Source organism: Myxocyprinus asiaticus, chromosome 3, assembly GCF_019703515.2.
Source record: "Myxocyprinus asiaticus isolate MX2 ecotype Aquarium Trade chromosome 3, UBuf_Myxa_2, whole genome shotgun sequence".
Taxonomy (NCBI): domain Eukaryota; kingdom Metazoa; phylum Chordata; class Actinopteri; order Cypriniformes; family Catostomidae; genus Myxocyprinus; species Myxocyprinus asiaticus.
This window is the reverse complement of record NC_059346.1, coordinates 22,604,792-22,748,970: the sequence shown is the minus strand read 5'-3', so window position 1 is coordinate 22,748,970 and position 144,179 is coordinate 22,604,792. Positions and strand designations below refer to the sequence as shown.

The following is a 144,179-nucleotide window of genomic DNA, read 5'->3' as shown; positions in this document are numbered from 1 at the left end:
AAGTCATTGGAGTGATTAGGTAATTTGTTGCACTCATGTAGCAGCCGAATGGGCCGGCTCACTGAACATTCGTTTGACTGTCCGAGGATATTTTTTTGGCTAATATTTACGCACCTAACGTTGATGATCAGGGCTTTTTTATAGATCTTGAAGGGATGTTACAAGCTGCTGGCACCCCTCATGATATAATATTGTGAGGAGACTATAATCTTTTGATGGACTCAGTCCTTGATCATAGTGAAGCAAAAGGGTGTAAGCCCCCTATAGCAACAATGACGCTTCACAGGATGTGTAAAAATCTTGGTCTTACAGATATTTGGAGACTTGAACCCATCTGGTAGGGACTATACTTTTTTTCATCAGTCCATAAGATTTATTCTAGAATAGATTTTTTTTTATATCTAAGTCCCTCATTTCATCTGTTGTTGACTATTCAGTTGGAAACATTTCAGTCTCAGATCACGCCCTGGTGAGTTTAGAGGTGTTGCCACATATGGAGAAAAGGGAATCATATAGTTGGTGCTTTAATGTATCCCTTTTGCAAAATCCTGAATTCCAACAAATGTTAAAGGCTGAAATCTTTGTTTATATGGAGACCAACTGATCCTCAGTATCCTCTGTGGGCATGGCTTGGGAGGCACTTAAGGCGGTTCTTAGGGGCCGGATCATACAGTATGCCTCATTCATAAAAAAATACAAAGCTCGAGAACTCGTGGAGTTGGAATGGAATATTAAAAGTACCAAGGCAGAAGTGAAGCGCTGAATGTTGTCTGATGGCCTCAAAGAATTGACCCGATTGAAATACAGATATAATACAGATATAATACTATTTCGTTACGGAAGGTGGAGTTTTGGCTATTCAGGGCAAGACAGTCATACTTTGAGTCGGTGGACAAGGCAGGAAAACTTCTGGCTAGATATATAAAACAGAGAGTCTTTTTCTACCATTCCCTGAGTGAAATCTGCTGGTAGTGAAATATTTTTCAGCCATTCATATTAATAATGCTTTTAAATAATTTGTATCTTGATCTCTATAGTTCCACGCCTTCGTCTACTGATGAGGATATTAGAAACTTTGTGGAACCGTTAGAACTTCCTAAACTGACGGCTGAGCAAATAATTCTCATGATTCTGAGATAAACTTGGAGGAGCTTGGTGAGGTAATTAAGGCCTTGCCTCAGGCAAGGCTCCGGGGCCAGATGGTTTTGCCGCTGAGCTTTTTAGATCTTATGCTACAGAACTGGCTCCACTTTTGCTAGAAGTTTATATGGAATCATTAAAGAATGGAAAGCTTCCACCAACCATGTCGCAAGCTCAGATCAGTCTGATTCTTAAAAAGGACAAAGATCCAAGCGAGTGTAAGAGTTACTGTCCAATTTCCCTGATCCAGCTAGATGTTAAAATATTGTCAAACATTTTGGCTAACCAAAGTTATGACACCTCATATACATATAGATCAGGTGGGATTTATTCGGGGCTGTAGCTCTTCTGATAACGTTAGGTGTTTCATCAGTATCATGTGGTCAGTGACAAATGATCAGACTCCGGTCACTGCCATTTCACTTTACGCCGAAAAGGCATTTGATATGGTAGAATGGGATTATCTTTTTAAGATTTTGGAAATGTATGGGTTCGGGAATACTTTTATTGGTTGGATTAATTTTCTTTATAGACACCCGGTAGTGGTGGTACAAATGAATGGATTAATTTCAGATTCTTTTACTCTGGTGCCCTCTTTCCCCATTATTGTTCTGTCCTGCCCTAGAACCATTAGTAGCTGCGATAAGAAAGGAGGATGATTTGCTTTAAGCAGATGATAATTTATTCTTCATCTCTGACCCCAGTAGATCTATGCCTTGCCTCCACAGAATTATTAATTCCTTTTCGAAATTCTCGGGATACAGAGTTGATTGCTCTAAATCCGAAGCTTTGTCTCTGACAGTGTACTGCCCGGTAACGGCTTTTCAGCCGGGTGCCTTCCAGTGGCCCAAACAGGGCATTAAGTATTTGGGTATTTTATTCCCAGCAAATTTGTGTGATATAGTTAGAGTTAATTTTGACCCTTTAATAAAAAGGTTTGAGCAATGTGGGCAGGTGGGCTTCATTACATTTATCTATGATTGGGAAGGTTAATGTTATTAAAATGAATTGTTTTTCAAAATTCAACTACCTGCTACAGTATCTCCCTATAGATGTCCCCATCTCTTATTTCAAGCAATTTGATAGCATAGCGAAGTCCTTCATTTGGAATGGTAAACATCCCTGATTACATTTCAGTAAGTTGCATAGGCCGATTGACAAAGGTGGGCTAGGCCTAGCCAAGATTTTGCTTTATTATTATGCATTCAGTCTCAGACATTTGGCTCATTGGTCGCTTCCACCTGAGAGAGCCCCTCCCTGGTTTTGTATTGAACAGGAAGTTCTTGCCCCTATTTCACCATTGCAAAGCCTTTCTATCAAACTAATCAGAGAAGTTAAGTTACACCGTTATCTCGCATTTACACTCAATATGGTCAAAAGTGTCCAGAGTGTTTAATTCGGACATTTATTTAAATGTTGCCTCGAGCATATGGCTGAACCTAAAATTATCTATTAATAAGTCCCCTCTCTGCTGGTCAGAGTGGATTGTGAAAGAGGTTAATACACTCGGTGACCTATATAAGAGTGGAGTGTTGAGATCCTTTGATAATATAGTTCAGCAATTTGTGGTTCCTAGGTCTAAATTTTTTAGATATTTGCAGTTGCACCATCTCCTTTGTGCTACCTTTGGGAGTAGTATATAGCCCCCTAAAGAGGCGGACACCCTCCGTGTGGTGATTACTGCCTTTGGAAATGGTCGCAAAGCATCAATGTACTACTGTTGATTTAGAGTCTTGGGGAAGGGACCTTAGCATCTCTTAAAAGGTAATGGGAAAAAGATCTGAATTTGGTGCTGGAGGATGGGGAGTGGGGAAGAATGTTTAGAACATCAAGCCATCCTTCTTATCCAATTTAAGATTTTACATCACTTTTACTGGACTCCCTCTAGATTGTTTAGGCTTGGTCTGAAGGATACACCTACCTGCTGGTGATGCCAGTTGGTGGAGGGAGACATGGCCCATGCCTTCTGGTTCTGTGCCAAGATTCAAGAATTTTGTCTGAGAGTCCACCTGTGAGGTCCTAGACACTCAAATCTCACTCTGTCCAAGACTGTGTATTTTGGGTGATGTTGCGGTCCTGAATATAGGTGACAAATATATAAAAAGCTGGGTCCTGACCAGCGTGATGACTGGCAGACAGGTAATCCTCAGGGGATGGAAGTCAACTGATGCACCCTCATTTCGTGAGTGGTGCACTGAGTTAGGTAGAGTGGCGGCATTTGAGGAGATAACTTCTAAACGGCTGGGTAATCTGGTAATATATGGCAGGAAATGGGGCAGTTATTTGTCTCATTTGGAAGGCTCCTAGCAAGGCGCAGTGGAGGGAGACAATTTTTTATTTGGTATGTTTATTGTAATTTATTTGTGGAATTTGCTCTTTTTTTTCTGTTTGTTGAATTTTGTCCCTTTTTTATGTGCTTATGTATTTCTATTTGTGTGTCTGTTTATATGTGTTTGGTGTTATTTTGTATTTGAGCACTGGGATGACTGTTGAGAGACTGGGGGGTCTATTCTTGTGTTCTGTTGGAATCAGTAAAAAATTTTAACGAAAAAAGATTATGTGTAAAGAAGTAAGTTGATGATCAGAAATAATACTTGGGGTTATATGGGTCCTTTTTACCCTGCTTCTGATTTTGTTTTTTTTTTATTTTTTTTTTTACATAAAATCTATTCAAACATGCTGCAATTACCCTATTTTCTGTCATTATAACCCAAGTATATTGTTTTATTCCCTTATTTTTCTCCCTCCAAATATCAACAAGCTCAGACAAAAGATGAGGCTCTTCACCATTTCTATCACAGATCAAATCTAAAATACAATTCCAGTCCCCTCCAATGATTAGAAATTCCTCATGCGCATAAGAATGACATCTTTAAGTTTATGAAAATATATATATATATATATATATCTTTACCTATCATAGGAGCATAAACATTTTTTTAAACAAAAATCATATTTCTTTTCTCAACCCTGACAACAAGTAAACGTCCCTTCTCAAACTCACTTTTAGACAAAACATTTATTTTGAGTCTAGGTGACAAAAGTATTTCCACACCTGCGCTAAGGTTGGTACCATACAAAATCCCCCTCCCACCACCTACCCCAGTCTACTTCATTATTTTCAATCCCTTAGCACCATCTTCCTTATGATCCAAAACACCAGTAGCACCACAAACATTAAACAAAACATCTTTGCCTCTTCCTTCAGAATTTTCAGAACCGCTTACACCTACCTCGACACTATCACCCTCTTTATTTTCCACCTCCTTTCCTCTTTCTGTCTCCAGAACTCCTGCATTAATCGGCGGCCTCTCCTCTGCACTCGTTCCACTAACAGAAGCCGCACTAACCACAGCAATCAGCACTGACGGGCCTGCTTCCTCATCATCATGTTGCTTAGAAGGGCAAGTAAATCTCTTATGGCCAATGTCTCCACACTCAAAACAGCGCAAATTGTCAGTGAGTTCTCTCCATGAGAGGCATGGAATGATATATCCAGTGTTTTAGTGGGAGAGGTCAAAAACATGAACATTTGTCATCTGAAAAACAACACATGTTTGAGCACCACAGATTTACACCCCAATGGAATCACCTTAACATCACTTGCCATTTTACCAAATCGAAATAGTTGTTTAACTATCGTGTCATCTGACAAATGGAGGCACATTGGAAATTGTCACTCTTGTGGCCAGAGCAGACAGTGGTGGGATTGGTACAAAAGTTTCATTAAACATTGCAAATAACAGGGGTTTGAGCCACTTATACCAATTCCTAACTAACGAATCATATTTTAAGGTTTTATTAAATCGTTCCACCAAACCATCTGTTTGTGGGTGGTAAACACAGGTGCGAATCGATTTAATACCTAAGAATTCGAACAGTTCGCATAGTGTTCATGACATAAAGGTAGTGCCTTGATCAGTGAGGATTTCTTTTGGAATCCCCACTCGGGAGATTATTCTGAAGAGTGCCTCCGCAATACTGCATGCTGAGATGTTGCCCAGGGGCACTGCTTCTGGATATTGCATTTCATAGTCCACCAGAACTAACACAAAGCTATGCCAATGTGCGGTCCATTCTAATGGCCTGATGAGGTCCATGCCAATTCTTTTGAAGGGGACCTCGACCAGCAGTAGAGAGCGCAAAGGTGCTTTTGGGATGGCTTGTAGATTCACCAGCTGACATTCACGGCACACCGCACACCACTTGCGAATGTCCCCGTGAATGCCCGGCCAAAACAAACGGCCCATTATTCATTGAAGCGTTTCCTCGTGACCTAAATGGCCAGCCATTGGGTTATAGTGAGCCACCTGGAAGAAGGTTTCCTGACGGCTCTTCGGTACTAATAACTGGGTTGTATTTTCTTTTGAGTGTCCTGTGTCACTCTATATAACCGATCTTTAATAACTGAAAAATATGGGTATGTGAGTGTGATGCCAGGCTGGAGTTATTGACCATCGATGAATCTCACTTGGTCCCCACCTCCATCACTGGACACCGATCCTGGCAGTGTCCGGCTTCCCCGCAGCTCACACAGACCGGCCCAGGCTTCCCTCAGCCTGGTCTCGACAACCTGGGGGGGACAGCGGAGGGAGACAGGGGAAGGGTGAGACACAGGCAAGGGGAAGGGTTTGGGCGGCGCTCCTCCCCACTTCCAGGGAGCCGGAACAGGATGTAAATGGTTGGGGGGGGTTGAGAGGTATGTAGGATTTAAGTGCAACAGGCAGCAAACATTCCAAAGGACACACAAAGAAATAAGCGAACCTACTGGTAGACTAACCTCAGGGCCTTTCCAGGCCATAAAGCTATGAATCCGTACTTTTGGTGCCTGAAATCTCCCAGCTGAAAAACAACTGTGAGGAAGATCCCCTGTTGAGAGACTAAAGCTCCTTTTAGGTTGTTGCTTTAAGATGATTAACGACTGCCAAATGGCTGGTCACGAGGACTTACCATCCTGCTAAAACAGCAAAACCGCATGATTTAGAACAAACGGCCTAGTAATCAGGGAGGCCCCTTTTAACCCACAGGACAGTGACACAGGGCAGACTCAGTTCTCAGTTTATGACCTTCTGAACTTTTCCACACAGGCACCAAACTTTTGAACTCTATGCATGTGGGACAAAACTTGGCCTGACTATATCATCTACAATAACAGAGCATGGTGATACTTGATTATCTAAATTAATGGAATAACCATTATAATTTTTTATCTGGATTCACTAACACATGGAACTAACATTGTTCTTGTTCTTCTCATATGTATATCTACCTTAGATATTGTCAGACTACCTCATGTAATGTTATCCTTGCTTGAACCATATGATTTATTCTTATTATATCATGTAATGTTATCCTAACTTTAACTATATGATTTATTCTTATTATCTCATGAAACGTTATCCTAGCTTTAACTATATGATTTATTCTTATTACTCTTTTAATCACTTATCATGAATGTGTTACCACTGCAATTATTATCATTACCCTCATGTTTGGTATCTATGTAGTCCATAGTTAATGTCCAGAATGGTGATGTTGGGTAAAATCCTATTACTTGAATTGTATTGTTACTATCAAAGTTTAGGCCTGAAATACCTTTAGTCAGAGCAGGAATATAGGGGAAAGCATGTAACAAGAGAATGATATGCTAGTTAACTTGAGGCGGGAAAACCTGTTTACGCCCCGTGATGAAGTTAATTTCAGAATTCTTCTGGGTTGTGCCCAGTAAGGAAGGTTAAAACCTCTTGACATTGAACGAAGGAGTTGAGATGAAACGAGTTGGGTTGAGTCGAGGCTGAAAACAGAGTCCACACCTACTAAGAATCTACGCTGAACACTGACTCTACGCTGAACACCAAGTCTATGCAGAGTCTACGTTTCTTTTGAGCTGTTAGCATTATCATCCAATCTTTTTTTCTGCAAAGTCTTTTGCGATAGTAGTTTACTTCGCCGCAACTGCTTTCGGCCCTTGAACGTACCACAGCAACCCTCATGTGAATGAAACCTGGCTCATTCATCCTTTGACTCGTCATTCCCGATTGGCTTCTCTGACCCCTCATGTCATCTATGGCTCAGCTCCCAAAACGCCGACACAACGAAAGAAACAACTCGTCAACTGACCAAGTAACCAAGTACAGTATTTCCATGTCTCGCTAAACTGGTGTATTAGATCAAATCAATAATGCTATTGTGGGCTAATATGAAGGTGAAGCAGGTTAGATTGATGGTTTGTTCTGTCATGGTTTGCTAAATTTCATACATTGCCATAACTCAATATTCTGTATTTCCAGTATTCCAAATTATGTTTTATTTACTGTTCACTTTGTGTGTGTGTGTGTGTGTGTGTGTGTGTGTGTGTGTGCTAGATTAGTTCATGTATTAGATTTAGAATAGTTTAATAAAGTCTTGTTTGTATTCAAAGAGACAGAAGAGTCTTGTACTTCATGCTCATGAAGTTAATGTCTTAAACTCTCTGATCCTGTTACTTGCTTATAAACAGTGTTTATGCTAAATTTAGGATATTATTTCCTTGGCCACGAGGTGAAATTCCTTCCAGAATTGATAAAGATGCTAGTTTCAACATATCAGTGGATGAATACGTTAATTGAGGGTTTAATATGAATTCTAATAGATTCCCTAGAAATTAGACCATCTAGATCGAGAGAAAGAGAGAGAAGAGAGAGAGAGAGAAGACAGAGCCTCGGGTTCGCTGCCTACCGGAAACGCCATCATGTAGTCTTCTGCCAGCTGGACGGCCTCTTCCAGCAATGCTGGGCCGTGGCACTAGACCCACTCGGCCATCCCCCAAGGAAGTTGAGAGATGAACAGCTGCAGTGTCACCAGGTCGACGATATCCACGGGGCCGCTGGTTCCCTCAGCCAGCAGCCATCTTCGACGTTCATCTCGGAGCTGTTGCGTGAAAGCAAATGGGCGGTCATGCTTCCCAAACTCCAGGTTCCTGAAGTGCTGGCAGTTCTGCTCCGGACTATGGCCAACCCATTGCACGATTGCCTTCTTTAGGTCTCTGTAGTTGAGGAATCTGGTGGCAGGAAGTTGCTGGGCCGCTAGCTGCGCTTCCCCGGAGAGCAAAGGTAACAGGCGGGCTGCCCGCTGTTCGGGTGGCCATCTCCACACCTCAGCTGTCTTCTCAAATAAGCCGAGGAAGGCCTCGGGATCATCACCCAGCCTCATCTTGATGAGGGTAACCGGGGTTGTGGGCTCCGGGGTCGCAGCTGCAGCCCCCTCTCTGGCGATCAGGCTCTGGAACACCTGCCAATCCTCCGCTTGGGCCTGGAGCAGCAGTTGGAAATTCTATTCCTGCTCCAGGCGTAAATCCATGAGGGCTTGATGTTGGTCCTGATGGATGCTGGCGAGGGACTTGATTACTTCGTCCAGTGGTGAAGGGTCCTTGACGAAGTTATCCTCCAAATCCCGGGTTTCGGCACCAGTGTAACAGAGTTCATAATTTCAGGGCAAATGGAGGAGTCAGGAGGCAGCGGAACAGTCAACGTGAGTATTTTTATTACTCTTTTAGCGTCAGACAAAACTTAAACAAAAAAGGCTCTTTGTGGCCAACTAAACACACAGATAAGTCAAATGAGAGTTCACATCAATATTTGTAGTCACACACACAGCCGGCTCTCTCTCTGCTTCCTCTTTCCTCTTTCAAGGACTGATGCCCTTGTCGGCCTTTTCAGGTCTCCCTCTGCCATCACTATAACGAGAGACAGGTGTTAATGATCATGACAGCCCAGGTGACGAGCCTTACCGCTCTCCCTCTCCCGCAGACAGACACACGACCAAGCCCCCATCCCCACATACCAATTTTCTTTAAAAGCTGTCAAATCTCCAACCAATTCATAATAAGCTAATTCAATTCTCAATCTATTTGCAATTATATCCCTCAACAAAGTCTCTAGATCTACTCCACCTGTCCCCAGTTCCTTATTTCTCTTGGTTTTCCAGATGGCTAGTTAAGCTGTACCCAAAACATAATACAGCATGCAAAGTATTGTCTTTTTTGAAACTCTATATTTTTCCCCTCCTATAAAAATACTTCAGAAAGTATTTTCACTGATACCCTCAAACCATCTCTTCTAATCATGCACATTCTAAAAACAAATGTGACACTGTCTCCTCCTGTCCACTCCATCCTTACTGCTGGATTAAGGCAAGCCACATGTCTGTTTGTAGCTATTACCCTGTGAATTAGACTCCAGTGTAGATCTGCAGTTCGCTTCTCAACTGGAGGCTTATACAGGGATCTCCACTGATCTCTCAGGGGGAAGTCTGGTCCAAACCGTATTGTCCACTTGAATGATTTCCATTTTCTTATTGCCTTTTGATGAATCACTTTCACACAAAAACAGTACAGAGCCTTTTTTGGTACTTCATCAAATATCCATGGCCTGAAAGCCCCAATGTTTTCTACTAAAGAATATTCCTCCATGTTGTCTTTTTCCAAGTCGAATTTAGGTGTGATCCACAAGTTTGGATGAGCATCGTTTATCTGCTCATTCAAGATTCTCCCCTCTATCACTTTCCGAAAATGACCAGGTAAGTCTAAACGGACTTCTACAAATCTTCATGCTAGTCTTAAGGACCGCAGTCCAGCTATGTCCATTATATGGAGTACTGTTGATCAGTTAAACATTTTGAAGTTTTATCCAAAAAAAAGCTGTGAATCATAATTTAATCTCCCTACTCTTCACAATATCACACTTGCTGTTTTAGTCCATGTTAAATCATTTCTGAAAAAAAGTCTCTGGACTGCTTGAAGCAGAAAATCTTGAATTCTTCCCCTTATATCCACTAGTCTCTGCCCTCCCTCATGAGTAGGCAAAAAACGCTTTGCAGGATGAATACAGTGTTGCCCATTCCAAAAGAAGCCAATCAGTCTTTTTTGTATATTTGTGACCAAGTCGCCCGGAGGCTTGATCACAATCAGTCTGTGCCACAAAGTGGAGGCCACCAAGTTATTTATCCCCCTGTAAGATAATTGTGATAACAGCCATTTCCACTTAGACAGTCAGCCAGTAAGCTTCTACAGCACACCCTCCCAATTCTTTTCCTGAAATTAGGACTACCTAAAAACACCATTAAAAAATTGAACCCATCTCTGCCCCACCTTAATTCTCCTGATAACTGTGGAAGCCTTTCCACTGACCACTCTCCAACTGCATATCCTACACTTTTCCCCCAATTTACTTTTGCTGAAGATGCCCTTTCATAAACTTCAAGAGTCTTTGAGAGGTTGTTTACATCATGTTGTCATGTTACACATTATATCATCAGCATTAATGTTTTCTTTCATCACAAAGCCCTGAATTTCTCTCCTTAGTCTACATAAAAGAGGTTCAATGACATATAATTGAAAGTGGACACCCCTGCCTAATTGCTCTTTTAACAAGAATTGAGATACATAACCTACCTCCTGCCTTTGCCATTACAAAAGCATCATGATATAAAAGTTTCACCCAATCAACCAATTATTTCCAAAGGCATGTAAGCTGTTAAAAAGGTACTCATGATCTACCTTGTCAAAGGATTTTTCTTGATCTATTGATAAAAACCCCCAGAGTTTCATTATCTTTTAAACTCAAATCAACAATATCTCTTAACAGAAAAAGGTTGTCCATGATAGATCATTCAGGTACACAATATGCCTGATCCTTATGTATAATAGTATCTAAATAGCATTTTAATCTGTTTGCTAAACACTGCCAAAATGTTATATTCAGTGCACAATAAAGAGATCAGTCTCCAATTACTCAGAAGTCCCAAATCTCCTTTTTTTGGTAGCAAGGATAACACTGCCCTTCTGCAACTGCTAGGGAGAGTTCCAGTTTCAAAATATTCTTTCGTCACCTTATAAAAGTCTGGTCCTATAAAGTTCCAGAAATTACGATAAAACAAAACCGTTAATTCATCAATCCAAGGTGATTTCCCCACTGAGAGCTGTTTAATTGCTTCTGTAAGTTAATTCAAACTAATATCTTGATCCAGAGTCTTTTTTTTGTTCAGATTGTAACTGTGGAAGCTCTTGAAAAAGATCTGCAGCACTCTCAATTTCACAGTGTTCAGCTCAAAAAGTTGAATAAAAGTCGACTGTCAGCTTTCTCATTTCCTGTGGATTTATTGTAATTGATCCTTTAGGGCACCTCAAATGAACCATGCATTTCTTCTGAACCACACTTATTTCCAATGAAATCCATTTCCTTGATTGAACATATTTTGGTCCTTATTAAAGCTCCTTTAATTTGTTCATGCAAGAACTGCTTAAGTTCTAGCCTTTTTTTATTTAGCTCAGCACTTTTTTAATCCCTTCTTCATTGACTATCAACACTTTTTTCAGTTCACCTATTTCATCTTGTAACCTTTGAACTGTAGCTTTAACTTTAGATGACATTTGTGAAAAATTATTTTGACAAAACATATTAATTAGCATTTTTCCAACTTCCCATCATTTACTTTTTGTTTCATAATTATTCTTTTGTAACCTCCATTCTTCCCACAACCATGCAAACCTCTCACAAAAATATTTGTCATTCACCAATTTTGTGTTAAAATGCCAATAGTAATGTGGCTTTACAGAAGTTGTTTTATGTCAATAGTTACCATATGGTGACCAGAAAAAAACATTTGGAAGAATGGCAGCATTCATAACTCTATTATCAATACTACTGCTCAGATATATCCTATCTAATCTGGCACCACTAACTATAGTGTCATTCACTTTTAACCAAGTATATTGTCTTATCCCATAATTTCTACTTCTCCAAACTTCATTCAAGTCACTCTTTATACTGGAAAGCATCACAACCAACTGAAAATGAGGTTCCTCTCCATATCTATCAATTTTGAAATCTTCTGTACTATGACTGGAGACAGGAATAGTACAGAAAATAGAGTTCCTAATGTTTTAAAACAGTGCAACACGCTCTGATCCAATATTTGGTGCATACACATTTATAAACAAAAATGTTATGTCTTTCATTTCAGCTGCCTTCAACCTCTTCCACTTTAAAAGTAACAACAGTTAATCTTTCTGGGCATAAAATTGAAACCCCAGCACTCACATTTGAACCATGACTGAGAGCATACTTCCCCTTCCATCACATACCGCATTCTACCTTATTAGATCTGTCAGAATGTGTTTCTTGTAACATCACTATATCAATATTCCTAACTTTCATAAACTCAGATAACACTGCTCTCTTATTCTGATCTCTTGCTCCATTTATATTTAAAGAACCTATTCTTATAAGCTCCATATAAAAGAGAAAGATATAAAAAAAAGAACAGAAGTTGTAAGAAAAGAGAAGACACCCAGTGAAACACAGTGACACCCAGTGAGACCCATTTTACTTATTTTAAGATAACTCCTTACACTTCCTTAAAGGTGCAATATGTAACAATGTAACAATAGCTTGTAACTCAAAAAATTAGCCCTTCCCGGACTTCCTAGGTTGCCTATTAATGCCTGTAAACTGATTTTCATGCGAAGGGAGCGGGTCGCTTTTTCCGGGAAAATCCAAAGGATGTAACGTTTAAGCTTGCTCCCGAGAGCCTTGCCTCGGACAGTAATAGCTTCTCTTCCACTATTCAACAGCGACAACAAACTGCAACCCTAGGTAACGTTACCTTAGAGATGGAATCCACCAAACATCCGGCTCCCAGCACAACACCGACTACTACACAAACCCAAGTAAGCCAAAAAACAAAAATAAACAAACAAACAAAAAATTTTTCTACTGAATCCCATCTGGCTAAGTAGGAATGTGATCGTGGTCAAGCAAAAACTAGAGTGAACATCGGCAGGGCATTTTATTCCTGGAGGGACCTTCGTTCAGTTTTGGGGATCAAAACCGACCCTGAATTGGTGTTCTTCTTATTGGATAGGTCAGCTAACATAACTGCAAAACATGTGAAATATAGTGCCATAAGGACTGATTTGTGTAATTTTAGCTAAACTACAATAACACATGAAATGAATGCTAGACAATGTTCAATATAATGCAAAAAGACCCATTCATTAGTGTAACGTAACTTGGTTATACAGAAAATATATACAATCTATTATTATAAAACAATAGCGCATCGATATATATATATAAAAATGACAGATGTGATGGAATCACATCAATACTGAATTGTGTCAACATATTTATAATGTACAGTCTATTTTATAAACGGCTACTGTATCATCCACCAAATTTAGCTAACAGCTATTGATAAAGCTGGCTAGCTAGCTAACGCCGACATAGGCTATCGTATAAATGCAGTCAATGTATCATGCAAAGAAAAGTTATTACTTCAAACTACAGTCTTGCATAGTCAGACCTATATCCACACTTTGTTTTAGCCCTGTTCCAGCACTGGAGAGTCAAATATAATATACAGTCTCAAAGTTTGTAGTAAAACAATCATAACTGTGTAATTTTAATTATGCCACCTAATCTGTCAGCATGATGCCAATGAATCACGTTGTCTCTTTGTATGTTACGTCATTGTTTTGACTGATGCTCGCTCGCGTCCCAATGGAGTGTGTGCACGAGTGCGAGCATGAGCAACAGGTAGCTGGCTGCAGTTCACTTAACGGCCACAGGTGTCATTAACAACAAGGGTTTCTGAATCTTACATACTGCACCTTTAATTTAGTCAGTATCTTTTTTAAACTGAACCTCTTTTTCTTATTCAGATCATCAAGTCCTACTTTACGTTGCGATCTTGTTACAGATACTACAAATGTATCCACATCAGGAAAAAAATCTTTAACATCTACAGTTTTGCCAAATGTTTTATCTAAAAAATCATTGATCACTTGGAGAGAATAAAATTCTTCTTCTTCAGCCTGAGAACCAATTTCAGAGACACCGGATATCTGTAAAAGTGTATCTTTGTCCCTAATTTCTGCCTGACTGTCATCATCCAGTACCTCAGCTGCTAGTATTTTTGATTCCCTATCTGTCACTCACTCGATGTTGGTGTCGATGTAGTGACACTAGGGGTCACTCTTGGGAGCCCGAGACACCTCTGGTCTTTGATAAAAGGCCAATGAAAATTGGCGAGTGGTATTTGCATGCCACTCCCCCGAACATACGGGTATAAAAGGAGCTGGTATGCAACCACTCATTCAGATTTTCTCTTCGGAGCCGAACGGTCATGCTCGCTGAGCTGAATACTACTGTTCATTCACCTGCTGGATCTGACGGCGCATTTCAGCGGCTTCTCCCTCCTCTGCACTGGTGCACTGCAGAGAATGCCCCTGGGCGCTTCGGCAGAAAAACTAGAGAGTATATTTTCTGAAAGAGCATTTTTCCCCTCTAAAAGAGTATATATTTCTCTAAAAGAGCGCACACACGGAACGTCTTTTTAAAGACGCGTCTTTTTAAAGATGCTTTTCTGATTGTGTGTTATTCCTGGTTGTGCTCGTTATCTCTCGCCTTCTAACGGTCACGATCACTGTCTTTCGTGTCTGGGCACTGCTCACGCGGAGACAGCGTTCGTGGATGGTCACGTTCTCATTGCGAGAATATGTCCATGGCAACGTTGCGGTCGCGGCTCGCCTTTGTAAGAAAGTGAGCTACCCCAGAGGCTCCCGCCTCGGTCCTTTTACCCACGGGTTTGAGGCCAGCGCGGCTAGCACTGGGGGAGATTTGGGGAACCCAATGGGACCACCTCCGCCGGGTATCCCCTCGCGGACCTCCCATTCCCCAGCACGTTCGTCTGCCCCGATCGGGCTTCCGGGTGAGTCCGCCGGCTCGTCTCACGGCGAGTTCGACCTCTTATTCGGAGCCCGCGAAAGTGATGAGCTCTCGAGAGCAGCATCGGAGAGTGGGCTCGTCCAGTCGGAAGCCTCAGCTGGGCTCCTCCCTTCCGGGTCGATCGCCCAGTCACAGGCTGACGCGGAGATGACGACATGCTTTCCCGGACAGCCGTGAAAAAGCCACGCCCCGCCACGTTCCTTTCTTCCCGGAAGTGCATGAACAGCTGACAAGGTCGCGGGAAGCACTTTTTACTGCCCGGTCCCGATCTTTTCAGCTTCCCCGCTCTCACTACCCTCGATGGTGGGGTGGCCAAGGGTTATTCGGCAATCCCCCGGTGGATAAAGGCGCTCGCGGTGCACCTATGTCCAAGGCCTGTAAGTTTACGTCGTCTCTGACGGTCAAAGCCTACAGTGCCGCTGGACAAGCCGCCTCCACCCTGCACGCCATGGCTCTCCTGCAAGTCCGCCAAGGCGCTAAAGGAACTGCACGATGGTAGTTCCGCCCCGGGATTGATGCAGGAACTGCACTCGGCGACCGACCTCGCTCTCCGAGCGACGGAGGTCATGGCATGGTCTCTTGGGCGGACGATGGCCACACTAGTGGTCCAGGAGCGCCACCTTTGGCTCAACCTGGTCGAGATGGGTGAGGCCGACAGGACACGATTCCTTGCTGCCCCCATTGGGGCATATGGCATCCTCGGTGGTGGCCACCCCGCTCGGGTTGATGCATATGAGGCCGCTTCAGCACTGGCTCCAGACTCGAGTCCCGAGACGGGCATGGCGCCACGGGACACACCGCGTGGCCATTACGTCGGTCTGTCACCGTCTTTTCAGCCCTTGGACCGACCTCTCGTTTCTATGAGCAGGTGTTCCCCTAGAACTGGTCTCCAGGCGCGTCGTGGTCACGACAGACGCCTCCAAAACGGGCTGGGGCGCTGTTGGCAACGGGCACGCAGCCGCCGGCCTCTAGACAGGTCCGCGGCTGCGTTGGCACATCAACTGCCTCGAGTTACTGGCAATTCTGCTCACCCTGCGGAGGTTCCGGCCGTTGATCCAGGGCAAGCACGTGCTAGTTCGGACAGACAACACGGCAGTGGTAGCATATGTCAACCGCCAAGGTGGTCTGCGCTCCTGCTGTATGTCACAACTCGCCCGCCGTCTCCTCCAACGGAGTTAGCAGCACCAAGTCGCTGCAAGCCACTCACATCCCGGGCAACCTCAACACTTCGGTGGACGCGCCATAACAACAGGTTACCCTCAAGGGAGAGTGGAGACTCCACCTTCAGGTGGTCCAGCTGATTTGGAGTCGATTCGGTCAGGCACAGGTGCACCTGTTCGCCTCCCAAGAATCCTCCCACTGCCCGCTCTGGTACGCCCTCACCGAGGCCTTCCTCGGCATAGACGCGCTGGCACACAGCTGGTCCCCTGGCATTCGCAAATATGCGTTTTCCCCCAGTGAGCCTGCTCGCACAGACCCTGTGCAAGGTCAGGGAGGACGAGGAGAAGGTCATCCTGGTAAGCACCCTACTGGCCCACCCAGACGTGGTGCTCGGACCTCACGCTCCTCGTGACAGCCCCCCCTGGGCAAATTCCCCTGAGGAAGGATCTTCTTTCTCAGGGAAGGGGCATCATCCGGCACCCGCGCCCAGACCTCTGGAATCTCCATGTCTGGCCCCTGGACGGGATGCGGAAGACCTAAGTTGTTCACTCAGGCTAGGGCTCCCTCTACGAGGCGCCTGTATGCCTTTAAGTGGCATCTGTTCGCTAAGTGGTGTTCTTCCCGTCAGGAAGACCCCCAGAGGTGTGCAGTCAGATCAGTGCTTTCCTTCCTGCAAGAGAGGTTGGAAGGGAGGCTGTCCCCTTCCACCTTGAAGATGTACATTGCTGCCATAGCAGCACACCACGACACAGTCGACGGTAAGTCCTTAGGGAAGCATGATCTGATCATCAGGTTCCTAAGAGGTGCCAGGAGGCTGAATCCCTCCAGGCCGCACCTTGTTCCCTCATCGGACCTCTGTAGTTTTTCAGGGTCTACAGAGAGCCCCCTTTGAGCTTGCAGTCAGCCGGGCTTAAGGCACTCTCCTTGAAGACTGCCCTCCTGACTGCGCTCACTTCCATCAAGAGGGTAGGTGACCTGCAAGCGTTCTCTGTCAGCGAAACGTGCCTGGAGTTCGGTCCGGGCTATTCTCACATGATCCTGAGACCCCCGACCGGGCTATGTGCCCAAGGTTCCCACCACTCCTTTTAGGGACCAGGTGGTAAACCTGCAAGCGCTGCCCCAGGAGGAGGCAGACCCAGCCCTGTCGTTGCTGTGTCCGGTGCGCGCTTTAGGCATCTATTTGGATCGCACGCAGAGCTTTAGAATCTCTGAGCAGCTCTTTGTCTGCTTTGGTGCACAGTGGAAAGGAAGCGCTGTCTCCAAGCAGAGGATCGCCCACTGGCTCATTGACGCCATAAATATGGCATGTGTCGCCTAGGACATGCCGCCCCCGGTAGGGCTACAAGCCCATTCTACCAGGGGTGTAGCGGCTCCCTGGGCCCTGGCCAGGGGTGCCTCTCCAACAGACATTTGCAGAGCAGCGGGCTGGGCAACACCCAACACCTGTGCAAGGTTCTACAACCTCCAGGTGGAACCGGTTTCGTCCCAGGTAGTGGCACGCAACACAAGCGGATAAGCCCAGGATAGCCGGCCGGGTGTATTGCTTGCACATAGCGCCTTCCACCTCCTTTTGAGCTGAAGACGTGCGCTGTTAATTCCCAGTAGTGTTCACAAAAGTTGTTCCCTGGTTGACTTCCTCAGAGCCCTGTGGCAGTCGAGTTTTCGGAGAGACTCGCTGCCGGCCCAGTACACGCGCTAACTAAGAGCCCGGTTCTGGGGTAGGTGCTCCGCATGTGGCGGTTCCCTGTAAGGCTAACCCCATGCGATCTATATCTTCCGCTAGTTCGTTTCCCTACTGGCAAACTGCATCTTCCTTGGGCAGAGCCCCTCAGTCTCCATGTTGTAGTAACTCCTCCCCCATTGGGCAGGATCTACCTGGAGTGGAAAAAGAGAAGGGGAAAGAGGCCACGACTGCGTTAATCCTGTCTCTATCTCTGGGTAGTCGACTTGTCCCCAAAAAGGGTCGTTCGACACTCATAACTGTGTTGGGGGAGGTTACGTGTCGACCTGGTGCGCTGGCTATGAGGCACACAGCAAGTCTGCCCACCACACACCGCCAGTTCACGTAACACAGTTCAGCCTTGTGGCGTTTTGTATAGGGACCCCTAGTGTCACTACATCGACACCAACGTCGAGTGAGTGACAGATAGGGAACGTCATGGTTACTGGTGTAACCTCCGTTCCCTGATGGAGGGAACGAGACGTTGGTCCCTCCTGCCACAACGCTGAACTACCCGCTGAAATGGCCGGACCTTATATCGGCTCCTCAGCGTAAAACCTGAATGAGTGGTTGCATACCAGCTCCTTTTATACCCGTATGTTCGGGGGAGTGGCATGCAAATACCACTCGCCAATTTTCATTGGCCTTTTATCAAAGACCAGAGGTGTCTCGGGCTCCCAAGAGTGACCCCTAGTGTCACTACATCGACACCAACGTCTCGTTCCCTCCATCAGGGAACGGAGGTTACACCAGTAACCATGACGTTTTTCAGTTAACGTTATTCATTGTGTTACTGTCAGTATGCTTTATTTCAACACTCAACCCATTTCCTTCAACAGTACACTGTACATCAGTAGTCTCGCCTACACTTTCTGTCTCATCATCCTGTTCATCTTAATTTGCATTCTTATGTACTCCCATCATGGCCTGTCTTACCTTACTCACACTTTCGACTATTTCAACCTGTTTATCCACTGTTCCCTCTTCAGACTTCTCATCTTCACATCGATCTAAACTCTCTGCGTTACTCTCGGCACTAGTGCTCGCATGAGCCTTGTGTGGACAAGCAAACTGTTTGTGCCCAATGTCACCACACTCAAAACATTTCTGTTGAGCACAAATCATAAATGACTTACCTTCTTTCCAGACACGGAAAGAAATGTCCAATGTAGGCTCCTTCAAAAACACAACACTTGTCATATAAACAACATAACCTGTTTCAATGCCAAATTCCTGCATCCCGACGATATGGCTTTGATCCTACCAAAACGAGTAAGTTGTCATTCGATGACATCATCATGAATGAATGGTGGCACATTAGAAATCATAACTTTCAATGTTAAAGCGGCTAGGGGAAAAACTTGATAAAAAGTTTAACCTCTAATCCACTCTCAATCACTCAAGCAACTAACGATTCATCCTTAAGAAACAGTACCACTGCTTTGTTCATTCTCAATGCTGATGATATGTTTTCACATCCAATTTGTTCCCCCACTGCCACCAATATGTCCTCCACTGTTACACCATGCTCCGGCACTTACTTGATCCCATGATGGAGCGAAAGAGATGACACATGCTCACTTGGGAGCGACGCCATTCCCACGCTCAACCGGGAATCAACGGCCAAAAGTAGCTAAACACAAATTAAAATTAACCACTACTTTATTATTACTCTACTAAACACTAATTTTCCAGAGCTAACAGGTCTTAGAGAAAAATAGTAAGAAAAATAGAAATAGTCAGAAAATAAATGTCTTTTCTCACCACTACCTCCACCACTTTCCAGCTTCTCCGAGAGAGAGAGAGAGAGAGAGAGAGAGAGAGAGAGAGAGAGAGAGAGAGAGAGAGAGAGAGAGAGAGACCTAGGGCATGTTGTCTGGGCAAATACTGGACATATATTCATAGAGACAAGCACAGGCTTTCACCCTTTTAACAGGGCATGTCTAGGTCAAGATGTTCAGGCCTTTCTTATCCTGACATTCAGAGAAACAAATTCCACTAGTAATCAGAACTTTGACCAAGTCTGCTACACTTTAAGACACAATAGCCACATACACATACATGTCTTTGGGAGTGACAAACGCACTTATCCACTAATTATCGTTCTGTGTATGTGAAACACAGGAGTCACTTTTACTTCCACAAACGTGTGATGGTTGAAAGTGATACCATATCAGTGTTTTAGCATCTTGGAGCTGTAAACACGAGACATGGATGCCAAAAGTTTTGTGTTAGCTATTTTTAACTAAATAAATATTTGTGACAATATCCCCATTCCGTCATTTTCATCTTCTGTGAAACCAAAAAGGAAAATTTAGGAAGAAAATCTGAGCAGCTCTGCAAGTGGATAGTGATTTTAAATACCAAGCTTCAAAAAAGTATGATAAAACTATCATAAAAGTAGTCCATATGACTGGTACACTATATATTCCAAGTCCTCTGAATCCATACAATAGCTTTGTGTGAGGAACAGTCCAAATAGCAATACAATAGCTTTGTGATTAGTCACAGATAATCTTCTCTCCCATTGCTCTCATTATTATTCATGGTCACATTTTTAAAAGTGTCGCATTTGGTCGTGACACACGAGCACCAATGGCGTATGGTCTCAATGACATCACATCTGGAGCAGTGCGAATGATATAAGCTACTCTTATACTGTAGGCTACTCTTATGTTGCCTTTTGGCATTTAAAATCCTTATTTTATATATCACTTTATAAAATAATACTGGTTTGGAATTCCGTGGAGGTGAGTATTCATGGGAAAGTTTATTTATTTATATAAAGACTTATTATTAAGTCTTTATCAAATGCAATGTCCTTCGCTCTCTTTATATGGTGGAACTTAACTCATATAAGCTTAAAAAGTGTATAATGTTACCTAATGAGAAAACTAGAGCTCAGCAACATCTTTAATATTTAACTTTCTTTCCTTAAATGAGGAACTTAAAACGGAATATCCTACATTTTTACGTAGGAAATATTTAGATAATTTATATATATTTTTTATTATATTCAACACGTGATGTAATTTTTTTTATAAAAGATAACGTTGGCCCGTCCTTTAATGGGCTTGTCAGCTGCCTTTCATTTGAGTTTTTACAGTTTAATTTTATTTCAGTTTTTTTCTTGCTTAGTTTTATTTTACTACAATAGCCTTTCTTCAGACCCACAGGTGGAGCGGGCCGAACACCATTCTTGTGTGTTCTCTTAAATTGCATTTTCTTGCTTGATGATCTGACGTTTACAGGCATGTGATGTGTGTCACAGGGTGATTTTATGGTGACAAATCATTTTTTGATTCATGTGATGCATTAAATACGTATATATTTGACAGTTAATTCATTAAAGACGTCTGTTTCATACGCCATAATTTGCCTCATTGTTGATTATTCGTTGTGTAGCTAATATTAGACTTGTAGAGAGAAAAATACCTTGATTCTGTAAACCCTGTACAATGTGTACTAATGCTTTTTTAGAGCAGGCATTTGACACAGAGTGAGAAAGTTTTAAATATTCATGATCATCATAACTTCCACTTTCTATTGCTGTGAATGTGCAGCTAAGGGATAGAACAGAAAAAAATGGTGGGAGGGGTGGGGGGCCCTTGGAGATAATTGGCCCTGGGGCCTTTGCAACACATAATCCATCCCTGCGTCTAGTGCATTACTTGAAATCCCATTTTTGGTGCATGAGTGTTGATTAATAATGCTGATTTTGTATTAATGCTGAATACACAATGGTTTGACAAAGTGCACTTTAGCCTACGTGGTAAAATGTCCTGGAGAACCAAGAGTTTTGAAGGCCTACAGCCCTGTTTATACCTAGTTTTTACACCTGTTTCAGGTGATCCTATCACAAGTGGTCAGGTGAGACTGATAACTGTTTACACCTGGTTGTAACGTGTCTCCACTTTTGATGGGATTTTGAGGGGAGTATCTCATATTTTTTTACTACATGACTCACTACATCAGTGTAAAAATTGTCAGTGCATAAAAGTTCACATTAAAACAAAATCTTAGCACACTATTGCTTCCAATTACACTTTAACATTTTTATCTCACTGTAAATGTACATTTATGAAATGTTTCAAGTAAAATGCTCTTTTTTGTGTGTTTTTTTTGTTGTTTTTTTTTTTTTTTAAGCAGCTGTATTAACTGAACTTCAAATGTGCTTCACATAATATGTGTCACTGCATATAGTCAGGTTTACCAGAGAAGCTTAAAGTGAAGTTATGCATCTGCTTTTTTTCCAACGGATGATCATTTATGAGCTCTTTTAAAGCTGCATGCAACCGGTTTAAAACCTTGTTTTTGAGCAGTGGTTTATTGACAAGGAAGTAGGCGGCACATCGCTGTTGGCTGGGAGGCATCAGGACACATTGGCCTTTACATTACAAATGCGATGCTGTCACATTTGTTTTCGACTAATAAATGTGATTTGAGTGATCCAATCACATAACATTTTGGACCCATTTAACTCTATTCTCATTAATATGTGCTCAAACGAAACACTCGGAGATGTTTGCTGAACTGCTGCTTTTCTTAAAGAGACAGCACCATTTTAGCACTTTTTCTAACAGGGGATAACAGGGTTTGTTGGCACACTTTTCATACTTTATTGAATATCTCTGGTGAAACAAACATCAAGATAGGCTACCCCATATTGGGGTTGGTTGGCACAGGATGTGGGGTTGGTTGGCACAGTGTCAAAACATTATACTGTAGTTTTAAGAGAGAAGCAACATACAGAAAAACAAACAACACTTTATTTTAAACCAGAACACCACATGTTTGTCTTCTATCATTAATATAATTAGTATGATTTTATAATGATTGATTGAATGATTAATACACACAAATTGACAGTTTGAAATTTTATATGAACAATTTTTACTTGTATAAACTTATATAAATATTTAAATCTTTACTTAAACTTGTTTTATATAAATGTAAAACCTTTTTAATCACATAAATGAAAGGAACTAATTGTGTCATTGGCTTGGCTTAAAGTTAAACTGTGTGTATGTGTAATAGGCCTAATAATAATGTTTCATTATTATTATTCTACATTATTTGATGTTATGTGTGTTTTTAGAGGTATTAAGTTGGTAAAAAGTGTGTATGAAGGTTATTAATTATTATCTATTCTTTTTTATACCCAGTGTATTAACCCACCCAAAAACCAATGTGCTAACCAACCCCACTCATACTCTTTGATGAATGTTAGCCAGCTAGCATAGATTATCACAGGCTTACAAATCTTATATCAAAATATTGCTGATACCAATCACTATTAAGTAAAATTAAATAACATTTATATCTTTTTTTGTATAATTTCTATAACATTTAGTAGATGAGTTTAATTTTGTTTTGACAAATAAAATGAAAAGTTGTCTGCACAGTTACAGATTTTAACATTCAGAAGCTATGACAGCGTCAGTCAGCATAGGGCAAGAAAGTACACTTTTGTGAAAATAATTTAACAATTACCACAAATTAACTCTGTGCCAACCAACTAGGTTTAAGTATCACGATACCAAAAAATAAAAACATCTTGTTGCTAATTTCCATTAGCAAAATGACATGAGATGTGACAAATTTGAGATGAAATGACAATTTGAAAATAAAATAAAAAACCTCTGGATATGGCCAAGTGTGATTATTATACAGCAGAAGGATGTAATTTAATTAAATAATATACAGTCACATGTGCTGCACGCTACAGAATGTACAAGAGGTGCCACTCTGCTGTCATATGATTCCCCCCCAAGAGATAGGTGAAATTGAAGACAGAAAAATATAACTATAAGTATAAAAATGTTATATTCAAAAAGTAACAATAACTCATAATAAAAATTATGCAATATTAAATGGTTGTATTATTATTATTTTTTTTTCACCCAATTTGGAATACCCAATTCCCAGTGCGCTTTTAAGTCCTCATGGTCGCGTAGTGATTCGCCTCAATCCGGGTGGGGGAGGATGAATCCCAGTTTCCTCCGTGTCTGTGACCATCAACCTGTGCATCTTATCACGTGACTTGTTTAGTGCGTTGCCACAGAGACATAGCGTGTGTGGAGGCTTCACGCCACCCACCGCAGCATCCGCACTCAACTCACCACACACCCCACAGAGAACGAACCACATTATAGCGACCACGAGGAGGTTACCCCATGTGACTCTACCCTCCCTAGCAACCAGGCCAATTTGGTTGCTTAGGAGACCTGGCTGGAGTCACTCAACATGCCCTGGGATTCGAACTAGCGAACTCCAGGGGTGGGAGCCAGCGTCTTTTACTACTGAGCTACCCAGGTAATATCACAAATGCAAACGTGTTTGTACAGATGAACGTGGTACCTTCAGGCATTTGGAAATTGCTCCCAAGGATGAACCAGACCTGTGGAGGTCCACAAGGTCTCTTGGCTGATTTCTTTTGATTTTCCCATGATGTCAAGCAAAGAGGCACTGAGTTTGAAGGTAGGCCTTAAAATACATCCACAGGTACACCTCCAATTCAGTACACCTCCTATCAGAAGCTAATTGGCTAATTGTCTAAAAGCTTGACATAATTTTCTGGAATTTCCAAGCTGCTTAAACGCACAGTTAACTTAGTGTATGTAAACTTCTGACCCACTGGAATTGTGATAGAGTCAATTAAAAGTGAAACAATCTGTCTGTAAACAATTGTTGGAAATATTACTCATGTCATGCACAAAGTAGATGTCCTAAACGAATTGCCAGAACTATAGTTAGCTAATATTAAATCTGTGGAGTGATTTAAAAAATTAGTTTTAATGACTTCAACCTACGTGTATGTAAACTTCTGACTTCAACTATATATATATAATTGTGTGTGAAATTCTTGGGTGCAGTTCCGATCAAGATAGCAGTCGTGACAGTGATGAGACATATACCAATTTACAATAACATCAGATTAACACAACACAATTTAAACATCTGTTATACACATAATTACACTCAACAGTATACAAATAATAACATACACTGTACAGTATACAACACGCACTATATAGATACACATTATTCAATAAAAATAAAAAATAAAAATATATAAAAAAGTATATATATATAGAATGTACAGTATTGTACTGTATTGACATTCAGGCTGTCGGTTGATAGTCAGTTGTTAAGAGAGAACATAATATAATAATAATAATATAATTTATGACAGTCCGGTATGAGATATAAGAGTAAGGGTAATAAAGTGCAGTGCTGATGTATTTTGATCGTCAAGAGTTCAAAAGTCTTATTGCTTGGGGGAAGAAGCTATCATGGAGTCGGCTGGTGCGAGTCCTGATGCTGCGATACCGCCTACCTGATGGTAGCAGTGAGAACAGCCCATGGCTCAGGTGGCTGGAATCTCTGATGATCCTCCGAGCATTTTTCACACACCACCTTGTATATATTTCCTGGAGGGAGGGAAGCTCGCCTCCGATGATGTGTCTGGCAGTTCGCACCACCCTTTGCAGTGCTTTGCGGTTGTGGGCGGTGCTATTGCCGTACCAGGTGGAGATGCAGCCAGTCAGGATGCTCTCTACAGTGCAGGTGTAGAACCGTGTGAGAATGTGGCGGTTCATTCCAAACTTCCTCAGCCGTCTCAGGAAGAAGAGGCGCTGATGAGCCTTCTTCACAACGACTTCAGTGTGGATGGACCATGTGAGTTCCTCAGTGATGTGGACACCCAGGAACTTGAAGCTGCTATATATATATACACACTACCGGTCAAAAGTTTTGAAACACTTGACTGAAATGTTTCTCATGATCTTAAAATCTTTTGATCTGAAGGCGTATGCTTAAATGTTTGAAATTAGTTTTGTAGACAAAAATATAATTGTGCCACCATCTTAATTTATTTCATTATAAAACTAAAATTTAATAAAAATAAATAAAAAAAGTTTTTGAAATTGATGACTTGGACCAAATAATAAAGAAAAGCAGCCAATAAGTGCCTAACATAGATGGGAACTACTCCTATACTGTTTAAAAATCATCCCAGGGTGATACCTCAAGAAGTTGGTTGAGAAAATGTCAAGAGTACATGTCTGCAAATTCTAGGCAAAGGGTGACTACTTTGAAGATGCTAAAATATAACACAGTTTTGATTTATTTTGGATTTTGTTTAGTTACAACATATTTCCCTTAGTTCCATTTATGTTATTCCATAGTTTTGATGACTTTAAAATGTGAAGAAAAAAAAAATATATAATAAAGAATGAGTAAGTGATTCAAAACTTTTGACCGGTAATATATATATATATATATATATATATATATAGTTGATTACATTTCAAGACATAATATTGATAGAATACATGTAATTTGTACATTTTAAATAGCTAAAATGTGACCAAAATGATGAAAAATAATGACAAAATACAATTTGTAAAATCAATATTTTAATAATGTACCAAATTAGAAGGTCCCCTGTATAATTAACAGTATTAGCTGAGGGAGAATTTATTTAATACATAAGCAAAATTGACTGAAATATACCCATATGAATCAGAATAGAAGCAAACAGAATCTATATCAAATCAAATCGAGAGCTTGTGAATTGGAATCATATCGAATTGGGAAATCTGTATCAACACCCAGTCACTTGCATTAAAGCTATACATCAGTTTATGTGTTCTCTGGGAATTATTGAACCCATGCCCTTTGGCACTGCTTGTGCTATGCTATTCTAGTTGAATAGTACAGTAGCAGAAAAGCAAGGAACACATGCAGTAAAAGCAACATTATGAATTCAGAGAACATCTGAGTGGAACATCTAAAGTGCCAAGCACTCTTTGATGTTGAGGCTGCATTCACAGATAAATGAGAAGACAGCCTCTCTAAACTGAGAGCCATTACTGCACTCTAATTTAGTAAATTAGGCCAATCAGTAGCGCGATAGCATCAGCTGGCGCCCAAGAAGAAGTGCATCATAGATACGATCGCAAATCTTGGATCTGTAAGCAATCTGACTTGATAATTTTCTCTGATTAACATCAACAACCAGGTTAATAATTTAACCATTTTCTGTACAAAACATATTAGGAAAAAATAAAAATACAATACACAATTGTATAGGCAGGCCAATATGCCCTTAGATATCTCAAATGATATGAGTGATGTTTGGGAATACCATTACTTACACCATTACTACATGATATATATATCACTGATGTAGATGTAATGAGAAATAAAACTTTTCTAAACTGTCTTTGTCACAGCCCTAGGCTCTGTAAACAGCAAAAAACTAACAAGCAAACAAAAACATGTCCTGTGTGTGTAAGTAATATTTTGGTTTATCCACAAATAATAACAGCTTTTTCACCATTGGGCCAAACAGTTCTGAGCACAATGAGTAACAGTTCCAGTGGCATCTACACTTGAACATGGTTCGGTACGGTTAGATTACAAATCATTCCCAAGATGTGAAGACTCAAGATGGCGCTGAGTATGGCTGGCCGAGTGTTTTGTTTGTTTTGTTTACAGTTCTTATGTTTTTTGTCTTGGATGTTGTCTGCCTTATTGTCTATGACAGACAAACACTTTTGGACATTGGTTCAGCAATCACACACCGTAAACCGGACTTCAAATTCCTCAATGCCGACCCGCTGTTTACAAACATGCAAGCGGAGCCCTTTGTCTGTGCTGCACGGCTGCGGAAACGCAGGAGAAAAGGGGAAACAGAGCCGGCGTTCTCATCAGAGTAAGACGCCGTGCAAATCGACCCCCGCTACCCACTATTCTACTGGCAAATGTTCAGTCTCTGGATAACAAGCTCTGCGAGCTGAAAGCACGGATCTCTTTACAACGAGAGACGAGGGACTGCTGCATTATCTGCCTTACGGAAACTTGGATGTCTGCAGAGATTCCAGACTCAGCCATTGAACCCACGGGGTTCTCCGTGCACTGAGCGGACAGAGCGAAAGACCTCTCAGGTAAAAGCAGAGGTGGTGGTGTATGTTTTATGATCAACAAATCCTGGTGTGATCAGAGGAATGTACATTCACAGCGATCATTATCACTGCTGTGTACATACCGCCACAAGCCGACACAGATCGGGCACTCAAGGAACTGTATGGAATTATAAGCAAGCAGGAAACCGCGCACCCTGAGGCTGCGTTCATTGTGACCGGGGACTTTAATAAAGCCAGTTTCAAATCAGTCGCACCAAAATACCACCAGCACATTAGTTTCAACACACGAGGGGACCGGGTTTTGGACCATTGCTACTCTCCCTTCCAGGATGGCTACAAATCCCTCCCCGTCCACCATTTGGCAAATCGGACCACTCTTCTATTCTGTTTCTGCCCGCTTACAGACAAAAACTGAAACAGGAAGTACCCACTCTCAGAACGATCCAGTGCTGGTCGGACCAATCAGACTCTACGCTACAGGACTGTTTTGATCACATGGACTGGGATCTGGATTCCGGTCCGCCTCTGATGACGACATCGAGCTTTACGCTGATAGCGTAATGTGTTTCATCAGAAAGTGCATAGAGGACGTCATTCCGACCAGAACAACACGGATCTATCCGAACCAGAAGCCATGGATTAATAGCGATGTTTGCGTGGCACTTAATGTGCGGACCTCCACTTTTAATTCCAGGAACGCGGAGGAGCATAAACAAGCCAGTTATGCCCTCCGAAAAACTATCAGAACAGCAAAACGCCAGTATAGGAACAAGACTGAAGGACAGTTTAACACCACCAACTCTAGAAGCATGTGGCAGGGAATTAACATCATCACGGCCATAAAAACTCTGCCATGAACACCGCTGCCTCTCTCCTGGATGAGCTAAATACTTTTTATGCTCGTTTTGAGGGAAATAACACCGCCCTCGCGGAGAGAGCTCTCGCGGCCGAAGCTACAGAGGTTAGTTCACTCTCTGTCTCTGTAGCGGATGTAACCCGATCCTTCCAACGGGTGAATATCCGCAAAGCCGAGGGCCCAGACGGCATTCCGGGCCGTGTCATCAGAGCGTGCGCGAACCAGCTGGCTGGTGTTTTTACGGACATTTTCAACCTTTCCCTCTCTTTGTCTGTAGTCCCCACATGCTTTAAAACATCCACCATTGTGCCTGTTCCAAAGCAATCAAAAATCACTTGCTTAAATGACTGGCGTCCTGTTGCTCTGACCCCCATCATCAGCAAATGCTTTGAGAGACTAATCATTACATCTGCTCTGTGCTGCCTCTCTCTCTAGACCCATTGCAGTTTGCTTACCGCAACAACCGCTCCACTGATGATGCCATTGCATCTACAATACACACTGCTCTCTCCCACCTGGAAAAAAAGAACACTTATGTGAGAATGTTGTTTGTAGACTACAGCTTAGCATTCAACACCATAGTGCCCTCCAAGCTAGATGAGAAACTCCGGGCTCTGGGCTTAAACAGCTCGCTGTGCAGCTGGATCATGGACTTCCTGTCAAGCAGATGCCAGGTGGTTAGAATATGCAGCAACATCTCCTCATCACTGACCCTCAACACTGGAGCCCCACAGGGCTGTGTTCTCAGCCTACTCCTGTACTCCCTGTACACACATGACTGTGTGGCAACACATAGCTCCAATGCTATCATTAAGTTTGCTGATGACATGACGGTGGTAGGTCTGATCACTGACAATGATGAAACAGCCTACAGAGAGGAGTGGTGTCAGGAGCACAACCTCTCCCTCAACGTCAGTAAGACAAAGGAGCTTGTGGTGGACTTCAGAAGAAAAGACAGAGAACACAGTCCCATCACCATCAATGGAGCACCAGTGGAGAGAGTCAGCAGCTTCAAGTTCCTGGGTGTCCACATCACTGAGGAACTCACTTGGTCCATCCACACTGAAGCTGTTGTGAAGAAGGCTCATCAGCGCCTCTTCTTCCTGAGACGGCTGAGGAAGTTTGGAATGAACCAACACATCCTCACACGGTTCTACATCTGCACTATAGAGAACATCCTGACTGGCTGCATCTCCGCCTGGTATGGCAATAGCACAGCCCACAACCGCAAAGCACTGCAAAGGGTGGTGCGAACTGCCAGATTCTGGAGATTCAGATTCATTGGAGGTGAGCTTCCCTCCCTCCAGGACATATATACCAGGCGGTGTGTGAAAAAAGCTCGGAGGATCATCAGAGACTCAAGCCACCAGAGCCATGGGCTGTTCTCACTGCTACCATCAGGCAGGCGGTATCGCAGCATCAGGACCCGCACCAGCCGAATCCATGATAGCATCTTCCCCCAAGCAATCAGACGTTTGAACTCTTGATCTCCCACGATCAAAATACATCAGCACTGCACTTTATTACTCTTACTCTTATATCACACACCAGACTTTCATAAATTATATTATTATTATATTATATTCTCTCTTAACAACTTACTATCAACCGACAGCCTGAATGTCAATACAGTACAATACAACCTACTGTACATTCTATATATACTATATATACTTTTTTTTATTGAATAATGTGTATCTATATTGTGTGTATTGTACTGTACAGTGATTGTTATTATTTGTATATTGTGTTGTGTGTAATTATGTGTATATTAGACTTTAAATTGTGTTGTGTTAATTTGATGTTATTGTAAATTGGTATATGTCTCATCACTGTCATGACTGCTATGTTGATCTGAACTGCACCTAAGAATTTCACACACCATTGCACTTGTGTATATGGCTGAGACAATAAAAGTGATTTGATTTGATTTGACCTAGAATTCTCAGCACCGTTAGCTAACCGTGCTCAGGACAGAGAACTGTGCTGGTGATGTGGCTGTAAAAGTAAAAGATACTGTATCCATGCCAACGAGCTCTGATTGGTACGGAACCACACTTTTCCACAAGGAGAACAGTCCAGCCCATTGGTGGAAAAGCAGTTACTGACTGCCCCATATAGACTGCCATTGTAAGTAAATTTTTGTCAGTGCATTTTTGAATGGTTCTTATAAACTGAGGTACAAGTTTTTATAACCACAAATTAACACAGTAATTTCAAAGTAATACGTTTAAATAGAGGTTAAATTGTATTTAACCCAAAATATTCCTTTTCAAAACAAAATCATCATCACTAGGTCTTGTTATTTGTAGCAATTGTCAATTTTATCTCTAGAGGTAGAACAAGTCATTACAACAACCATTAATCATGCTCCTTATTGTAAACTACAGATATTCATACTGTCATCAGTATTGTCCATTATTAATGTGCACGGACGTGCACTTTTACACTAACTGCTTACACTAACTGCTATTTAATATTTTATGACACATGATACACATGGACACAGTGGTTATATAATGTGAAAATGCTTTATTTAACAGCAATATGTGGAAAGTCTCAGTGGAGCTTTTCTATCTATACACCAATCTCCACAATCATGGTGTGGCTTCATGGCATTATTATCACTCAGTAAAGCAGAGCGGGGAGGAGCATTCTCCTGTTCCACATAATCATGATGGATGCACTTGGACAATGCACCCAATAAATCCCTTCTCCCATCAGCACACATTCCCCTAATCACTTCAGACACCAAGATGCTCCAGCCATTCACACCTAATAACCAAACTAGAAATAGATGATGAAATGTTGCCTTAATCAGTGTTAGTCAGACGGCCAGGCAGTGATTGATGTATGCAGTATCAACCTTAGTTTGGAGTCAGTCACTTTCTTATTGCAGCCATTGGCGCAATAGTTTACAGTCCATAGGCAGGTTTGGAGGATCACTGTTCTACATAATGTCAATGTCATAACCCAGCAGAACTCATAGTTGCCCTCCTTGTCTACACTCCTGCATTTGCAGCACTCTCTCATATTGGATGATTGATCAGATCTTTATAGTCTATATCCAAGTTCAATCCAAATAACCTTTAAAAACTGCAAACAGAGATGTAGGCTGGCTAATGGCGATGAACTTTCCATTAACCCTCATGTTGGTGTGCTAGTGTGCAGACACCTGGGGTGTGAAGAAATTCAGACAGGAAAATAAAAGATTCATCTAAGCAGATCACATCATTCTGAGTACAGGAGAGCACCTGCCAAAGTTTGCCAAGAACAGTGCTGGCAGAGAGTTAGAGCTTGGAATGGACATTTAGCCTGGGTAAGCATGCAACAACAAAAAAAAATACAGCAGTTGGAGGCCGTTCAGGCCAAATGCATTCTTGCGCTGAAAAAATGCAGAATAAAATAAAATGCATGTGTCTCGAGATGTGTTTATAAAACTTTATGTTGTTTTTAACTTTACACAGCGTCAAAAAAGTGAACTCCTGCGTGAGACTCTAAAAATTAGCAAGATGAGGCACAATGGTCAAAGTAATCCACCTAGTGCAGTGGTTTTCTACCTTTTTGACTCCGAGACCCCTCGCCCCCCCACCTATTGTCCAAGACAATATTCAAAGCCCCAGAAAATAGCAGATAGAATAGATTAAAATACTAATCAATATTAATTTTGTGATTCAAGACGTTTCTGCAACTGTCAGATTATATGTTCAAGGCCTACATCATGATTTGACTTGAAGTCCCCTGGGAAGTTTGGTTGAGATCCACTGATCTAGCGCAGAAAACAGTTTAAAAACAGCACATATGGACACACAAATGCGTTCAGCGTGAAAGGGCCCTTTGTAGAAAAGAGTGTTTCATTAATCTGATGGTCGCTCTATTTGCTGACCCAGTTTCTCTAAGTGTTATCTATGCCCAAGACCTAGACCAGTGCGCACGGCACAGTATTTTAAAATGTTTATCCAGACCATTACAGAGATATTTTTATTTAACTATTATTGATTTTACCTGGATTGTATTTGCTTAATAGGACATGACAGACCATTCAAGGCTCTCAAAGAGAAAATAATCAGTGCCTAATGCATTGCCAAGCAGCATCAGATATTTAAAAATTCTAAACACTTTTCAAACTGATGGTCAATAGGTGCATGAATGTGGCCGGTGAGTGGTGCAATATGTTTTAGCAGACACAATGCACTACAGATACCAGATCCGGGAAGGTAACTGGGTTTTACAGTGCATTGCATTTTTGTGTAATGATAAGACAATGACTAAGTGGTGTTCTGACCTTGGTGTACGTGGGGCAAATGCCAATGAGTCCCAGAGCACACTTTCTGTTTCTCTCTGGCAGCCTGTATTTGTGTTCGTAGAAGATTGATCACTGCCCTCTCTTCCTCCTCCATGTGTCCTCACACTGAAACAAACTGCTTGGCTATTAAGCAGTGGCAAACAGCCTATCTCTCCCTTTCTCTCTGTGAAACCAATGCTTATTTGTAAGTGCAGATGATTATATGTTTTTTAATTATATTTCTTTGTTTATAATTCCTGATTGGACAATAGAATGTTCTGTTGTGGTGCTGATGACATTGTCTGACTCATTATTTTTAATGAACCAAACGTCTCCTGGGACCATCAATTGCACAGCCCCAATGCTGCAGCACAAATTAAACAGTGCAAACTATGATTATGTAAAGAGATTTGGCAGAGTGGCCTTTGCTGCACTTTAGGTCACTATTGGAAACAGGAAACTGACAAAGAAAAGGAGTGAAAGGTAGAGAGGGTGACTGTCCTAGATTAGTTCTTGCTGCTCAGTGGTTCGTCCTGTGTCTAATGTAAGCACACTGCAGCCTTTCCCTGTGGCTTTGTGTCAGGCTCTTTACCACAGGGAATCTCACCACTGTGTTTTTTCTATTTCTCACACTCACACTAGATCCTTTGCTCATGAGAGAAGGACTACAATCTCATTGGACTTTTCACTGTCATTCCTGGCCACTTTTACATCCCCCTGAAATGTGTGACTTTATAGGGTCAGAAATTAACCAGGACTCAGGGCAAAAATGGCCACTTCAGATGACAAAAATCCCCCAAATATGGAGGCACCAGTGCCATTGGAGTGAAGTTTTTATCTCTTATCTAATATTTGATATTCAGTATTTCATAATTTTTTATTCTAGGTTTATCTAAGTATGGGTTTACTGTCACTGCACACACTGTATAGTGACCTGTAGCTGTCAGATACAGGAATTCACTGTTTTAGAGGTAAGAGTTACATTAAGAGTACCTAATATAAAGTGTATTTTATTTTATTTTATTTTATTTATTTATTTATTTTGTTAAACTGAATTTTAGAACAACACTCCCAATAACTCTAAAACATAAAACAGCAATCAGATCAAAATTTACTGTGACGTATACAGTAGAGAGTATTATTAAACATAGCTAGAGACTGGACAATTATCTAAAATGTATTCTAGCAGAACATTGTTTTGTCTTGTGCATTATTTACAGATACTTCTGATTGGATTTTATAGGTAACAGAAGTAATTATTAATATTGAGTATTTAATTAATCAAATGATTCAATTGAAGTATTTATTTTTTATTTTTTATTTTCTCCCCTTTTTGGAATGCCCAATTCCCAATGCGCTCTTAAGTCCTCGTGGTGGCGTAGTGACTCGCCTCAATCCGGGTGGTGGAGGATGAATCTCAGTTGCCTTCGCGTCTGAGTCTGTCAACCCGCGCATCTTATCACGTGGTTTGTTGAGCTCGTTACCGCGGAGACATAGCGCATGAGAAGGCTTCACGCCATCCACCATGGCATCCACGCACAACTCACCACGTGCCCCTCCGAGAGCGAACCACATTATAGTGACCACAAGGAGGTTACCTCATATGACTCTACCCTCCCTAGCAACCGGGCCAATTTGGTTGCTTAGGAGACCTGGCTGGAGTCACTCAGCATGCCCTGGATTCGAACTCGTGGTAGTCAGCCTCTTTACTCGCTGAGCTACCCAGGCCCCCTCAGTTGAAGTATTTAACATAAACGGAGTGTGTTTTTATATAACTAGAAAAATGCCCTTGTAAAGGTAAAAAAATGCATGTCCAGGAGGCAAGATTATATATATATATACATATTTTTTTTTTTTTTTCATGCCAGTATGGATGTGTTGTTCAAACAGCATTTGGATATCATGATGGATAGATGTCGAAGACAATGCTGTATCTTAGTAAATGCCACCCATATTTATTTATTTATTCCTGGATATGGCTGGCCAAATGCCTTCACACCCTTCACTTTTCCTGTGGTTTACCACTTTCTTATTTCAGATTATTTTCATTTAAGGAGAAAAATCATGTTCAAGGTGAGAAAAGAAGACCCAAGACTTGATTCACTTAAAACTAGGCACATTTTACTGTAAAACAGTTTACAAAACATTTCCAGTGTGCACTGTTTTAAAGAGGTTGTACATGGAAAAACAAACCTTTTCACGAAGTACATTTTTACTGCAAACTACCTTCCTGAATACAACTTCTCTTAGCAAATACTGAGCTAATAAAGAGATGGACACTATGAGTTTTAACTCAGTCCTTTAAAGTAGCAAAATGACAAGATAAGCAATCTATTGTAATTTGCTGAAGAAATATTGGCCATTTATTTGAACTAGACTATTATGTCAAATATTTGGCAGTTCAGCCAAGCTAATAAATCCATACATGTTTACAGTCATTACTCATCAATACTTTCTAGCTATTGTAATATAGGCTATTTGAAATACTATCATTCCTACTAAAATGTTTAGAAGTGATTAGTTCCATGCACTAGTCTTTGCAGAGAATAAGAGAGACATTGCAAGTTGCTTTTAAAAACATATTTCTGCTAAAAACATCATTATGCGATGAGAAGACATATACTGTGTTCCAAACGGCATAAATGATACCTTCACAGGGCACTTTGAAGGGAAAACAATAATAACGGCCATGCTGTAGGATCGTTAGAAAGAAAATTAAAAAAGTGCCTTAAAAAGTTAGTTCAAAATGACCATTTTATTACACCTTTTAGCCAAAGTCCCTTTCAAGGTAAGTCAGTCCACTCGGCGGCCATCTTAGGAACGCATTTGAGCTCTTCAATACAGGACATGAGCCCCTTCAAGCATCTTGCCGTCCAACTCTTTAAGCATGCTTCAATACGGGACACAAAGCCTTAAATATGGGAAGTCCCAGCTGAAACGGGATAGTTGACAACCCTAGCAACAAAGATTGCATATGCCACCTCTCCCACTTTTTAAGCCGTTTTCTGTGACAAATATGTTCGTATTTGGATACTGCCCTCTTGAAAAACAAAGTCAATGGCAAAAAATACACTGCTAAATTCTCACGCATGCATGGTGAACATATGTAAGTTTGCACTGTTACTATGACAACTAACGTGGACATACTAGCAAAAGTAACTGCAGTCTGAAAAGAAAACAATCAGATCCGGCCACATATAACTTGCAGTTTGAACAGTCAGTCTAAAATAATATCAGAAGAAATCAGATTTTTCCTGCTGTGTGAACAAAGCCAAAGGGTCTAACTGTGCAATCACGATGATGTTAATCATTCAGCATTTAATCTAATCAACAACTCTGTATCAAACAGCAGGACGTCACCTTAGAGCTCCTGCCCATATTCACAAAGATTTTTATCTTACCAATAGGAGTTCTCCAAAGAGTTCCTAGCTAGGAGTTTTTGCTTAAAACCTATTCACAAAACTGCTAAGAGCAAGTTTTACTAAGGAAATCTTAAGATATGAGTAAGACGGAGTTGACCTCGTTGCTATGGATGACACCACATTTTATTAGCGTGCTCTTTTATATTAGCCCTCAGTGATTAGTAGACGGGAAACAGCTATTTGTTAGCTAAGACAGACAATGATTGATATACACCGATCAGCCAAATCATTTAAACCACCTGCCTAATATTGTGTAGGTCCCCCTCATGTCGCCAAAACAGCGCCAACCCGCATCTCAGAATAGCATTCTGAGATGATATTCTTCTCACCACAATTTTACAGAGCAGTTATCTGAGTTACCGTAGACTTTGTCAGTTCAAACCAGTCTGGCCTTTCTCTGTTGACCTCTCTCATCATCAAGGCATTTCCAACAGCAGAACTGCCACTCACTGGATGTTTTTTGTTTTTGGCACCATTCTGAGTAAATTCAAGAGACTGTTGTGCATGAAAATCCCAGGAGATCAGCAGTTACAGAAATACTCGAACCAGCCCATCCGGCACCAACAATCATGCCATGGTCAAAATTACTGACTGAGATCATATTTTTTCCCCATTCTGATGGTTGACGTGAACATAAACTGAAGCTCCTGACCCATATCTGCATGATTTTATGCACTGCACTGCTGCCACACGATTGGCTGATTCGATAATCGCATGGATGATTGTTGGTGCAAGACAGGCTGGATGGCCAGACAGGTTCGAACTGACAAAGTCTATGGTAACTCAGATAACCGCACTGTACAACTGTGGTGAGAAGAATAGCATCTCAGAATGATGTTTTGGCAGCACGAGGGGGACCTACACAATATTAGGCAGGTGGTTTTAATGTTGTGGCTGATCGGTGTGTGTGTGTGTGTATATATATATATGCATATATACAGTAGATAGATAGATAGATAGATAGATATAGACTTCTAGGCTGTCGTGGGTTTAGGAGCTACTTTTAGCATTAAAATGCTTCATGAATTACTCTTAGATTAAAATGTTAGAGTCCTAAAATTGACATACCCCTGATTTTTAAGAGTTGCTCCTAAATTTCCACTTTAGGAGCTACTTTTAGCCTTAAGATTTTTTGTGAATACGGGCCCAGGACAAGAATAAGTATCAACAAAAAAGCTCTGCTTTAAAATGTTGAAACATTTTTTTCAAGTAGTGTAAGATATAATAATTTTTCATATTTTGTTATTTTGGTCAAAATCCGGATCCTGGAGGTATTTTCTTTCCCTCAGGCAGGTAGCACATCAAAAAGAACCATTTGACCATTCTGCAGATGTTTCTCTCTCCATTTCTCAAATTCTCCACTAAGTAACTCCACTAAGGGGACTAATAGTAATATTGTGTTTTCATAACACATGCCATTTACGTTAATGTCATATCCATATTAGGGTTGGGGAGTAGTTAACTAAAAGTAGTGACACTACTAACTTATCTACATTTTTCAGTAGCGTGACAGTAGTTACATAGTGTCAATTTTTTCCAGTAACGAGGTATATTTTCCAAAGAGTAGTGCTGTAGCATCACAAAAACCTATATTTGTCGCATTGTATTGTGAGTGCAGAAATGGAGCCGAGGGTGAAATCAAAGTGAATTGGTTCTTTCAGTTCATGCAAATGAACTAGTTCACATAATGATTCAATTGAGCCCTGTGCAGAATTAAAGGAATAGTTCACCCAAAAATGACAACTCTCTTATCATTTACTCAACCTTATGCCGTTTCAAACTCGTATGACTTTCTTTCTTCTGCGGAACACAAATTAAGATATTTTGATGGAGATATAAAGTGTTTTTGTCCATACAATGCAAGTAAATGGGATGAAATTTTCAAGCTCCAAAAAGGACATTAAAGCAGCATAAAGGTAATCCATAAGGCTCAAGTGGTTCAATCCCTTTTTTCTGAAGCAATCTGATTGGTTTGGGATGAGAACAGACTAAAATGTAACACCTTTTCACTATAAATCTTGACATTGCAGTCTCTAGGCACGATCATGTTTTCAAGCTCGATCACACTTCCTAGCGCTTAATGCATGCGCAGAGCACTAGGATGTGTAATCAAGCTAGAAATCATGATTGCCAAGGAGACTGCTGATGTCAAGATTCATAGTGAAAAAGAATATCTTTGTTTGTGTTCTGCAGAAGAAAGTCAAACGAGTTTGAGATGACATAATGGTGAGTAAATGATGAGAAAATTATAATTTTTGGGTGAACTATTCTTCTTTTTGAAGAGAAATGTTTAGTGTATTGCCATTGTTTATCACTATATTTCGATTCAGTTATATTAAATAGAGTATATCAAGTATAAATGTATGTTCAATTTAATGTTGTCACTCTATTTCTTTAACACTTTTTAACAATAGTTTTACTATGGTAATATTGTAACCATAACTGTAGTAAACATGGTTTGTAGTGAAGCTAACTAACTAAATAGCTTGACTGTAGTTTAACTACCTTGGTATTGAGTAGCTTGCAGTTTAGGAAGCTATTGTTTAAAAGTGGCTTCCCCCATACTGGTCATATAGATAAATATTTAAGTGTACGAGTTGTTCAAATTAGCATAATATAGAAGCATCACAAGTAACAAAGTAGTTTGATTGTTGTATATTGGGATCATTAATTATTTGTACAGCCAATATTAAAGTGAGAGCCTTCAGAAATTATTGCCCAAAGCTTATTGGCATCCTGCATGTCTCTCTCCATTTCACTGCAAAGCCAGTAGTCATGGTTAAAATAAAACAGATGCTGTTGAAATCATAGACAGCATCCTAAGATATTCAGACAACAGTCTGTTCAAGAATCAGTACTGTCTTCCCTATAAACAATACAGTTAATGTTACAATGTTTATTGCTACAGAAAATAGTTTTGAATTTCACCATGTATAAGGAATTGGTGTATTATAAATGGAACAACACATGCATTGTTAAAATGGACTAAACCCACTGTCGAGTTAAAGTGGTGAGCAGCAGCTTTCTTTCCACCAAATATTACTTTCATTTCCTTAGGCCAACAAAAAAGTGACATAATGAATATGTGAAGTGACTCTCGAAGATCTTACTGATGCAGACATGAAACAACCAACATGAGGCCATACGGCATACACTAAAGTTAATAAATGTCTTATTGCAAAAGTGTGATTGGGGTCTTCACACGTCATGTTTCACGCCTGACCTGCCATAGACCTTTCTGCAAATTCAGATGGCTCCATGATCTTTAGATCTCTTGCTGAGACCTTATGGTTCTCATGTGCCACTGGCTCTATGCCTCCACTTTCTCAAGCTATATATATATATATATATATATATATATATATATATATATATATATATATATATATATATATATATATATTAAATGCTATGTTATGCTACCCCACATATCACCTCTCTATACATGAAGTCTATTTTACAGTCTACTTTGTTATTATAGGATACAATGACTTAGCAGAAACAGTCAAGAGATGATAACATGAGCTTAAATGAGCCTGGAAGGCAAAATATAAAGCATTACATATGAAGAAATGCAATCATCAGAAACAAATCTCTGATTTCCTCAGTATGGGAGCTCTTGGACTGTTTTGATTATGATTTTGGCCCTAGATAAATACATATGCTGTACTGCTTTATTTAATTTTCTGGGTGTCTGCATGAGTGGTCAAAGATAAAAAGAGTGTGATGGATCAACATGGAGGCAAACATAGATGCATCCTTCACATCTCAGTGCCCCGTTGCACATCTCTACTATTGAAACACACAATCACACACACAGACACAAATATGTGTAATTCTTCACATCCTCTTCAAGACATGAGGGCACTTTTAGACACCAGTTTATGTTGTTTTAAAATGTGATATTGGAGATATTTTTGATTGCTGCCACCAGATATTGCAATGTCTTCTCCTCCCCCAGTTGTAAACCCAGAAAAGAGTAACCACATTACATATTTTGTACCTGGCAGCATTCTATGTAATGCCTTGAACTGTCTGTTGCAATGCTGCTGTTTTGCACTTGAAAATCTACTCATGATCATTAAACTATCTTCCAGTATATCTATTTATCTATTTGGTGCATCCAAAACACACTTACGCACCAACTAAAGAGCTTTGAGAACATTTTCATCCTCAGAGTACCTCTTTAGAGGCCACTACATTATCCTGTATACTATTTAAAAAAAAGTAAAAAGCAAGTGTGAAAAGCTAATTTCGATATTCAAAACATGATCACAGTAACATTCAGTACTACTTACTATTCTAAGAGAAATATTGCAGATACAATTGCACTTTGACTCATGAGATATGTATGAATCAAAAAGATCAAAAAGAGTTATCTTCCACATAATAATGTTTGCTGCGATATCAAAGACCAAAAAACTTCTGAATAGCTCATCATGACATCACATTAAATACACACAGATGCATATGACAAAACACAGCCAGGGAAATACAATACAAATATGATACAATCTGAGAGAAAGTCATTGTGTATTTCTGTCTATATTTAATCAAAATCTGATGTTTGCTTAAGATACTGTTCTAGAAAATTTTGAAAAGGTGTCAACCAAAGCTAAAAGTTGGAAGATACCACAAGACAAAATCTGCCGATCTATAGCAAGCTCTGTCTACACATGCCTTAATAATACACATAAATTATTTGATGGAAATTTAGACAATGGATCTGTAAACTTAATCTATAATAAAACACTCAAACACACACAAATCCCCTGATACATATATAGTGAGTGTTATTTTAACTGCTCTCAGGTAACTCAATCATTCTGGCTTCCTGCTGAGTTGAAAAAAAAAAATCTATTTCTTTTTCCACTGTTTTCTTCTTTGTCTACAGAAAGTATTGTACAGGAGGTGGTCAGTAAAACGAATGAAACCTGAGTTTTTTCCCCCCTCTAAACAATTCTAAACAGAAAACACCATATTTAAAAATGTAAAACTGTGCAATATTATTATGTTGAAAGATAAATTACAATAGTTATTCTATAGAGTTAGATTGGATATGTAAATTCAACAGACATGTAGTTCCAGTTTTTCCTGCACTCATTGATAGTGAATTAAATATTAACCTCTAGGCCTGTTTAGAAAATAGCCTTTGCATCACTATCCCTGCTAGTTTACCACAAACACGGCTATTCAAAAATAGTAAAAGTAACTGTTCCTATTTTTCCATCAAAAATCTTATCACAAACTTTCAGTTCTCATAGATATTGAACATTACTTTTTATACCTTCACATAGGCTAAAAGACTGTTATGCTTATCTACCAAATGTTCCTCTTTCTCTCAGAGGCTGAAAGCTCAAATGGATGGCAGTGAACACACTGCACCTAACAGCAGTGGCTACTTCGCCTCTCAGTACATTTGAGGGCTGAGGATTCAAACATCTTTGTAAAGTCAACCATCTTCATCCTCAACCTCATCTTTCACTGTCCCTTCTCCACCTCTGGACATTTCCGCCCAGGCTTTTTGGGAGGGAACGTTGGCACGTGGGCCCTAAATTAAGCTACCTGCCTCTTGGGCTGCTTAAACCAACGACACAACATCACAGAAGGTCATCATAGTCGTCAAGTTTGGAGTGCTGACGGCTCTTCCACAAACGGTAGAGACGGAAGTCAAAGTACATCTCAATCATCTCCTTACCTGAGAATGGAAAGAGCAAGACATTTTTATCTCTCCTAAAAATATCTGACAAAAAAATCTCAGGCAGTATATCTATGCCTAATCCGCTGTGTAAAATAGATCTAGATTAGGAGGCATTTTTAGGCCTTTGTGGGTGTTTTAAATACAGTTCTCTATTTAAAACAGTGGTAATTATCCTCAACAGTGTGAATCAAGCCATGGTGAGTCCATAGGGGACAAAAGAAGATGGAAGAGGAAGGAGGGAACGGAAAGGGAGGGGATGGAGTGGGCCTCCTGAGTCAAATGAGAAGACAGAAAAAGTGGGAGAAGATAATGAGGTCTTAATTGTAGAGTAATTACTGTTAAATCAATTGCTGTGTTTGGGTAAGAAGTCACCTGGTACACAGGTTGCTGTACAAATGCCTTGCGTTTGTTTATCTATTACAGCCTGATAAATTACCACCAGATGTACAGATATACTAGTACACACAGTGGCCCCCAAAAATATTGATACCTACTAGACATTTGAGCCACACTTAAAATGCATAAATGTCATTGCATTAAATAACAAAATGTCAAACCAAGTGGCATCTGCTCACAAATAATCATAGACTTTTCTCATAGCTAACCTTGATTTCCATAGCCATTTTTGCAATGAATTTTAATCAACTGGGCACAAGGTCCTTTTTTGGTGGATGTATGAAGTTTCCCTCACATTTACACAGGTGTTCTAGCAGAGTAACTACATGTGTAGTTTATCATATTCCACTAAGCTTTCAAATCAGAAAGTGTCTAAATACTTTAATGATATTAATTTTGAACAATATGCTGTCTCTACTGTTCTATTTAATTTTTTTTTAAATGTAACAAACTTTTTTATGTTTTTGCTTAAAAGATTTGCTTGTGCTAACTTTCTTTAAAATAAATGCCACTTGCTTTGATAGTTTGTTATATAAATCCAAGATATTCATACATTTTTCATAGTAGCTAAAGTATCCAAATACTTTCTGAGGCCACAGTAGTTGTGTGCTCTTTTGTTCAGTCTGGATCTGTGCTTAGTAGTTTTAAAATCTATGAGTGGCCAAGACTGTTTTTGTGTGTGTGTGTGTGTGTGTGTGTGTGTGTGTGTGTGTGTGTGTGTGTGTGTGTGTGTGCGCATGCACGCAGTGCACCTACCCTGTGCAGACAGTTCCAGAGGAGACTTAAACTCAATGGCACAAGGTTTCATCAGTCGCTTGAGGTTTTGAAAAAGCTGAGGAAAAGAGAAAGATCTGCAGTTTCACTACTTCTCAATTTCCATGGTTATTAAAAACAAACACAGTGGCACAAAGAAGCTGGAACAAGTTGAAAATGGCAAAAAAATTCAATATTACTCTTAAAATTACTTATACATTTAAAAACATTTACAATACAATTAGTAGGATTTTAATATTCAAATAGCTAGAAATAATAACGCTAAAGTGTAACTTTAAGAAAGGTATATTCATAAAAACACTTTTGTAGGAAAACAATGGAATTTGATGCAAAACATTACTGACTGGCTTATCTTTTTCAACTCATTCTTACTGACAAGTCATACGCAATTTTGACAAAACCTTATCTATATATGCCTGCTACATAACATTACTTTTGTGACAAATTTGAATCAGCAGAATTTGTAAAAAAAAATTTAATAAATCACAGAAAAAACCAAATGTTTATGTCTTCAAGACATAAAAAAAATATGCACAAGATCAACAAATGTAAGGTGTAATGACAAAGCAGTACTGGCCCAATCGGGAAAGTGACAATTCTGTTAACTGGCACAAAACTCTCTCATACTGGCCCCAGGCCAGCAGGCCATCCTTATTGTTGAGCCCTGTATATTAATATTTAGCCTACTCAAAATGTTAGAACTTGAAAAAAGAAACTGTAAGTATCCAGTGACTAGAAAGGCTGACGGTAGATTTTTGATACTTTGCGGAATTACCATTTCTGTTAATCAGCCAAGCAGTCACGGTTATGGGCAGATCTCCAAATGGCCAAAAATTGTTCAGTTAATCAGCTTGACTGATATATCTGTCTATCGTTAACTAACCAAAAATCTCTCTGCTTAAGCTTCACTCTGGCTGACTGTGATGGTGCAGTAGTGTGATTGCATATGGTGCTAACAGGAGCCATACGGCAATACATGTGTGTCACAGACCAGATGGAGCTGATCAGGAGCGAATGAGGGAGTGTTAAATTGTGTTCTACTATGCAGTGGTCGAGCTCTGCTGGAGGGGGTCTGGTAGTGTCAATTTGAATCCTCTATATCAGGACAAAGCTTGTCATAACGCATTAACTGCCTCCTGCTATTCATCTCTTAATCCCTCGACTTTTCAGAAACAGAATCAGAATCAGAATCAGCTTTATTGCCAAGTATGCTTACACATACAAGGAATTTGTCTTGGTGACAGGAGCTTCCAGTGTACAACAATACAAAAACAATACAAAAACAGCAGCAAGACATAGATAATAATAAAAAATAAAAAATAGCTATACACATACGTACATACACACACAGACACATACATACATACATACATACACACATACACATACGTAGTGCAATCTAATACAAATTTGTTATCTGTTATCTACAGTTCAAATACAAATCTGTTATGCACAGTGCAAATGTTTTTTTTGTTTTTTTTTTTCAGAGGAATGAAATGGCAGAAGAGGTTGGATGTGTTGGATAAATATAAAAAAGACTAAATTGTGTATTGCACATAGTTATTGCTCAATGGGGCAATTTAACTGTTCATGAGATGGATAGCCTGAGGAAAAAACTGTTCCTGTGCCTGACGGTTCTGGTACTCAGAGCTCTGAAGCGTCGGCCAGAAGGCAACAGTTCAAAATGGTATTGGGCAGGGAGTGGGGTCCAGAGTGATTTTTCCAGCCTTTTTCCTCACTCTGGAAGTTTATAGTTTTTGAAGTGGGGGCAGGGGGCAACCAATAATCCTCTCAGCAGTCCGAACTGTCCTTTGTAGTCTTCTGATGTCTGATTTCATAGCTGAACCAAACCAGACAGTTACTGAAGTGCAGAGGACAGACACAATGACTGCTGAGTAGAACTGTATCAGCAGCACCTGTGGCAGGTTGAACTTCCTCAGCTGGCGAAGGAAGTACAACCTCTGCTGGGCTTTTTTCACAATGGAGTCAATGTGGGTCTCCCACTTCAGGTCCTGTGAGATGGTAGTCACAGACTATGAGACACTTTATGCCCAAACGGAGTACATCACAGCCGGTTCACCCTCACTCTGCTTCTAGCCAGCGCCTGACTAAAAATCCCATACCTGCTGCCTCACTGACACCTGCATATCAGCACGCGCAGCAAAAGCATTCCTGACGGGCACAACCCTTTGAAGCAGAAAGCAGAGCCCGTGGTTCACTCCAAAAAAGGCTCGATTGGAGATACAAAACACTGTTCCCCATCTCCCCACTACTGGTTGTCGGGAAAGGAATATTGTTGTTCACAATATTGTTCAAAATGTTGTTTCTGTGTCTTGCACTCAAACAAATGCAAAAAAGAATACAGCATTCATTGCAAATGCACAAGATGCTCACACATTCTCAATAAAGAGCCCTTTTCCTCTTCAAAGCACAAAATTATGCACAACCGCTTCCCTATAGAGAGCGACGCATTATATCATACGGTAAACAAACCAAATTGCCCTATGTCCCATTACGCGGACACGTGGCGAGCACTAATGGGTATTTCAGAATGGGTGCAAAGAAACAATCGAACATGGTTATACGATCCAATTTGCACGCCGGCCATCCCGTTTCAACGGCATTCTGTCTTCCATAGTTTCATCCGAAGACACGCCAGTGTTATGAGCCAAAATACACAATCTCCTCGTGAAAAGCGCAATAGAGATTGTGCCAAATTGTAAAGCCCAAAAAGGGTTTTACAGCTGTTACTTTCTTATCCCAAAGAAAGATGGCGAACTTCGGCCGATCCTGGATCTGAGACATTTAAATCGTGCACTCACAAAGCACCCGTTCAAAATGTTTACTCAGAAATGGATCTCATCGCATGTACGCCCACACGATTGGTTTGCGTCAATAGATCTGAAGGATGCGTGCTTTCATATCCAAATAGTACGACATCACAGGATGTTTTTGAGATTCGCGTTCGAGGGAACAGCGTATCAGTTCAAAGTCCTGCCCTTCGGACTGACTCTGACTCCTCGCACATTCACAAAGTGCATCGATGTGGTTCTCATCCCTCTAAGACTGAGCAGCGTGCACTTCTTGAACTACCTCTGCGATTGGCTGTTACTGACACAATCAGAGGCTCTGTTATGCCAGCACAGAGACTTACTGCTTCAGCATCTAAACAGCTTGGGCCTCAATGTGAACTGGGCGAAAAGCACGCTCACACCAGCCAACAAATCTCCTTTTTTGGGATTCCGCATCGAAATGATGATGTTTCATAAAGCATTGGGATTTATGGCAGCGGAATCCACCGTCATTCCATTAGGTCTCTTAGGAAATAGCAAACTGTCATGTCCTGGTTCGCTCAGACATCGTGACAGTTGTGGCATATATAAACCACTAAGGTGGAATTCATTCACCACCTCTGTTGAGATTGACAAGTCACCTCCTCCTATGGAGCGAGCGTCATCTCATCTCCCTGAGAGCGACATATGTCCCAGGCCACCTGAATTACGGCATGGACCTACTGTCACGCCAAGGGGTGATACAGGGCGAATGGAGAATTCATCCTCAAACTGTATTGAGGATTTGGGAAATATTCAGCAAAGCAGAAATCGATCTATTTGCCAAAGTGGGGAATACCCACTGTCCCCTCTGGTACTCAAAGTCACAAGCCCCACTGAGAGAGGACGCAATGGCACACAAATGACCGGTGAAACGCAAATGTGCGTTTCCCCCGGTATGCCTGATTCACTCTGTCATATGCAAAGTCCGAGAGGACAAGGAAACGATTCTATTGGTTGTGCCAAAATGGCCCAACCAGCCATGGTTTCCGTAAATGGTAGAGATGCTGTACAGCTCGCCGAGGGAAATACGGCTTAGGAGGGATCTCCTCTCTCAGGCACAAGGCACAATCTGGCATCCCCAGCCCCAGCCCCAGCTGTGGAACCTGCATGTGTGGCCCCTGAACAGAGTGTGCTAAATGCACCAGAACTAACCCATTCCCACATGAACACCATTTTACAGTCCAAAGCGCCGTCCACGAGACACCTCTACATGCTAAAATGGAAGGTGTTCACTGATTAGTGTCTTTCACATGGCAAAGACCCAGTAAACTGCCCAATACATGAAATTCTCATGTTTCTTCAAGAGCGATTAGACACAGGACTCACTCCGTCAACGCTCAAAGTGTATGTGGCAATTATATCTTCGTATCACGCACATGAAGCCGGCACCTCTATAGGCAAGCATGATTTAATCAAAAAGTTCTTTAAAGGAGCAAGACGATTAAACCCACCCTAACAGAAAAAAATCAAAGAGACAGTGTGTTACTGTTATCTGATGCCAACACTACAGCAAAAGAACAAAGGCAGGAGCTTTAAATCAAGGAGAACTTGGCATAGAGCTGTTTGGTTGCTTGCTGCACCTGGTCAGGTGCTATATATAGTAATATCACTCCAGCATTTTTTTTTTTTTTTTTTTGCCCTTCTGAAGTAGCAGGGCTATGCTCAGAGGACCATGGGGGAAATGGCTAAATGTAGTGAAAAATCCTACATGTTTTTTTTTTTATCTGTAGACCTGCCTGCAGAAACCAGTTAGATTAACTGCTCAGTTGGCAGAAATTCTAGTGAGGTACAAGACTCTAGTAAGCACTCTAGTTTTGTGTTTTTACAGGTGCACTTCAATCAGGAGAGCATGTGCACTTCAATCAATAAACTGCATCAAGATTTGTTTACCAGCATCTGTCATACAGGCGCACTGCAGTAAACCTGCAGCTTAATGGTGTTGCAAAACCTTATATATATATATATATATATATATATATATATATATATATATATATATATATATATATATATATATATATACATACATATATACACACATACATACATACACACATACACATACGTAGTGCAAATCTAAATACAAATCGGTTATATACAGTGCAAGGGAAAGTAATGGCAGAAGAGGCTGGATGTGTTGGATAATATAAAAAGACTAAGCTGCGTATTGCACATTAATTATTGCTCAATGGGGCAGTTTTAACTGTTCATGAGATGGATAGCCTGAGGGAAAAAAACTGTTCCTGTGCCTGATGGTTCTGGTGCTCAGAGCTCTGAAGCGTCGGCCAGAAGGCAACAGTTCAAAAAGGTAGTGGGCAGGGTGAGTGGGGTCCAGAGTGATTTTTCCAGCCTTTTTCCTCACTCTGGAAGTGTATAGTTCTTGAAGGGAGGGCAGGGGGCAACCAATAATCTGATCAGCAGTCTGAACTGTCCTTTGTATTCTTCTGATATCCAATTTTGTAGCTGAACCAAACCAGATAGATACTGAAGTGCAGAGGACAGACTCAATGACTGTTGAGTAGAACTGTATCGCAGTGCCTGTGGCAGGTTGAACTTCCTCAACTGGTGAAGGAAGTACAACCTCTGCTGGGCCTTTGTCACAATGGAGTCAATGTGGGTCTCCCACTTCAGGTCCTGTGAGATGGTAGTGCCCAGGAACATGAATGACTCCACTGCTGCCACAGTACTGTTTAGAATGGTGAGGGGGGACAGTGTTGGGGTGTTCCTGTTAAAGTCCACAATCATCTCCACCGTTTTAAGCGTGTTCAGCTCAAGGTTGTTTTGACTGCACTAGACAGCCAGCTGTTTAACCACCCTTCTGTATGCAGACTCATCGTCATCTCGGATGAGGCCGATGACAGTGGTGTCGTCTGCAAACTTCAAGAGCTTGACAGTGGGGCCCTTGGCGATGCAGTCGTTGGTGTAGAGGAAGAAGAGTAGTGGGGAGAGCACACATCCCTGGGGGGCACCAGTGCTGATTGTACAGGTGCTGGGAGTGAATTTCCCCTGTCTCACAAGCTGCTGCCTGTCTGTTAGAAAGTTGGTAATCCACTGACAGATAGACGTGGGAACAGAGAGTTGGTGTAATTTAGTCCGGAGAATAGCTGGGATGATGATGTTGAAAGCCGAACTGAAGTCCACTAAAAGGATCCTTGCATATGTCCCTGGTCTGTCCAGATGTTGCAGGATATGATGCAATCCCAAGTTGACTGCATAATCCACAGACCTGTTTGCTCAATAAGCAAATTGAAGGGGATCTAGTAAGGGTCCAGTGATGTCCTTCAGGTGGGCCAACACCAGTCTCTCAAATGACTTCATGACCACAGACGTCAGGGCAACAGGCCTGTAGTCATTAAGTCCTGTGATTTTTGGTTTCTTTGGGATGGGGATGATAGTGGAGCATTTGAAGCAGCATGGGACTTCACACTGCTCCAGTGATCTATTGAAGATCTGTGTGAAGATGGGGGCCAGCTGGTTAGCACAGGATTTAAGACATGCAGGTGAAACGCCGTCTTGGCCTTGTGCTTTCCTTATCCTTCGAAAGACATGGCACACATCATCTTCACAGATCTTAAGTGCAGGTTGAGTAGCAGGAGGGGGAGGAGGGGGGTTGCAGGAGGTGTTGGTGTTTGTGTGAAGTGAAGTGAAGGTCAGAGCGGGTGTGAGATTGGGACTTTCAAATCTACAGTAGAACACATTCAGGTCATCAGCCAGTTGTTGGTCCACCACAGGGTTGGGGGCAGGAGTCCTGTAGTTATTAAGTTGTTTCATGCCACTCCACACTGATGCAGGGTCGTTAGCTGAAAACTTTTTTTCAGCTTCTCAGAGTATCTTCTTTTAGCCACTCTGATTTCCTTATTCAGTGTGTTCCTGGCCTGATTGTACAAGACTTTATCCCCACCCCTGTAAGCATCCTCTTTGGCCTGATGAAGCTGCCTGAGTTCCGCTGTAAACCATGGTTTGTCGTTGTTAAATGTTAAATAAGTCCTAGTAGGGATGCACATATCCTCACAGAAACTGATATATGATGTAACAGTATCTGTGAGCTCGTCCAGATTTGTGTCTGCAGCCTCAAAAACACTCCAATCAGTGCAGTCAAAGCAGGCTTGTAGTTCCAGCTCTGCTTCATTGGTCCATCTCTTTACAGTCCTTACTACAGGCTTAGCAGATTTTAGTTTCCGTCTGTAGTTTGGAAGAAGATGAACCAGACAGTGATCAGAGAGTCCCAAAGCTGCTCTAGGGACAGATCGATATGCATCCTTTATTATTGTGTAGCAGTGATCCAGTATGTTCCTGTCTCTGGTTGGGCATGTAATGTGCTGTTTGTATATGGGCAGTTCATGTGTGAGGTTTTCTTTGTTAAAATCCCCAAGAATAATAATAACTGAGTCCGGGTATTGTTGTTCCGTGTCTGTGATTTGATCAGCCAGCTGTTGCAGCACGGCATTCAAACACGCATTTGGCACGATGTAAAAACTCAACAGAATAAACGAAGAAAACTCCCGCTGTGAGTAGAAAGGCTTACAGTTAATAAAGAGCGCTTCCAAATTAGGACAGCACATCTTTAACGTTGTACACCAACTTTCATTGATGTAAAAGCATGTTCCACTGCCTCTTGTTTTCCCTGTTAACTCCACAATGCAATCCGCTCTGAACAGCTGAAAGCCCGGCAGATGTAATGCGCTGTCTGGAATGGCTTCACTCAGCCAGGTTTCTGTGAAGCATAAGGCAGCAGAGGTTGAAAAGTCCTTGTTTGTGCAGGTGAGGATATGTAGTTCGTCTGTTTTGTTAGGAAGAGAGTGGAGATTTGCTAGAAGAATGCTCGGCAGCACTGTTTGAAAGCCGCACCGATGGAGCTTGACCAGCGCGCCTGCTCGTCTCCCTCGCCTGCGTCTCCCCAACAGCACAGCTGCGCCTCCAACCTAAAAGTCCAGCAAAACGACTGAATATTCAAAAACCGGGAAAAGATTGACTGGTATATGCTGTCGAATGTTCAGCAGTTCGTCTCTGGTAAAACTGACTGGAAAAAGATCACTAAACACAGGACAAACAAACAAAAACAACAAAACAATAGGAGTGCTCCACACCGAGGCTGCCATCCGCGGCACCATCATGATGTATATATGCACTAACAAATAACACCACAATATTAAAACGGTCTCACGTGTTCATGTACATGGCCAAACATTAAGTTTTTTTTTAGCTGGTCTGTCTGGGCCAGCAGTTCAGATTTTTACTTGCCAAAACTTTCACTAGCCCCACCACAAAAAATATGTATTTTTGTGTTTATTTACCAAAAACTTTCTTTGCTGGAAAACTATGGCATACAATGAAAAACATAATTTTACTGATAACAACTATGAAAGATTTTGCATGTTAATGTGTGTATGACATTTTAATAAGATCTTGGTCTTGGTGTACTAGATTTGCTATGCTGCTGCTTGGGATAGGCGATACCACTTACATTCTTTTCAATCCGATTCCACTATCAAGGCCAATATCGCTGATACCAAGACAAACACCAGTACTTACAGTATATTAAATAGATTTTGTATGTGTGTGTGTGTGTGTGTGTGTGTGTGTGTGTGTGCATATTCTTGGGATAAAATGGGTTATTTTAAATAGTATTTTTAAAATCCGTATTTTTTACATTTATAGGCGTAAAAAGGAAAATATTTAGACTTCTGTTTAGTTTAACCTTATGAAAATTGGCCATGGTTTTAGTACAAAAACCACTGGTATTTATACTGTATCTATACTATAAATCAGTGACAGTAACCATAGTTTAAGCATGGTATTTGTAGTAAAACCATACTAACCACAAAATTAATCATGGTTACTAGAGTCATGGTAATTACAATACTACTTTAGTAAAGCATGGTTTCCCCCAGAAAAAAACATGGTTACAGTCATGGATAGTAATGTCATGGTAACTACAATATTAATAAAGTAAAACCAACCCTTTCAAATCAGTCACTTCGATGCTGCGTCAGTAGATGGCGCTATGGGAAACTCTTCCCAGGAATGACGATCTCTGAAGCCCTACAGAATCATGGCAATCGTGCACATAAGCACAGTTTACATAAACCGAAGCACAGTGCCATTTTATCAGAATGCTTCTCTTCAGGGTCATGATTTAATCTCTCGTGCTCTGAATGCCTGAATATTTGCTTCCTCATAGAAACTACACACCTTAATAGTGAGTAGATTATTTCTACCTCCCTGTTTGTGCTCCGATGAACAGCGTATCTTTTTAACACTTCCATGTTTGATATTGTGTATTGTGTTGTATTGTGTGTGCTGCTTTCAGTGAAAAGAAACAAAAAGAGCCTTTTGCTTTATGACATCATTATCAAGATTATGTTTTGCAAATGTTTCAACAAGCACATGAAAAAAAGAGCTATATATCTCTCTGTCTGATGGGCATGAGTGCTGTTTTCTATAAGCAGTGTTCACTGAGACTGGTTGCATTTACTGTGAGCACAAACATAAGACGCTTTGCTTTTGGCTCGCATTTGTTATGAAAGCCGAAGCTGTTCCCCTCTACACTCGCTATAATCTATAATAAATAAATGGCTTCTGAGGAACCATACAAGGGAGATGCAAGGAAATTTGAAGAGGATTTGTCGCCGGGCCAGTCTTACTTGCCTCCTCTCCTCAAGAGGCTTTGCCCGTTCATTATGATCACTGTTACTGCATGGGCTGAGCCCACACTGACAAAGTGGTCATTAAGATACATAGCATTTATTGTAAGACTTGACACTCAAAATACTTTCATTCTGCCATACTCCTTCTGGACCAAGAGATGCGCTCTCTTCCCTTCATTTGAAAAATCAGGGGCGGAGTGTCAAGCGCCATCTGCCAATATATTGCTGTGATTCTAAAGTGCTTCAGAGATTGTCACTCCTGGGAGAAGTTTCCCATAGCGTGAGCTACTGACGCAGTGACTCATTCCCTTCATTTCAGGGAACAAGGGTTACAGTTGTAACCAGAACATTTCCACCATAAAACCATGGTTAATACAGTCATGGTTAATACAATATAACTATAGTAAAATGTCCTGGTTACTTGCGTAACCTCCATTCCCTGATAGAGGGAACGAGACGTTGTGTCGATGTAGTGACACTAGGGGTCACCCTTGGGAGCCCGAGACACCTCTGGTCTTTGATAAAAGGCCAATGAAAATTGGCGAGTGGTATTTGCATACCACTCCCCCGGACATACGGGTATAAAAGGAGCTGGTGTGCAACCACTCATTCAGGTTTTATACTGAGGAGCCGAGACAAGGTCCCGGCCATTTCAGCGGGTAGTTCAGCATTGTAGCAGGAGGGACACAACGTCTCGTTCCCATCGACGTTGTGTCAATGTAGTGACACTAGGGGTCCCTATACAAAACGCCGCAACTATCTGAACTGTTTTACGTGAACTGGCGGTGTGTGATGGGTAAACTACTGTGTGCCTCATAGCCAGCGCACCAGGCCATCACATAACCTCCCCAAACGCTCTTATGGGCGTTGAGCGGTCCATCAGGAACAAGTCGACTGCCCAAAAGATAGAGACGGGCTAGCCCAGTCGTGGCCTCTTATCCCCTTTTTTTCACTCCCTAAAAAAAGGGGGATTATCTGACTGGGCTGACCAGGTCTAGTCGGGGGGGGGGGGGTGTCCCTCCCAAGGGGAGCACACCACGGAGACCACATCTCACCCAGAGTGAGGGGGGGTATTTAAGTGGAAATACGTCACATGGTCTTGCCAAGCTATATCAGAAGTATGCCATGTGGAGAAGTCCCATGGTAGGTCCTACCCTATGGGGGAGGAGTTACTACAAGCATGGAGACTGGGCAGAGGGGCCTCTGCCCAAGGAAGAAACAGTTTGCCAACAGGGAAATGAATTAGCGGAAGAAATGCGTCGCATGGGGTTACCTACGGGGAACCACCACATGTGGAGCACCTACCCCAGTACAGGGCTTTAGTTAGCACGTGTACTGGGCCGGCAGCAAGTCTCTCCAAAAACTCGACTGCCACAGGGCTCGGAGGAAGTCAACCAGGGAACACAGTTTGTGAACACTACTGGGAGTTAACGGCGCATGTCTTCAGCTCAGGGGAGGTGAAAGGCGCTATGTGCAAGCGATACACCCGGCCGGCTGTCCTGGACTTACCTGCTTGTGCGTGCAACTACACGGGACGAATCCGGTTCCACCCGGAAGTTGTAGAACCTCGCAAAGGTGTTGGGTGTTGCCCAGCCCGCTGCTCTGCATATGTCTGTTAGAGAGGCGCCACTGGCCAAGGCCCAGGAGGCCGCTACACCCCTGGTAGAATGGGCTCATAGCCCTACCGGGAGCGGCACGTCCTGGGCGTGATATGCCATAATTATGGCGTCAATGAGCCAGTGAGCGATCCTCTTATTGGAGACAGCGCTTCCTTTCCGCTGTTCACCAAAGCAGACAAAGAGCTGCTCAGAGACTCTAAAGCTCTGCGTGCGATCCAAATAGATGCGTAAAGTGCGCACCGGACACAGCAACGTCAGGGCTGGGTCTGCCTCCTCCTGAGGCAGCGCTTGCAGGTTCACCACCTGGTCCCTAAAAGGGGTCGTGGGAACCTTGGGCACATAGCCTGGAACGAACTCCAGGCACGTTTCGCTGACAGAGAACGCTTGCAGGTCTCCTACCCTCTTGATGGAAGCGCAGTCAGGAGGGCAGTCTTCAAGGAGAGTGCCTTGAGCTCAGCTGACTGCAAAGGCTCAAAGGGGGCTCTCTGTAGACCCTGAAGAACTACAGAGAGGTCCCATGAGGGAACGAGGTGCGGTCTGGAGAGATTCAGCCTCCTGGCGCCTCTCAGGAACCTAATGATCAGGTCGTGCTTCCCTAAGGACTTACCGTCCACTGTGTCATGGTGTGCCGCTATAGCGGTTACATACACCTTCAAGGTGGAAGGGGATAGCCGCCCTTCCCACCTCTCCTGCAGGAATGAAAGCACCGATCCGACTGCACATCTCTGGGGGTCTTCCCGTCGGGAAGAACACCACTTAGCAAACAGATGCCACTTAAAGGCATACAGGCGCCTTGTAAAGGGGGCCTTAGCCTGAGTGATCGTGTCTACCACCGCGGGTGGTAGACCGCTTAGGTCTTCCGCATCCCGTCCAGTGGCCAGACATGGAGATTCCAGAGGTCTGGTCGTGGGTGCCAGATGGTGCCCTGTCCCTGAGGAAGAAGGTCCTTCCTCAGGGGAATTCGCCGGGGGGGGATGTCGCGAGGAGTGTGAGATCCGAGAACCACGTCTGGGTGGGCCAGTAGGGTGCTACCAGGATGACCTGCTCCTCGTCCTCCCTGACCTTGCACAGGGTCTGTGCAAGTAGGCTCACTGGGGGAAACGCATATTTGCGCAGTCCAGGGGGCCAGTTGTGTGCCAGCGCATCTATACCGAGAGGTGCCTCGGTCAGGGCATACTAGAGCAGGCAGTGGGAGGATTCAGATCAGCTGGACCACCTGAGGGTGGAGTCTCCACTCTCCCCTGTGGGTAACCTGCCATGACAGCGTGTCCGCTGCAGTGTTGAGGTCGCCCGGGATGTGAGTGGCTCGCAGTGACTTGAGGTGCTGCTGACTCCAGAGGAGGAGACTGCGGGCGAGTTGTGACATACAACGGGAGCGCAGACCGTCTTGAAGGTTGACATATGCTACCGTTGCTGTGTTGTCTGTCCGAACTAACACGTGCTTGCCCTGGATCAACGGCCAGAACCTCCACAGGGCGAGCAGAATTTCCGGCAACTCGAGGCAGCTGATGTGCCAATGCAGCCGTGGGCCTGTCCATAAGCCGGCGGCTGCGTGCCCGTTGCAAACAGCGCCCCAGCCCGTTTTGGAGGCGTCTGTCATGACCACAACGGCGGAGGCGGTCCCATTGGGTCCCCAAATCGCCCCCAGTGCTAGCCGCGCTGGCCTCATACCCGTGGGTAGAAGGACCGAGGCGGGGAGCCTCTGGGGTGGCTTGCTTTCTTCCGAAGGTAAGCCGCGATCACATCGTTGCCATGGACATGTTCTCGCAATGAGTACATGACCCATCCACGAACGCTGTCTCCGCGTGAGCAGTGCCCAGACACGAAAGACAGTGATTGTGACCGTCAGAAAGTGAGAGATAACGAGCGCAACCAGGAATAACACACAAAGGCATATTTAAAAAGACGTTCCGTGTGTGCCGCTCTTTTAGAGAAATATACTCTTTTTATTTCTGGCGAAGCGCCCAGGGGCATTCTCTGCAAAGCACCAGTGCAGAGGAGGGAGAAGCCACTGAAATGCGCCATCAGATCCAGCAGAGGTGAATGATCAGTTGTGGGAATTCAGCTCAGTGAACATGAACGTTCAGCTCCGAAGAGAAAATCTGAATGAGTGGTTGCATACCAGTTCCTTTTATACCCGTATGTCTGGGGGAGAGGCATGCAAATACCACTCGCCAATTTTCATTGGCCTTTTATCAAAGACCAGAGGTGTCTCGGGCTCCCAAGAGTGACCCCTAATGTCACTACATCGATACAACGTCGAGTGAGTGACAGATAGGGAACTGATACTGCATTAGTTCAACAGTCAACTATTAATCGCAGAAATTAAAACATTAAATAAATACATAAATCCCAGCCCTAATAAATACAAACCATGGAGCAGATCTAGAGATAAATTAGCTAAACTAAGCATATTTTATTGTTAGGCAAAAAGTACACATGTTGATTGGCTAACAAAAAACAACAAGTTCAAAGAACCTATCAGCTTGCGCCATGTAGAGTTTCATGCCTGAACTTAGTCATTGATTGGTTTATAATTTTCATCCCATTCTTAATAATGCTTTTAAGACTATCACAAATCATTCTCACAATTTCTAGAAAACCTCCTATGTTATCCAGGTAGATAATGTCCCCTTAGTGAATCCATATGTTTACATTACTTTTACAAGATCGATGAATGTAACATTTAACTATGCGGCACTGGGCAAGTGACAGCTTCTTGAACTGGCCTGAAACTCCCTTTCACTGGCCAGCGGGCCGTCCATGAGCCCTGAATATGTTGTTTGCCCTTTCTGGAGCTTAACTGCCTGGAATCACTATTCACTTAGATTATATGGCAAAAAGACATAAAGATTTAAAAAAATATTTCCTTTTGTATTGCATGGAGGAAAGCTATACAGTTTTCAAAAGGGTTTCACAAACAAGCTCCTTTCAAACTCATTTCAAACTCCATGTTTTAGATATGTACCATGGTAATACCATGTTATTCTTTGATGTACCTTGAAGTACCATCTAAATGTCATAATATATGAGTATATAATCATTCACTAGCATGGTATTTATCAAAATAACATGTTATCACTATCTGATACCATCACTGTACCATAGTACCACCACAGTACTTTCTGGGGTACTGAGGTGTGTAGTTACAACACCCTCTCGAGTCTAACATGAATGAATACATGTGCAGAGTTGTGGTGGCCAGAGGCAACTGTCATTATGTGTCGCCGAGAGACTGTGTGTTTGTACATGTCTAAGTGTGTGCGTTTCTGTGAGGTAGAGAAGTGCGGGGGCTGAAGGGTGACAGACTGTCTATCTGTCAGTCACAGAGCAGTTGGTTATCAATTGGGCACACTCATATCCTCCCATCATATCCCAGCCTGACCCTGAACACACTCCCACCTGTCTTTCTCTCTTTCTTACACACACTCACATGTGAGGCTGTACATTAGTGATAGCTTTCCAAGAGTGCTAAAGCCCAAAGGAAAGTATATAGAGAATAATGAGAATGAAGTCATTCTGTAAAGACTAATGACAGTGTTTAGCATGGTGCTCATGTGAGAGGCCTGGGTTCGATTACCCCAATCTCTCACCCTCAATTTCCTATCTTGTCTCTACGGCAAGAAGCCAAAGAATAAATTTCAGAATGCTAATGACATGAAACATTAATTCTGAAATGGGTTGAGGAGGTGCATATGATCTACCTTTTCTCCGTTAGCATTGCCAAGCACATAGCAGCCCATAATGTGGATGAGGTTGGGCTCGGGATTTAATAAGCTCATGAATTTGCCAAGTCTCTTCCAGAACCTGCAAACAAAAGCTCAGGGCGATTACAAAAAAATGCAATGTAGGTATTGTTGACTGTAATTTATTTGGGCTTTGTGAGGACGAACACTCACTGTATCATATCTTCCTCCTTTTCCACTTTAGCAAATGTGGCCACCTTGTTCTTCAATAGGTACAAATGGCCTGGACCTCCCTGGAGAAGACATAGAGACAATTTATGCAGTGCAGAATTACGTGCACATAAATACACCACATGCACACTTGTGAAAAAGCAAGAGATACACAAATAAAATGCACACATACACACGCACACACACACACACATATTTGTCAAACCTGACAGAAGATAAGCATGTTCCAGATTTTGCAGCCTTTTCTGTAGGCGGTTAGTTTCTTTTCAATCTCCTCTGAAGACAAGAGAGATGAAAGAAGACAGATAGCATAGAAGTGGAGAGAGGGAAGCAGCAAGAGAATCATGTGAAATTACAGTACAGAATTTTCATAGTAAACAAACAACAGGAGCCATCATCAGGCATGCACACAAAAAGCTGTGCCCAATTAACACGTACCTAGTATATCATCAAAGGTGGCATGTTCGTGATCCTGAGGGCAGAACACAGAGCATGCGTGAACGACTCGTAAAACAAGCAGCGCTAATCTGAGAAAGGAATTATCTGTTGGTAAATAGTAGGTGATGTTTTTATTTGAAAATAATTCAAGTGTTAAATCAGCATTTAATCATAGCCTCTGCATTACAAAGAAGTTACCAGGGTAATCTCAAACGACAGGCTAAATAGATAATTTACACTACTAAAACTTCCATGTGAGAACTGACTGGCAGAGATCATTAGCACTGCTTAACACAAGGGGCTTTGTACTAGATAATCAAAACTTTGATTCTCTTTGATCCTGTGCGTGACTGTGTCATTGAACAATACTCACGTAGAGAATAGGGATTATGGAGGGGTCGTCCCGGCGGATGATGTTGGGAACGTACTCAGCCTTTGGGACTTTCGATGAAATTAGCTGTTCAAAAACAAGGATGAATAGAACACATGCCTATTAATGAAGCAGTCGATGATCAAAAAGCTGAGCTACATGTAATGAGGGTCTGCTGATGAGCTCATAAAAAAGGTTGTCATATGTCGTGGGCGGTTGGGTCAAAGTGGATGTGGGCGACCAAAGGTTCTGGGTTATTTAAGTTTGGAATTTTAATTTAGTTTTTATTTCTATTTTATTTTCAAATTGTTTTGTTTTCATTAGTTTTCACTCTATGACTGTTAGTTTTCATTATTACATGCCTTCAAGTTTCAGTTTAGTTTAAGCTTTTATTTTAGTTTTAGTATATTAGGACTGCCAAAGTTAAAGATCCACTTAGTAAAATTTGTGTTTATGTTGCGCTGACACCTAGCAAAGTACATGTAGCATCATACAAAAACAGAAGTCCTCAATTATGATGTCACTGTAAAAATGCGCTATTCGAAGTGTCACGATTAATTTATTCTATGAGTGAAATTGTCCAATTACAAACGAGACAAATGAGATAAGGTGAAAAATATTATAATCACAATATGTTGGTGCTCATGAATGTGCATCCGGCACCATATAGTATGTAGAATAAAGTAGCTTTTTCTCTAAGACATCCTTTTAAACATAATTAAAAATAATAATAATTCTAAATAAATTCCAATATTACTATTTCTTTCTGTTTAAATGTATAGCATTTGCAAAAAAAAAAATAAAAAAAAATAATAATAATAACAACTAGTTTCTTATAACAATAAGAGTCCTTTAGAGGACAGGGCGGAATTCTTTTTCTGAAATAGTTTTGCGTGCCCTCACAATGAGTTTTGCATTCCCTCGTAATAGTTTGCGTTCCCTCACAATAAGTTTTGCATGTCCTTACAATAAGTTTTGCATTCCCTTGCAATAGTTTTGCATTCTCTCACAATAAATTTACCATGGTTTTACAACAGTACCCATACTTTAATCATGATATTCGTAGTAAAACCATAGTGAAAATACAGGAAAACGAAAACTTTGGTAATAAAAATAATAATTTTGTGGTTATTACGGTTTTACAAATATAATTTTTGGCAGAAATCATGGTTTTACTATTGCAATGTCACTCACTCGACGTTGTGTCGATGTACACTCTTGGGAGCACCAAACACCTCTGCTTTTTTGAAAAAAGGCCAATTTTCATTCCACTCCCCCGGACATACGGGTATAAAAGGAGCTGGTATGCAACCACTCATTTAGATTTTCTCTTTGGAGCCGAATGGTTCTATTCATTGAAGCTGAATTCATCCGTGAAGTTCATTCACCTCATCTGCTGGATTCTACGCCGCATTTCAGCGGCTTCTCCCCCCCTGCACCTGTGGAGTGCAGAGAACGCCCCTGGGCGCTTCGGCAGAAACAACTAAAAGAGTATATTCTAAAAAAGAGTATATTTTCTTTCTAAAAGAGCGGCACACACGGAACGACTTTTTAAAGATGTCTTTCCGTTTATGTGTTATTCCTGGTGGCGGTCGATATCTCTACACTTCTGATGGCCACGATCGCTGTCTTACGTGTCTGGGCACTGCCCATGCAGAGACATCGTTCGTGGATGAGTCATTTCCTCATTGCGAGAACATGACCATGGCAACATTGCGGTCGCGGCTTGCTTTCGTAAGAAGCAGCTCCCCACACCGGTCCTTCTTCCTACGGGTTTGAGGCTGCGTCGGTTAACACTGGGGGCGATTTGGGGACATCAATGGGACCACCTCTGCCGGGTATCCCTCCACGGACCTCCCATTCCCCAGCACGCTTGCTTGCCCCGATCAGGCTCTCGCATGAGACCGGCGGCTAGTCACAGCACGAGTTCGACTTCTCGTTCGGAGTTCCGGAAGACAATGAGTTATTGAGCGCAGCATCAGAGAGCGGGCTCATCCAGTCTGACGCAGAGGCTTCGGCTCGGCTTCCTCCTTCGGGAACGGTCGCCCAGTCTCACGCCAACGCGGAAATGACAGACATGCTTTCCCGGGTGGCCACGAACGTCAGGCTAGAGTGGAACCCTCCACTCTCCCCTGAAACCTCACGGCTCGACGATCGGTTCCTGGGAACAGGGCTCCGCCCACGGCCTCGCCCTGCCCCCGTTCCTTTCTTCCTGGAAGTGCATGAGGAGCTGACAAGATCGTAGGAGGCACCTTTTACTGCCTGGTCCCGGTCTTTCAGCTCCCCCGCTTCACTACCCTCGATGGTGGAGCAGCCAGGGGGTATTCGATGATCCCCCAGAAGGATAAGGCGCTCGCGGTGCACTTGTGTCCGCAGCTCCCGTCCAGGGCCTGTAGGTTTACATCGTCCCTGATGACTGTGGCCTGCGGTGCTGCTGGATAAGCCGCCTCCACCCTGCATGCCATGGCTCTCCTGCAAGAACACCATGCCAAGGCGTTAAAAGAACTGCACGAGGGTAGTTCTGACCTGGGATTGATGCAGGAACTGCGCTTGGCAACCAACCTCGCTCTTACAGCGTGGTCTCTCGGACAGGTGATGTCCACTCTGGCGGTCCAGGAGCGCCACCTTTGGCTCAACTTGGTCGAGATGGGAGAGGCGGACAAGGCACGGTTCCTTGACGCCCCCATTTCCCAGGTTGGCCTGTTTGGCGACGCCGTCGAGGACTTTACCAAGCAGTTCCCGGTGGTGAAGAAGCAGATGGAGGCCTTACAACATATCCTGCCCCGGCGCGGCTTAAGACTCCGCACCCTGTCTGCTCGTCGCCAAGGGTGTCCTTCTGGTCCCTCGAGCTCCGCCCCGCCTGCCAGTACGTCCGACGTTTGACCATTCCCTTGGTCCCCCTCACCCGGAGTTTGGGCGCACGGCTCGTGCTTTCCAACCCGTCGCAATGGCTGACCCGGACCGTCCGACTCGGCTATGCGATTCAGTTCGCCAGGCGCCCGCCCAGGTTCAGCGATGTCCGCTTCACCTCAGTGAAGGGCGAGAATGTCGCTACCTTGCGTGCGGACATCGCTACCCTTCTACGCAAGGGCGCGATTAAACCTGTCCCTCCAGCCGAGATGAAGAATGGGTTCTGCAGCCCTTACTTCATCATTCCGAAAAAAGGCGGTGGGTTGCGACCAATCCTGGACCTGCGAGTACTGAACCGGGCTTTGCACAGACTCCCGTTCAAGATGCTGACGCAAAAACGCATTCTAGCGAGCGTCCAGCATCAAGATTGGTTCGCAGCGGTACACCTGAAGGACGCGTACTTTCACGTCTCGGTCTTATCTCGACACAGACCCTTCCTGCGGTTTGCCTTCGAAGGCCAGGTGTACCAATACAAAGTCCTCCCCTTCGGCCTGTCCCTGTCCCCTCATGTCTTCAAGAAGGTTACAGAGGCAGCCCTTGCCCTGCTAAGGGAAGTGGGCATCCGCATCCTCAACTATCTCGATGACTGGCTAATCCTAGCTCACTCTCGAGAGTTGCTGTGTGCACACAGGGACCTCATGCTCCAGCACCTCAGCCGACTGGGGCTTCAACTGGGAAAAGAGCAAGCTCTCCCTGGTTCAGAGCATCTCTTTTCTCAGTTTGGAGTTGGACTCAGTCTCGATGACAGCGCGCCTCACAAATGAGCGCGCACAGTCGGTGCTGAACTGTCTGAATGCGTTCAGACGGAGAACAGCAGTTCCACTTAAACTTTTTCAGAGGCTCCTGGGGCATATGGCATCCTCAGCAGCGGCCACACCGCTCGGGTTGATGCATATGAGACCGCTTCAGCACTGGCTTCAGACTCGAGTCCAGAGATGGGCATGGTGCTGCGGGACACATCGTGTGGCCATCACGCCAATCTGTCGCCGCCTCTTCAGCCCTTGGACCGACCTTGCATTTCTACGGGCAGGGGTTCCCCTAGAGCAGGTCTCCAGGCACGTTGTGGTTACAACAGACGCCTCCAAGATGGGCTAGGGCGCCGTATGCAATGGGCACACAGCCACCGGCTCCTGGACTGGCCCACGGCTGCATTGGCACATCAACAGCCTAGAGTTGTTGGCAGTACTGCTCGCCCTGCGGAGGTTTCAGCCGTTGATCCAGGGCAAGCACGTGTTGGTCCGGACGGACAACACAGCATCGGTAGCGTACATCAACCACCAAGACGGTCTACGCTCCCATTGCATGTCACAACTCGCCTGCCGTCTCCTCCTCTGGAGTCAGCAGCGCCTCAAGTCGCTACGAGCCACTCACATCCCGGGCGACCTCAACACCGCAGCGGATGCGCTGTCACATCAGGATACCCTCAGGGGAGAGTGGAGACTCCACCCTCAGATGGTCCAGCTGATTTGGAGTTGATTCGGTCGAGCACAGGTAGACCTGTTTGCTTCCCGGGAATCCTCCCACTGCCCGCTTTGGTACGCCCTGACCGAGGCACTTCTCGGTATAGATGCGCTGGCACACAGCTGGCCCCCAGGACTACGCAAATACGCTTTTCCCCCAGTGAGCCTACCTGCACAGACCTTGTGCAAGGTCAGGGAGGATGAGGAGCAGATCATCCTAGTAGCACCCTATTGGCCCACCCAGACGTGGTTCTCGGATCTCACGCTCCTCGAGACAGCGCCCCCCCGGCAAATTCCCCTGAGGAAGGACCTTCTTTCTCAGGGATCTGGCACCCGCGACCAGACCTCTGGAATCTCCACATCTGGCCCCTGGATGGGACGTGGTAGACTTAAGTGGCCTTCCACCCGCGGTGGTAGACACGATCACTCAGGCTAGGGCTCCCTCTACGAGGCGCCTGTATGCCTTGAAGTGGCGTCTGTTTGCTAAGAGGTGTTCTTCCCGACGCGAAGAACCCCAGAGATGTGCAGTCGGATCAGTGCTTTCCTTCCTGCTGGAGAGGATGGAGGGGCGTCTGTCCCCCTCCACCCTGAAGGTATATGTAGCCGCTATTTCGGCTCATCACGATGCAGTTGATTGTTAGTATTTGGGGAAGCACGACTTGATCATCAGGTTCCTGAGAGGCGCTAGAAGGTTGAGTCCCTCCAGACCGCACCTCGTCCCCTCATGGGACATCTCTGTAGTCCTTTGGGGTCTACAGGGAGCTCCCTTTGAGCCCTTGGAGTCAGCTGAGCTTAAGGAACTCTCTTTGAAGACTGCCCTCCTGACTGCGATCACTTCCATCAAAAGGGTAGGGGACATGCAGGCATTCTCTGTCAGTGAATCGTGCCTGGAGTTCGGTCTGGGTTACTCTCACATGATCCTGAGACCCTGACCGGGTTATGTGCCCAAGGTTCCCACGACTCCTTTTAGGGATCAGGTGGTGAACCTGCAAGCGCTGCCCCAGGAGGAGGCAGACCCAGCCTTGGCATTGCTGTGTCCGGTGTGAGCTTTACACATCTATTTGGATCGCACGCAGAGCCTTAGACGCTCCAAGCAGCTCTTTGTTTGCTTTGGTGGACAGCGGAAAGGAAGCGCTGTCACCAAACAGAGGATCGCCCACTGGGTCATCGACGCCATCACGATGGCATATCAGGCTCAGGATGTGCCACCCCCTGTGGGGTTACGAGCCCACTCCACCAGGAGTGTGGTGGCCTCCTGGGCCCTGGCCAGTGGCGCCTCTTTGGCAGACATCTGCAGAGCAGCGGGCTGGGCAACACCCAACACTTTTGCGAGGTTCTACAATCTCCGGGTTGAGCCGGTCTCGTCCCGTGTATTGGCATGCACGAGCAGGTAAGTTCCGGGACAACTGGCCAGATGTACCGCTTGGACATAGCGCCTTTCCCCTCCCTTGAGGTGAAGATATGCGCTCTTGATTTCCAGTCGTGTTCACAGACTGTGATCCCTGGATGACTTTCCTCCTTAGCCCTCTGGCAGCTGAGTTTGCGGAGAAACTCGCTGACCGGCACAGTACGTGCGCTAATGAGCCCCTGTACTGAGGTAGGTGCTCCACATGTGTTGGTTCCCCGAAGGCGACCCCATGTGATTTCTTCCACAAAAATTGTTTCCCTGATGGCAAACTGCGTCTTCCTTGGGCAGAGGCCTCTCTGCCCCCGGTCGCCATGCTCTGTAGAAACTCCTGTAATTGGGCAGTCGACTTGTTCCTGATGGACCGCTCGACGCCCATAAGAGCGTTGGGGGAGGTTAAGTGATGGCCTGGTGCGCTGGCTACGAGGCACACAGTAGTCTGCCCGTCACACACTGCCAGTTCACGTAAAACAGTTCAGATAGTTGTGGCGTTTTGTATAAGGACCCCCAGTGTCACTACATCGACACAACGTCGAGTGAGTGACAGATAGGGAATGTCCTGGTTACTTTCGTAACTTCCGTTACTTCCGTAACTTCCGTTGTGTCCCTCTTGCCACAACGCTGAACTATCCGCTGAAATGGCCGGGACCTGGTCTTGGCTCCTCAGCACAAAACCTGAATGAGTGGTTGCATACCAGCTCCTTTTATACCTGTATGTCCGAGGGAGTGGCATGCAAATTCCACTTGCCAATTCTCATTGGCCTTTTTTCAGAAAAGCAGAGGTGTTTGGGACTCCCAAAAGTGACCCCTAGTGTCACTACATAGACACTACATCTCATTCCCTCCATCAGGGAACGGAGGTTACAAAAGTAACCAGGATGTATAGATTTTAGTATGGATTAACCATGGTTAATCTTGTGGTTATTATGGTTTTACTACAAATATTTGAATTAAAACCATAATAACCACAAAATTATGATTTTTATTAACAAAGTTTTCATTTTCCTGTATTATTACTATGGTTTCACTATGAATATCAAGGTTAAAATATGGTTACTGCAGTAATGCAATGGTAAATTTATTGTGAGTGAACGCAAAACTATTGCGAGGGAACGCAAAACGAACTGCAAGGGCAAGCAAAACTATTTGAGAAAAAAAAATATCCCACCCTGTCCTCTAAGGGGCTCTGTATATTTGAAGTGTGTAATTTCTCCGTCACTAGTGTAACTAAACCGAATTCCAAAAATAAACTTGTTTTTAAGCAAGTTTCCGATTACGCCCACCATCTGCTCTTGATCGGAAAAAAAAAATAACCCCGCCCCCAACTTATGCCATCGGTTTTGTCAATGTTATTGTGTCTGACTGGACAGGCTGCTCAAAACTTACTTTTTATAGCACCAAAGAAATGTTTATAGTGCCAAAGAGACAGTGTTTGAAAATTAACCTACGAATGGCTTACTTACAGTTAACTCTGCATATTAAGCTGGGACAGGAGAAAGTATTTTAACACCAAAAAAGATGCACTCTTCAGCTGTAGCTGATATAATTTAAACAAGTTTAATGCAATTAAATATCTCAGGGCCGTCAAGTGTTATCACTATCTAGTAGCATTTTCATGTTTAATGAGAGGTTAATTATAATGATATTAATAAAGGTTTCAAATTGTATAATATACTGTGTATCAAAAACTAAACTTAATTGGTGGTAATTTGTATATTATTTTACCTAGTTTTGGAGTCATGAAAATGTATTTTAATTTAGTTTCAGTTTGTGCAGTTACAGTAGTTTTTATTTTTATTGCAGTTAACGAAAATATTTTCTTATGAAGGATGCATGTACCATGATTTTGGGTGGGATGAAGTCATCGCCCATGCAAGATGCTTTTTCCATCTCCCTCTCTTCCTCCCAGACTACATCATCAAACTCTGCTTCATCTAGATTGCCAGATGATGCCTGGAGGTCTCCACCTGGGGAAGAGGTCACGTGCACACACACATGCACACACAAACATGCACAAAACAACCAATGAGATGAAAGGTCCTCAAAGCAAGGATTCTATCATCCATGTCTGTGAGGTCAGGGGTCCTAGCATGATTTCTCATGCTTGCTGCTCTTTTGTTTAGAAAGGAGAGGTCTAGACAGGTCAGAAAGACAGAAACCCACACAGAGCAACACAAGATAGGACGTCTTATTGCTATGTTTTTAACAAAGGACACAAATTTCTATGTTTTAAACAAAGGACACAAAAAGTGAGAAGTACAGTACATATAGGCAGTAGGGTTCACACATTCATACACACAGATGCTGATATAGGAAGAAGATGCACATTGTGATACACAGTCATACTGTGGGCAAATAGGGATTTTGTTTTTCTTTGCACTTTTGGTATGTGTGTCTGGGTGTGTTTGTGTGTGTGTGCAAGCCAGTCAAAAACATTTAGCTCAAATTTCACAATGTACATGAAACATAAATGTATTATAAAATTACAAATTATTATACGTTTTGATTTATTTCATTGTAAATGTATAATGCACAAAAGTGAAAATGTATTATTTAAACTGTAAATTATTTTTACATCATATAGCCTTTCATTTATGCTGAATTTAATAATGAAAAAAACATCTCAGGACAGACTCATTTTTATTACTGAATTACATTAATGTGCTTTATTGTCATGAAAATTTTAATGCATCTTAATGGTCCTAAAGTAGGCTTCACTGTGTGTGTGTGTATGTGTGTGTTTGGACTCACTGTCTCTGGAGTCATGGAGAGAGTCAGGCTTGATAGGGGTGGGGTCACTCCAGGAGCGGCTGAAACTCTTCGCTTTGCAATCAGTGAATGCTAATAACGAAGTGGAGGAGGAAAGCATCACACACACTGCTCTTCAACACACTCTCTGATCTTGTCTGACACTGGTGTGACATGTTTGAGGCTTGCCAGATTTACACTGGCATGCACTAACAATGAGCATCAATTTCAGTACACCATACACTGTAGCCCATTGATGAACGGGAAGTGAGTTATTCAGAAATGGTCAGGAATAGTTTCTGACAGAAAAGAACCCATATCACTAGTTGTGAATCAGACAAGAGCAACGAATGGTTTTTGCTTTTATCACTTTTATCAGATGCCTTGAGCATCTGTAACCCCTGAAAATAATTCATCTGACACCATGAATTATTATTAAGCAATGGTATGTTCACATATGTAGCCTACATAACATTTGCAAAACATCACACACAAATATACAGATGAAATTACCAACAATATACTCTCATTAAAACATAAGCACTGACACACATACAGTACTCACTCATGCCAAGACACACCCAAAAACACACTGTACAGATATACACAGATATCTGCAAACAACTCACTCTGGGCCTTGACCCTTTTGCTGCCCACCATCCTCAGGTGCTTCCGGAAGTTTCTGGGATAGAAAGGATTTGCAGAAACACAGTGGATTGGAAAGAGGTATAAAATAAGGGAAAAACACAAAACATGGGAGGTGTAGGAAATTTGGAATGGAAATTTTAAATATGCTTCTGAACAGTCCATGTATACATGATACAGTAGCATTAGCCATGCCTCATTATGTACAGAGATGAGTGTTTGAAGTTATACAACAACCTTGGTGCACTCCAAACAGATCTTCAGTCCTCTCAATTCCTCAGTAATAAATAAGCATAAGTAAACAGTTTGTTTATTTATGTCCCAGTTTGACATTGCTTCCAGCTTTAACAACATTCGGTTTAACCCTAAAACAGGCAAGAGTGGAAAAAGTGTGTGTGTGTGTGTGTGTGTGTGTGTGTGTATGTGTGTAAAGTCTTTTTTCATTTCTGAAACCCACAAGTTAGAAATTGTACATTTCCCTTAACCCTTATGCCTTGTTCATTATTGAATCACATTACAGTTGTTCCCGGTCAAAAGTGACCGGAAACATTAAGAGTGTAATTTTTTAATTGCTATGAAAGAAATGTAACAACTCTAACTTCAAGAGTTGTGCTTTTTTAGTGGATTTTTTCAAATACTGAACAAATCTTCATAAATCATACCATTTGAAAGCTTAAAGTCTCAAGAATCCATTTTTTAAAATATATGAAACCAGATGAAATTCTAGACTTTGTCAAGTTCTGCATTTAGATATATATTTAAACATTATCAAAGACTACTCTTGTCAAAGTTTAGCATTTTGTTTGAGGTTATTTTTGTCAGTTTTTGCAATAATGCCACATTATTATTACAGTCAACCCTGAACATGGTGTTACAGAGTGTAAACTTTCCCTTTGATCTGTATGTCTTTGTCATCATTTTGTGTGTGTGTGTGTGTGTGTGTTTGTGGGCGGGTTTGGGTGGTTTACAAGGAAATTTTTTTAGGTTACAAACTGGTAATTACAAGGGTATTATGCTATAAATGTGGTTTATGAGGACATTTGTAACGTCCCCATAATTCAAATTGCTTAAAAAACATACTACACAATGTATTTTTTTTGAAAATGTAAAATTGCAGAAAGTTATTTGTGAGGGTTGGTTTTAGGGGTAGGGTTAGGTTTAGGGGATAGAATCTATAGTTCGTCTGTGTTTGTGCCTCGTGCCGCCAAATCTTTGTGCATATCGCCACATACTGGGCAGGGAGGATAATTAATAGTAAAACAGGACTTTAAATCCTATAAAGTTATATATATTTATCTGTTTCTCACTCACACCTACCATATAGTCTTATGAATTACTTTTATGCTGCCTCTATGTGCTTTTTGGAGCATCAAATTCTGGTCACCATTCGCATTGTATTGACCAACAGAGCTGAGATATTCTTCTAAAAATCTTAATTTGTGTTCTGTAGAAGAAAGAAATTCATACACATCTGGTAAGGCATGATGGTGAGAAAATGAGAGCATTTAAATTTTTTGTTGAACTTTCTCTTTAATATGACGCATGGAAGAAAGAAGTCATGTGGATTTGGAACAACAAGCTGGTGAATGATGACAATTTCCATTATTAACAATAATATTAATAATAGTTTTATTATTATTATTATTAATTATAATAATAATCATTCTGGAATGCGATGTTAAATGTGCATCATGTACTGGAATATAGGAGAGCAAACATCCATTAAGTTAAATGTGAAAGAAACTAGTTACACACTACTTTACTAGTTTTTTTTTTTTATTGGATACTTTCTTACTCTTACTCAAGTAATTTTTAATATTATTACTTTTACTACTTGAGTAATTTTTTTTAAGTAATTGTATTTTACTTGAGTAAAGTTTTTGGCTACTCTTCCCACCTCTGGGGATACGCTCACTTAAAAATGTGCTAAATAAAAGCATGAACAACATTTGCACTATCCGTGTGTATGTGTGTGACTGTACGTATGTGTGTGTCTGTACGTATGTGTATAATTAGTTTTTATTTTTTATTTTTTGCTGCTGTTTTTGTATTGTTTTTGTATGGTTGTACACTGGAAGCTCCTGTCACCAAGACAAATTCCTTGTATGTGTAAGCATACTTGGCAATAAAGCTCATTCTGATTCTGATTCTGACTTAATTTTCTTCTTCCGCATTTTAAGAAAATGTTCACAATTTATATTAGCAGTTTATAGTTGTTGTTTTTTGTGTTGTTGTTTTTTTTTACTTAAGTAAGATTAATATATAATTAATTATCACAAAGTCAGCCTGTCCTGCACCATGGGCGGCCATGCTTGTTTAGGTCAGGCTGACTTAACGATCACAGAAAATTTGAACCAAGTCATGTGACCCACATACTCAAAACAGATCGAACTATGATAAATGATAACAAGATTGGGTGAGAAACTCTTTCTCATATCCCCTATCTGACACTAAATAGTATGTATCTTGTGGTGCATGTTGCCTGTTTTAGGGTTAAAAGCATTTATTATTTATCTGTAATTTCAGACAATTTCGTTCCTATATTCTCAAAACATACTTTTAGAATACTAATAGCCTGAGCTATTAGCTTAAATTAGCACAATAAAATATAAACATGTTCAAACTTAAAGGTGCTGGTGGCATAGGTATTTTTCCCCACTGACAATGTTTAACACCTAAATAAATTAACAGTACTTTTGAGTATGTTTAAAATAACGAAGACATTAGTCATATCAATGGCCTAAAAGAAGCAGTTTTATGCTTAAGGTGGGTCTACATAAGGTGGGTCACCCCTTCATTGGGGCTGCCATATTGAGATCACATGACCAGCCAAATACTACTCACTTCTATCTTGATAAGCCTCTTTAAGCCAAGTGCATGTGTAACAGAGTAAAACTTGAAATGTTGGGTAATTTGAAGTTCGTCAAAATAACAAAAGAGGAAAAGTTTATTTTCTGATGGGAAATGTTACTTTTTCAATATAATTGTCTAAAGTATCTTTAATGTTAAATTTGTATTTGTTCTGTAAAAAAAAAAGAGTATATTCTGTCCTGTTAATGGACAAAATGCGTCCACTAGTGGGAGAAGGGGGAACATCCGGTAGAGTTTTCTCACAACTACCATCACGTTTCTCTCCGTCTGAGATTGGCTATGAGAAAGACGGTGCATTGAAATGTTCTCTGCTCCACCAGTACTAAAGAATTAATTCTTTATTTTAATAATTTTATATGTGCATGTCTAACCTGTTAAACAAGTGCTTAATGAACAACTGAAAATGTATTATGTGAAAAATGTAGCATAGTATTTCAAGATTTCAGTGTTTTCTTTATCAGATAATTTGAGAAAGATATAGGCTAGCTTTGCTAGCGCTGTGCAATATGTGGTTGGATTGTGCGTGATAAAATAAATGCTTGATTTTTGCACTTTAGGATGAGTTTTGGAGCGGAGATGGTGTTTTTGACAGTGTTTATTCCCCCATTGTTGAACACACAGGTATTAATATTTCCTATGTATAAAACCTTTTGAGCTCCCCATTTGTTGTAAGAGGAAAAAAAAGAGATCTGTTCTCATAATAACACATGTGATGCTGAATGCTCATGCTGAGTTAAAACTATTTTATATACTGCGCAGTATGAATTTGGCTGTGAGAAAGACGGATGAGTTTTGGAGCGGAGAAGGTGTATTTGACAGTGTTTATTCCCCCATTGTTGATCTCACTGATCTTACAAATCGTGAGCAGATGAAGACAGATATACCAGCTCAATAAAGAGGATGAACTCAATCTGTGCTTGATTAGCGTCATCATTGACAAAGGACCGGAAAACAAGGGGTTACACGTGCTGTACAATTGCTGTACATTTACGGTCCTTTACAACTGTTGCTTGTCAGACTGCACGATACGATCCCAGTGAGATGTTGGGTAAAAGCTATGGCACACTGTGCTACATTATGTAAGCATCTCCATTACACATTGTAGCTAAGACTTTGGTCCCAATCGTCACGATTGACAGTGCTCACTGGGTGTTATGTTATCTAGGTATCGTAGAAGCAGTCACACTGCACAGCTGCAACGCAAAATTCCTGACACTGCCAGAACTTTGTCGGAGGCTATGATTCATTGCAAAGGCAATCATTTAGTCAGCAATGAACAGGTCACACTTAGTAATCAATTACTGAAGATTTTGCCTTACAACATGACAAATAATTTGCAATCTCTAAAATTTATCTCTGATGACAAAATCGTGGCCAAAATTGTACAGTGTGAACCCATTTTTATTATTGGACACTTTTGGTAGTGGAATAAATAAATTGTCAGTGACATATGCCTGTAGATAGTATTCTGCAAAGGCATTGGTTACCGAAAAGCTTTTCCGCATTCACACAATATGTGTCAGTATAAGTCAAGAACAACTACTGGATCAGCCAGCACCTTGTACACCTTGAATTTGTCTTTGGGTAAATGCTTCACCGATACAGTTTGAGAGTTAGCCCAGTAAACTGCAGTAACTAGCTTATAGAAAGTGTGAAAAAATAAAGCCATCTTTCTGAAAGACTTTGATTTTCACACTATTCAAAGCTTTTCACAGAGCTTCATGTCTTCATTAATGCAGTTCTGGTGACTTTCTCACAGTTACATAAGTTGTCAGCGGAGTAAGCATACACTAACATAAAATTTACCACTACATACTCTCTCATCATAGAATCAAAGCAAGTTCAACTGACCCTCTCTCTCGTACACTCTCTCCTCTCCACCTCCTCTCATTAGCACTTCACACTGCATCACGTAGCCATGGTTACACCGTAGTGTTTTCTAGTAAAGTAGGAATGTGTAGAGTGGAGAGGTAGATGGTCTTTCCTCATTTACCAACAAATAATACAGCAGCTTAAACAGCCAATGCAAAGTCCTTTTAATAAATTACAACTTGTTCAGGAGGCATGGAATTACTAGGCAATTTGGATCTTGCAAAAGAAAAAGAGTTAAAAAATGAATCAAAACTGATGGACAGGGTGCCCTATTTTCTGCAAGTGGCAGGGGCATATCTTGTGCAGTTTTTCTGCAGGTATAATGCTGCAGCAGAACCCACAATATTAGAAAGCACCACTGAGGTATAAACCACTAAAATATACTTTAGGAGAACTTATATTCTTCCAGTATGTAAGTGAGGCATTGCAGAGGCAAAAAATATTTTTATGTAGCTGAGCTGCTACAGTATGTGTGCCTCTAATCAAATCCACCGATGTGAACATTTAACAAAACAGATATAGACTTTTTTAATATCTTCCTTATATTTGAGACTGTTATAATGAGCACTGTCTATGCATCTGTTTTCAGAACTGCTTTGTATGTCTATCTCGCTTACGTCCTTCTAAATAGCTGCCAAAGTCTATATGAAGGGTGACAAGAAAGCATAGGCCTTTATCAGGTTTCAGAAATAGAAGTGCATAACGGAAGTGTGTCTTTTCAGCAGGCCATTTTTAATTAAATGCTTTAATGATCTTACAGCAGTTCTCATTTTTGAATGTACTTAAAATAGAGAGATAAGTCAGACCGTCTGAGAGTGTGACATGTTGATCCTCACAGATATATATCATTAGTCTCCTGTCTGTATATGCTTGTGTAATGCTCTCTCTTGTCCCTTTGCTTTTTATGCAAAGTTAATGATAGCTTTCAGGAATAATCTAATTATTACAGATTCCACTGTGCCGAATAGAAAGAGATTATTAGGCTGCTTTCACAATTGGATCGATTGCTTGGTCCATTGCAAGTCTCTTTTAACATTGTACTTTTTGGTCCAAACCACAGTACATGTATGTCATCACCACCATGGATAGAACTGTGAGACCTAGCATCAGCTGTTTACTACTGTAACTCGGGAAGAAAAGACGCCAGCCACTGTTTTAATAAAGTATTTGTACCTTTGAATTAACCAACAAAACCTGCATGCATTTGCATTGTTCTGCCACAGATACATTACAAGAGATGGGAATGTAAGCTACTCTCCAAAGGCAATTTATCTGGAGATAAGCAACTATAATTATACTATAGTAAATGTGATCGGGAGTATTCAAAGATGCTGATTATACATAATAATAGAGCGCAACAGTGTCACCCACTTTTTCAGCCATCTTTGTTCCGTAACCAACCAGCTCCAAGGTGAATCACACCATTACTAACATTGATTTGGTCTGACAAAACAGTATTTCAAATAAAATAAAAAAAATGTAGGGAGACTGACTCGATTTCATCATTCACAGTGCATCATGGAAGTGGGCGGTCAATACTGAGCTTGTTTGGCGCACTTTGTTGGCCACGATTGAGTCTGCACACAGTAGGGAGGTTGAACAGCTGGCTGTCTGGTGCAGTTAAAACAACCTGGAGCTGAACACGCTCAAAACAGTGGAGATGTGTGAAGAACACCCCAACATTTTATTTTATTTTATTTATTTATTTGGGGGGGGGGGGGGGGGGGTTCTGATTAACAATTTTTATTGATTCACATAAATGTACCTCATAGAACAAAACATATATACATAGAATCAAACTAAACCCCAACTATTACTCCTCCCCCTCCCAATCCCACCCTAACCCCAGCAACATAAGAGTGGTCTTAAATGACATAGACACACATGCACACACATAAAAAAAAACAATACATAAAAAATTAATAAATAAACAAATAAAAAAAAACACAACAACAATAATCACACATCCACAAATGACAAATACCCGCCCCATTTCTCCACAAACACTTTATACCTTTATACCGTAACTTCCTCAAAGGCCGCCACCCTTCCCATCTCCGAGCACCACTCCTGAAAAGAGGGTGCTCCAGCCAACCTCCAGCCCCTCAAAATGATCTGCCTGGCGATCATGACACTGGTTAAGACCCAATTCTTTATGTGTCTACTTACAATGTCAATGACCGCCCCATCACCCAAGATACAGAGTCTGGGGCAGAATAATACCTGAATACCTAACACCTCGCATACCAGAATCTGCACCTTTAACCAAAACTTTTGAATTTCAACACACCCCCAAAAGACATGGGTTAAATCGCCATACTCTGATTGGCATCTCCAGCAGGTGGGTCTGTTTTTAAGACCAAGCCTATACAATTTAGAAGGGGTCCAATAGAATCGATGTAAAATCTTGAATTGTATAAGGCACACCCTTGCATCTCTAGATGCAGTTTTTATGTTTTTTAAAATCCTAGCCCATTCTCCCTCCTCCAATTCCAGGTCAAAATCCCTCTCCCATAATCTTTTGAGAGTGGTTGAGACTCCGTCCCCCAGACTCTGAATTAATAAGGAGTCACTGACGCCTCGTGGCCTTTTCCAAAAGCAGAAATCACCTCTCCCAGAGTATCTGCCGCTCTAGGGGGGTGTATGCTATTCCCAAAAATAGTACAGAGCAAGTGTCGTAGCTGAAGATACCTAAAAAAACTGAGATCTGGGGATCCCAAAATATTGAACCAAATTTTCAAAGGATCTCATCACACCACTCTCATAAAGATCATTGCCATCGGAATGCACAATTTTGCCTCACAAATTTGTGAGGCAAAATTACATAACAGAAAATACTTTGTAAAATAAACCCCAGCCAATAGGCAGAATGAACACAAAGAATGTGTAGATTCATTCACAGAATTGTCTCAAAGGTGTGATCCTCCACCAAACAAATTCCAGCTGATATAAAACCGTTCAGATTCCTCAGACAGACAAACGAATGATCAGTGAGCCAGCTGTTATGAGTTCAGCAGATGATGTAATCATTCCAGTGTCCCGTAAAAATACTCAACAAAACAAACTCCAGCCAGAAGGAGGCATAAGCACGAAGAACAAAATATTAATCCCCTGCTGTTCCAAAGGAGTGTTATTCAACAGAACATACTCCAGCCGTTAGGCGGAACCAACGCAAAAAGAAACAAATCCGGCATACCGGTTCCCCGGATGATCAAGTTAATTAACTCGGAGGCCACATAAAAGTATATACCATGACTTAATCCGTCAAATTTATAAAAGACATCCTTTGTGTGAGCAGCAGGTAGATATTTTGCGGTCATCCGTAGTGTCCACTCTCAAACTGGCCAGGAACTTCAATGTTAAAGTGATCTTCCGTCAATGCAAAAGTTTCTTTAAGGAAAAGTGTTATTTACAAAACAAACTCCAGCCGCTAGGCGGAGCCAACGCAGAAAGAAACCAAAATGACGCCCAGCTTCCTCAAAAGCCAGAGTAAGTACAGCGAGTCAACCCACTCACATGAGAAACATCTGATGGTTTACTCATCCATTGATTCTATAAAAGACATTGCCTGATTGGGACATGTAAATACTTTGCGACCGTTCTTCGCTTCTATTCTCAGCTTGGCCGGAAACATCAATGTAAATGTGATCTTACATTGATGCAAGAGTTTCTTGCATTCCCTGAACCGATCGGGTTTCTCTCTTGTCGAACTCGCAAATCCCGGGAACAAGAAAATATTATGATTCCTCCAAGAAAGCTTTCCTTTGCTCCTCGCCTGGTGCAACACAAGATCTTTATCGGATGATCTCAGAAATCTGGCCAGGATTGATCTGGGCCTGTCTCCCTCAGCAGATCTGCGAGCAGGAACTCTGTGAGCTCGCTCGATTTCTAGCTTGTGGCCTGTTTTGTTGAGCAGACTCGGGAAGAGCTCGTCCAGGAATTTCACCATATCTCTGCCCTCCTTATGCTCAGGAATTCCAACTATTCGAACGTTATTCCTGCAGCTTCTATTCTCAAGATCTTCAAGCTTTTCAAGAACCCATTCCAAATCAAGTTTGGTCGTTGGCAGATTAGCGGATGATTCCCTCTCTGAAGACTCCAAATAATCGATTAGTTTCTCAGCATCTGCCACTCTTGTAACTAACTCAGAGAATTTTATTTCCAGCGCCGTAATCGATCAACGTATAACAGTGAGATCCTCCAAGTCAGCAAGAACCTTCGTCAACATCACCGACATGTTTGACAACTGACGCTGGATCTCCTCTCCTGCCGCGCCATCTAAATCGAGTCCCCGGTCTGTAGGCCTGTCGGGGCTTTCATCCTGAACACTTAAGTGTCTTTTAATGTCTCCAGAGCCCGAGGATTTTGACTTCTTTGCCATGTTTTACCTCAAAGAGCAAATGTGTAACTGGGTGAATCGAATTTCACCAGATTATAATATGAGAATATTTAAAAATTAGCAAAGTGCGCAGAGCTCGTCACTCACACGTCTGCTTCTTGCATGGCGTCACGTGACCTCCAGAACACCCCAACACTGACCAACATTGACGCTCACCATTCTGAACAGCACTGTGGCAGCAGTGGAGTTATTCAGGTTCCTGGGCTCTACCATCTCACAGGGGTTGTACTTCCTTCGCCAGTTGAGGAAGTTCAACCTGCCTCAGGTGCTGCTGATACAGTTCTACTCAGCAGTCATTGAGTCTGTCCTCTGCACTTCTATATCTGTCTGGTTTGGTTCAGCTATGTAATCGGACATCAGAAGACTACAAAGGACAGTTCGGACTGCTGATCAGATTATTGGTTGCCCCTTGCCCTCCCTTCAAGAAATGTACACTTCCAGACTGAAGAAAAGGGCTGGAAAAATCACTCTGGACTCCCCTCACCAAGCCCACTACCTTTTGATATATATATATATATATATATATATATATATATATATATATATATATATATATATATATATATATCTAAAATGGTTTTTTTTTGTCTTATTGTGTATTTCTATATATAATTATATCTTCAATTCACTTTTTATTTTTACTCAATTTTTGTTATTAATAGTTTTTATTGATTCCATACATAAATCATACAAACATAACATAAAATACGGAATCAATTATATACATTAAACGAAAAAAGTGCCCATTTTCCTCGGACAGTCAAGTGTATTTTCAGTGAGTCAGGCCAACTAGGCTACAACATGAAAATCACCAAATGGCTTACTCACTCGATTGTCTTTATGAAGGACATCGCTTGCTGTGGGCATGTAAATATTTTGTGGCCATCCTTAGTATCTATTCTCAATTTGGCCAGAAACATCTGTGCAAAAGCGACCTTCTGTTGATGTAAGAGTTTCTTGGATTCCTTGAATCGATCACATTTCTCTCGTCGAATTCGCAAAGTCTGGGAACAAGAAAATGGTTCTTACAAGAAAGCCTTCCTTTACACCTCGCCTCACGTAACACAAGATCTTTATCAGATGATCAAAGAAATTTGGCCAGAATTGATCGGAGCCTGTCTCCTCAGTGGACCTCTGAGCCGGAACTCTGTGAGCTCGCTCGATTTCCATCTTATGGCCTGTTATGTCGAGCAGACTCAGAAAGAGCTCGTCTAGGAATTTCACCATATCTTGGCCTTCCTCATGCACAGGAATTCCAACAATTCAGAAGTTGTTTCATCAATTACAATTCTCCAAATCCTCCAGTTTTTCCCAGACGTGTTCCAAATCCACCTTGGTCGCTAGCGGATTAGCAGCTAATTCCCTCTCAGATGACTCCAGATAATCAATCCGTTTCTCAAACTCCGCAACTCTTGTAACCAACTCAGTGAATTTCGTCTCCATGGAAGTGATCGATCGATGTACTACAGCAAGATCCTCCAAGTCTGCAACGACCTTCGTAAGCATTGCCGACACAATCATCAATTCATGCTGGATTTCTTTTAGTTCACTGTCTGAATTGAGTCCGGGGCTTCCGGCCTGCCGATGAGGGGAATCAGCCCGAGCACGTAAGTGTCTTTTAATATCTCCAGAGCCTGAGGATTTTGAATTCTTTTACATATTGCCTTCCCAAAACAATTAAGGATCAGGGTGTATTGAATCTCACCGATTTGTGACAAAAATATTATTAAAAATAGCAAAGTGCACAGAGCTCGCCGTTCACATGTAAGACCCTCGCATGGTGCCAGTGAGACCACCATTTTTATTCTATTTTTTAATTTTCTCTGTCTTGTTGTTGTATTGTTTGTGCACTGGAAGCTTCTGTCACCGAGACAAATTCCTTGTATGTGTAAGCATACTTGGCAATAAAGCTCATTCTGATTTCCCTGCTGAATCATGGATCGTGTAGTTCTTCACCAGGAATTCTGCTATTAAACCTGATTTGCAAATAATTAAGTTGAAATAACACAGACTGGTGGCTTCAACAGAGGCATATAACATTGATTAACAACTTCAGACCTCATGGAGGGTCTGTCTTTAAAGGTTTATAAGTTATCGTTAAAAATCAATTCACTTATGGAGAAATAAAATTTGATTTTTACTTCCGGAACCCAACTGTTGCGCTCTATAGGGATTCAAGTCAATCTTCACTTCAAACCTCAATTGTTGACAGAAGGCAAACTGGGATTTAATTTATGTTTCACTTTGTTCTTCAGATAAAGAGACTGACCACTCTCAAAAACATTTTTAACTTCATGTTCACAAACCTACACTACAACTGTTTTGAAATCGTATCGGACGCACCCAATCATCTGCACCTGTCAGGGGACAAATACAGATATGTATCTACAGTAATGTTGTTCAGTAGTGTCATGGGACTCTTCAAAATACCAAAATCTGCTCTTTCCATCTTTGTGTTCACCGGAACACCCTGAACTAGCACATGGAAGCTGAACTATTTTATGCTTTTGCTGGGAGGTCGGAGATTATTTCTGTCCTTTCGATAAACTGTACCTTCAGAGCACTGTGCATTGGTTCCCTCTAGTCAATCTGAATTATGGTTTTTGAGGATATATCTGTACAAGTAAATTAGAATGTACAACAAGTGTATTTAAATATGTTAGTCAGTGCAGCCAGGCAGTATTAAATTTGCTGTTGAGTTATTCATTTTACATATAGCATTAGTGTGTTGTGTGACACTCAACTGATAAGTGAAACTCTGAAGGTGTGCAGTTGTTAAATGTATCGATTAACACACTGCAGGAACTGAGCCTTGAGTTATTCGATTGGCCTATTGATCCAAACAGTCAAACAGACAGACATACACACATAAGCCCATGTGCTTAATGTGGGTGTTTGACTGTTCAGATCAATAAATTGCTGCTAGCTTTCAGTTTGGTAAGCCTAGCATCGCGACTCATAGAAAAAAAACTGTTCTGCAGTGTAGTGTGCTGAATTACAGTTTAGACTTTAAAGACCCCATGAAATTTCTTGACAAGCACCATTTTCGTTCCTGTGTTGAAGTATTTCCTATTGAAACAGGAAGTTTGGGCAGGACACATCAAAGAGATTGTTTTAGTTACAGCCATGAACCATGATTCCCTATCTGTCATTCACTCGACGTTGTGTCGATGTAGTGACACTAGGGGTCGGACTTGGGAGCCCCAAACACCTCTGATATTTGAGAACAGGCCAATGAGAATTGGCGAGTGGAATTTGCATGCCACCCCCCCCCCCCCCCCGGACATACGGGTATAAAAGGAGATGACTTGCAACCACTCATTCAGATTTGTTCTTCAGAGCAAGGTAAGTGCACTAACATTTCTCTCAGCACAGCCACGAGTTCAGGATGCGAGGCCTCTCGACATGGCAGTTCCTGCTCCGCCCTGCCACGAGGCCCCATCCGCAGGTATGTCAAAGGCGATTTTCCCCTTGGTGCCCCTTGCTCAGAGTTTGGAGGCGTGGTTAGCAATCTCCAACCCGTCGTGCTGGCTGGCCAGGACGATCTGACTCGGCTACGCGATTCAGTTCACCAGGCACCCGCCCAGGTTCAATGGCATCTGGTTTACCTCAGTAGTAGATAAGGATGCTGCCGTTCTGCATGCGGAAATCGCAGGCCTTCTAGAGAAGGACGCGATAGAGCCTGTCCCTCCAGCCGAGATGAAGAAGGGGTTCTACAGCCCCTACTTCATCGTACCGAAGAAAGGCGGTGGGTTGCGGCCAATCTGCATAAGCTCCCGTTCAAAATGCTAACGCAGATGCGCATTCTGTCATGCGTCCGGCATCAAGATTTGTTCGCGGCAGTAGACCTGAAGGATACGTACTTTCATGTCTCGATTTTTCCTCGACACACACCGTTCCATCGGTTTGCCTTCGAGGGTCAGGCATATCAGTACAAGGTCCTCCCCTTCGGTCTGTCCCTGGCACCTCGCATCTTTACAAAAGTCGTGGAGGCAGCCCTTGCCCCGCTAAGGGAAGTGGGTGTCCGCATCCTCAATTATCTCGATGACTGGCTGATTCTAGCTCACTCTCGAGATCTAATGTGTACACAGGGACCTGGTGCTCACACACCTCAACCAATTGGGGCTTCAGGTCAACGGAGAAAAGAGCAAGCTCTCCCCGATGCAGAGCATCTCTTTTCTCGGGATGGAGTTGGACTCAGTCACTATGACAGCATGCCTCATGAGCAGGCACGCTCAGTTGGAGCTGAATTGCCTGAAGTCATTCAGAGGAAGAACAGCGGTCCCACTGAAACCGTTTCAGAGGCTCCTGGGGCATATGGCATCCTCGGCGGCGGTTATGCTGCTCAAGTTGATGCATATGAGACTGCTTCAGCACTAGCTTCAGACTTGAGTCTTGAGATGGGCACAAGATGTGCTCCTTTCTCAGGGATGGGGCACGATTTGGCACCCATGCCCAGACCTCTGGAATCTCCATGTATGGTCCTTGGACGGGATGTGGTAGACGGTAAGTCCTTGGGGAAGAACGACCTGATCATCAGTTTCCTTAGAGGCACCAGGAGGTTGAATCCTCCTATGCCATGCCTCATTCCCTCGTGCGACCTCTCTGTAGTCTTGCTGGGCCTACAGAGAGCCCCGTTTGAGCCCCTGGAGTCAGTCGAGCTAAAGGCCCTCTCATTGAAAACGGCCCTCCTGACTGCACTCACTTCCATCAAGAGGGTTGGGGACTTGCAGGCATTCTCTGTCAGCGATATGTGCCTAGAGTTCGGCCCGTCATACTCTCACGTGATCTTGAGACTCCGGCCGGGCTATGTGCCCAAGGTTCCCACTACCCCTTTCAGGGATCAAGTGGTGAACTTGCAAGTGCTGCCCCGGGAGGAGGCAGACCCAGCCTTGTCATTGCCGTGTCCAGTTCGTGCTTTGCGTGTTTACTTGGACTGCACAGAGAGCTTAAGATGCTCTGAGCAGCCCTTTGTCTGTTTTGGGGGACAGCAGAGGGGGAAGGCTCTCTCCAAACAGAGGATTGCCCACTGGATTGTGGATGCCATAGCTTTGGCATACCAGGCCCAGGGCGTGCCATCCCCCCTGGGAGTACGAGCACCCTCCACTGGGAGTGTGGCATCCTCCTGGGCTCTGGCGAATGGCACCTCTCTAACAGACATCTATAGAGCAGCGGGCTGGGCGACACCCAATACCTTTGCGAGATTTTACAATCTCCGGGTTGAGCCAGTTTCATCCCGTGTGTTAGCGGGTACGGACAGGTAAGTATGCGGGCAGCTGGCCGGTTGTACCGCTTCCACTTAGCGCATTTCCTCTCCCCAAGGGGATAACATGAACTTTTTCGTCCACGTGAGTCCCCTGGGTTGGTGAACCTTGGATTTCCTTCCTCCCCCAGCACCCTGCGGCAGATGAATTCGGCAGAGGAATTCAATGCCAGGCCCAGTACTCGTGAAGTATGCCCTGTTAGGTCAGCCCTTGTACTTGAGATAGGTGCTCCATATGTGGTGGTTCCCTGTCGGTAACCCCATATGAAGTGTTTTCCACGGTACGGTTTCCCTGACGGTAAACCCGTGTCTTCCCTTGGGCAGAGTTCTGCTCTGCTACCAGTCACTGCGCTTGTAGAGCTCCTCCCATCCAGGTAAGACCTACCGCAGGAACTCCCTTCCATATGTGGTACTTCCCGGTTGGTAAGTCCATGTGATGTATTCTTCACATGTTAACCTCCCCTTCATGTAGGATGTAGTCTCCACGGTGCCTTTTCTCCATGGAAAAGAACACCTTCCCTGGTCCGAATGCTTGGTCCCAGCTAAGTGAATTTTTCATTCAAAAAGAGAAAAGGTCAAAACAGCTGGTGCGGCCTATTCCTATTGTAAGTTCGCTGGTCCCCCCTTGGGGTCCGAGGGACTATGCAACTTATGCGGGGTATTGGGTAGGTTATGATGGGGCTGTGTGCACTTGTTACTAGGCACGCGGTAGCCTGCCTTCACCGCCAATCCATGTAACAGTTCAGCTGGCTGTGGCGTTTTGTATAGGGACCCCTAGTGTCACTACATCGACACAACATTGAGTGAGTGACAGATAGGGAACGTCTTGGTTACTATTGTAAACTCTGTTCCCTGATGGAGGGAATGAGACGTTGTGTCCCTCCTGCCACAACACTGAACTACCCGCTGAAATGGCCGGGACTCTGTCTCGGCTCCTCAGCACAAACCTGAATGAGTGGTTGCAAGCCATCTCCTTTTATACCTGTATGTCCGGGGGAGTGACATGCAAATTCCACTCAGCAATTCTCATTGACCTTTTCTCAAAGATCAGAGGTGTTTGGGGCTCCCAAGTCTGACCCCTAGTGTCACTACATCGACACAACATCTCGTTCCCTCCATCAGGGAACGGAGAATACAATAGTAACCAAGACATTTGATACTTGCTGGTTGGTTGCCAGTGCTACTAAGACTGTTCAACCCAACAAACTCCAACATTTCAAACATTCTTAAGTTGGATAATTGTCCTATAACTTTCCACACTGCCCAAACAAACACCAAAAAGGTTAAAACACTGATCCAGCAAAACAAAACAACCACTGGAATGTTGTATTTGGTGGTGTTTTGCCATTTGTTGAAGCAGCGTGAACTAGGGGAGGGGAGGGACATTCTCATTCTTGATAGTGTTTAATTGGACAAACATCTGTGTAGTGCAAGATGAGACATACATTTTTTGGTCCATTTCCCTGGAAGAGAGAGGCTGTATGTTGTAAATGCGGATATCTGCTAAAAGTGCATTTTGTCAACTTTTAGGAATACAGAAGGCTTAAAGCTAAAAGAAATGGACTAAAAACTACAAAACTCATGGGGTCTTTAAAGAGCCGAGAGGTTAGAAACAACATAATACTACAATAACACAGGTCAGCACAGAAACCAAGCACTATCTCTCCATGGTTTCATCCTACATGTATGTGTAGGGGTCAGGCTGGGACAAAGGAAAGTAGGGGCAGTAGACAGTACCTCTCCATCATGGTGGTGGACTCTTGCTCTCTTTTCCTCCTCTTTCTCTCTGCAATTCCACGGAATGCCCTGCTGGGACCGGTCACAGGGTTATAGGCTGTTGGTGTGTGTGTGTGTGTGTGTGTGTGTGTGTGTGTGTGGCCACAGGAAGGTTCAAGCCACAACAGGTGCTGATCATCACCACCCACAGGTTGATTGGACACAACCACACACAGACGTACTCTATGTATAGACACTAAACACTATAACCACAACATGGTCAAGTGTAACAGACACTCAGTCACCAACCAGCACAGAGGTTAAATTCACAGAACTAGTTTTGCATAGAGGTCGACTGATATATCGGATTAATCAGCACCGATAACTGATTTCTGGAACTATCGGTTATCAGCAAAAATCCACATCGATAGTTTTTCCCTGTTGCATCCGGTGCAGGAGCGGCTGGGAAGGGTCCGTTGTCATTATACAGAATAAGAGTGGCCTCTAGAGGCAGAATAAAAACTATCACTTCACTGATGCCTTGTGGTGTTTGTTTTGACACATGAGACTACACTCTGGAGCAGAACACTTCAGATGCAGATTTAAAACATCAGCAACTAAAAGGTATGTATACCCTACACTACAGTACACATTGTCATATCATTATATTGTAATTAATTTGTTGACTAGATGCTGCATTAGTAGAGAACAGCAGTATGTTTGCCGACAAGGCTGAGAGGACGTGAATATTAAAGCTAACCTCAAGCGGTTAGAACAATGTGACAAAAATACACACAAGTCCTACCCAAATGTTTATATGTCACGATTGTTACCATCTATTACCATCTATTTGCTTTAGTATATACAGGTGCATCTCAATAAATTAGAATGTCGTGGAAAAGTTCATTTATTTCAGTAATTCAACTCAAATTGTGAAACTCGTGTATTAAATAAATTCAATGCACACAGACTGAAGTAGTTTAAGTCTTTGGTTCTTTTAATTGTGATGATTTTGGCTCACATTTAACAAAAACCCACCAATTCACAATCTCAAAAAATTAGAATATGGTGACATGCCAATCAGCTAATCAACTCAAAACACCTGCAAAGTTTTCCTGAGCCTTCAAAATGGTCTCTCAGTTTGGTTCACTAGGCTACACAATCATGGGGAAGACTGCTGATCTGACAGTTGTCCAGAAGACAATCATTGACACCCTTCACAAGGAGGGTAAGCCACAAACATTCATTGCCAAAGAAGCTGGCTGTTCCAAGCATTTTAACAGAAAGTTGAGTGGAAGGAAAAAGTGTGGAAGAAAAAGATGCACAACCAACCGAGAGAACCGCAGCCTTATGAGGATTGTCAAGCAAAATCAATTCAAGAATTTGGGTGAACTTCACAAGGAATGGACTGAGGCTGGGGTCAAGGCATCAAGAGCCACCACACACAGACGTGTCAAGGAATTTGGCTGCAGTTGTCGTATTCCTCTTGTTAAGCCACTCCTGAACCACAGACAACGTCAGAGGCGTCTTACCTGGACTAAGGAGAAGAAGAACTGGACTGTTGCCCAGTGTTCCAAAGTCCTCTTTTCAGATGAGAGCAAGTTTTGTATTTCATTTGGAAACCAAGGTCCTAGAGTCTGGAGGAAGGGTGGAGAAGCTCATAGCCCAAGTTGCTTGAAGTCCAGTATTAAGTTTCCACAGTCTGTGATGATTTGGGGTGCAATGTCATCTGCTGGTGTTGGTCCATTGTGTTTTTTGAAAACCAAAGTCACTGCACCCGTTTACCAAGAAATTTTGGAGCACTTCATGCTTCCTTCTGCTGACCAGCTTTTTAAAGATGCTGATTTCATTTTCCAGCAGGATTTGGCACCTGCCCACACTGCCAAAAGCACCAAAAGATGGTTAAATGACCATGGTGTTGGTGTGCTTGACTGGCCAGCAAACTCACCAGACCTGAACCCCATAGAGAATCTATGGGGTATTGTCAAGAGGAAAATGAGAAACAAGAGACCAAAAAATGCAGATGAGCTGAAGGCCACTGTCAAAGAAACCTGGGCTTCCATACCACCACAGCAGTGCCACAAACTGATCACCTCCATGCCACGCCGAATTGAGGCAGTAATTAAAGCAAAAGGAGCTCCTACCAAGTATTGAGTACATATACAGTAAATGAACATACTTTCCAGAAGGCCAACAGTTCACTAAAAATGTTTTTTTTTTTTTTTTGGTCTTATGATGTATTCTAATTTTTTTGAGATAGTGAATTGGTGGGTTTTTGTTATATGTGAGCCAAAATCATCACAATTAAAAGAACCAAAGACTTAAACTACTTCAGTCTATGTGCATTGAATTTATTTGATACACGAGTTTCACAATTTGAATTGAATTACTGAAATAAATGAACTTTTCCACGACATTCTAATTTATTGAGATGCACCTGTATATCCAGCTGGTCACGTTTATGCATTTGTTAGCCAGCTAAGTTACATATTAAAACTAGTGACGTGAGAAAGCAAATGAATATCTTCATGCAGCCGACAGAAATGTATAAACAAATCAGAAACGCATCTGATTTTAGTTTAATATTTTTATCCTCACTGTAATACGATGACTTCAGATCGATTACATACTTGCGCTAAAAAGGGCTAGGCACAGCGCAACAAATACAGTTGAACAGAAAGCAGGTGTCTCAATATGCTTTTAAAGTTCTTTTTAATTAGACGCATCATCTAAAAAACAGCGCTCCTGCACAAGATGCTGAATAAACGAAAACGTTTACATAGAAAAACAAATGGATGGTTGCAAAAGTGTTCGGTGTGAACAGCCCCTTTCAGTTGGTGGAGATCTTTGGCCATTGCATCTTGCTCTCTTATAAGCATTTCTCAGATTAAGCAATGAGTTGTTTAAATGCTTTGTCAGGAAAGATGTTCAACTTGGAAATGTGTGTCTCGAGATCCTTGCGTTCGGTTCCAGTGTGTTGTAACACCATGTGAACTGTCTGTTGAAGCGTTTTCCCCCCTGATTTTACTTTTGACTTAACATTTGAGAATACGGACCAAATAAAACTTTTTATTTATTTATTTAATGGTGCTGAATGGTTTATGTATTTATTGTGTCCTCTTGTGGACCAAGGAATCAACATAAATTTAAAAATCAGCTGACTTTAAAATGTGAATATTAGTTTTAAAAAAGAACAATACATTTTCATGGTTCAGTTTATTTTTGTAGTAAAGTTCAGCACTATTTTACTTTGAGTGTTATTTTTTCATTCAGTATCAATTTTAAAATTTTTATTTTTATCGGTTGATTAATCGGTTATCAGCAGGTAATGCCCAACTTAGTTATCGGTATCGTAAAATCCACTATCGGTCGACCTCTAGCTTTGTGTGTGTAAATGGCTGCATGGGTGTTATAGTATCTAGTGCGTATCTATTGTTTTTGACAAGCTGACAGAAGATATAGCCATCATCATTGACACCTGATGTTAAATCAAACTGCTGTCCACAAACAATGAGGTTAATGACAGCCCAGAGGCTATTTTCTGACAGTGTGTGTGCATGTAATTGTGAGATAGTGTGTGTGTTTGGATGCATTTACAGTATGTGACTGAAGATTGAAATCCTTCAGAAACCTGACAGATTGGTGAGTCATAGAACACTCTGTGCAGATCTTGATATGAGTGACTTTTCTGGGGTATGCTCAGGCTATATTTAAATATTTGGCTTCTAATGCTTAACACAGCAATAGCAACAATCACCATCTTCCTTCCTTTAGGGACAGTCCACCATTTTGTCAACATGTTTGAAATTATGCATCAGATTGCAGACAACAAAGTTAAGAAGTTGTCACTTATGTGAAATGTGTGGTTAAAAAAGTGAACTCAAAGGTCAGGTCACAGTAATAGTAAGACAAACAGGGTTTTCTTCTAATACAACTGTTGAAAATTTGATTAGGGATACTGATCACTGTATGACTCACTGGTATACTGGTAAACATACAGTTCCAAAACCTAGTGAGCTAACATGTTCCAAAAGATTCCTAATTTTTACCAAAAATTTGACTATTTTGCCCAATGTAAGAGTGTTATGTGTATTTGATATGCTTTTTTATGAGGTGCTGCATGTGTAGAGCATTCCAGATTAATCACTTCCACACTGAGGTTCCATTTCAGTTATAATGATGTCTTAGAGGACAACTGCCTGTGTACACTGTAAAAAACAACCCGCTAAAATTGAAAGATTACTGTGGCGGCGGGGGCATGGTCAAGCGTTCGTCTGGAGAGAGAGAAAGCTGTAAGGGTGCACACACCTGAGCGCTATAATGTCTATCACCTGTTTCTGATTGCAATAAGCACTGGGGAGAGCGATAAAAAGGGTCCACGCCAGAGATGAGGGAGAGAGAGCTACCAGTCAGAAAGAGACTGTACTAAAACGTGACCTAATGAGTGTGATGCTGAAAAGCTATTTTGAGTTTGTTTAATTAAAGTTATACCTTTGAGTTGAAGTCCCAAGTTTCCTGTGTCCTCCTTTCCCTCCCATCATTGAACTGTTACAATAACGTTTAATTGCTTCCTTAAATTTTTAAGTAAAATCTATGTGGTTCGAAAGTTACCAATTTGCATGCATTGCACTTTTTCGACCACTTTGAATTTAAAGGGATAATTCACCCAAAAGCAAAATTTCTGTCATCATTTACTCACCCTTATGTTGCTCCAAACCTGTATGACTTTCTTTCTTCTGTGGAAAACAAAAGGAGATGTTAGGCAGAATGACAGCAGTCACCATACACTTTGTATGGAAAAGATGCCATGAAAGTGAATGGTGACCGAAGCTAACATTCTGCCTACGCCCATTTGAGCTCAACGTAAAAAAAAATGTATTTAAAAAAATAAAAAGGTAATACAGGTTTGGAAGTACATGATTGAGAGAAAATAATGAAAAAAATATTAGTTTCGGGTGAACTATTCTTTAATTAGAGATGAGGAAAATCAAGTGGAAAATTTGAAAACTTATAAACTGACCAGATTTTACAGAAATTATTGTGATAAGTTAATTGGATGAATAAAGATATTCTTCCTTTAATAATTATAATGTAATGATGATTTGTTTTTACAGTGTAGGCAGTAGACAGCAAGGAAAATTTACTAGATTTTTGAGGAGTGTTTATGTATGCTGAATGAGACAGAGTTCCTTTATAACTTCAAACACTGTCCAATGCTGGTGGAGTGACAGCTACTGTAACACAGGACAGGAGATGCTGTAGCACAGAGGAGCAAAGGGTGGGGATGAAATGGAGGTTTTAAAATGGTGGGTTAAAATGAAAGGAATACTCACGATATTCTTTAGAGCCAAGGAAAGATGCATAATCAAAAAGATAAAGTGTGGAAAGAGAGAACAGGTACTTTAACCTTCATGAGAAACACATAAAAACATGTATAAAAAGACAGCTGCTCAAGCAATGAGTGTCTTTCATTTGTTAACACTGGGTCAGTTAATATAAAAGTATCACCCAAGTTGTTCATCAATCCCTATTACAGTCAATTATCTAACAAAAAAAAAAAAAACACTTCCATAATCGACCATGAAGGGCAGAAAAAAACCACTGACATGTCACACAAATTTAAAAGGTTCTAAAGTGAAAGTGTCAATTAGAAGTCAGTAATGGGAAGGCATGAGTAAGCCAGAAGAGAAAGTGAATTAAGTAGTTGGAGAGATACAGTAGCAATGTATTTAAAGACGGAAAGAGAGAGACAGTGAAGGGAAGGGAGGGGAAAGGCAGAGAAAAGTGACACCAAATGATGAGGTGGGAGGGCATCATGTGGTTGAGGAGATGACAACATGCATGTCGGCTGAGGGGAGGTAGAATGCACCCCAGTGGGGGGGCTCAACCAGGGGGCTCTGTAATTATGACTTCTGCGAGGCAGGCGATAATTAAGCAGTCAGGCTGAGCAAGAGCTTCTGTCCACATAGAATAATGAAGCCTGAATCTACTCGACTGAAAAGATGAAAAGGAGAGAGAAAGAAAAGAAAGAGGGAAAAGAGGAAAAGAAAGAGGAAGAAAAAGATAAAGAGGACGTAGAAAAGGAAAGGAATGTAAGTTGATGTAATGCTGGCTGGTACGTGACAGTTGGTGAGGAAGAGGAAATGGAGAAAGTAAAAGAGGAAAAGAAACAGGAAGTGGAAGAAAAAGAGGAAAAGAAATAGGAAGTGGAAGTGGAAGAAAAAGAGGAAAAGAAAGAGGAAGAAAATGACAGAGGAAGTGGAAGAGGAAATTAAAGAGAAAGATGATGAGAATGAGGAGGAGATAAAGAAAGTAAAATGCAGAAATGAAGGTGGAAGGAAAAGAGAAATAAAATGAGGACAAAAAGAATAAAGAGTAAAGAAAAAGAAAGAGGAAAAGGAGAAAGAAAAAGAGAAAGATGAGCAGGAAGGGAAAATAAAAGAGAATGAATATGAAAATGAGGAAAAGGAGGAGAAATAAAAAGACAAAGAGGAAAAGAAAGAGGAGGAGAGAAAAAAGAAAAAGAGGAAGAGGAAAAGAAAGAGGAATTTGAAGTTGAAGTGGAAGAGGAAGGGAAACAGCAAGATGAGGAGGAGAGGAGGAGATAGAGAAAGAAAGAAAAACAGAAGGTAGAAGCAAAAGAGAAATAGGATGAGGAAGAAGAGGAAGAGAAAAGAGAAAATAAAAGGAAAATAAAAAGGAAGAGGAAGAGGAAGTGAAAGATAAAGAAGGAATAAGAGAATGAGGAAGAGGAGAAAGAGAAGAGAAAGAAACAGAGGAAAAGAAAAATGAAGTGAAAGAAAAAGATGACTTGAAAGTAGGGATGTGCAGAACGACTAATTTCACTGACGTTTAAACAAAAATTTGTTGACTAGACTAAAAAGTACGAAATTCTCAGAAAACTGTCAAAAAACATTGTGTGTTTATGTGGCCCATTTAAAATACTTATTCTATTCCAAAAACTCTAAATTCCACTGAACAGAGGCATTTATCTGCGACATGCTTGCCTGGCATTATGATCGTTTTTCATTAAATATAGAACATGACACGCAATCGCTGAATCAACGTTAGAGAAAACAGGCATATTTATTGAAAAATATTGAATGAATAGTGCAGGACCGAGCAACCCTAATAACCTGTTCTTAACCGAACTGACCAAGTAAAAGTTATTTTACATATCAAAACAGTCAGGACATTGTTGAAAATATTTAACAGATAAGCCAAATCTATGAGATAGAAAAAATGCACTGACAAGTTGTGCATATTTCACAACGTGCATTAGCCTATGGTCTAATATGACAGCTGTTCGTTTAAGAATGTTAACCAACAGTTACGATGTAAAAAAAAAAAAAAAAATAGCTAGGATGGAAAAACAAACAGGCCTGTGAGAAATGTACACTAAACCTAATAAATTGTTCTAAACATGACGTGCACAGAGAATAAAAGATAGTTTAACCAGTTAAGCAGTCGGCACATCGTTGTAAATAGCCTTCTTGATCAGCAGGGTAAAAAACAATGTCACACCTAGCCTAAAATAGTCTTTTTCTAGGCTACTTAATCAAAAGCATACATTTTTGATGAGTAAAATTTACGTCAACATGGTTCGGTGAAAGACGTGTCCTGACTCACATGAGGCGGTTATCCTACACTTGAAAAAGCCTGCTTGGTGGGAAATGAACTTGCAAGCATGCACAGATTTAGAGAAGATTCAAATGTGAAAACATCCATAGTGACTTGCAAGCCAAAGTTTCGAAAACCCGCTTCCTGCACCACTCCCGATGTGATTTCTATTGCTACTTTGCTGATGCGTGCGCCGTGAGTGAGAGAGGAAAGAAACAGGCACAGCCTGAGGTGAAATTAAAACTTGTATCCATCTTCTCCAGATATCCTCTTTTTAATAATATTTGTATTATTATTTATATTTAAACTGTGTAACATTAACCTGCCAGTAATTTAGGCACATCCTTTGTAATAATATAAAACCAAATGTAAATATGTAAAAAGATTGAACAGTTTAATGTGGAAAAATATTGACCGACTAGTAATTCCAGCGTCAACTAGCAGCATTAAAACCATTTAGTTGACTAGTCAACTAGTCTCGCACATCCCTACTTGAAAAAGACCCAGAAAAACAAAGAGAAAGAATACCTCCTGTCCTCCCACATGCATGAGTCTAACTGAGGATAAATGAATGACATGTCTGCTTAATAGACCACGCCCACTCCAGAGTAAACGGAAGAACAAAAGGACAGGTTTGATGTCATGTATTCCCATGTGTACTCACGCTTGCATTGTGGTGGTTGCAGTCTGGAAGCTGAACATGTTCTCTTTAGGGAACCAGCTGTTGGCATGATCCTCTGCAAACAATAAGAGATGGTAAAAGAGTCAATGAGGCACTGTGTAAATCTCATGATGAGTAAACCAATAAACCATCATTCAGTGGTGGCAAACAGAGAAGCATTATCTTCTCACCTCTGTCCTCAGAGGACACACGGTCCTCACTGTACATCCTCTCCAGCTTCTTGTGCTGCTTGCCACCATCATGAGTTGAGGTATCAAGGTCCAAAGAGCGCTGGCTTTGACAGTGTGGCCGAATGCATGCCACACAATCTGGAGTGCAGTCCTCTCTCGACCTGCTCCGCCTCGATCCCCAGTCCCGGATGTTATGAGTGCTCCCTGAGCTCTGCAAAGGTTGTGTCACAGGGGCTTGACCATAGTGATGCCGGTGGGTGTGGCCGTTGTTTCCACGTTGATGGCTACCTCGATGATGGGTGCCACGTAAATTGGAGGGAGCGCTGGCTCGTGGTGGCTCTGTGGTCCTCTTTAGCACCTCTAGTTCCAAACTCTCCTCGCTTCCCTGGCCCCCAAGCATATCTCGCTCTCTGGTAATGGTATAGACACGTGCTGGTTTCGAAGAGATCTCCACACACCTATGATGTTGCTGGTCCTCAGAGGAGAGGCTGCGCTCAACTGAGAGTCGACACTTGGAACTGGTAGGAAGAGGAGCAGACTGGCTGCCTGGCTGAATATCTTCTTGATTTGGTTTAACCATAAGAGTGTGACAGGAGTATCGCTGAAGGCTATTTTTGTTGTTTAGACTGCTGATGTCCGGGGACTCTGTGTCTTGACCAATGAAGGTGTCAGATAGCAACTGATCTGTAGAAGGAGAAAGAAAGCAAGACAGAGAGACAGAAAAGAACAAAGAACACATTGCTCATCCTTTGGCTTGTGCATTGTGCCTTGGCAACAGTAGGACAGACAGAAAGGGGCCTATAAAGTTATTTTCTAATTTAATAAAAGAGGGCTGGCCTATGACAGGCTGAAGAAGAGGGAAAAACGAAAACAGCTAATGGCAAAGTCAAACACAGGGGTGAGTTGTCAGCTATGGAATTAATGTTGAACTTAAAATGGTGATGCTTTGGAAGGACACCTACTGGAAGTACTAATACATGCAGCATTTAAGATCTTGACGAACTGTAAAATATGTCAAAGGGAGGTAAGGGATGTGGTGGAATGGGCCTAACCTGATCCGTTGCAGTTTTCTGGGTGAGTGTGAGAAAAGTATTCTCCAAATGCTCGAGCTGCTCTGCAGAGAGATAAACAGAACACCAAATCAACTCATGGAAATAAAAAACTGTCTTTCTTGACACACTTTCACATAACTGCTGCTTTCAGACTGAGCAGAGTTCATGCCTCACTCAAAGTTGTCTATGTTATTTATCTTTCAGACAGCTTCCATAGCTTTCTGTCACAGAGTGTCATAGAGAGAATTTACTGATCACTTACTGACCATAGTAATTTTAGCACTTCTCAACCACCAATGGGTTTGTGACACTTATGTCTTCATATTTAAATCAAATCCTGTTTAAAATTTTTAAAAAATAGCCTAAGCTGGTGTGCTAGTCTTAGCTGGTTTAAGCTCTCCCAGCTAAGCTGAAAAGTGCCAAAACCCCTCTAACCCAGCAGAACAGTCTGACCAGGATGGGAGACCAGCAAACCAACTTAGGCCAGTTTTGGATGGGATTTGTTCTGTAGAAATGTCTGCTTTTCACTAAAATAATTCTCACTACCCACTTCACAGAGCATATTGCTACAAACCTAGCTCAATGTAAAGTATTTCTCACAAACCCAAAAATCACACAAGTGAAAATGACAAAACATTAGAAGATAATTTCATGTGATGTTGGCTCCAATTTCAACTGGGCAGCCATATCTGCAGATGCTTTCAGGAAAAATAAAAAAAACCTCCCCAATTCCATGGCCTCTCGGGGCAATGAGGTGTAAAACAGAGTATGAAATCTGGACGCCTTCTGGGGGGCTCTCAACGTCAGGTCACTTAGAGGGAGTACAGCTGTGGTATGAGAACATGGATACCACTCACTGTTTTATGCAGGGTGGGAGTCATAGCTCAGAATGAAGAGACAGGAGGGGTGATAGAGAAAGTAAAAGAGGAAAAGAAACAGGAAGTGGAAGTTGAAGAAAAAGAGGAAAAGAAAGAGGAAGAAAATGACAGAGGAAGCGGAAGAGGATATATCATGAAGATAAATCAGAAATGATACCACTTGATTAAGTGCTACATACGGTGAATGGAACGCTGATTAGGAAAAAATGAGAAAACATACTGTAGCATCACCAACTTAGTAACAGGTATGAAAGAAATTATATAGATTCATATTAAAATGATAAATGAGGAAGAAGAAATCTACTTAGTTTTTATTATAACAAAGCAGTTCCCTATCTGTCACTCACTCGACGTTGTGTCGATGTAGTGACACTAGAGGTCGGACTTGGGAGCCCCAAACATCTCTGATATTTGAGAAAAGGCCAATGTGAATTGGCGAGTGGAATTTGCATGCCACTCCCCCTGACAAACGGGTATAAAAGGAGACAGCTTGCAAACACTCATTCAGATTTGTTCTTTGGAGCCGAGCGGTGTTGAGAAATCCACCAGCGTTCCGTTCACCTCTGAAGCAAAGCGAAAGTGTAAAACGGCTGTTGGATATATGGCGCATTACAGCGGGTTCTCCCTTTCTCGCACAGATAAGTGCAGAGAACGCCCCTGGGCGCTTCAGCAGCCACACTTGAGGAAAATAAAAGAGTGTATTTTCTCTAAAAGAGTAAGCACTGACGGAGAGTGTCTTTTTAAAGATGCCTTTCCGTTTATGTGCAGTTTCTGGATGCGGTCATTATCTCTCCGCCTCTGACGGCCACGATCACTGTCTCACGTGTTTGGGTCGCAGACACACTGAGACAGTGTTTGATAACGGTTCATGTTCTCACTGCGAGAACATGACCATGGCAACATTGCGGTCACACTCCAGCCGTTTCCTGCCCCGGTCTTTCTGCCTACGTGCACAAGGCCGTGACGGTTAGTGCTGGGGGCGATTTGGGGACTCCAATGGGAGCATTTCCGCCTAGTGAATCCCCACGGACCTCCCATTCTCCAGCATGCTCGTTTCCACCAGTCGAGTTCATGGATGAGTCAGGCAGCTCACCCCAGGGCGAGCTTAATGTCTCATTCGGGCTCGGGAGGAGGATGAGGTTTCAATCGCAGCATCAGAGAGTGGGCTGTTACAGTCTGGCATGGAGGACTCGGCTGGGCTCCCACCATCTGGTGCGGTCGCCCAGTCTGATGCCGACGCGGAGCTGGCGGCCATGCTTGCCCGGGCTGCCGTGAGCGTTGGGCTGGAGTGGAACCCTCCACCCTGCCCTAAGCGTTCGTCGCTGGACGACTGGTTCTTGGGCTCAGAGTGCCGCACACAGCCATGCTCTACCCCAGTTCCTTTCTTCCCGGAGGTGCATGAGGAGCTCACAAAGTCGTGGCGGGCACCTTTTACTGTCCGGACCCGACTTTCGAGTTCCTCCGCTCTCACTACCCTCAATGGTGGGGCGGCCAAGGGGTACACGGAGGTTCCTCAGGTGGAGCAGGTGATTGCGGTGCACCAGTTCCCGCAAAAACTGGCGGAATCGTCCAAGGCTCCCGTTCAAGGCCTGTAAATTCACGTCGTCCCTGACAACCAAGGCTTACAGTGCCGCTGGACAGGCCACCTCCGCCCTGCATGCCATGGCCCTCCTGCAAGTCCATCAGGCCAAGGCATGGTGCGGGCTCTTGGGCGGACGATCGCCACCTGTGGCTCAACCTTGCAGAGATGAATGACGCCGACAAGGTCAGCTTTCTTGATGCGCCCATCTCTCAGGGTGGCCTGTTCGGCAACACTGTCAAGGACTTTGCCCAGCAGTTCTCGACAGTCAAGAAGCAGTTGGAGGCCATCCAGAACATCCTGCCCCAGCATAATTCTTCCTACGGGCTGCCGAGGTCCTGCACCCCATCTGCTCATCGCCGAGGGCGTCCTCCTGCGGCAGCAACACCGGCTCCGCCACAGCCCAAGCCAACCGCTCGGCACCGCGTAGAGCCCCCCCGTCCCTCGGTCTGGTGCCAAGAACCCCAGGAAGGCTACGAAGCGTCCCTGAGACGGGCGACCCAGGGGTGAGGAGACCCGCTGTAAGCCAGGAGGTGGTACACAGACCACTCCATCCCGGGAGGAGAATCTTTTGTTCCCTTTTGTTGTCACAACAGCCGATTGTCCCCTTGGTGCCCCTTGCTCGGTGTTTGGAGGCATGGTTAGCACTCTCCAACCCATCGTGCTGGCTGGCCAGGATGATCCGACATGGCTATGCGATTCAGTTTGCCATGCACCTGCCCAGGTTCAAAGGCGTCCAGTTTACCTTGGTAGAAGACAAGGATGCCGCATAGAGAAGGATGCAATAGAGCCTGTCCCTCCAGCCGAGATGAAGAATGGGTTCTACAGCCCATACTTCATCGTACCGAAGAAAGGAGGTGGATTGCAGTCAATCTTAGACCTGCAAGCTTTGAATCGGGCCCTGCACAAGCTCCCGTTCAAAATGCTGATGCAGAAGCGCATTCTGTCATGCGTCCAGCATCAAGACTGGTTCGCGGCAGTAGACCTGAAGGATGCGTACTTTCATGTCTCGATTTTGCCTCGACACAGACCATTCCTTCGGTTTGCCTTCGAGGGTCAGGCATACCAGTACATGCCCCGCTAAGAGAAGTGGGCATCCGCATCCTCAATTATCTTGATGACTGGCTGATTCTAGCTCACTCTCGAGATCTATTGTGTGTGCACAGGGACCTGGTGCTCAGACACCTCAGCCAATGCTCTCCCCTGTGCAGAGCATCTCTTTTCTCAGGGTGGAGTTGGACTCAGTCACTATGACAGCGCACCTCATGAGCGGGTGCACTCAGTCGGTGCTGAATTGCCTGAAGTCATTCAGGGGAAGAACAGCGGTCCCACTGAAACAGTTTCAGAGGCTCCTGGGGTATATGGCGTCCTCGGCGGTGGTTACGCCACTCGGGTTGATGCATATGAGACTGCTTCAGCACTGGCTTCAGAGTCAAGTCCCGAGATGGGCATGGTGCCACGGTACACATCGCATGGCTATCACACCGATCTGTCGCCACTTGTTCAGCCCTTGGACAGACCTTGCATTTCTATGGGCAGGGATTCCCCTAGAACAAGCGTCCAGACCTGTCGTTGTCACAATAGATGCATCCAAGTCAGGCTGTGGCGCTGTTTGCAATGGGCACACAGCCTCGGGCTCCTGGACAGGACCTCGACTGCATTGGCATATCAACTGCCTCGAGTTGCTGGCGGTATTGCTGGCCCTGCGGAGGCTTCGGCCGTTGATCCAGGGCAAGCATGTGTTAGTCTGGACGGACAACATGGCGACAGTGGCGTATATAAATCGTCAAGGCGGTTTACGCTCATGTCGCAACTCGCCCGCCATCTCCTCCTTTGTAGTCAGAAGCAACTGAATCATTGCAGGCCACTCACATCCCAGGTGAACTCAATCATGCAGCGGACGCGCTGTCATGGCAAGTGACCCTCAGAGGAGAGTGGAGTCTCCACCCCCAGGTGGTTTAGCTGATTCGATTCGGCAAAGCGCAGGTAGACCTGTTTGCTTCCCAGGAATCCTCCCACTGCCTGCTATGGTACTCCCTGACCAAGGCCCCCCTCGGCAGGGATGCATTGGCACACAGCTGGCCTGTGCAAGTATGCGTTTCCACAGTGAGCCTGCTTGCACAGACTTTGTGCGAAGTCAGGGAGGACGAAGAACAGGTTGTGGTGGTGGCACTGTACTGGCCCACCCAGACTTGGTTCTCGGAGCTTATGCTCCTCGCGACAGCCCCTTCCTAGCAAATTCCCCTGAGGAAGGACCTCCTTTCTCAGGGATTTGACACTCGCGCCCAGACCTCTGGAATCTCCATGTCTGGTCCTTGGGTGGGACGCGGAAGAAGTGGCATCTGTTTGTGAATTGGTGTTTTTCCCGAGGTGAAGACCCACAGAGATGCGCAGTCAGGTCGGTGCTTTCCTTCCTGCAGGGGAGGTTGGAGGGCCAGCTGTCCCCCTCCACCTTAAAGGTGTATGTGGCCTCCCCGAGGGGATAACGTGTGCATTTTTCATCCCCATGAGTTCCCGGGCTCGGCGAACCCTGGAAGTTCTTCCTGTTCTGTTGTATGTTCTCTTAATAAGATGGGCAGTCTTTCATTGTTTGTTAAACGGTTAAATATGCTGTGAATATGTTTACTGTATGCTGTGTGTGTGTATATATATATATATATATATATATATATATATATATATATATATATATATATATATATACACACAGTATATACATATACAGTATATATACAGTTGAAGTCTAAAGTTTACATACACTTATGTTGAAGTCTTCAACCACTCCACAGATTTTATATTAGCAAACTATAGTTTTGGGAAGTCATTTAGGACATCTACATTGTGCATGATATGAGTAATTTTTCCAACAATTGTTTACTGACAGATTGTTTCACTTTTTATTTGACTATATCACAATTCCAGTGGGTCATAAGTTTAAATACACAAAGTTAACTGTGCCTTTAGACAGCTTGGAAAATTACAGAAAATGATGTCAAGCCTTTAGCCAATTAACCAATTAGCTTCTGATAGGATGTGTACTGAATTGGAGGTGTACCTATGGATGTATTTTAAGGCCTACCTTCATACTCAGTGCCTCTTTGCTTGACATCATGAGAAAAACAAAAGAAATCAGCCAAGACCTCAGAAAAAAATTGTGGACCTCCACAAGTCTGGTTCATCATTGGGAGCAATTTCCAAATGCCTGAAGGTAACATGTTCATCTGTACAAACAATAGTATGCAAGCATAAACACCATAGGACCACACAGCCATCATACCGCTCAGGAAGGAGATGCATTCTGTCTCCAAGGGATGAACGTAGTTTGTTGCAGAAATTGCTAATAAATCCCAGAACAACAGCAAAGGACCTTGTGAAGATGCTGGAGGAAACAGGTAGACAAGTATCTATATCCACAGTAAAACGAGTCCTATATCGACATAACCTGAAAGGCTGCTCAGCAAGGAAGAAGCCACTGCTCCAAAACCACCATAAAAAAGCAAGACTACAGGTTGCAAGTGCATATGGGGACAAAGATCTTACTTTTTGGAGAAATGTCCTCTGGTCTAATGAAACAAAAATTTAACCATTTGCCCATAATGACCATTGTTATGTTTGGAGGAAAAAGGGCGGGGCTTCCAAGCCAAAGAACACCATCCCAACCGTGAAGCATGGGGGTGGCAGCATCATGTTGTGGGGGTGCTTTGCAGCAGGAGGGACTGGTGCACTTCACAAAATGGATAGCATCATGAGGAAGGAAATGTATGTGTATATATATTGAATCAACATCTCAAGACATCAGCCAGGAAGTTATAGCTCGTGTGAGCTAGGAGGCCTACAAACCTGACTCGGTTATACCAGTTCTGTCTGGAGGAATGGGCCAAATTTCCAGCAAATTATTGTGAGAAGCTTGTGGAAGGCTACCCAAAACGTTTGACCCAAGTTAAACAATTTAAAGGCAATGCTACTAAATACTAACAAAGTGTATGTAAATTTCTGATCCACTGGGAATGTGATGAAAAAAATAAAAGCTTAAATAAAGTATTCTCTACTATTATTCTGACATTTCACATTCTTAAAATAAAGTAGTGATCCCAACTGACCTAAGACAGGGAATGTTTTCTACGATTAAATGTCAGGAATTGTGAAAAACTGAGTTTAAATATATTTGGCTAAGGTGTATGTAAACTTCTGATTTCAACTGTATATATACAGGGTTGGGGAGTAATGGAATACATGTAACAGGATTACATATTTAAAATACAAAATATAAGTAACTGTATTCCACTACAGTTACAATTGAAATAATTGGTAATTAGAATACAGTTACAACCCCAATTCTGATGAAGTTGGGACAGTATGAAAAATGCTAATAAAAACAAAAAGGAGTGATTTGTAAATTATATTCACCCTTTGCTATATTGAAAGCACTACAACTACACATTATATGATGTTTTACCTTGTGAATTTCATTGTTTTTTGTAAATGTACAGTAATTTCAAATCAGATGATTGCAACATGCTTCAAAAATGTTGAGACAGTCAATTGTTTGTCACTGTGAAACATCACCATTTCTTCTAATAACACTTATTAGGCATTTGGGCACTGAAGACACAAGTTTGTTAAGTTTAGAAAGTGGAATTTTCCCCCATTCATCCATTATGTAGGTCTTTAGCTGCACAATTGTACAGGGTCTTTGTTGCCGTATGGTGTGCTTCATAATGCGCTACACATTCTCAATTGGAGACAGGTCAGGACTGCAGGCAGGCCAATCTAGCAACCGCACTCTCTGCTCACACAGCCATGCACTTGTAATCCAGGCAGTATGTAGTTTGAAGTTGTCCTGCTGAAAAATATAGGGACATCCATGGAAAAGACGGCACTGGATGGCAGTATATGTTGCTCCAAAATTTTTACATATCTGTCTGCATTCATGGTGTTCTCACAGATGTGTGAGTTACCCATGCCATGGGCACTGAACACCCCTGGCCCATACAGACACTGGCTTTTGGACCTAACATTAATAACAGCTTGGATGTTCCTTTTCCTCTTTGGCCCGGATAACACGACGGCTGTGTTTAAAAAAAAAAATTTGAAATGTGGACTCTTCGGACCAAAAAACACAGTTCCACTGTTCTACTTTCCATCTAAGATGAGACCGAGCCCAGAGAAGTCGGCAGTGCTTCTGGACAGTGTTGATGTAGGGCTTCTGCTTTGCATAGCAAAGTCTTAACTTGCATCTGTGGATGCAGCGGGGAATGGTATTGACTAACAAAGGTTTACTAAAGTTATCCAAAGCCCATGTTCATGATATCCATTACAGATGAATGATGTTTTTTTAGACAGTGATGTCTGAGGGATCAGAGATCACACGCATTCAGAAATCATTTTTGTCTTGCCCTTTACACACCGAGATTTGACCTGATTCCTTGAATTTTTTAACTATATTGTACACCGTAGAGGATGAAATGCTCAAAATCCTTCCAATTTGTCTTTAGGGAACGTTGATCTCAAAGTGCTAGATTATTTGCAGAAGCATCTGTTGGCAAATTGACAAGCCTTGAATGATCCTTGCTCTTGAAGAACTAGGCTGCTTTTGGAGGCTCCTTATATACTATGACACAATTGCCTCACCTGTTTAACATCTCCTGTTTCACATCGCCTAGTTATTTCAACACAACAAATTGTTATTAGTCTTAAATTGCCCCTGTCTCTACTTTTTTGGAGCGTGTTGCAATCAACTGATTTGAAATGACTGTGAAATTCAACCAATGAAATTCACAAGGTAAAATATCATATAATGTGTAATTGTAGAGCTTTCGATATAGTAAAGGGTGAATATAATTTACAAATCACTCCTTTTTGTTTTTATTAGCATTTTTCATACTGTCCCAACTTTTTTGGAATTGGGGTTGTACATTAAAAAAGTATTTTGATTACTGAAGAGATTACTTTGCATTTTATTGTCATTTGTTTCATTTAATATTTAGTCCTTTCAGATGGAAAACATATATCCATATAAATGATGCAATCCAAAGTGCATTTGAACAGCGGTGAAACACTTTCTTATGATGTGTTACATTCATACAAGCAGACAGAGAAGTGAGTTTGAAGTTTGAAGCAGAAGAAATAGAAATAAACCTTGTGTAAATTGTCAGCTTTTCACTAAGCTAAAATGCTATTTCTAGCCATTTTACATGCACATGTTACCAGGCACGATCATATTTTTTTTATCAAGACAATTCACGTTAGATCATAATTTCTTTTTTCTAGTAAGACCTTTTGATATTAGGGCAAAAATCGTATTCTAGATAATAATTTTTTTATTGTTTTCCTGTAAAAATATCAAAAGAATCCTTAAAACAAAATCAATTTGATTTATCTTGTTTTAGAAACAACACTGCATAAGATATTTTGGTTTTTCAGAGAATGTATTTTTAATATGTGTATTTTGCCTTACTGTACTGGCAGAGTTTTTATAGTCCAAACAAGTGAAAAAATCTACCAGTGCTGAAGAAGTAATCCAAAGTATTTAGAATACGTTACTGATCTTGAGTAATCTAACGGAATACATTACAAATTACATTTTACAGCATGTATTCTGTAATCTGTAGGGAACTACATTTCTAAAGTAAGCCTCCCAACCCTGTATATATATATAGTTGTGCTCAAAAGTTTGCATACCCTTGGAGAATTGGTAATATATGTACCATTTTTAAAGAAAACATGAGTGAGCAGGCAAAATACATTTCTTTTATTTCTTATGGGATTCATATTCAACTGTAGGTTATGACAGAATGGCACAATCAAAAAACAAATCATGGCAAGAAAGAAAAAAATTAAATGACCCCTGTTCAAAAGTTTGCATACCCTTAGTTCTTAATACTGTGTATTGCCCCCTTTAGCATCAATGACAGCATGCAGTCTTATGTAATAGTTGTCTATGAGGCCCCAAATTCTTGCAGGTGGTATAGCTGCCCATTTGTCTTGGCAAAATGCCTCCAGGTCATGCAAAGTCTTTGGTCGTCTTGCATGAACTGCACGTTTGAGATCTCCCCAGAGTGGCTCGATGATATTAAGGTCAGGAGACTGTGATGGCCACTCCAGAACCTTCACCTTTTTCTGCTGTAACCACTGGGGGGTCAACTTGGCCTTGTGCTTAGGGTCATTGTCGTGCTGGAAAGTCCAAGAGTGTCCCATGCGCAGCTTTCGTGCAGAAGAATGCAAATTGTCTGCCAGTATTTTCTGATAACATGCTGCATTCATCTTGCCATCAATTTTTACAAGATTCCCCGTGCCTTTAGAGCTCACACACCCCCAAAACATCAGTGAGCCACCACCATGCTTCACAGTGGGGATGGTATTCTTTTCACTATAGGCCTTGTTGACCCCTCTCCAAACATAGTGCTTATGGTTGTGACCATAAAGCTCTATTTTGGTCTCGTCACTCCAAATTACAGTGTGCCAGAAGCTGTGTGGCGTGTCAAGGTGTTGTCGGGCATATTGTTACCGGGCTTTTTTGTGGCATTGGTGCAGTAAAGGCTTCTTTCTGGCAACTCGACCATGCAGCTCATTTTTGTTCAAGTATCGTCGTATTGTGCTCCTTGAAACAACCACACCATCTTTTTCCAGAGTAGCTTGTATTTCTCCTGAGGTTACCTGTGGGTTTTTCTTTGTATCCCAAACAATTCTTCTGGCAGTTGTGGCTGAAATCTTTCTTGGTCTACCTGACCTTTGCTTGGTATCAAGAGATCCCTGAATTTTCCATTTCTTAATAAGTGACTGAACAGTACTGACTGGCATTTTCAAGCCTTTGGATATCTTTTTATATCCTTTTCCATCTTCATAAAGTTCCATTACCATGTTAAGCAGGTCTTTTGACAGTTCTTTTCTGCTCCCCAAGGCTCAGTATCTAGCCTGCTCAGTGCATCCACGTGAGAGCTAACAAACTCATTGACTATTTATACACAGACACTAATTGCAATTTAAAAAGCCACAGGTGTGGGAAATTAACCTTTAATTGCCATTTAAACCTGTGTGTGTCACCTTGTGTGTCTGTAACAAGGCCAAACATTCAAGGGAATGTAAACATTTGATCAGGGCCATTTGGGTGATTTCTGTTATCATTATTATTTAAAAAGGAGCCAAAAAACTATGTGATAATAAATGGCTTCATATGATCACTATCCTTAAATAAAAGACTGATTGATATTTTCAAAATCAATGCCAAAATTTCACAATTTCTGCCAGGGTATGCAAACTTTTGAGCACAACTGTAGATATACATATATATATGAGAGAGAGAGAGAGAGAGAGAGAGAGAGAGAGAGAGAGAGAGAGAGAGAGAGAGAGAGAGAGAGTGAGAGAGAAATGCAATGCTATCTGGCCCTAAAAAGAGAATACACCATGGCAGACTGGCTGTGCACAGTGACAGACAAAAAACTGAGAGCCACCTCGACAATGTACAGACTCAGTGGCACAACCTCACTATAGAAACAGGCAGACACAGGAAAAAATGGCTGCCACAGGAAGAAAGGTAGGCAGAGCTGCATTTTCTAAAAGAATGCACAACATACACAGCACAAATATTTACGACAAAATTAAACATATTCACAGCACATTTAACCGTTTAACAAACAATGAAAGACTGCCCATCTTATTAGGAGAACACAAGTAGTGCTGTGTGATAGCAGCACAGTATGTGTCTGTCTGGCAAAGAATGAGTCTGTGTCTCCATCATATTTTACTATGGCTCTTCCTTATAGTTTTCTAGTAGTATTTTATTTTTCCTCTATATGTAACTTAATTTTTACTATTTAACATTATCCTTTTGTACCATATTTGTCAAGTATACATTGCATATTTAGCATTTTTCTTATAATATGTCCATTGTTTTGTACTGTTTTATTTGTATGCAGCTCTGCTGTAAACACTTTGGCAATATGAATGTACAAATAGAGAAGCTACTTGGTGAGTCCTTTTTTCATCCACTATTGATTGTTGACGGTTTTTGAGTTTTAGTTTAAATGTGAATTGCTGTCATAATGACTATTTTAATAATATTTATGATAATGCTAAATTATATCCAGTATAAGTATTAAGGTAAAAAGAACATTCTGGTTTGATGTTGACAAAGAGGTACTAGATGAGAATACTGATGGGGCTGTAGGGGTACCTAAGACAAAAAAAAGCCTGGGAAAAACTGTTATAGATTACATTGCCATACAGTACCGTCGTCTAACAGTAGAAAACAGTATAAAGATCCTTATGGAATATGTGTGTGCTTATGCCACAGGCATTAAAATCAGTGAATATGGCTTCCAAAATGATGCAGTTTGTTGTTTTTACCATAAAAAAAATAAAAATAAAAAAATGGATGCATTTCAACTAGAAAATGCCCTCACAATCAGCATGGATGATTTGTACAAATCATTAATGCATTTCAAAGAGCTGTCAAATTCCATTATCAAAGGCATCACTCCACCTCTGAACCATGGGAAAGATTAACACAGTATTCCCCTCCTGTGTAGCCCAGCAAGAACACTCCTAATGCAGCCTAATTACTCACATGCACTAGGGGAGTACACACACCAGGCATGTACAAATGAAAAATAGTACCCAAGCTGTTTCACTCACCTTGCCTATAATTTAGTCCCCAACCAAATGATAATGATGCCTTCCCACACAAAAATGTCTCCTGGTAGCATGCACAAGCTCACACACATGCACACAGTTAAATATGTCAATTCAAACATGCATAACTACAGTGAGAGTTCAATTTGAGGCCCGCCTCCATACTTACACTTTTGGAAACGTGCATGCTACACAAATACAGATGAACTGACAAGCAAGCATCCCCATAAACACACCCCCCACAGAGACACACAAACCCATAATCAGCATGTTGTGGGCAAATTGTGCAGTCTTGAGACATCCCTGGAATTACTCTGTTGTTGGAGTAGCCATGCTTTCCTGCAACAACACTCCAAAAAATTTAAATACTAACCAGCTCGTACAGATATCTCTCTTTCACCAGATGACCTCAAAATGCTTCTGATTGTCTACATTCTGTGGCCACGGTCACACAGCAGGTTTTCAGACTGACAACCGTATTTACTAACAGGTGTGACTCTCAAATTGTCCTGTTTGGAGCTTGGAGGATCAGCACAAATACAGTCTGTTTGATGAATAGTCATTGAAGGCCCTTTTCTACTGTATTCTGGTGATAGCAGTGAATAATGTCAGTCTTTCTAGCAATTTAGTCCACTGGCAGCCATCTTTGCAATGCTCCTGGAAAGCTATTTCCAGTCATGAAAGAGCAGCTCCTATCTACTTTAATGGGGAAAGACCGAATTCTCCAAAAAAATTGGTCAAGATTTTGAAAAAACATATTTAAAGTCATCAGTAAAATCTGACAAATTGTGCTTCTTTACCTCAGATAATAAAAAATAAAATAAAAATTCCCTACTTGCGTGCAAATTCTCGAGTTGATTGACAGGTGATGTGTGTATTTAAAAGCTGATTGGCTCTTTTACCTGTAAGGCGGGATTTCTTTTCTATAGCCACTGACCGTTGGTCTTTTCAATTTCTTCCCTTCATTTTAATAGAAGTGGTCCATCTCTGCTAAATAGTCTCTGACAATGCCTGTAATCATAGTGGCTAATATCAAAGATGGCAACATTCATAACAACAGAAAGCCATATCAAAACTGACACAATGTTTTTTCATAAATGAGTCCAATCGACGAGTTCATCCATCAAATCTTAATAAACCTACAGCAGCTTTGAATGTTTTTTATTGTTATTGTTGGGCTGTTAATTCCCTCTCAAAATGTGGTTGTTAGTCCTGAAAATTTCAGTTTGGTTCAGTCATAGAATGCGGATGTCACTCTTGTGTATAACCAAACTGTAAGTGAACGTAACCGTATTTAGCACTCTAAAACAGGATTGACAACTGCTGTTGTGTGAAAATAACCTGTGATTTCTTTGTTCCTTTGACTTTCCTCTTTGAAATTCAAATGTTCTACATTAATACTTTTTGCCTAAGCACAAGGCGCAAGCAATTACCCTATATTAACATGAAGATAGTTTACTGTTCTTTTTTAATCTAGAAATCATGGACTCAAATTTAAAAACAACAAAAAGCTACTCAGTCGGAGAGAATTAAAACATGTATAATACATACTGAAAAGCTCTGTAGGGTATGAGAGTCCCAAATCTCTCACAAACATACTTTCACTCTCACACACACATACCCTTCTTCTCATGCCTTGTCAGTTTGTCTGCATGTGCATCTGGGAGCATCTCACATGTTTTCTGCCATGTGACAAAACGAATGGGGAATGGGAGGAACGAATGAAGGAACGAACGCAGAAGGATGGGATAAGGCGAGAGACAGAGAACTAAGCAGAGAGTGTGTGAACACAGAGAAGCGTATTAACCATATTTACCAAAGCAGATGCTGTAACCAAGCTGTGAACTACAAGACTGCTGGACGAAACCCCTGCTGCGCTCCAAGAAAAGATGGCGGAAAAGAAGTGATTCAGCTGAGCGGTATAAAAAGCAGATGTAAAAAGAATCAATACCCATTACAAAAAATAAATAAAAATAATGATTTGTAATTATTATTATCCTTGTTTAGTTGCTCCTGCAGAAACTGTGGGGAAACAGACAGATTTTATACATAACTTTTGGTCATGTTAAAAGCTGTGCATGCTTCTATCAAATGCAATTTCTTAAAAACTCACTATTTACTTTATTAGGTGTTATGTATTTGGAACACATCAAATTTATTTCTTCTCCAGACATTGATTGTTGCAACTTTGTATGGAATAACATTGGCTAGAACCTACAGTACCAACATATGAATCTTGGATTTACGGAAACTCCATGATATGGAGGAATTAACCCTTAACTTAATACCACAAAGGGAGAAACTTTTGCAAAAAGTGAAGTTCAGCCATTCAAATAATGCTCCTGAGAGAAGGAATTGACAGTTTACTTTTCTTTATATGAGAGAAACTGATGCATATTCTCATTATAATATATTTACTTCTGTAAATTGACATGCAATGTATTTTTCTTTCACTGCCAATATTGACCAAACTAACAAAAAAAATAATAATTTCTATCTATCCCATCCATCCATCCATCAACTTGGACACTAATACACACAAATACAGACTGAAAGCACAAGGTTATACTGCATCTGTGCACAATGGCAGCATGGGTAAAAGGAGAGTAGAGATAACACACATGGAACATGAAACATGGGAGATGTTTCCACCCTGGAGCTGTTCATGCACTGCTGTTTTCATGTGTCTGCTCAAAAGCAGAAATTAGTGCTTTTGCCCTGCATGCCACTTTGACTTTAGCAGACTGCCTTAGTGTGCCACGCTAATTTAGTAAAAAGCAAATAAAATTTGTTCCCGAGTGCCTTGGTGTGCATTAAGCAGAATAATTATGTGTGGCATGATCCCTTTCTCTCGCATTCTTTTTACTCCTCCTCAAGATGAACTTACAAACTTTGTGTTCTCTTTGCTGATTTGATTTCTTAGTGTCCTTTTTATACACTTAAACTCTCATCTCACACTGTTCTCACTGCCAGCTTAGAGTTTTTGTCATTGACAGCTAGAATTTATGTAAGCTTGTTGTGTGAACTAAACACTGAGTCATATTCATCTCTGAAAACCTTCAACATCTGCCACTGACATTAAAATGGTAAAATCTCATTATCAATTTATGGACACTTGATGAGCAGTTCTCTAAATTAGTTGCTCTAGTAAACATAAAACATGTCATTTTAAATGGCTATTGACCATACTTTCCTAGCTGATCCATTCCAAGTTTTTGAGACCTTTCAGATCAACAGGAATAGTTTACCCAAAAATGATAATTCTCTCATCATTACTCACTCTTATGCTCAAACTCGTATTACTTTTTTCTTCTTCTGTGAAATACAAACAAAGATATTTTGACGGAGATGGGTCATATCTCAATTAAAAATATCTTTGTTTGTGTGGCACAGAAGAAAGAAAGTCAAGTTTGAGATGACATAAGGTGAGTAAATGATGAGAGAATTATCATTTTTGGGTGAACTATTCCTTGAAGTAAAAGGAGGAAGTGAGATGGCTACTTTTATTATTCTTAATCACCAGGGGCCGGTTGCACCAGCTATACGTACGTTAGAACTTAGCCTAGTTGTGGCGTAAATGGGCACAAAGTCACAATTTACCCACTACTAAATATTTGAGCATTGCACCATTAAACTTAGGTAGGACGTAACTCTACGTATAAACTAAATATTTATGGAAGACTCCGACCAGGTGTAACGGTTGGAATAAAAAAGCAGAATGATATTTAATGACATCAGTGAGCTCGTTTTGCGTGACAGGCTTCAGTCCTTTCGACATATAGGATGGTGTTGGCATTTGCACTTGTTTACATTTACGAGAGAGAAAAAAAAAGTACTTTTAAGCAGCTCTTCAGCATGAAACCAATCTAACGGTGCAGTTTTCAGGGTGCGTTGCCCGGTGTCAAGTTTCAACACATTCAAAATATATATAGGATATTAAAATGAATAAATGTCTGTTTTTCCAAGCTATTGTATTAGTATTTATTTATCACCCCTTAATTAATTTAGATACAGTTCCTATATATTTTTATTTACACTGGGCAAATATACTATTTATTAAATCTTTTTTTATGACTTTTTTTTAAAAACTTTTATTATGTATCATATTTTAATAGAGAAATGATTTATTACAGCTGACAGTTACGTGAGCAGACAAGGTTTGAACATCTACCGTAGCAAGATAAACTGAAATTCACAGCTTTTTAACACTTCTGTGTACAAATTTGAAGGCTGCTTATTGGATGAATACGGGTAAACGTCATATTATGCAACTATGCATTACTTTACGGAGCGCTTACAGTCTACTAGTTAAGTCTTGTCTTAAGAACAGGTGGTGCAACCGAATTAAGCACTGACTTAGTTACAAACTAACTAGTAGTTACTTAGTCCTTTGTGTAAACTTTACGCCCCAACTTACGCACAGCTGGTGCAACCCTACCCAGTAGAAGTTTGCCAAACTTTGCACTGTTCTTTGCTGTAGGGTAACATCTACACTCACCAAGCACTGCCGGCAGGCTTTTCCCCACCTCTCTAGGGCTGGGGAGGGGGATGAGGGGAGGGAAAACAAAACAAAAACAAAAAAGAGTAGAGGGAAAGGGCAAGGGCAAGGTGGAGCGACAGTGAAAGAGAGAGAGAGAAAAAAAACTTGCTCGCCGGTTTCCCAGACACACCGTTGCCTGGTCCTCGTGCATTAAAATCCCAGGAGATCAGCAGTTACAGAAATACTCAAACCAGCCCATCTGGCACCAACATCCATGCCACAGTTGAAATCACTGAGATCATATTTTTCCCTCATGCATCCTGACATGTATCTGCATGATTTTATGCATTGCACTGCTGCCACATGATTAGATGATTAGATAATCGCATGAATAAGTAGGAGCTGTACAGGTGTTCTTAATAAAGAGGTTGGTGAGTGTACATCTCTGTATAGCCTTTTAAAGCATCTTCCGAGGAAATGAGTGGCTGAAGTGTATTTTTAATAAGGTCCATAATAACCAGTCCAACCTTCACAGGTTATGCTACATATTTGAGTGTGAATTGTTTTGTGACCCAGTCACAATGCAATGCAGGCTTTACAATTGTGAAGAGACTGCTATTGAAGGTTGTGGCTGAGCAAACTATATAGGACACGATACCAAACCTAATGCCCATGAGTAAGCATTGTTTCTCATTTCACAAGCAAAAATATTAGCAAGTAATAACTTTTTATACAATAACTGTTTATATATAAACAAACATTTATATATAAATCTTAAAGGCACAGTAGCAAAAACAACCAGAGAGTGGGTGGAAAAGGGTTATGATTTTCACGTAAAACTAAATTATATCCAAGAGCCTGACCCTAAGAATCATCACCACACTTACAATCATACTGTACACACATACAAGGTTTCCTATAAAATGGGCCCCCCTCCAGTACAACTGCAGGTGGTCTCAGCCTCTAATTAAACTATTTACAGATCAGCCTGTGAGACAATGGGGAGGCTTGTGTACTGTATCTGTAGCCACTCACTGCATAATTCTAATTGGCTTGTACTGTCATTGCAGCCTTGTCCTCACTTTCTGTCCATGTCTTTGGATGCGGGGGAAACTTAAAAGGGAAAGGAAAGTGTGGAGAAACAGGGTCAAAAAATCATTAGTCAAAAGAGGTCACCATTCTACTTGCTTTAGTCTTACAAAGTGTGTAATATAATTTTACAACCCCAAAGCTACAGTAATCCAATTCCACCAAATAACCGCTTTGGCTTGGAAAAAGGAAGTACTGTGTGTTGTGTGTTAAAAAGGAAATAGTGGGACTTTAAAGTGTCCTATTTTCTGTTGTTCTAATGCTCAGTTTTTATGGCAACAAATTAGTTTTTAATATTCTGTTTCTGTATTGTTTTCTATTCTGTTCTTACATTTTAAAGTTTCTCTTGTACATTTATTAGTACTGTAGTGATTAAATATATCCTGTAGTTTTTGTTTGTGGCCTACTTTTCTTAACTCGCATGTGAGAATATGAAATAATTGAGGTTGTCTGTCTCTGCCTTGTTGTCTAGGTTAAGGAGAGATACAGAATAAGCCCATCGGGAGATAAATCACTAGTTCAAAAGTTCAGGTGCCATGATGAATAAAGCATGCGTGCATATTGGAGTGCATGATCAGGTGCAAGCATACTGTAGATTAATTGCTTGCAAATGTGTAGAAATATCACACATTTGGAGGGGCTTTGATATGAGTTAATACTCTATTAAGTAAATTCTCAGTTTCTCATTGGCTGATGAATACAGCCATAAATGAGTTGTTGTTTTTTTTTTATTCTTCTAAAATAATTTCTATAGATCGATGAGCAACCATTCAATGCAGAACATATGCTGGATTGCACTCAACCATGATCCAAAACATTGCATAGCATTTGATCTGATCACATCTCCAACCTTAAACTAAGTAAGATTGGAAATGTAAATTACATCAGAAGTCATTCTATGGTCCAAAGGCCATTTCAAGCAATTTCAGACTCCACTGAGGCCTGTGTAGTATAGTCCAGTCCATTTCCAAACTGTCTGTAAATGCATCTTACACAACCATAACACATCTGAGAACACAAATTCAACAAGGTTACATCAGTAGCAGAGGCAGAGAGCACACTCAAAGTGATCAAGCATTCCTCCTGTCCAGATCAAGAATTCCTCCTGTTTGTTTCTCTGCACAAGTGAGTTCATAGATCGGAGAGGTCAGAAACTACCAAGCATCACCCAGCTAAATAAATTAATTATAGAGGGAGGATGAATAAGAGATCAGGTCCAATGTCACTGTAGTACAGAGGGAGTCTCGAGTGCTGTTCAAATGTTTGGTAGCAACTGATTTAGACAGCTGTGGTGTCATGATGAATAATGGTTGGTTAATTTGTACTATTTTTTTAAAGGTCACTGACTGCGAGTGGGCGGAATTAGCGAGCGAGTGAAACAATGAGTGAGTAAGTGAGTGAGTGAGTGAGCATTCACATTAAAGGGATAGTTTACCCAAAAATGTAATTCTCTCATTATTTACTCACCCTCATGCCATCCCAGATGTGTATGACTTTCTTCCTTCTGCTGAACGCAAACAAATATTTGTAGAAGAATATTTCAACACTGTAGGGTCAAACAATGTAATTGAATGGTGACCAAAATGTTAAAGCTTCAGAAAGCACATAAAGGCCACATAAAAGCTATCCATAAGACTCCAGTGGTTACATCCATGTCTTCAGAAGCAATATGAAAGCTGTGGGTGATAAACAGTTCAATATTTAAATCCTTTTTAACTATAAATTCTCCTCTCTGCCCAGTAGGTGGTGATATATATGAAGAATAAGAATCACCAAAAACAAAAGAAGAAAAAAGTGGAGATTGATAGAAAAAAAGGACTTAAATATTGATCTGTTTCTCACCCACATCTATCATATCACTTCAGAAGATATGGATTAAACCACTGAGGTATGGATTACTTTTATGATGCCTATGTCCTTTTGGAGATTCAAAATTTTGGTCACCATTCACTTGCACTGTATAGACCTTCAGAGCTGAGATATTTTTCTAAAAATATTTGTTTGTGTTCAGCAGAAGAAAGAAAGTCATACACATCTGGGATGGCATGAGGGTGAGTAGATGATGAGAGAATTTTCATTTTTGGGTGAACTATCCCTTTAACCTTTGCTTTGCTTTCCATTCACTGAAAGGCATCAGTGTAAAAGACTTAAAGCCTGTCATTAATGTTCCTTTTGTTAGGCTACTATGAAAATTGTTAATACTTTATTATTACTCTAACTAATAAACTAATTCATAATACGCAATAAACTATTAAGCACTGTAGCTAATATGAGTGTAGTAATGCTCACGCTAACAAGTTATCTTGTATTACCATATATAGCCTACATAAAAATTAATGGTTATTTGTTTTATTTGTGTACTATTATGTGCCTTTCTGTGTATAGTGAAATTGTTTTCCTACTTAGAAATATAAATTGAAATGATTTGATATCACAAGATAAATGCACCACTGACAGCAGTAAAAGATAAAAAAAAAAGAGCATCAAAAACTAGCAGGTGTTCAATAACATCCAGTATTTTCACAAAGTTTAATTGCATAAGTTAAATTTAAGATATATATATATATATATATATATATATATATATATATATATATATATATATATATATATATATATTTAAATGTACATGCTTGTGCGTCAGCATTAGACGAGAGAAATGTCCCGCCCCTTACTGAAACGGAAAATATGATTTGTTAGCAAATATTCAATCGCGTCTGAAATGAACGTGCTGATTGGTGGATCAGGTTAGTCGGAATGTCTGTCTTGCCAGTGCCATCAGTTGCGTTCCGCAGCTCCGTGTGCATTTAGGGAGAATCTCTGTACACTTAAAACACACACACACACACACACACACACACACGCAATTCACTCAACGGTGCTGCTGCATCGCGTTGGTAGATTGAAAAAGACTACTCGTTGTTCTGGCGGCCATACGTTTCATCACTTATTTCAGGTGGGCATACGGCGTATGCCTGCGTATGCTCTAGACCACACTACTTAGGTGGAGTTGGGAGATATTTATACAGTTTATCTCCCGTGGAAATATATGAATACATCAGCTAACAAACAGGCAATGAGGTCTGAGGTGATCTCATTTCTTCATGACGACTGTCAAAATCGCCGTAGTGTCACGAAATAGGCCTATCAGTCTTATGAATATTTGAATACAGGGTACTAGGATGCGATCTTTGGGGAGGCATATTTGCTTGATTTGCAAAAACAAATTTGAAAGTAAACACAAACTGACAAAATGGAAATAGCCTAACACTATAACGAATGAACTGATAAACATTTAGCTGAAATTACCCTATTTTGTAAATCAATAAATTATGAAAAATGTCCAAACAACAACATCCTACATAGGTCTAGGCTACTCCCACACGTACATCACCCAGACGTCTATTTGAAGTGTGTGTGTTTACATCTGGAAGACGTCATTTTTAAAGTTGTTTGCTGATCTTGCAATACACAATAAGTATGTCTCGGATGTCAATAAGACATTCAGTAGATGTCTTTGAGACGTTTATGATTTAGAATGTTTGTAAATCTGATCTTTTTAAGATGTTTAGCATATTTGAATTAGATTGTGATGCTTTCCAAATGAAAACATGTGAAACTATCTGGGATGTCATCTTCCCAAAAGTCAAAGTAGACTTTCGAAATTATCTATGTAGAAAATAGAGCAAAACGTAATTTGACTAGACAGTAGAACAGCACATATAGGCCTATATTTTAATAAAACCCTGTTAAAGTAGCTGTCAGGTCAAACTTCAATGTAGCACCCTATAAGTTATTGTTGGTTATTCATACAAAGTGCTGTCAACATGATTAAATCAAACGCATGTCCGTCTTAACTGGCACTGTCGCATCTCTGACATTTCTAATAGATCATTCATCAGCAACAATAGGGGGAAAAATAATATATGAGTTCTATACTGAACAGCAGCATCAAACAGTCCATAAAGGAACTCCGTCCATCCATGAGGCGCGCTGCCTCTCTCACTCTGTGCTACAGCAGAGACAGGCTACTCACCTAACTTTTGCGGCAACAGAAGAAATCGCATCATTCTTTAAATTCTTCTTCTTGGACACGGCAGTTCCCATGCTGCAGTGGAAACGACCAGTGTGAAAAAACAGCTCATTCCACTCGTATGATCTGCAATGGAGGAGAAAATTGCACAATACAAACAAATCGTCCGCAGAATTTAGATGGAAATCACCACCTCTTTTCTCCCTGATTCAAAGTGCTACGTAAGGTCAGATGTTCCGTTTATTGCTCTTGTTTAGGAATGAAATGTCCACTAGAATGTTACTACATGAAGTGCACGGTCGTGAGCGGAGTTTGAGCTATGTAGTACAGCCAGAATGTGTCCGCCCCTCTCTCTCTCTCTCTCTCTCTCTCTCTCTCTCTCTCTCTCTCTCTCTCTCTCTCTCTCTCTCTCTCATACAAGCGCGCGCGCACACTTTCCCATCAAAATATTAATTAATTTTAACATCAATATATAAATACTTTGAAACGGCCGCCAAAAGAACGCTGTACGGTTTTATGTATGTTCGTAGCAGACTGGGAAAATAAAGTATAAAAACCGAAAGATTATTGCAATTGAAACTCTTTCATTGGTTAAATTTCACGATGACTGTCCGAGTCATTGTTCCGGATCATATTATATCCATAGGCTACTCTTGCCATAATGAAACATTCTTATTTACGTAATGCAAAATTAAATGTTCATTAAAAAAGTTTAACTCCTAAAGACATGAATTGTAATTTTGCAATATATGTAGGAAATCACGACCACACATATATAAAAGGAAGACTCCACTCATATCAGTAAACTTATAAAAGCTGTTTTATTTTACATGGAGAGGGTCCGCACATGGGGGCTGCCATGTTAGAATCACATGACCAGCCGAATACTACTCCCTTAATCTCAGTAACCATCCTGTTATTTGAAACTTTCACTCACTGATTAAAGTAATCATGGCTGATTGTGAATACTACATTTGTACAATGGCATCTGAAACTGAAATCTTTTGATTTTAAATGATGTTGCATCCACGCAAGGTGTCAGTGTCCAAAATGACACAAAGACAAATGTTACTGAGTGCACCTTTAAATTGTAAGGTATAGGCTGCTTTTAAACACCCCATCCGATTATTTGTGTACCTGCTGCTTACATTTGGTTTGGTTGTCACCTTTTTGTAACTGGGATACACACATCATAAAATGATATGATTGGCTAGTTTATGTTTCTATTATTAATTATGTAATCATATTATTAATTATTATATTTTGTGCTAGTTGATCAAGATAGGTGTATATTTTATCTCTTTCTTTCTTTCTTTCTTTCTTTCACTCACTCATTCACTCACTCACTCACTTTTCTGCAGGACTTTTATATTCTTTCCATTGACAATGGTAGTCCATTGCCCACAACCACCTACTGTAGTGTCTGAGGGGTGTATAGTTTTTGTGTATGCTGATTTTAATTAAAATATCATGTGTAGATTTGGATCCCTGCAGATTAAGGCAAATCACATGCTGTTGAATAAAGACACTGGGAGACATCACGTTTGTAAAACCACCAAGAAAAGAGGCTTTTTTAGTCAATTAAAAACTTTAGATTTTAAATTACAGTAGGATAACATGTCTTAGTTTGTTGGCATCCTCCTTCTCTGCTGAGGTGTTGACATTCCTTTGTTGAGCTGCTCAGTGTTCAAATAAGGCCATCTCTCAATAATAGCTAAGGTCAGTAGAGCAAGAGAAGTGTATCTGCCTCATCATTACCACATTGCTTCTTCCCCCATTTTGAAGGGAGCTGAAAGCTTACTAAAAATGGCCATTCTACAACCATAACTTTCCAAGATAGAGTCACGACTTCTGGGAACAAATAGCAGAAGCTGCTCTTGGTTGGTTTTGCCAGACTTGTTGCAGAACTACCCAGTTGTTATTTCTAATATCGTTTGAAAATGGAAAGTGTACTAGGCAGGTTGCAAGTTGAGGAAACACATATAGGGTGTGATTATACTTTTTAAATGGACTTCCCTTTACAAGATTAAATTTTTCTCATAAGTACACAAATCAAGCAGACACGCGTTAAATCAGACAACTTACATACTGTAAAAAAATGTTTTTTGTCAGGTAAGGTAAAACTGTGCTCTGTTGAATTTCTAAATTAAATGGTTTTATACACATCCAAAATATGATTTAATGTGACCACTGACCAAATCAACATGACTACATTAGGTTACACCAACGAAAGAAATGTTAATGGTCAGATCAGGTAGAAATCACTCCTTAAGGTAACAACGGAGCTTTTTCAATTTTTACTGTGCATAGAATACCATTGAAATGCACACAATACTCTTCAGTCCCTCTTATAATCATACACACGATTTACAGAATGTTTAGTCACATATGCACACATTTTACAGGCAGAAAGTAGGTGCTGCTGTGAGAATATGATTACTCGGTTTCATTTTGATTGGGATGTGGCTGGTCTGAATCCTGTCTGTATCGGCATTGCAGCGCTCGAGCTGAGAAGACATAAAGAAAGGGGTTCATACAACTGTTGATAAAGAACAGAGCCCCAGTTACATTGTAGTTGACATCTGACTTCCATGGCACAGCCATTATGACCAAGTTGTTGATCATACAGGGGGTGCTAAATATGAAGAAAACCACTACGATTCTGACAGCAAGTTTAGTCAGAATGTGACTGCTGAAAAAAGATGATTGACTTATCCAGCGATGAAGTCGAAAGTAGAAGCTGACCAGGCTGAAGAGAGGTTTAAAAAAAAACATTACAAAAGGTCTCTATAAGTAAGACAGTATTTCTAGATCACTGCTATAAGCTTGATGACAGTGTGGCTGCCCGTCCTTCTTCACCTCAACAATATGGTAAAAAAGAGCATAAGAAGCCAAAGCTCCACTTAAAGTAAAAATCAGCCCCTTTTGACCCCTTGCTCCAAGCTTGGCCCATCGCTGTGAATACAGCACCTGTAGGTACAGTAAGTACAGTACACACTCAACAAGGAGATGGACAGTACACTACTGTAGAGGCTCCAGTACACTGCATAGGACAATACCTTGTATGGACCTTGGCAAAAAAATCCACCCATTCAGTAAGGCATAGATCCACACGGGCAAAGTAATCAGACTCAGCCAGACTCAGCATCAGTTTTGGGGTGAAGCTGCCCTCCTTTAAATGTTGGGTAAGCATCACCAGCACCAACACCCAGCACACAGCACAATCCCAGAACAGTGCTGGAAGCCAGCACATCCGCAGAGGTCCGGGCAGACAGAGAGCTGTTGGAAATGGTGAAGTTCTCCATTGCCATCTGGCAACTGCTGATGTGAGTGTGAAGTCAAAAGTTTGACCAGCAACGACTGAGGAAGTACTCCCAGGAAGTGAACCTTCATCAGAATTGTGGTTAACATTCTGAAGTAGATAAAAGTGCATGCAAAAAGAATAGAAAAAAACTCTAATTATAGAACAGTTAAAATTAAATGATAATTTTACTAATTTAAAGGGATATTTCCAAAAATGGAAATTCTGTCATTATCTCCTTTTGTGTTCCACAGAAGAAATAATGTCATATGGGCTCGGAGAGTGAGTAAATGATGACAGAATGTTCTTTTTTGGACATTTTGTTTTTGGACAATTTCAGACCCTTGAAATTAGTCAAATTATTGTTCACTTTTTGCAAAAAAAAATTTATTCTTATTTGCCTTTTTTGAAGTAATATGTGCAAAAAAACAAATGCTGAACAGGCATTTCACAGCAAGTAAAAACATACTGGGCTCTTAAATATATGTATCAGCTCTCTTAGCATGGTTGTTGTGGTTGATGCAGCTTGTATGCATGCACTCTCTCTCTCTCTCTCTCTCTCTCTCTCTCTCTCTCACACACACACACACACACACACACACACATGCATGCACACACACACACACACACACACACACACACACACACACACATACACTTTCTCTCTTTCCTTCTCTCTTTCTCACTCTTACACACACAAACCAGGCACGAAACACATCTGCTGTTTACTGTTCTATAAAAATATATATTTAAGCTAAAAACGAATGATAATGTAGCTTATCATTAATAGTATGTTAGCAGCAGGGTTAAAAACTGGAGGGGGGAAATGCCATCTAAAGAAAAATGTGGGGCCCAAAAAATGCCTCTGTTATAATTTCCTCTGTGTTTTATCTGTTACCACTTATTTAATGTATTTCATGATTTTTGACCTATCTATCTATAGTTTTAGACACCATATTGGCTGTTTCAGTTCATTGATTTAATTAAAGAATTTGACATAAATGGACAACACACTGTGCATTATGTAAAAAAAAAAAAAAAAAAAAAACCCTCCCAAAGTAAAATAAATAAATAAAAAGTGCCCCTGAAAATCAATTCCAGGGGTCAAATATCAGCCCTTAATAAAAAGGCTCATTTCTGTCATTGATTAGCAGTACAGTATAAGTCTATATCTGCAGTATGTTGTTCCCCTATACATTTATTTTTCCTTTTAGTGCTACTGTTTTGTTTGAGATTTTAGTTTTAGTTACTTTTCCTTATTTTAAGAAACCTTGTATAGATTTTTTTTAGACGTCATCAAATAGACAGCATCCATAAATAGATATAGCTTACACTTCCTAGAAAGCAAAGGCAATGTCAAGAACTGCCCATTTTACCTCTGCATATGTGAATATGTCTTCATATTTATTTACACAGCAGTGACCTTGAACACAATGCCTGCCTTGTTCTTGAACTGCACATATTTGTAAATATGACGCTACAGACAAAATGCTGGGAAATTACATTTTGAACTTGATGTCAGGGCATTGTCGAAATATATTTAATGCATTATAGTGTAGTGAATACTGAAGTCTGTGTTTTGTGCACATATAAAGTCTATACATCATACAAATAGAACCTTCCAGAGAAATGATGCTATGATCTGATAGCTCCCTCTATAGAGAACACACAGAGAGCTGGAACCATTGGGAAGGCAAAAAAGGAACGTTCCATCATCACCTTCCCTATAGCAGTACTGACTTATTTATAACCTCCGGTGTACTGCTATGATTTCAAATATAAATATGCCATAGAGGGAATTTCTAAAGAAGCAAACTAACCACTTCGCTTTCCCTGGTGCTGAGGCAGGCTGACTTGATTGTCATAAAATTAACAGTAGCCCATGTACAGTATGTATCCAGTGGGGGTGTAAGGGAGAATATCATGTTCATTTTGGGCACATTATAAATTGCCAAGGGTAATGAATAAGACATCTTGCCAACCATCATCTATGTATAATTTTTTCCGCACTGCACAAACCATGCATGGTGTACACAGATTTTTGGGAGGCAATTAATATACACCGATCAGCCACAACATTAAAACAACCTGCCTAATATTGTGTAGGTCCCCCTCGTGCCGCCAAAACAGCGCCAACCTGCATCTCAGCATCAATAGCACCACAATTGTACAGAGCGGTTATCTGAGTTACCGTATACTTTGTCAGTTCTAACCAGTCTGGCCATTCTCTGTTGACCTCTCTCATCAACAAGGCATTTTCATCTGCAGAACTGCCCCTCACTGGATGTTTTTTGTTTTTGGCACCATTCTGAGTAAATTCTAGAGACTGTTGTGCGTGAAAATCCCAGGAGATCAGCAGTTACAGAAATACTCAAGCCAGCCTATCTGGCACCAACAATCATGCCATGCTCCAAATCACTGAGATCACTTTTTTCCCCATTCTGATGGTTGACGAGAACATTAACTGAAGCTCCTGACCCATATCTGCGTGATTTTATGCACTGTACTGCTGCCACACGATTGGCTGATTAGATAATCGCATGGATAATTGTTGGTGCCAGACGGGCTGGTTTGAGTATTTCTGTAACTGCTGATCTCCTGGGATTTTCACACACAACAATTTACTCCAAATTGTGACTGGTTCGAGCTGACAGAAAGGCTACAGTAACTCAGATAACCACTCTGTACAATTGTAGTGAGCAGAATAGCATCTCAGAATGCACCACATGTTGAACCTTGAGGCAGATGGGCTTCAACAGCAGAAGACCACATCGAGCACTTTATTGGGACCAAGTGAGTATATTTATTATTCACCAACTAATTTATCTTAATTTGAGCTGTAATATGATGCTGATGCAAAAACTCTGTCTCTTTGTACCTTGCAGCACACACTGTTCCTGCTAAACAGCCACTAGCAAGGCAAGCGGGTATGCTATGATTACTCCTGTGGTTTGTTGGGACAGTTTAATGAGATTCTATTTTGGAATGGAAACACCTTCAAATTAAGGCCTTTGTTTCAACAAACATGGTATTCAGTGCAGCAGGATGCAGCTTAGTACACACACACACTCACACATCATACACAAAAATCAAAAGACAGCACAGTAAATAAGCAGAAATTAATTGATGCCTGGCATTGGTACACACACTGAAGGATGAGGGCGTGTGTTAAGATTTCTCTGCAATAATTAAACATTTATTTTTACAATATCAGTGATATCTCTCAGTAACTTTTGGCTGAACTGCTTTAAGTAGAAACCAAAGATAACTTATAATGAGAGACCTGTTCTTGAATCAGATTACGGTGTATACCTAGCTAATTTTATCAACAGAATGGAGTATGACTTTAACTGTGGCATTGTTCAAGGGAAGAACATACATTATACACGGCAGGAGAATTCCAAATGCAATATGTCTTACCATGTCAACTTAAAAGATTTTCTTATTGAGCAAACAAAATTGATTGATATGCATGTCAATAGCTATTTGAAGGGTGATCTGTTTGTTTTTATGACCGTAATGATCACTCCCACATGATTGGCTGGTAAGAAGCACAGAGAGGCGAGAGGCAGAAAAGAAGTGGAGCACATACTGTATAAGGATATCTGATGAAAATGGAAGAGATGAGAAGAAGACAGACGGACAAGAAAAGTGGAGGAGGGAGGAAAAGAGAGAATGAGACAGTGGAAGATAAATGAAGTGGGCAGCAAATAACAAGAAGCCTGTCAATTGGATTGATGGTATGGTTAATTGCCCTGTTGTGAAGATGCAGACAGATCGATGTTAACATATTGCTTCTATGTACAGTACCATTCAAAAATTTTGACACACCTGACTGAATGTATGTTTCTCATGATCCTCAAGACCTTTGGTCTTAAAGTTAATGCTTAAATGCTTGAAGTTAATTTTGTAGGCAAATGTAAATTGTGCCTATATATGAATTTCTTTACAAAACTAAAATTTTAATTTAGCAAGTGAAGGAAAAGAAACCAACAAGTTATGAGCATATGAACTCCATCAATACTGTGTATTGTCAGATTTGGTACTGTACAGTATATTGTCTGCTATTGTCTGTGTATGTTAATGCTATATTGGTCACTGTATTTGACTGTACTATCCATAAGGTGTTTTATTTCCATGTAGAAATGGACATAAACATGGTTAAATTCAGCATAATTATAGAAATATTTCACATTTGCCTAAATCCCAAGGAACTGGCTTTGTGTTTTTACCATCATGAATTAAGGCATTCTTCTCTTGCAGTTAAAGTAGAGGGAAGCTGTACAAGAACCCCCCCCCCGTAAATTAAGTTGAGCAGCTCCAACAGAACAGGAAACTGAGAGTTGTTTTAACACCTCCTACTTAAAGTATCTCAGGGTCATCGCCCCGGCAGCAGTGAGCTGTGTCTCAACTTGTAGAGCTGCTTTAGTCACGGCTCAGAAAGAAGAGCATCATGTGATTTTGAATTCCCAACTTGGGAGCTACGCATTAATGATGCAAGTGACTTCAGCAGTTTTAAACACACCCATATTTTCCATGATGCTTATAGGTTGGAGGAACCTACTGTACCGTAAATAGATGTTTTACATTATGTATTTGTCTTCGATTTTAAAAAAGGAACAGCAAATTAAGCTCCTTGAAATGTATCAGGTATGGATTAGATTTTGTGTTCAAGTTCTCTGAAATGGCAACCCTCAAGGCATGCCTCCAGCTTTGACTCAATCACTGAGAGGAAGCTTTTCTTTTATCATTTCTAACAGCACTATTAGCTCAGGTCTATGCACCACCACACAGATTACTTTGAGGCAACATTGTGCGTGTCACGTAGGTTTTCACGTGTTTTCTGAGCTTTTTTTAGAGGTCTAGGTAATTGGTGACGCACATCGGGAGATTCATCACGTCTGCCTACCTTCTCACCAAAACACCAGTGCATATAAATAGCAGGCTTGTCTAGTTGCTATTATTACCTGCGACCTCTTCCCACAGCTTGAAATGCAGACTGATCCAGCTGCCTCCCCCTGGGAAGCAATGGGAGGTCTGCTTGTGGTCAGGCCAATTTTTTAATTGCATACATCATTGCTCAGGTTAGAATGGATACTGGATGTAAACATTCAGTTTAAACTCCATTTAATTATTTTTGTTGTCGTTGAAATGATGGATGTCTGCATTTTATCTGACCAGTTTGAGATCATTTCTATATGTATTTGTGTAAAAGTTGGAAAGGTTTAGCTAATTTAAAATGGAAAAATTAACAACTTGATATCATTTTGGACTCAAAACTATACATACATACATACATACATAAATGTCTCTGGAAGGAGGAAATGACCCACAAGTGACTCTTTTCAGTCTTGTGTGGCCATTTAATAATAATTATTAATAATAATTAATAATAATATTTTTTTCATAAATTTGGAAATGTTTACCATAGTGTAATTGCATTTGTGCATAAATAACACAATCATGATTTTTATTTCTTCTGTTCAGATGAAAATGAACACAGCAATTGTTTCATGGAAAGGGCAAGAAGAGTGCACAGTTAGTTCTTTTAACTGACAACAGTGAGGATGAGCTAGGCTTTATAGTAACTATGAAAATAATCTATAATATTGAAGAACGCATGACAATGATTCACTCAGTTTTAGTTTGAAGGAGTTTTAAGTGTTTTAATACATCAATTGATTAAAGAATAGGTTATAATTTTTAAGAAAAACTAGTTTTTGGGCCCTTTTTCATCATGATTTACAACATTTCCCATTTTCCATTGTTTTTCTTTCAAAAATGTATTGTATGTTTGTTATTAGAGCTATTTTATGTCAGAAAATATCCCATTGTTAGAACATAATGCAGACTATTTTTCATTTCAGATATCTGTCCTTCACTTAGGCACAACCAACAAGCAACATCCTTAAACAGAATCTGGGGCCGTTTGTAACTTAAAAGAATTGCTCTTAAGAATAGTCTTAAGCTTTGACTTAATTGTCAAGTATTTCTTAGCAAAAAGTAGGAGTTGTGTAAGAGTATGAGCTTTTTCATAGAGAAGCTAAAAGTAACTTCCAGCAAAGTTTAAAGCTGTGTCCCAAATGATGCACTATACACTATGCACTTCCAATATGCACTATGCATTCAGGCATGTAGTGTGTGAATTTGTGTGTGAGTGTAGTATTGTCACAAATGGAAAGTTTTTTTTTTTTTTACACGGAAGCATTCACCATTTCAAACGCATGTGATGTGTTGCTGCTAGCTGTAGCGCATAAGTTATCCTCAGTTCAACACTTGTATCTCAAACAACATACGTTTTCACACAGCGTGGGGGTAAAGCATTCAACTCACATTTGTAATGTGCTGTCTTCACTGAAGTTCCGCTAGTTGCTACATTCTCCATTATTTACAATTGTTTTGTCAGACCAGCAACACAGCCATGTAACTCTGCCCATTCCACTGCATATGGCAAGCCACAAACGCTGAGTGCATTAAATGTCCAACATTCCACACTCCGTTTTGATGGTTGAAGAAGTGCATCATCCGGGTACTCATAGTACACTTCTTTTTGTTGCATTTTCAGTGTTAACAAACTAATGGCATTACTTACACTTCAAAATGACGTAGAATAGTGCAGAAGTGTGTGGTTTGGGATGCACTTTTAGGCTGATTCTTAAGTGCTGACTGAGGTGACTCTTAAGTGTTGTGGAGTAAGGACTACAGTGATTTCTACCCAAAATGGCTGCCCTAAACAGCTGAATCAGCCTATATTGAGCCTGGAAGGGTAATATGTCAGAGCGGTATGACATCCTTCAGTATATTTTGAGAATAGTCTAATCTATTGATTAATTATTTAAATTGAGAAGGCCAAATTGTATTTTCTGTATTTTATTGAAAATAAAATAATCCACATCTTGCCCAATGTTCTCCACCAAACAATGTGCAAATTGAAGTCTACAAAAAAAAATATAAATGTACATAAGTGTACGCTTTTGTGTGCAAAAATAAATAACCACTGCAATATAAATAGCTTTTTTCACATTATCATAACAAAAGAACAACCATTTAATGCAGATAGACAATTTAAATCACAGTAACACTTTATAATAATAGTCCGTCATTAATAGGTAACTATGCAGGAATTAATGCAGGACAAATGAGTAGTTCTACATTAACACCTTAGTTACTACTATTAACTAATATGGAAACGTGATTAACCAATCAGTAAGTAATAGCAAGTAACTAAGGTAGTTCACTGTTAGGGAATCAATAATAGCTGAATTTGATCTGCGTCACTAAGAACTATTAACTAACTATGGCTAATTTAAAATAACCACTAATTAATTACTAATCAAAACATTAACATGTGTCTAAAATGTGAATGATTATGTTTTTATTGTGAACAAGATCATGCATGGGCTCTTTGTGGGAATTAATTTATGAATGTAACAGGACGCTAAATCAAGGCTACAGTGTCTGCTAGAGTATCATAGTCAAGGATGTAACCACATATTCAGGATTAATGGGGACCAAATTTAATAATGTAATATTTAACAATGGGGAAAAAAGGGGGGGGGGGGGGTATGTCCCCCTCATTGTCTATGGTTGTTACGGCCATGATCATAGTCAGCTTACCTTACAGAAATAGGGATGTATGTGCCCAACCTGTGTATTCCTTGGGATATCTCTTCTGTTCATTACAAATTATTAACTTCGGCATGTTTTATATTGCTGAAGGTCTTTTTAAAATAATTCTGGTAACTCATAAGTAATGAGTCAAGTGTTACCACATAAGTATGAAGGAATTACTAATGATCTGGACCATTATTTTAGGTGAGGGCCATGGTAACGCATTATTAATTAATGAGATCATACTGTTTCCTTCTTTGGGAGTTAAAGGTTATCTGAACCATTATTCTAAAGTCAAAACACATTATAAACCATTAATAGTAACTGAGGTGTTACTTGTCAGTTAGTAATGAATACTCAAGTGTTTGTTCCTACATTTTATCCATTTAATCAAACAGATGGTTAACAAACATTCACAGACTTTCACAAAAAAGAAATTCTGGCATTGAATTATGAATCATTGAAATAACTGAACATAATTGCGTAGGCTACAAACCTTTAGCAGGATAATGCTTGTAATTGCTGGTGCTCACGGCTACTACATGTTTAAAAGTCTTATCTCTTAATATAAAGTAAAATAATAAAATTATGTGTCTAAAGGACAAGTGTGTTGATCTCCACAAGACTTCAGCAGAAAATGGAGAGAAAACCATCGTGCAGCTATGAGGCCGATTCCACATGTGTACTTCCGCCCTAGACAGCCCACTCTGTAAATATGTACAGTTTTTATAAAATTAATTTTACATGTTATCTCCTTTGCCTATGTTCGGTCTGACAGAACAGAATGTATGCTGAAGTTTACCGCGTGCAGGCGGAGTGTCGCACTCACTCTTCTTTCAGTTTCAGTTTGAGCATTGAATATGGTGAACCCTGATTGGATTAGAAGCTTGATGGACGCGACGCTCATTCTTTTTTTTTTTTTTTTTTTTTATTTATTTATTTTTTTTAATTGGATCCATTAAGTTACTCAGATTTTTTTTTTTTAAATGCACTTTACATACAATGAAACACTTCTTGTAAGATTAGCCTAAAATAATTTAAAAAATGTTTTGTAAACAGTAAATATGTTGAATATATTCAAGTGTGTATTAATTAATTAATAATGCGTTACCATGACCCTCACTTTAAAATAATTAGTAATTCCTTCATGTTTATGTGGTAACACTTGACTCATTACTTATGGGTTACCAAAATTATTTAAAAAAAGACCTCCAGCAATATCAAACCCGCCAAAGTTAATAATTCGTAATGAACAGAAGAGATATCCCAAGGAATACACAGGTTGGGCACATACAACCCTATTCTTCTGTAAGGTAAGCTGACTAGGATACTCTAGCACACACTGTAGCCATGATTTAGAGAGCTGTTACATTCATAAATTAATTTCCACAAAGAACACACGTGAGGCACATATTTCTCTGAAGGCGCGTTTCATGATCATGTTCACAATAAAAAAATAATCAATCACATTTTAGACGCATGTTAATGTTTTAATTAGTAATTCATTAGTAGCTGATAGTTCTCAATGAGGAAAATCAAATTCAGCAATTATTGATTACCTAACAGTGGTTACCTATTATTACCTCAGTCATCAGTTCGCTATTACTTAATGATTGGTTAATCATGTTTCCATATTAGTTAATAGTAGTAACTAAAGTGTTACTGTAGAACTGCTCATTTGTCCTGCATTAATTCCTGAATAGTTACCTATCAATGACGGGCCATTATTATAAAGTGTTACCTAAATCACCAATTAAATGATAATAATCCAAACTCTTTATTGTAATCAAATTACAGTTACTGTTCTTAAAATTATTACTTGCACTACAGGTATTTCAATTAAACACGGTTAAGTTTACCAGTAACTTTGACATTCAACATATCAACAATATTTTGTTAAAATCATAAATTTATTGAAAATCATTGTGGTCCCTATCTCCGTGTGTTGGTCCATTTGGTTGACACGTACGTGCGCACAATCAATCCATGATGTAAGCATAAAAGTAGCAACGACTCGGTTGCTGTAAGGACAAGTTGTTTTGCAAAATTGCAATGGAAACTCGCATGACTTGAATTTATAATTTTTACAGAAAATAATATCTCGAGTGCATTAAACAGCAGAAGAAATATGCCAAAGCACCTGACAACCCATGTAACCATTCGTTTCTAAAAAGCATTGTATATAAAGTGCTTGAGTGTTTTTTGTTTTTTTGTTGTTGTTGTTGTTTTTGTTTTGTTTTGTTTTTTGTTTTTTTGTTTTTTTCAGAAGCAGCTTGGTTCCATTTTTCAAATGTCTTTTTTTTTTTCCATAGAAACACGTTTTTACTACTGTAAAGTAACTGCTGATGGATGTTCTCAATGCCAGAGCAGATATCCAACTAATTATTAAATTATTTAATTATTATTTTTATTTTTTTATTTTTTTTATTATTATTGATTTCTTGATTGATTGATTTTTTTAACATTTATGAACCTTTATGAATGACACTTATTCTTAAATTGAGGAATAAGAGCAAAATGACAGATTCTTAAATTTTGACACACTTAAGTTTAAAATGTTACTCTAAGTGGCTTTATACCTCCAGTCCCTGATCTTAGTCCAGTTCTTGGTGTTCAAATTCAAGATTAAAGTTTTATGTAAAAAAACACAGCTTTGTGCAACTTGGCCTTGATGGTCTACTACACAATGGAGATGACAACTGTCCATTGGAAAAACATTTATTCTAAGGCTTCATCTGTATGGATAACTGTCCAGTAAGGCTTCATCAAAGCAGTCTCTGTAAAAAATAACTTTATTCAATACACTGTAAGCTCTGACCTTCAATGTCTTGTTGTAAATCTATTTTAGCAACATGTCATCGGTCTATTGAGCTAGATTCTGAGACTTTACATAACTTATGTGCAAGTCAATTCTAGACTCAACCAATCAGGTCAGGACTGTTTGGCAGAATTTCAGAGCTCAGTTGGAGGACCAGCACCAGTTCTCTCTGAGGAAAGGGCAAGGAGGGGGAGAATGGGAAAAAGATTCATGTGAAAAACTTAATTTATCTGCTCATTTTCACTTTTATCTGCCCTGTGTGCCACCTGAACATCAGAAGGGGGCCCAGTGGTGGGCAAATGCATCAGGCCCAGCTGTCATTTATTCAAGTCTGTCTGCTGTGATCCCTCTGTGGGCCACTTTAATTACTCATCCCTTCTTCTCTGTCCAGATGCCTCCTTCTCCAACCAGTCTGGTGAGATGGGTCACACGCCAGGTACTTGTAATTACTCATCCAGAATCCTTCAGTATCTCCAATAGCCTGAAAAAAACATGGCTCTTTCCTATCTAGTACATTGGCCTGGCAGGAACCAGATGACCCTCTTGTTCAATATGGTTGAGAAATAATTGTCATTATAAAACTCTGGGGGTGAAGTTATGCTTGAGAAATTAAGCCCTTAATTAGCTATCTATAAATTTTGCGGTAAAAAGAGCCAGAAGATTAGCTTGGAGGTATTTCCATCTACATTTGTAGAAACAGCATTTAATTCTAATCCAGAAAATGATTTTTATTGCTCAGAGATTGCTCTTTCATAGCTCATGAAACTCAATGGCATTTTCAGTTATGTCTCATTTGAAGGAATAGTTCACCCAAAAATACAAATTCTCTCATCATTTACTCACCCTCATGCCATCCCAGATGTGTACAACTTTCTTTCTTCTGCAGACCTCAAATGAAGATTTTTAGAACAATATTTCAGCTCTGTAGGTCTAAACAATGCAAATTAATTGGTACCAAAATTTTGAAGCTCAAAAAAGCACATATAGGCTACATAAAGGTAATTCATAAGATTCCAGTGGTTTAATCCATTTTCTGAAGAGATCCATTCGGTTTTGGGTGAGAACAGACCAAAATATTACTCCTTTATCACTGTACATCTTAACATCTGCAGACTCCTTGGCAAACATGATTTCAAGCTCGATTACACTTCCTTCCTAGCGCCTCAGCGCATGCGTCAAGCACTAGGAAGTGTATTCCAGCTTGGAATCATGATCATGCCTAGAGACTGCAATCAGATGTAGTGTGACAGTTGTGAAATGGAGCAGTGTTTTTTGTTGTTTGTTTTTTAGATTCATACATATTCAAGACAAATTTAGAAGCACTAAAATAGCAATCTTAGAAATTATTACATTGCATCATAAAACACATCTAACCCTGTGATATTTGCAACTGAATAACATTTCTCACTCCTGGTAGTTAAATGGTAATGTTGCACGATAAAGCTATTTTATGGGCTCAATAAAACCAAGGACACCTATACATAATGATCAAGGGGAAAGAAGTAAAATAAATATATATGCACAGCCATACCAAGAAAGCATAACTGCATACAATAGGAACTCACATTTAAACAAATCATGATACGAAATTTGGTGAAAATAAAAATGTTTTATTCAAGATTTATATACGCAATGCAAATTAAAGAATTTATATAGTACTCTAGGCACTCTAGCTCATGCAAGCAGTGTTAAAGAATTCAACACTGAAATACACTTATAGTATGGACAATACAAATCAATGCAGTCAGTTTCTTCTTTCTCTGCATCACTTATTTTATTGATCCTGCACAGGAAACGTGTGGCAGCCTCATGTGAGTGACTACTCAAGGGGCCAATTGACCCCAATGCAAATGTATGTCATTGAGCTAAAGCTGGAAGGGATCCAACATTAACTGGGCACTGACCCAATTACCTGTTCATTCTTTTATTACATTGAAAAAGTTAGTAACCCAACCGAGGGAAGGGGAATAGGGTTGGGGAAGCAATAACTTATTTGACTGATTAGATATTGGAGAAGCACCATAAAATGGCCTTGACTGTGGAAAATCATTTGAAATTCCAAACTCTTGCATCTTACCTTTTTGTGTCCATTCATCTTTACTACCCGAGCGCAGTTCACACTGCATTAGTCTGGTAGTCAATATGTCACGCACCCTTTTTCCACAGTCTTCAGTGCTTTGGCATTTTCTCCACATTTGGTTCAATCCGCACATCTATCATCGACCTGTTTCATGTCATGCTTTTGGAGTGTATTGATCTATATCACTCCTGACCTGATTTTCTCTTAGTGCCTTCTTAATCAAGGATGAACTGCATCACCCTGAAGGATTTAAGTAGTGTCATACTAGATTTTAAAGCCAGAGACAGTGATTAGGCCCTCTTTCACTGGAACTGTGCCGAATTGACAGCCCTGCATAATTGTGTTTACTCAGCCTAAATTTAGCAGACTTGGAAATGGAATACAGTGACATCTCTATTTTTACTGATCTAAAAAGAAGTCATCTCCAATTTCTTTCATTCTGTTTCTTTGATGGTTTATTCTCTCTTATTTATTCATACCGCCTCTGGTTTTTCTTCTTGGATTAGTGGACATCAAGTAGCTCCTTGCCAAAATGTTTCATCCCAGAAGAGAAAGTAGTCCCTCTTGACTACAAAACTGGAAGATGTCTTTGGGTGAGAGCTATAGAGAAACATATGGACTTGCAAGTCTTAAACCCCAATGATAGCATGTGTTGACCACCCACTTAGGAAACACTGTTATTCATTATATAAGAACTCCATATAGGAAAGTGGGCAAACACTAAACCTTTGAGAAGCTCTCAAGTATGGGGACACTTCCAGTATAGAATATTGTATGAATGTAAACTGTCAGGATAACCTAACAATGTGCTTCATGTGGTAACATCTAAATGAAAAGCTTTGATTCACGTAAAAAAAAAATAAAAATAAAAAAATAAAAAAATAAATAAAATATATATATATACAGGTGCATCTCAATAAATTAGAATGTCGTGGAAAAGTTCATTTATTTCAGTAATTCAACTCAAATTGTGAAACTCGTGTATTAAATAAATTCAATGCACACAGACTGAAGTAGTTTAAGTCTTTGGTTCTTTTAATTGTGATGATTTTGGCTCACATTTAACAAAAACCCACCAATTCACTATCTCAAAAAATTAGAATATTTTGACATGCCAATCAGCTAATCAACTCAAAACACCTGCAAAGGTTTCCTGAGCCTTCAAAATGGTCTCTCAGTTTGGTTCATTAGGCTTCAAAATCATGGGGAAGACTGCTGATCTGACAGTTGTCCAGAAGACAATCATTGACACCCTTCACAAGGAGGGTAAGCCACAAACATTCATTGCCAAAGAAGCTGGCTGTTCACAGAGTGCTGTATCCAAGCATGTTAACAGAAAGTTGAGTGGAAGGAAAAAGTGTGGAAGAAAAAGATGCACAACCAACCAAGAGAACCGCAGCCTTATGATTGTCAAGCAAAATCGATTCAAGAATTTGGGTGAACTTCACAAGGAATGGACTGAGGCTGGGGTCAAGGCATGTCAAGGAATTTGGCTACAGTTGTCGTATTCCTCTTGTTAAGCCACTCCTGAACCACAGACAACGTCAGAGGCGTCTTACCTGGGCTAAGGAGAAGAAGAACTGGACTATTGCCCAGTGTTCCAAAGTCCTCTTTTCAGATGAGAGCAAGTTTTGTATTTCATTTGGAAACCAAGGTCCTAGAGTCTGGAGGAAGGGTGGAGAAGCTCATAGCCCAAGTTGCTTGAAGTCCAGTGTTAAGTTTCCACAGTCTGTGATGATTTGGGGTGCAATGTCATCTGCTGGTGTTGGTCCATTGTGTTTTTTGAAAACCAAAGTCACTGCACCCATTTACCAAGAAATTTTGGAGCACTTCATGCTTCCTTCTGCTGACCAGCTTTTTAAAGATGCTGATTTCATTTTCCAGCAGGATTTGGCACCTGCCCACACTGCCAAAAGCACCAAAAGTTGGTTAAATGACCATGGTGTTGGTGTGCTTGACTGGCCAGCAAACTCACCAGACCTGAACCCCATAGAGAATCTATGGGGTATTGTCAAGAGGAAAATGAGAAACAAGAGACCAAAAAAGGCAGATGAGCTGAAGGCCACTGTCAAAGAAACCTGGGCTTCCATACCACCTCAGCAGTGCCACAAACTGATCACCTCCATGCCACGCCGAATTGAGGCAGTAATTAAAGCAAAAGGAGCCCCTACCAAGTATTGAGTACATATACAGTAAATGAACATACTTTCCAGAAGGCCAACAATTCACTAAAAATGTTTTTTTATTGGTCTTATGATGTATTCTAATTTGTTGAGATAGTGAATTGGTGGGTTTTTGTTAAATGTGAGCCAAAATCATCACAATTACAAGAACCAAAGACTTAAACTACTTCAGTCTGTGTGCATTGAATTTATTTAATACATGAGTTTCACAATTTGAGTTGAATTACTGAAATAAATGAACTTTTCCACAACATTCTAATTTATTGAGATGCACCTGTACAACAAGTAGAAATAGATCCTTAAAGGTGCACTCATTCATTTTTTCATAATTTAAAAATATTTAATTAGAAATAAATTAATTGTAATTTTGAAACATATGTATAAAATTGTAAGCACTCGCATGAGATTAAGACTGCAGGGATATCAGTAATCTTATAAAAGTTTTATTCTAGATGGAGAGGGTTTCCTCATGGGGGCTGCCATTTTAGAATCACATGACCAGCTGAATACTACTTGCTTAATCTCAGTAACAGCCATGTTATTGAAAACTTGAACTGTGTCCCAAATGACACTATACACTATGCACTTTCAAAATATACTATGCACTCAGTCATGTAGTGTATACATTTTCAAAGTGTAGTATCATCCCAAATGGAACACATAACATTTTTATTACACGGAAGCATTCGCCGTTTAACAGCTGATGGAAGTAATGTTTCAAGCGCACGTGATGTGTTGCTGCTAGCTTTAGCGCATTAGCCAACCTTAGTTCAACACTTGTATCTTAAACAACGTACATATTCACACAGCTTGGGGTGATGGTAAAGCATTTAACTCATATCTGTAAGATGCGGTATCCACTGAAGTTTCACTAGCTGCTACATTCTTCATTATTTACAACTCTTTTGTCAGACAAGCAGTGCAGCCAGGTAACTCCGCCCCTTCTGCTATGTATGGCAAGCCGCGTGCACTGAGTGCATGAAGTGTCCAACATTCCACACTCCATTTTCACGGTTGAAAATGTCAATCTGGGTACTTTATGTACACTTCCTGCATTTTCAGTGTTAACATATTACTCGCAATACTTACACAACAAAATGGCGTAGAATAGTGCAGAAGTGTGCGGTTTGGACAGCACATTTTCACTCAGGGATTAAATGAATCCTGGTTGACTATGAATTGCACATTTTTACAATGGCATCAGTAACTGAAAGCTATTACGTTTGAATAATGCTGCATTCAAGCCGGTGTCAGGTTGATGACAAGATGACATATTCAAAAAATTACTGAGTGCACCTTTAGGTAACCATTTATTTTTTATTTTATTTTATTTTTTGTTTTATTTTTTTGTGGAATAATCAAAGTAAATTTCCTCAAATGTCTTTTCTGTCATATAACTGGAAATCTGAGTGAATCAGTCCGTTCAGTTGGTTAAATCAACAGGTTAAAAAAAATTATTCAACAATTCCTCTACAGCATTTACATCTTTTTTTTTGCAGTGTGCTGACAAAATAATGTCATTAAATTTATTACAATAATTTTAGCCCTTCATATAATGTGTATCGACCACACATAAGCTCATTTGAGGGTAACTTGTTTGCTTTTTATTCATGAGATTTTTCTCTCTCCAGCTCTTAAAAAATAGCGCTCAGTTTGTGAATGTGAGCAACAAATCTCTTCTATCAACAGACAGAAAATGCAACAGATTTATTTGCCTTTCAAACCCCCACACTATCGTTGCCAGACAGCTCGTCTGAAAGTAAAGTTTGTAAATGGTCTGCTCCATTCTGCAGTAAAGACTGGTTCAGCCTCTTCATTCATTAGCTGCAAGTTCTCCTGTTCTTGTGCCACCTTCAAGTCCACCTTCTGCAGCTAAAACGCAGATCTCTGACACATTATCCAGCCTCTAGTTTCATAATCCTGCACTGTCTCAAATCCCTCTTAAAAGCACCACCCTGAACAACGCTGTCTTTAGTGGCATCATTTAAATTGCTTCATTATACCAACAAGGTCCATAACTTCTCACCTCACTTCAATATAATTGCTGAACTGTTATTCTCTCTTTAAAAAAGGCTTTTGTGGGATGGACAGGGTTTTTTGTCTGATTAGATTATGACTTTAAATGGAGCTCTGGGCTGTGACATTGAATATGTTGCCAGTGGATAGTTAATCCTGAAGATAGCTGGAGGATAAAGGGACAAAGGGAGGAGAGACTAATCAGCAATAATAATCGGCTCAAAAATTAATTTAAAACTGAAGACTCAGCCAGGAGGCAAATTTCAGAATTCCTGTGACAGCAGAGCAATCAAGAACCAGCCACTGGTGCTGGGCAGCGCTAAGGTGGGCTACTTGGTCCGAATGGTTTTAATAAAGCTCCGAATGTTTTTATCATCTTGTCAAAAGTACCAATATTTTGGTATTAAGTCAATACTAAAATAGAAATATATTTTATTATTTAATAATATATTTAAAGTAATGATACCAGTCTTTCTACAGTAGTGCTAATACCAAATGCTGACTAAATTCGGCACCCACACACTGTCTGATTGGGGCGGATTTTCGAAACGTAGGATTCCCTTTTAATTCCCTTTGGTCCCTTGCTACTGCAGCTCTCTCACTCTATTTCTATTATCTAGTATAATGACATTTCTAAAATATCAGATCTGTTGTGAGGTGTTGTAAATGGTTTTTGTACTCTGTAATTGAAGCAGTCTTTGGGACACAGCTGGGAAAAACATTAGTAAGAAAGAAACATGATGATGAAATTTATTTTTGTAAGTCATACCATGGTGCTGATGCAAGCAGTTAGATAAAATTGGTCGACCTGGGCCCTTGCAGCCACTTTAAACATTGGCCTGCAGCTGATCCAGTGTTATGCACAATGCTCCCACTTCTTGTTACACAAACACACATTGAGAAACATGGCACATGGGCATCTTTGAATTAGCGTCCAAAGGGGTGCAATATATCGCAAAAAAAGTTTACACTTCAAATGTTAAAGTCTCTGTAAACATAAGTCAGGCATAAGAGGTATCATTTTAAAGCTTAGAATCTGAACATTTCGGAGATAGCAACAGCGTAACAGGCAAAAAACCTTGAAAGCACACATTTTGTGCTTGCTGAATGCCTTGTCCAAGGTCCTGAAAATCAATTGAGCCTGATTGGTTCTGTTTGTGGTTCTAAATTTTGTCAATAAAAAGCCCCACAATTAAATTGTTTTAAATTTCTTTCTTTACCTGTTCATATTTCTCTTCATAATCATCAGGAAGACATTTCAGCTTCAAGTATTTCACTTTAGTTGGACATTTGAGCTGCATAAAGCTCCGGCATATGAAACTTTTCAGAGATAACCATCACTTCAGCATTTATGTTACTTAAAACAAGCAGGGGGTGGGGGGGCATTGCAGCATGAAGCATTTCCATGTTTCCATTGATCATGGTATAAATATTGGGGGGTTGCACTTGCTTGTTTGGATTACTGGGGGGTTACCTCCCCCCATCCCCCTTGGAATCTATGCCCCTGAATGCGACTGTATAGTGTGTTTTGTTACCCTAATACCACAGTTCAAAAGATGTTTAAAACAATCACAAAGTGAAATATGATTTCTGTAAGTCATCAAATACAAAAGTCTCTTTTATGTGCCGATTACTGCTGCTGTAAGCCCCAAATAGCTAAAAATGTTATATCTGTTTTCTAAAAAATGTGCCATTTTTTACTTGTCTGTGAGCTTGCTTGACTGAATAATCTGATGTTATATCTAAGATGTCCAGAACAAAATATGCCATCCATCAGGAAAAGCATGCTAATCAGAATTGTTTTTTTTTTACTATTGTTGATTAAATATCACAAAGGGGAGGATCTCAGCTTTCTAATGACACATAGACTGTGCTTCTATTCCACTCAGAGGCCGAGATAGTCGACGAAATAACAAGGGTGGTGCATGAACTGAAAATTAGACTGAATGTCTATGGACGAGCACATTTTTGAGGGATAAAATGCGTTAGAGCGCCACCTACATTTTAGATTTGTATATTGTGATGGAATGTGATAGAGAAAAAAATATTTTTTCTAGTGTTTGCTGCCATCTAGTGGAATGAAATAAGACTTATCAAAGTGAGATAGAGTGAACAGAACCAGAATGACATATTTACAAAGTTAGGACAAAAAAAAAAAAAATAAATAAATAAAAAATCTTATTATCATAAGATTATAAACACATACAATATTATTTATGAATAATTGAAGTTTAGTTTTATTTGCGGGGATTTATCAAAAAATGAGACCAACTTTTTGCAATTAGTCCACAGTATGTGTGAATGTATGCTTTTATATTTTATTATGAAAAATTGCAGGCAGCAGCCCAAAAATGCACCAGAGTATAGAGTGTTGAGGTCAAGGGCATAAAGTGAGCAGGCTTTCCTGATTTATTTAAATGTCTACTGATACTGTATACTGCAGATGGTTTCATACTTTAAGGTATTTATTTTAGATTTTTTTTTTATTTTTTATCTTGATATCTATTATCTTTATGTAGTTCTCCAGCTGCTGCACTGTTTGACACACACACACATGTTGGTGCAGCTATCATTATGAGGACTCTCCATAGACATAATGATTTTTATACTGGACAAACTATAGATTATATCCCCTAACCCTAACCCTAAACCTAACCCTCACAAAAAACTTTCTGCATTTTTACATTTTCAATAAAACATTGTTTAGCATGTTTTTTTAAGCGATTTAAATTATGGGGACACTAGAAATGTCCACATAAACCACATTTATAGCATAATACCCTTGTAATTACCAGTTTGTAACCTAAAAAAAGTTCTCGTAAACCACTTAAACCTGCCCACACACACACACACACACACACACACACACACACACACACACACACACACACACGCAGCAAACTGTGATCTGAAAGCAAACTACAGCTACTGTAGGTACTTCCATTTTTCTTAATAAAAAATTTGTTTTGCAAAGTGAGCTAAAAATCAGATTTATAAATTCCATTAAGACATACAGTACAAGCATGTTCTTGGCTAAGGCAAGCATTTCCTTATCATAATTTATTCCCTAGTAGCAACAGCGTAACAGGCAAAAAACCTTGAAAGCACACATTTTTTTGCTTGCTGAAGGCCTTGTCCAAGGTCCTGAAAATCAGTTCAGCCTGACTGGTTCTGTTTGTGGTCCTAAATTTTGACAATAAAAAGTCCCACAATTATTATTATCATTATTATTTTTATTTCTTTCCTTACCTGTTCATATTGCGCTTCATAATCATCAGGAAGACATTTCAGCTTCAAGTATTTCACTTTAGTGGGACACTTGAGCTACATAATGCTCTGTTAAATGAACATACTGCCTCTGCTGCTTCTAATGTGTCCACAATTCTTTAATGCATTGTTCAAACAGTTTGAAGTGCATTCCAATCCATGCACTCACCAAGGTAGAAAAAGTATTCTTGTAATTGTATTCATAAACACTGCAAGCATAGGGAGAGCAAGAACATTAGGAATTTTGAAAACAGTGTAGCTGTAAATTTTAGAAAAGGTTTCTTTACTTAAAAGGTCATATATGACTAAGATGATTTGCCTAAGACCTTTAGAACTTGCTTTTAAAATGTATAAGATCAGTCATGCAGTATAAGTTTTTGTCAGACAATTTGTAATGTGAAGTATATTACAAATAGCACTCTAATAATTCTTACACATTTAAAAGTTAATAAGTAGCCTATACATGTATCTAAACCTTTCATTGTTATTACAGAGTTGTGAATCAGTTATGTTGCCTAGATATCTAAACTCCTGTACTACCTCAAGTTTCTCCTCTAGAAGTTGTTTAGGTTTCATGTTGCAATATGTCCTTTGAAAAAAAAAAAAAAAACTTGCATATTTCTTGAATTATTATTATTATTATTATTTATTTTTTTGATGATGTACAGCCAACTGCATATTGAAGAACAGCATCATCAGCAGACATTTGACAGACATCAAGGATGACATTACCATATACTTAGCATCAGACCCAAAATGGATCCTTATAGCAGGACAACATCATACCAGGTACTTTAAATATCTGAAGTGAAGATACAAACACTTTCACACTGTTCACCATTGTCTAAATATAATGGTGACACCTGGTGCAACGTCAATCTGACATCCATTTTCCAAAAAGCAACTGTTGGCACTTTCAGTGTAAAAACTGCTTGCATTGAATAGTTCATTTGTTTTGTCTATGAAAAAACAAAATGTGCTTTAGCTTTTTGTATCTATTCTTCCTCATTGAAAACATTGAAAGCACAACCTTGATTAAAGCACAGCTTTAAACCTGATCACCATTTTGTCCTCATTAACAACTAATAAGCAAAGCAACTTTATTAGAATGAAACTGCTTTGAAATTTCATTGAGAGTCTTGAATGGATAAAAGCCATACAATTTGGATAAAAGCGTCTGCCAAATGAATAAATGTGTTACACGTTGTGCTTTTTGTAGTACCAAAGCAAATGCAAATAGCAATATTGTGTTTTGTTGAATTTAATATTGTGAATGGATTCTAAGACTGTGCATGTGTTTTTATGCACATGTGCATGTGTACCAGTTGTTCGATATGAAGATGTTTGTTTTTTTATAGAATAAACTCTAACTTGTTCTTTGAGTGAAGAAGTTAGGAGCAGAAATAAATGCAGTATCTGAGGTGTATGCTAAATACTGTGGACATTCTTCGCCATCCAGCCTGCTTCACTGGGCTCTAATTCTGGACACACTACAGTATACTGGTCAGGTCAGTGAAAGATTATTGGGACAGGTCAAACCACCTGGGTAAAAGTAAAGTCTCTTTCAAGGCAAGTCAGTCCACTTGGTGGCTATCTTGAAAAAACTCACGGGCAACTATTATATGGCCAAAAGCCAAGAAACCATGAAGTAATGATGAGAAGATGAAAGGCAATCACAGCATTCTCATAAAATTTTCCTCCAGTAGGCCAGTTGTGATATTAGGCAGAATGACATTCTCAGTCACTATTTACTTATATTGTATGGAAGAAATATGCAATGAAAGTCAATAGTGACTGAGGCTAACTTTCTGCCTAACATCTCCTTTTGTGTTCCACGGAAGAAAGAAAGTCATACAGGTTTGGAACACAAGAGGGTGAATGAATGATGACAGGAATAACATTTTTGGGGGAACTGTCCCTTTAAGAATTGAGACGCATGCATAAGCTAGCCAGACCTCAATCTTCACCAGAGGTTAATAAGCCACAAAATAATAATAATAATAATAATAATAATAATAATAATAATAAATGTCTCATTTATAATTCCGTACAAAAGCATAATCACCTAATGACTGCAAGGGAGTGAGTCTGAGCGGTTATTATACAGAGCCAAAAATAATTTGCTTACAGGTAGGATTTATACCATCCCTTTCATAAAGTGTGTTTTTACAGCCAAGCAATCTTGGATTTCAATTATTATCACAATTATTATCAATCAATTTACATATACCTTTTTCTACATATACATTCCATCAATATAATTAGCAAAGATATGTATAAGTACCACAGATCAATATACAGTTAAACAGCTCACAGTTTGATACAGCCTGAAAGGAAGATGAAGGCCTTGGAAAGCTCTGCATTATTAATCCCATAATCAGTCATCATATTTCTCTAACCTTCACTCTCTCTGCTAGAGGGTTGAAGTGTTTCCATATCAGCCACAACCCAGACAAACAGCCTTCACAGTGGGTACGATCAGTGCCATCTTAAGGACTACTTTGGCATTGAGTGAATCAGACTAGCTGGAAGCGGAGTGAAGCGATTGAATATGTGTGAGGAACCATCAAAATTAATCCTAAAATGATTTTGAGGGCAGAACAGAGATTTTAAGTTTTTAACATAATTCCTAAAATAACTATTTTATAATTATGTAGTTTGGTCAGTAGTATCTGTAAGTGCAAGCAAATACACCACTATTATTGATGTAGATTGCTATCCATCATAAATTGCCATGCACATCTACTCTAGAGTCATTATCAGAGAATACTGGCACCTGCTGTTTGAAAATATGGATGCTAGATAATCTTTTTTTTTCATCCGATTAGTCTCTGCCATAAAAGCAGGCTCTGAGATTAAATTAGCATAATCTTTATTTTGTCATTGAAACTAGCATTGGCGTTTGTAATAGCACTGAGATTTGCATGTCGGCATTGGTTTGTATTATCAGACACCTTTTTGAACAGTATAACTGGTGCAGATGTCTGGAGATACAGCTGCACATGTCAAAGTATTCTGTTGTGCCTGTTGCACATCCTCACACTCACAGTACAGAAGAACTAACTGCGGACCATCTTTATATTAGGTGTCTTTAATTACTATGTACTTAAGCATTCAAATCAATTATGTACACGTTTTGTTGCATTGTACATATAATTAAAGTTCTTGCATTTAATTACATTTGTATTTACACTGTTAACCTTACCCCTAATCCGACACCTAACCCTAGCCCAACCCTTACCCTAAACACTAACCAATCCTAACCCTACCCGTACCTCAACCTCAGTAGCAGTAAATGTGAACCTTGTGAGAATTTTGCTGAACAACATGTAGTTACACGATAAGTACATTGTATTGTATGTATTTTAACGTTAAATCGTAGTGGTTAAAAACACCTAATATAAAGTGGGACTACTTCTAACTGCTTCTGAGATCTCATCAGATGCAGTGTCGACCACAAACAGTAGAGTCCAAGAGAGCCTGGTCAAGGCAAGAGAAGTTCAAAGCCATGCTGGAGACCAATGTCCAAAACATATGCTGGTGACCAGCTATGCTGGACTTTTCAGCAGGGTAATGTTTTTTTGAGGGGGAAGACCAGTAAGGAGTTGCAGCTGTCCACACTGATGGCAATGAGTATTTATTTCTTGTTTGAATACATAGTGCCTAATTCTTGCTATATTTTTCTAATCTGAGTTTATCAAATACCCACAGATACATTTTTGAGAAACTGGGGTTCGATGGAACCTAGTTCATTTTTATAAAAAGATTCCCTGTAGTTAGTGCTACTGAAGTTGGTTAAAGCGCATGACAATTAAACTAATGGATAAACAGGTATCACAATGACAGATTACAGTAAGAAGCATTTGCTAAATCTCTTTTACAAATCTACAGCCGTGCAGCAGTGTTCTATGTATCAAGCTGGAATTTATTTTTATTATTTATTTTTTGCTCATTTCAGATTTGTGTATTTCAGTGTAAATCACATTATCAAGTTTGTTCAATTACAAAAAAAAAAAGGTTTGTAGATACCCAAACCCTGAACAAACTTTTTTTTTTTTTTTTTTTACTACTGGCATTAGTATGGAGTTGAACCTCAGTGGGCTGCTATAACAGCTTCCACTTTTCTGGTAAGGCATTTCACTAGATGTTGGAACATGGCTGTGGGGATTTGCTCCCATTCAGAGACAAGAGCTTCAATGAGGTCAGACACTAATGTTGGATGATGGGGCCTGGCTTACAGATGGTGTTTTGATTTTTCCTAACAGTGTTAAAAATTGTCCCAAAGCATTTCATGTATGGGCTTTGTGCAGACCAGTCAAGTTCTTCCGAACCAGATACCAGACATTTTGTGCACAATGAAGATTCATCAGGTCTTCATTGGAATTAAGGGGCCCAGCTAAACCTGTATTTTGTTACATTTGAGAGATTGTTTATGTGGTTTAACCTTGGGTTATATCCTCTTGAAGTAGGCTACTCTCTTTTGCTCAGATTTGCTTATAGGCATGTTTGATGGGCTTATATGTGATTATGGACACTGAAGATATCCTTCAACTTCTTTAAAGGAATATTCCGGATTCAATACAAGTTAAGCTCAATCAAAAGCATTTGTGGCATAATACTGATTACCACAAAAATTAATTTCGACTCGTCCCTCCTTTTCTTTAAAAAAAGCAAAACTCAAATTTACAATGGAAATGAATGGGGACAATACCAAAACGTTAAAATACTATTTCAAAAGTATAGCCACCAGACATAAACAATATGCGTGTTAACATTATTTTAATGTAATAAAATTGCTTACTAATCTTTTCTGTGTAAAGTTATAGACAATTATACAACTGCGTTGCCATGACGATGTAATGTCAAGAAACCCTAAAACGATTGTAAAAATTATGATTTAAACAACTTTACAGCTCAAATAATACATGAGATTTAACAGAAGAATTAATGTAAGTGCATTTATCAAATTATATGCTTCACATTTCTGCATTTAAACCCTCCAAAAATTGGCCCCATTCACTTTTATTGTAAGTGCCTCATAGGAACATCGATTTCTGCTTTTCTTTTTTTTTTTTTAAGAAAAAGAGGCAAGTTGAAAAACATTTATTGGTAATTAAAATTATGCCACAAATGCTGCTGATTGAGCTTAACTTGTACTGAACCCAGAATATTCCTTTAATTCTAAACATAATTAAATGCATTACACAGAGCAATCTAGGCAGTGTTACAAATTACACAGGTGCAGATTTTCTGAGATCACACATATTGTGTGACCTTGTTTGCATATTTGAACCTTGTTTCAGTCACCCTGAGGTAAATGCTCAGTGCAAGCTTAAACTGAAATATAGCTTGACCTGGATCTGAATAATCTTAAGTGTGGCTAGGCAGTTTTGAACTTTGGTGTTGTGGATGTGGCCAGAGCG

The 144,179-nt window shown here is 40.7% G+C and overlaps 1 protein-coding gene and 1 pseudogene across 1 annotated transcript; both read right to left on the bottom strand.

The window, feature by feature from the left end:
• Window positions 1-39,711: 39,711 nt before the first annotated feature.
• Window positions 39,712-115,711, bottom strand: nsmfb (NMDA receptor synaptonuclear signaling and neuronal migration factor b). Its single transcript, XM_051668730.1, has 15 exons — window positions 115,484-115,711; window positions 93,792-93,853; window positions 92,740-93,423; window positions 92,552-92,624; window positions 84,289-84,357; window positions 68,131-68,183; window positions 67,505-67,594; window positions 66,593-66,720; window positions 58,982-59,065; window positions 58,609-58,642; window positions 58,376-58,446; window positions 58,153-58,232; window positions 57,958-58,060; window positions 43,136-43,211; window positions 39,712-41,980 (listed from the first exon to the last, which is right to left on the bottom strand). Exons 1-15 carry the CDS (start codon window positions 115,552-115,554, stop codon window positions 41,883-41,885), a joined length of 1,776 nt encoding a protein of 591 aa, XP_051524690.1. The 5' UTR covers window positions 115,555-115,711; the 3' UTR covers window positions 39,712-41,882.
• Window positions 115,712-117,916: 2,205 nt separating this feature from the next.
• LOC127417943 (C-C chemokine receptor type 9-like) lies at window positions 117,917-118,785 on the bottom strand (annotated as a pseudogene).
• Between the last annotated feature and the right edge of the window lie 25,394 nt (window positions 118,786-144,179).

Coding starts and splice junctions, on each gene's coding strand:
- nsmfb (XM_051668730.1), bottom strand. CDS start 115,554: ATGGGAACTGCCGTGTCCAAGAAGAAGAATTTAAAGAATGATGCGATT. Junction 66,721..67,504: donor TCTCCATGACTCCAGAGACA/GTGAGTCCAAAC, acceptor CCTCTTCCCCAG/GTGGAGACCTCCAGGCATCA. Junction 58,233..58,375: donor ACATGCTTATCTTCTGTCAG/GTTTGACAAATA, acceptor TGTCTTCTCCAG/GGAGGTCCAGGCCATTTGTA.